This window comes from Lactuca sativa, chromosome 5 (genome assembly GCF_002870075.4).
Source record: "Lactuca sativa cultivar Salinas chromosome 5, Lsat_Salinas_v11, whole genome shotgun sequence".
Classification (NCBI taxonomy): domain Eukaryota; kingdom Viridiplantae; phylum Streptophyta; class Magnoliopsida; order Asterales; family Asteraceae; genus Lactuca; species Lactuca sativa.
Window position 1 is genome coordinate 318,323,802 of NC_056627.2, and position 144,179 is coordinate 318,467,980.

The 144,179-nt window shown below is 38.4% G+C and overlaps 3 protein-coding genes, 1 long non-coding RNA gene and 1 pseudogene across 4 annotated transcripts; 3 read left to right on the forward strand and 2 right to left on the reverse strand.

Annotated features, from left to right (window-relative positions):
* Positions 1 to 9,277: 9,277 nt before the first annotated feature.
* On the forward strand, positions 9,278 to 12,702 carry LOC111890662 (uncharacterized). The gene is made up of 3 exons (XR_002849935.2): positions 9,278 to 9,516; positions 9,635 to 11,198; positions 12,407 to 12,702. It is a non-coding gene; the product is annotated as an uncharacterized LOC111890662 (long non-coding RNA).
* Positions 12,703 to 21,506: 8,804 nt separating this feature from the next.
* On the forward strand, positions 21,507 to 23,686 carry LOC111890663 (uncharacterized mitochondrial protein AtMg00530-like; annotated as a pseudogene).
* Positions 23,687 to 24,971: 1,285 nt separating this feature from the next.
* On the reverse strand, positions 24,972 to 34,314 carry LOC128126093 (uncharacterized). Its single transcript, XM_052763826.1, has 2 exons — positions 33,548 to 34,314; positions 24,972 to 24,987 (listed from the first exon to the last, which is right to left on the reverse strand). Exons 1-2 carry the CDS (start codon positions 34,312 to 34,314, stop codon positions 24,972 to 24,974), a joined length of 783 nt encoding a protein of 260 aa, XP_052619786.1.
* Positions 34,315 to 73,205: 38,891 nt separating this feature from the next.
* On the reverse strand, positions 73,206 to 73,589 carry LOC111890635 (uncharacterized). Its single transcript, XM_023886738.1, has one exon. The coding sequence runs from the start codon at positions 73,587 to 73,589 to the stop codon at positions 73,206 to 73,208; it is 384 nt and encodes a 127-aa protein (XP_023742506.1).
* A 4,753-nt stretch (positions 73,590 to 78,342) lies between these two features.
* On the forward strand, positions 78,343 to 79,951 carry LOC111890645 (protein ENHANCED PSEUDOMONAS SUSCEPTIBILITY 1). Its single transcript, XM_023886750.3, has one exon. The coding sequence runs from the start codon at positions 78,421 to 78,423 to the stop codon at positions 79,828 to 79,830; it is 1,410 nt and encodes a 469-aa protein (XP_023742518.1). The 5' UTR covers positions 78,343 to 78,420; the 3' UTR covers positions 79,831 to 79,951.
* The last annotated feature ends 64,228 nt before the right edge of the window (positions 79,952 to 144,179 follow it).

Below are 144,179 nucleotides of genomic sequence, written 5' to 3' on the forward strand. Positions count from 1 at the left end.
AATCCTCATCCCAAAGGCTTCTTAGGTTCTCCAAGATTCTCCCTGATTCGAGTATGGATCCTTTTCTTTTAGTAGTACAGGCCAAATACTACCTTCCATACCTATCCATACTTTCCTCGAGGATCCTCCTGAATCTCCGAAGTCACCTTCTCAATTCCATACACCAGTACTTGCTAACCCGCGCAACCAAACCACGAAAGCAATCCCTATGCTTTCCTAGGTTCCCAACCTCACCCTTCCATCAGTTGCTGAAGAATTCTTCATAATGTCACTTAGCTACCTTATGAACACTATCGCATGCAACAAAGCTTAGATAATCCTTCGAGTATTAGAATCATCCCTACAACGGTTACACTCAAACGAGAGTTGCACAATAGTGTCAAATCCGTCACTCTGAGATTATCCAACCTTTGCCACATGTGACTTGACATATTCACTCAATAACTAACTCAAATAACTTATGAGTTCCACAAAGCACAAAGCAAGTTGCATTCATGTAGTATCACTCCAATCAGACATAATACAACTCATACTAGGAGCTCCTACTCCCGCTACTGATTGTCTTATACCTATAATCATGCCCAAACCAGCATCCAATGATTCCTATGCTACCATGTATCACATAACAGGCCAACCTACCACTGGCTAATCAGAACTAGCTTTCAAGTCTACAAGCTCGTATAATAGGCATACAAAGGCATCTCTCTTAGCATTCTAGCATGCAAAAACTGAGCATATCCTTAGCCCTAACTAGCATGCGATTCCACATATTCATAGATAAAAGCGTAACAGATAACATGTATGGGTATTTTGGGAAAACATACTTGAGCTTGGTTGAATACACGCATCACACCCCTTTCTTTGATTAAAAGTTACTTTGTAGTTAAATGTCTATTTTTAAAAAAAAATCACCAAACCCTCAGTTTGAGTTCAAGCAAACTCAAGAGTATGCCTAAATCCCTCAAACCAAGGCTCTGATAACAACTTGAAACATCCAAAAAAATCCAAGGTAAAAATTTCATTTTTATTTTAATCAAAACACCATTGTAACTTCTTCCAAATATTGAAATGCATCTCGATTAACACAATTATCAGAGTCTAATCCCAAAGATCAAATATTGCGGAAAACACGGTTGTATGCGCTGCGATCGTCCTGAGCTCTTCCATTGAAAACTGGAGTACCTTTAACATAAATTGAAAACCGTAAGCACAACACTTAGTGAGTTCCCCAATATACCTCATAGCATACATAACTAAGCACATAACGGGGCCTACCCACTGAGTTACGGACCTGCCCACACTCGACTGAGATACGGGCCCCACCTATACTCGGGTAGAAATGAGATACGGGCTCCGCCCACACTCGCATAATGGGCCCCACCCAATAAGATACGGGCCCCGCCCACACTTGCATTTTCACAATATAACATAAACATTCAACGCATGCGGAAATCATAAAGATAATAACATATTCTACAATCATCGGTCCCCGCCCACAAACAAATCATATATGCACAACCTGATAATAGCATATGGAATAATCATCGGGCCCCACCCAACATACATATCGATGCATACACATGCAAGACTGACGCAGACAACTGACATCCTAACATAATAACCAAGGGTCGGCATTGGTGCCTTCGACCCACTAAAAACAATGAGGCGACTCACATCGAATGTTGAAGCTTACTGCAAGAAATCCTTAATTGCTGCCCTGGCAACTCCTTGAGCTAACAATGCCAAAATATCACCCAATTAGCAATTGGGTTCCAAACCATGATCCAAAATCCACACTTGGGTTAAAATGACCATTTTACCCCTGGCACAAAAATATTCATAACTAAACCCCAAACCCAATACCAACAAGATCCAAAACCACAAAACCCATAAAAGCCCACTAATGGCCCAATTTTCAAAAAACCCAATCCCATATGGATCGTATCTTAAGCCCATATTTTCCTCGAATACAATTTAGGTTACCTCAAACATCCCTTGGGACAAACTTGGTCAAAAGCATAACTCAAAAGTCAAAGTCAACGCCAAAGTCAACGGTCCAGGTGACCCAACTCGTCGAGTTGGTCCTACAACTCGCCAAGTTCTTCACAAACCGCAGAATCGCAAAGAATCGATCCAACTCACTGAGTTCCCTTCAACTTGTCAAGTTTTCCCCTCCTTTTCATCAGAATCGGGACAATCCCAAACCAACTCGCCGAGTTCTACTATGAACTCGTCGAGTTCTTCAGTCAGCAAACCCACTTAATCTATTAAGCCACTTAATCATCAAGATAAGGCATCAAATTGCATATCTGGTCCCTTAAGGCTGTATTGATGAGTAAAGTCTCCAACTTTACTCTTCTACAAGGCTAGAAGAAGCTCAAAAACACAAAATAAGCTAGAAGAAAGGCTTAATGGATGCATGGAGCCCTTAAGACCATAAAGTTGGCACCTTTATGGCAAAAGAGATCCCTAGGACCCTAGATCTGAAAGGGTTTGTCCCAATGAGATGTCCAACTCCCATAAACCACTCCATTTAGACCAAAACATGAAAAAGAACCCTAAGAAGGAGATCTATGAATTCACAAAGCAAGGTTGAGACTTTTTACCGAAGAAGTGTTGAAAATGAAGCAAGCATTCGAGATCTAGTAGCTCCTTCTTGTATCACCAACTCTCACCATGCTTCCCTTCCTTCCATTGGCTTCAAACACACGACAAAAGCACTCAAAATGGCTCACAACACCTAAAAATTCCTTAGGGTTTCGAGGTTAGTGTTTAGGACAATGGTGTCTAGAAATGAGGCATATAAATGGGGTTTAAGTTGTTTAAATAGGGTGCAAAACCCCGAAACTAGGGTTTCCCAAAGCACGTCCAACTCGTCGACTTGGTCTCCAAAAACACGCGTGACCAACACTTCCAACACGTCCAATTTCTTCCCCCAAACTCGACGATTTGGCCTTTAGAAATGAGGTTTTATTTCCATAATTGACCTTCTAGATTCCGGATGTTACAACTCTCCCCCAATTAAATTAGATTTCGTCCTCGAAATAGCTCCTTATTAACACTCTATCAAAATAATCAACTTGATGATCAAGATCGGAAATTATACGTATAAAATAACCTTCCCAAGGATAACGAAACCCAAACCGAAGCATCTATCACGAAAATAACACCTAAACCTTCAACCGTTGCAAACTGCCTTAACCTTCTAAGACCTGAAATTTATAATGACCTGACTTCCCGACAGATCGCCCGTGCTGAAACAACCCATGGCCTCTCTCAACAAATAGAAAACCAATCATAACCCTTCCAACTCTGATCGTACAACGGCCTATCCTGATCTGTTAAAACCATCCTTAGAAAAATTCTTCAAGCTAGGTGAAGAACGAATACTCAATATTATTAAAAAAAACCAGTCCTATCTCGCTTGATTTCTAAAACCTACAATCTCAATGAGCTGACTCCCTCTCATACGCATCACATCGAACTTCCACCAAGCCGACCCTATAGAGTTTTGAACCAAATAAATGATTCAAAGGGGAAACAAAATCACTGACCATATAAAACTACAGAACACCTATACTTGACAAAGGGTTCAGATAATCTTTCGAGTAGAAGATTTATCCCTACAACGATTAGAATCACACGAGAGTTGCACAACAGGGTCAAATCAATTACTCTGAGATTATTTAATCCCACTACAAGTGACTTAACATTTCCCAATCAATCAGTTACTCCACCACTCACGAGACCCAATCACTAACACTACCCAAAACACTAAACTGCCTGAAACACTGAAACTGCCCGAACATGTTGTCTCATGGCTGCTTTCCAAAATCCATAGAGACCTCCCCGTTCCCAATTCATCATCCAGTCATCTAAAATACTAGATTACAACCTGGTTGTTGAGCCAAAAGACTCCCACACAGTCGCTCCTCGCGACTTCTGACAGAAAGCCTCATAGTCAATACTTACCCAGACCATCTCGACTCAAACCTGATGCTAAACTGAATGCTACAGGATCAACTATAGTTTTTTCCTCACACCCGGTCTCCCACGACCTACCATAACCTGGTCTCAAACATATCGCGGCCCTCCAACAGCCTTGCGAACTGACCCACCCTGGCCTAAACCATCTGAAGGGAACCACGATCAAAATTCAGTGTTGCCATGATCTCACCACTGAACAAGGACTGGTGAATGCTATGGGTCACCCCGCAGTCTTACAACACTTACACTTACCATAATCGCAACCCAATGCCTTACCTCTAATCTATCAAATCGAATACACCTAGAGTCGAGCATACACTTGAACGAACGCTCCTCTCCTAACAACGGTGGTGCTTGAACACAAAAATTCTTCTATTGATAATTTTCGATCTTACTAGGACAGATGATAAAACCCCATAACCCTGTCTTCACTAGAGAACTAACCCAATAACCCTGACCATAGATCCTCCAAGCAATACTCCTGAATTGATCCCAACAAAAACCTAGAACAGCAACAGAACACATCGAACCCACTCAACAAGATATGACCCTTGATAACCTAGAAAATATCAGAGAATCAACCCGAGATACTACTTATCCAACCCAAGCAAAATATAAAGCAATACCGACTCCCGATAACAACCTAGAAGAAAACAAAAGATGAAAAACCCGTAAAACATCCGAAGGAATCCTGACCCTCCTGATAACATGGTACAAACTCCTCTATCGATCCCAAATGACAAGAACTAACCACAAGATCCTCTTTCCTGAAGGATTATAGAGATCCACACGCTTTGGGCTCCAGATGAGCCCCCAACTGCCCTGCTATAAACATGGACCGAAAGGCCCCGAGATGACCATCCAAGGATCCGAAATTCTCTTCCTTAGCTAAATTAGAGACCACCAAGGTCCAATCCGAAACATTGTGAGTAATCTCCTATGATATGAACTCCCCCGATTGCGCCTCGATCGGTTCAATACTCGTTGTTGAACCGGAACCAAAATCTGAACCCCATTCGTGGGTGCTCCACACCATACCAAAACAACATGCAAGATATCTGAATGTAAATCCTCATCCCAAAGGCTTCTTAGGTTCTCCAAGACTCTCCCTGATTTGAGTATGGATCATGTGCTTTCAGTAGTACGAGCCCAATACTACCTTCCACACCTATTCATACTTTCCTCGTGGATCCTCTTGAATCTCCTAAGTCACCTTCTCAATTCCATACACCAGCACTTGCTAACCCGCACACCCAAACCACTGAAGCAATCCCTAGGCTTTCCTAGGTTCCCGACCTCACCCTACCATCAGGTGCAGAAGAATTCTTCATAATGTGAGTTAGCTACCTAATGAACACTATCATATGCAATAGAGCTTAGATAATTGTTCGAGTAACAGACTCATCCCTATAACGGTTAGATTCAAACAAGAGCTGTGAAATAGGGTCAAATCCGCCACTTTGAGATTATCCAATATTTGACACATGTAACTTGACATATTAACTCAATAACTAACTCACATAACTTATGAGTTCCATAAAGCACAAAGCAACCAACATTCGTGCAGTATCACTCCAATCCCACATAATACAACTCATACTAGGAGCTCATACTCCCGCTACTGATTCTCTTATACCTACAATCACACCCAAACCGGCATCCAATGCTTCCTATGCTACCAGGCATCACATAACAGGCTAACCTACCACTTATAAGCTCCTATAATAGGCATATAAAGGCATCTCTCCAAGCATTCTAGCTTGCAAAAACTGAGCAAATCCTTAGCCCTAACTAGCATGCGATTCCACAAATTCACAGATAAAAGCGTAACAGATAACATGTATGGGTATTTTGGGAAAACTTACTTGCACTCGGCCGATTGCACGCATCACACCCTTTTCTTTGATTAGAAGTTCATTTTAGTTAAATGTCTATTTCAAAAAAAATCACCAAACCCTCAGTTTGAGTTCAGGCACACCCGAGAGTATGACTGAACCCCTCAAACCAAGGCTCTGATACCAACTTGAAACATCCCAAAAAAAATCCAAGGTAAAAATTACATTTTTATTATAATCAAAACACCATTGTAATCTATTCTAAACATTGAAAAGCATTTCGATTAACACAAATATCAAAGTCCAATCCCAAAGATCACATATTGTGGAAAACATTGGTGTATGCGTTGCGATCGTCCCGAGCTCTTTCATTTTAAAACTGGAGTACCTGAAACATAAACTGAAAACCGTAAGCACAAAGCTTAGTGAGTTCCCCAGGATACCTCATACCATACATAACTAAGCACATAACGGGCCCTACCCACTGAGATACGGGCCCCGCCCACACTCGACTGAGATACGGGCTAGGGATGTCAAAATCCCTTGTGGGACCCCGCTCCCGCGGGACCCTGATACCGTACGTGACTAAATTTTAAAAAAAAAAACGGGATCGGGAGTGGGGGCAGGGGTAGATTTAAACCCCGTTTATTTTTCGGGACCGGGGTCGGGACTCGGTATTTCCGTCCCGTACTCCCGCGGGGGCCCCGGTCGTACATTTATGTAAAAAATATATATATTTAGTATAAAATACATATACAAAATAGATTTTCTAATTTTAGTTTTAGTGTAGGTTTCACTTTCCCGTTTCCAATTAATGGATGTTGAAGATGTAGCGAATTTATCATATATTTTTGGACATGTAAGTATTTTATATTTTTAATGTTGGATTTGTCGTATTTAATATTTGTAAGATTGTTGGAATTGTCGTTTTGTAATGTTGGATTCATAATGTTGGATTTATAATTTTTTAGTTTCTAAAAGATGAGGTTTTAAGCTTTTAAAATTATTTAAAACAATTTTTTTAACCTAAAACAAAGCAGTTTTTTAGCAAAAAAAATCGAATTTTAAGCCTATAAACCGGGGGAATGGGGGCGGGACCGTGGGCGGTGGAGGTAACCGAGGGCGAGACTAGGGTCTATATAAACGGGTGATCCAGGGGCGGGACCGAGGGCGAGGGCAACAACTAATTTCGGGAGCGGGGGCGGGGACAACTATTTCTGCTCCCGTTTGGTCCCGTTGACATCCCTAATACAGACCCTGCCAACACTCGCATAACAGGTCCGACCCACTGAGATACGGGCCCCACCCACACTTGTATAGACATAAAATCATATAAACATTCAACACATGCGAAAATCACAAATACAATAGCATACTACACAATCATTGGTCCCCGCCTACATACAAATCATATATGCACAACCTGATACTAGCATATAGAATAATCATCGTGCCCCGCCCAACATACATATCAATGCATACATATGCAAGAGTCACGCAGACAACTGGCATCCTAACATAATAACCATGGGTCAGTATTAGTGTCGTCGAGTCGCTAAACACAGTAAGGAGACTCACCTCACCTCGAATGCTGAAGCTCACTGTGAGAAATCCCTAACTGCTGCCTTGACAACTCCTTAAACTAACAATACTAAAATATCACCCAATGAGCAATTGGGTTCCAAACCATGATCCAAAATCCATACTTAGGGTAAAATGACCATTTTACCCCTGGCCCAAAAATATTCATAACTAAAGCCCAAACCTAAAACCAACAAGATCCAAAACCACAAAATCCATGAAAGTTCATTAATGGCCCAATTTTCCAAATTGGGCCCAATCTCATATGGGTCTTATCTAAGCCCATATTTTCCTCGAATACAATTTAGGTTACCTCAAACACCCCTTGGGACAAACTGGGTCAAAAGAGTAAGTCAAAAGTCAAATTCAACGCTAAAGTCAACGGTCCAGGTGACTCAACTCGCCGAGTTTGTCCTTCAACTCGCCGAGTTCTCAACAAACCACAGAATCGCCAAGAATCGATCCAACTCGTCGAGTTTTCCACTCTTTTTCACCAGAATTGGGACAATCCTAAACCAACTCGCCGAGTTCTACTATGAACTCTTCGAGTTCTTCAGTCAGCAAACCCACCTAATCTATTAAGCCACTTAATCATCAAGATAAGGCTTCAAATTGCAGATCTGGTCCCTTAAGGTTGTATTTATGAGTAAAGTCTCCAACTTTACTCTTATGCAAGGCTAGAAGAAGCTCAAAAACAAAAAATAAGCTAGAAGAAAGGCTTAATGGATGCATGGAGCCCTTAAGACCATAAAGTTGACACCTTTATGCCAAAAGAGCTCCCTGGGACCCTAGATCTAAAATGGTTTGTCCTAATGAGACATCCAACTCCTACCAACCACTCCATTTAGACCAAACCATGCAAAAGAACCCTAAGAAGGAGATCTATGAATTCACAAAGCAAGGTTGAGACTTTTTACCAGATAAGTGTTGAACATGAAGCAAGGATTCGAGATCTATCAGCTCCTTTTTGTATCACCAACTCTCACCAAGCTTCCCTTCCTTCCAATAGCTTCAAACACACCACAAAAGCACTCAAAATGGCTCACAACACTTAAAAATGCCTTAGGGTTTCGAGGTTACGGTTTAGGAAAATGGTGGCTGGAAATGAGGCCAACAAATAGGGTTTAAGTTGTTTAAATAGGGTGCAAAACCCATAAATTAGGGTTTCCCAAACAACGTCCAACTCGTCGAGTTGGTCCTCTCCAACTCGTCGAGTTGGTCTTCAAAACAAACACGACCAACACGTTGAGTTTCTTCCCCCAAACTCGACGAGTTGGACTTTAGAAATGAGATTTTATTTCCATAATTGAACTTATAGATTCCGGATGTTACAGATCATCTTTTGGGTCAATCCCTAGAATTAGTTTTCACGATGGAGATGATCATGAAAAATATTACTCCTCGATTGTTTTGTGTTTTTATAATCTTGGTTGTTTTATTTTTAAATTTCATTGTTTTTTATGTAATTTTTACTTATTATTTTAGTTTTTACTATGTACTTATTTTAAGTAACGAAATAATTATATTTATTTAATTTTTGGGTTTATTAATCATTATTTAATTCATTCTATTTATTTTAAAATTATAAAGTTCAAAATTAATTTTTTGTTAAATGAACGATAGTGAAAGCTGATAATTTTTTGATTTTTGATGACTTTGAATGAATGAAAAAATGGCATGACATGAAAAAATAATAATGGTAAAATATGATTACAGCCACTGTTCTTAAAGTGGAAAAAGTAATTGCAAACTCCTAATATTACTAAAAGTTACTAAAAGTGGCATATATATATATATATATATATATATATATATATATATATATATATATATATATATAAAAACCCTTTTATTATCCTTATTTCTATATTTGATTCATAGGGTTCCAACAACGCCACGTATCCTACATTCATTCGGAGCGACACAACATTCGACACAACGTTCTGGTGCTGTTGCAACCCTTCTGTACAATTTCAATGCCGCCATGTCATCCAACCTTTGAACGACGCCAATCAAATTGGAGGAGTAAATCGACATTTTTCTTCAATAGCTTCCTAAAAGCGGTGCATTGAGTCAACACGATCTCTCATACACACTTATTGGCGAGAAAAGGGTATATATATACCCTTTTCTCTCCATAAAAGATTAATCAGTTTCAATTGTTTTCCAGTTTTCCTTATCAATTCTCTTTTTCTCATCGGTTTTTATCATAATTATTGTTTTTTCATCAGGGTCTTAGTGGAATGCTCTAAAGTGGGAGCAGTTCAGGTCCGAAGACAAAGAATTTTCTTCGGATTACAAGGTCTATGGGGTTTTCTCGTTACCCACATTATTATTACATTTTGTTTGATTTGTTAAAATCACCAAAGGAATGGATTGTCAAGTAAGAATTCATTTTATTCTTAATTTTTAAATTTCATTTTAATGTTCTTTTGAAACCCTTGCTTTTCTGGGTTTTTGATTTGTTCAACTCATTCAAATTTCAAGTACTATGGCGATAGGGTTTCAAATAATCTGGTCTTATCTCCTTCAGATCGTAATATAGGAGAGTATGCTTTTTTATTTCTTGCTTTTGGTCGTTGAGAATTCTCTAAGGCCTTTAATCGATCCTGCATCATGATTCTTTATTTCTTTTCTAAACTTGGTGCTTTATAATTTCAATTATATAAATTTTGTTCAAGAAGGTTAATATTTATTTTTTCATCTTCCATTTGTTTGAAGACGACATCTTTTGTATTTTGTCATATATTAAGGAAGTTCAGTTCAGTTTGTGATTCTGTTGGGGATTTTGGAAATATTGAATAAGGTTTAGGAACAAAAAGTTTAGCATGACTATTATAACATTCCACTACTTAGATTGCTTGTGTGGATGATTCAAAGAAAATCAATGAAATAAAGAACGAGTTTTTTGAATTTACATTTCAAAGCGTCTTTTCATGTGATTTGTAATACGATTAGTAAAATTCTATACCATTCCTTGGTTTGGTGTCAAGATGTTATGAACTGATTACATATTTTGGATTTTGTAAAGTGAAATGTTTTAAAATTGTTCTAAGTAAAATTTTCTGATAGGGTGAAGATAAGGGTTTATATAAACTATATATGTTAATTGAAGATTGGTTTGCTAAATATACAGTTATCATTATATTCATTAACATGAGAAAACTTAAGACCATGAAAAATAATTTATAAACTCATGATTTGATAGTATTTTTTGGACTTAATTTTCCTTCATTGGATCTGTCATAATTAAAATACCAGAAAATAAAGTTTTTAAGAGATTATACAACATGTATGCATCTTCGTTAAGCAATGTTTGATGAATAATTGGTTTAATTCCATGAAAAAAGTAACAACAAAGATTGCAAATGTAGAAGTTAGGCACTTTCTGATTTGTACATATATAGAAGCTTTTGTTGGACTTGGTAGGACAGTGACATGTGACTTTAACCAAAATTATATATCAAGGTTGCTTGTGATGGAAACAGGGGAGGATGATGAGAAAGTGGTTCTAGAGTTTGAAGGGTTGATGATTCTACTGGCACATTTGTGCATGGAAGTTTCTTTTGATCTTTGCCACCACAATGCTTTTTGTTTATGGCGGTTTGAAGCTTGGTCAATCCATTTTGATGTAAAACAATTGTTATTATTCAATTCCTTTAAGGTTTTTTTTTTTTTGATATACTTGGTATTTGTTGATTATGGTCAAGAGGTTAACTCTATACTACCAAGGGAAGTTGTGAGGAAATCCTATTTTGAAATGAGACTTCATTGATGTATTGGCTTCCATACAAGGTAGGTGACAATATGTTTTTGGTTCTTGCAAGGTATTTTATTTGGAACATACAAAACTACTGTAAAAAGTAGCTATTGAAAGGTCCATTAAAGCTAAAAAAACACCAAAAAGAAAAGCCATGCTTAGAATTTTTTTTCAAAATTTAACTATGTTTGTTGATTGGCTTTTTGTAGTTATTTTTAGTTGTAATTGTTTGTCACTTAAGGTAAATATGTATTTTGTGTTTTTGTATTTTGTGATTAATAAGGTATTTACATAAATGGTATAAACATATTTAATAGTTAATATTTGTTTTCGACCAAAAAAAAATGTTAATGTTTGTTTTTTTGTTTTATAATGACGTCAACAGGGAATTTTCCTCACAAAATTGGTTTGCTTAGTGATCTTCGTATTAGTGACTTAACAAAAGATTTTTTTGAATGATATTGAATTTAATTACAAGAGTAAATTGTTTAACCACTCGAATCATGAGAATGTGAGCAATACTTGCTACCAGTTGTATATGTATGTACAATCTCATTTAATATATTATCACTAGCTATCAAATTTGAAGAATTATTTAATACATTTGTTTTAGTTACTTTGTTAATAAATGTGAATCACTAAGTTTTGATTTGTTAAGCTTGATAGATCATCACCAAATATAAGATTCTTCCGAAATTTCATAGCCATAAATGTTCTGATTAATTTTTTTTCTTTTTTGAGTTTTTTTTGGGGAGATTGAGGTTAGTAAGAAAAAGTTATTAGTCTAACTATGTGTGAATATGAACTGAAACATCCATTATTAGATAACCTTGTAGCAAATTTATGTGTATACTTGGGTGTATGGTAGATCTATGTTTTGTTGGAATAAAGTTTTACTGGAGAAACATCATAATCTGATAACCTTGAAGTAAGGGCTGTTTTTTTAGTCATGAATTATACATATGTCCTCCAAACTTGCCTAACAAGTCATCACACTGAGAATTCTTTCATTTATTTCTATTACAACACTGTATCTTTAATTCACATGTTATTAACAACAAAGTACTTTCTTCCCCTTGCCCATAATAGCAATTTACTTTCATTTTCGTATTATGAATCACATTCATTCAATTAAATAACACATTAACTACCTATTTGAATTCAACAAGTATATATAGACGGTTGCAAGGTAAAAAAAGCTTTTAAATTACCAAGTCCTTCTAATCAGTGCTTTATTTTTTAGGTCACATCAAATTAAGAAGCAGAGGACATAACAATACAGATCAACCGGCAACCATAGAACAACTGCCTAAATCCTTGAAATAGAAATCAAAGATGGTATTTTATGATTAATACCAATATCCTTAGAGTGCACAACAAATGACGTTGATAGGTAATAAGTTTTCCATAAGGTGAAAAATCATATCAAGAAATCTCAATGAATTTTCATTTATTTGTTGATTATAGTAACATACTTTCCTTTTCATTTTCATTTTCTTATTCGTCCAGTGTATATTGAAAATCCATCCATTTATAACATTATACTTTTACTTCTTTATTTAACAAAATATGTTTTAGATAATGGTAAAAAAAAATACCCAAATTGTTTTTCATGGGTCGTGCTTAGCACGGACCTCAAACTTTCTAGTGTATATATATATATATATATATATATATATATATATATATATATATATATATATATATATATATATATATATATATATATATATATATATATATATATATATATAGGGAATGGTTATATGGAAAATAAAAAAAAAAACACTAAAAAAACCTTAAAAATCCATAAAATACTTAGAGATCACAAAACTTTTTTTTTTTTGATTTTATATATGAAAAAATCGAATATTTATTTAAAAATTCGCTGAAAAAAATAAAAAATTAATTTTTTTTTGTTTAAAAAATTGTTTTTTACAAAAAAAAAATTCTCCGAATTTGTAATAAAAGGTGCGATTTTTTCAAAAAAAAAGTTTTGTGATCTATAAGTATTTTTTTTATGTATTTTACTATTTTTATGATTTTTAGGGTTTTTTTTTAGGATTTTTTGTTTTCCATAGAACCTAAACCAATATATATATATATATATATATATATATATATATATATATATATATATATATATATATATATATATATATATATATATATATATATATAGTTAGGTTATTATGAAACCATCATATTTTGTGACGTATGCAGACGCGATCCTAGTCAGTTATCTTGGTTTCAACAAAAATAATTCTAAAATGCTAAAAAAGTGAAAAAAATATTAAACAAAATATATTTTTTTATCATTTTCGTCATTTTTATATCAAAAAATAAAAACAAAATAATTAAAAAAAATCACATCACCGTGAAAATTCATTAAATAATCTTAACACAATATTATATTAGAGTATTACTCACATGTATATATACGTGTATTATTCTACTAGAATATTGTAATTTATAATTTTTAAAAAAATCTAATACAATGTTAGAGTTTTAGCTTTTTTGAAATAGATTTTTTTATTTTTGTAAAAAATTCTAAAATAAAAAAAAAAAAAGTTAAAAATTATTGTATTATTTTCGTCAATTTTTATTTCCAAAAAAATTATTGTCACTTTGGAAATTCTTTCAAATATCATGTAAGAATATTATATAAATATATATTATTTTACTTAAATATTATAATTTATAATCTTTTTTGAAATTTTATAATATACTAATAGAATATAACATGTATTGTTATAATATCGTCTTTTTAGAACTTTTGTTTTGTTAACGTGGATTTTTCTTTTAGAATTGTTTTTGAAAATAAAAAATAACGGAAATAATAAAAAATATATTTTATATTTTTTTGATTTTTTTTACAATTTAGAATATTATTTTAATTGTTTTGATCTTCAAGATGGATTGCTAGAATTGGTAATATGGCAAAATTTCCCAACAAATAAAAAGTCTTCACCATAAATTTGTAAAATTTGTTACACATTTCAATTTTGGCATAGTATCTTCAAACTATACGAAATAAAAACAACTTAATGTTATTAACGTATGATAGCCGACGAAAGGGTTTAATTTTGCTGACGTCATGTTCTTCTAAGAAACATTGAAGTCATGTTTTTATGGACCATGTTTGCACAAATAGATAAGTAGTGTAGGTCTACCTCAATCCTCTACATATGATTTTAAAATATAATCTAATAACTCTTTTTTCCCTAGACAAAAATAGTGATTTCTTTTCCCTAGAAACGTGCCAACTTCTACACCTCTCGTCATATGAATGGTTAGAGTTTTCAGCTAAACCCAAAAGCACCCATCTTCAAGTGCTTACATTCCTCCACTAAGACCGTAAGGTCTCGGGGTTAGTTTGTTGTCGGCATTCCGACCTGCTACATATCGCCCACGGTAAATACTGTCCTTCAACCAATTTTTTTACCGACGGCAATCTTTAACGGCACAGGTTCACCGATGGCCTCTCTCTCTCTCTCACACACACACACACACTGGCAGGTTATGCATGATAATTTTTGTAATTGTCGAATCCGAAGCCTATATCATCTTGAACAAGAAAAAAACTTGTTTGTTTATTTCTTCTGTATCAGTATATGTACATGCAGATAGAGAAAGTTTAGAGAGATGAAACCCGATATATATGGAAATGGGAAAAGTAGCATTTCAATCACTATACACATTCCTATTTAAGTAGGGTCAAAGTGCATGCAAACTTTTTGATATTTCCATCATTTACATTTAAAAGACCCTTAGACTATATAATTTATGGGATAATGACTTGAAAGGGTAACGAACATTCAATTTTTGTCACATTTAGTCATTAAACTTTTTTTGGTTATTTATTTGCTATTGAACTATTGAAACTGTTCACATTTTACCCTTATGACCGGCTGTTACCAGTCATAAGGGTAAAATATGAACAGTTTCAATAGTTTAGTGGCAAATAGATAACGAAAAAAAGTTTAGTGACTAAATGTGAACAAAATCGAAAGTTCGTTTCCCTCTAAAAAGTTCAATGACTAAATGTGAACAAACTTCCTATTGTATTATGTTTTAGCAAAATTATTTATTTTTGTTTAATTGTAGCAACATTTGTTGATAAAGAAATCTATGAAATAAAAAAACAAAATGTAACATCCGGATTTCCAGGTACATAATTTAAGTATTTTTCTTTTGAGTTAAGAAGAGAGACTCGACGAGTTGACGCCTCAACTCGTCGAGTAAGGTCGCGACTGATGACTCGGATTAATGAATGGACTCGACGAGTCGGTGAGGCGACTCGACGAGTCCGCGTTGTTGGTAGAAACCCGAAATCTTTGGGCCCAAGCCATACTTAAAGGCACTTATGGCCTTCAATTGTGACTACCTTTCCCATAAGTGAGAACCCTAGCGAGCTTGAGTGTGTAGAGTGAGAGGAAAAGCTATCTTGAGCTTTTTGGTGTGATGGATCTGGACCCTTCTAGGTTCAGAGAGCCGAGAATATGAAGCTTTAGTAGAGTAAACCTTGGGGTTCGAAGTTAGGAAGTATTTATGGGATTTTTATGGTATATATAGTTACTTTCATCTTACACATAGATATGAAATATTTTATATAAATTACATGCTATGTGTGAATATTATTTGAATACTTGTTGTCTATGCTGGATGAACGATTTTATACATGTTTTAAAAGATTTAAACGGTATATTTATTTTATATCTACAAATATGTTGCGGATGAAACATGGGTAGATGAAATAGTTGGTGTGTGATAAAATAAAATGATGAGAGATAGGTGATGATAGAAAGGTGATGATAATTAGGTAAATAGATGATGAAGAATATGTAATGTAGGATGAAAGGAGATATCATAACCTTAACCAACAATGTGGCGATGTAGTCATCTACCAGAGTATAGATGGCGACCACAGACTATTCTAGACAACCCAGTGGAAACACCAGCAGGCCCATAACCTGTAGGTGATGAATTACGAGTTCAAGCGATGTTGTAACTACGTATTCATGCGATGATACTCTAACCCCTTACTATGAATTACGAGTTCAGACGATGTTGTAACTACATATTCATGGGATGTCACAAATTTCACATGCCAAACCAATGGTCACAATTCACATCAGTGAGAATGGTTCATTTTTTTGTAAAACCAAAATTAGATTGGAAATTTTGATTTTTTATTTTGGAAAATGTCAAACCATTGGTTTTTTATTTTGTTTTTGGTTTTTGGTTTTTTTTTCAAATATATTTTCAGGGTTTTTTTTTATTTCATAGATTTCTTCATCAACAAATGTTGTTACAATTTAACAAAAATAAATAATTTGCTAAAACATAATACAAGAGGAAGTTTGTTCACATTTAGTCATTGAACTTTTTAGAGGGAAACGAACTTTCGATTTTGTTTATATTTAGTCACTAAACTTTTTTTCATTATCTATTATTGAACTATTGAAACTGTTCACATTTTACCCTTATGACCGGCAACAGCCGGTCATAAGGGTAAAATGTGAACAGTTTCAATAGTTCAATGGCAAATAGATAACGAAAAAAGTTTAGTGACTAAATGTGACAAAAGTCAAAAGTTCATTACCCTTTCAAGTCATTATCCCATAATTTATCTCATCCGGAACTCACATATATTGACCTTCATAAAAATACTAATTTCATTTATACTTTGTGATGTCCAGACTATCAGATTTACATCCGGAAATCACATACCTTGACCTGCATAAACATATACTAATTTCATACATACTTCGTGATGCCCATAATATCGGATTAAAGGACCAATTAAAACACTTGCAAACACAAATCACAAAATAGATAATTCCAAAAGGGATTCTTTATGAATAAATATCAACTCCCTAAAAACAAAGGAAAAATAAACCACTTATAGGAGAAGAATATTAGATTCTTTCAATAATCCTAGGATTTCCAAATTGAGTAGGATACTATCCTTGATCATTTATCTAAATCAACTATAAAATATAAAGATTCCATAAATTGTAAATAATGAAAAACCCCATTTTTCCCTAAACAATCTCAAATGACCGAAAACATTATACATCATCACAAAGCGACGTAATTTGTTCTTTGTCATGTTTCACATAAATTCTATGAAATTCATTCAATTTTGATACTACAAAATTAGTTATGCACTTTCGATGATGAGTCGATGATGTCATCGACACTCCAATTCTAGTAGCGATGATGATACAAAATCGGAATCTGGTCATCAGGTTTTGGTGTCGGATCTGGATCGTGGATATGAAATGAGTGTCGTTAGCTGGTTCCCGAGGAGATTCCTAGTTTCAATAGGTAACGAAACCATTAGAACCTACCTAAGGACTATGCGTTGGGAGCAGGATCCGATGATCAAGTTAGATCGGTGTGAGTGAAGAGATAGTCTATCCTGGCCCGAGAGACCCATATAGGTATGTTGGGAGTGTATGGGCATGGTGACTGATTTCCCAAGGTGGGAGAAGTCCGAGGGTGAATGTGGGAGCAGATCCATCTCCAAGGCAAAGAAAATATTATATTTATAGGGGACAATTCGGTCAAATGGAATTAGGTAAGGCCTTGTGCCAGCCTAATTCAGGCCAAGTCGGTTGGCGACAGTGTGCCAATCTGGCAGTTGCGCAGTGCTGGCAGGTGGGTCGGAGCTGCTTGAGTCACTAGAGGATCTGGTTTCATCTTCATCTTCATCTTCAACTTCAACAATTGCATCTTCAGGATCTAAAAAAATAGCTTCATGTTGATCTGCAGCATTGTAAGGATACCTTATCTAAATAATCATCCTTGGAAATAAGTGAGCATCTCCATCAACAGGATCAACATTCATGATCTTTTAGGAGGGGACTGGGGAAAATATGGGTGCCCCTTGATTAACATTATATCCCATGCCAACGTGATCCAAGAACAGAGCAAGCCATCGAGGATATGGCACATATGTTTCATGCTTGTTGCCACTAATACACTCAACCAACCGATCAAAGGAAAATTTAGCAAAATCTAGATCTTTGCTTTGAACCATGTCATACAAAATGCACAACTCGAAAAGTTTCAATTGGTCCAAACTTCCAATATTGTGATCAATACACCTTCCAATCGCCCCTGTTACATATGTCCAGTTAGCAGGAAAACGTTGACGAAGGACGACCTTAGCAGGATCACATTTAATACCCTGACGAGAGGAATCATAACCAAGTTGAGGAAGAATCGAATGACATGTTTTCACTAGGGTATTCTTCATAGGTGGCCATTTGAGGAAGATGGACAACCTGTCTAACTGTGACTGTACAAATATGAACCCTTGAACGACCATCTCCAACAGTTCAGGAGATAGTTTGAGCAGCTGCATCATAGGTACAAGAGTAGTAGAACTTACATACCTACTTTGCAAAGAAGGGTTCATGAGCATCGATAACAGCATAACGTAGAGGAAAAGTTTTCAAATAATTCACAAAGTCTTCAATGCTCGAGTTTTGATGTTGAGGAGAAATGGTATCAGTGAAGGCAACATTTTTTTCTAGAATAAAAATTGGGGTTTTAGGGGTGTTTGGGGCTTTGATGACCTTCTCAGCAGGAACAAATAGATCTAGAGCCATTGATGAAATATTGAAGTTGTAGAACTTAAAGCAGTGAAGAAGATGACCCGAGAGGGTTTTTGTGAGACTTTTCTTAACGAGAAAAGAAAAGTGACCTAGGAGAGAGAAAACTCGTATTTATATTCAAAAATCCCCCCACATTTCATGTAATCATTGTGGATGGAGAAATGTCATAAAAATCCCCAATCCCAAGGTAGCGGTTTACATTCTTATCCTCATCAGAAATTTATCATTGAGGAATTACAGTTTAAAAATAGTGAATCACATATTGAGCAAAATGAATCAGCGTATCGCAAGTTATAGTGGAAGATGTCAGCATATCATGAATTGCAACAAAAAGATTAGCACAATGGATTGGTTGGTGATGTCTCCTGATAGTATCTTGTGATACTATAGATCATTGACATAGTTTTGCGAAGTCTCATCAGTATATGGTCTTATACGCTAAATCATTGACTTCTTTTATTAAAAGAAAAAGGGCAAGTGTAAGGTCCTAAAACGGATCTTTACCAATGATCAAGCAATCATACAATCATAGAAACAAGAATATGAGTAGAAGAATAGTTGAAACAAGCTTGCACACGTTTTATTACTTGAAACGTCGGGTACAACTCATTTACACTTAGCTGTGAACTGTCTAGCATCAACAACAAAACAATGACCTAAACAACCCCTATATATAGTGGACTTGGGCCGAAAACTGGGTTTACGACCATAAACTCACTAGTGGGCCGTAAACACCCTAACAACCTACCCAAACATGATAAAGACTCAAAAGAACTTATTACAATGAAAGCCTAGATCAAACCACTAACTAGACCCTTCAATCTCCCCCTTGGTTTGGTGCTAGCTTGAGCTCAGTCTTTATCGACCACTATTACATCTGACTTTCCCATTGCTCCATTCCACATCCGCCTGTTGATGATATCGATAACCATAGCCATATATTCTTTGGAAGCTGGCTCAAAGATGTCTTCTGCAACTTTAATCAGATGATGGCTCAGTTGCTGTATATCCCATTTTCCAAACTGAAGCAGGTTTGTTTTGTCATATAAGCGGATACATCCCTTTTCAAGTTTAATGATAGCAGATGCAGTAGTTTCATCAAACACCCAGCACATCATGGACCATAGAGATCCATCTGGATGATTCTGAAGGATAGGAATCTGCTTTTACTTGATTGGTAGTAGGCCACATCACAGATCGAAGAGGTTGATTGGTTTTGGGATCAATTACACTTGGGTATACTTTAATAATTGACTCTGCAGCCTTCATTGAAGGAAAACCCTTGAGCACTTGATCTTCCAAGAAATGCTTGAACTGTGTAGCCATGGGATTCTGAGAGGGATTGGCAAAAGGAGCCCTTGATAACTCTGAAAGATCAACCCTGGTCCAGGAGTTGAAGTCATGAGCATCTTTATATAATTCAGTGTTGCCACTCTTCCATCTAACGATCCACACGTTTACAGTATCGTGAAATCCCCATGAAATGATCCCTGACCTATCACCATATACATTTTTAAAGCGATTCTCGTCAAGATCTGTAAAGGTGATGGTGGGCTGATCCGCAGGAGCATTCAGATCTCAGCAGATTTGGCCAGTTTTGCACGTTTCAAGGCCACAACACTCGGAGCTTGAGTTGGCTCTTCCTCAAATATATAAACAACACGTGATGTTTGAGCAGATGTCACAATACGGTGAGCTTGGATGTGCAGATTGATCCTCGACTCATCAGCGGATGCCTTGAACTTGTCACCAAGTTCCTTTTCTAGCGTTTTCTTTAAATCAAAGTAACTTGAAGTGAGGAGATTAAAGTGCTCTTGGAGGTCAGAAATCTGCTTGGTTTTCAAAGCTTTGTCCTTTTCAAGATCAGAAACTTGAATCTTCAGCTGTACATTTTCGCTCAAAAGATCATTAACTTGGATATTGAGCTCAATGTTCATTTGATCAAGCACATTTACTCTCTTCTGAAGGTCATCAATGGCTGGATTATCTTCTCCTGAATGACCTTCTCTAAAAGAAATCCCTTTAGCTCTAGGAGAAGGCATTGAGCTTTGTTCCTGAGCTAGATGCATGGCGAGACATACAGAGGCAACATCATGATCTGGCCTGGGAGAGAAAATCATGCTTGAGCAGAAGATCCACCAGCCTCAAAGGTGGTGCCAGGACCTTCACTGAAAGGTTTTGATGAGACAATAGCAAGAATGGTTGTTGGTGTAATTGGCAGGCCTTGAGATAAATCAGAATCCAGAAGTCCATGTCTAGGATCACGTCTTCTTCTCTTTGAAGGAGGTTGTAAGGTATGGATCGTTGCATCATCACTCTGAAGTGGTTTAGTGGTAGGTGAAACAACATCAAGGGAGGAATCCCTGACACTGTCACCATAGGAGTTATTGTATCAACCACTTGTTCAGTAGTAAGGGGTGTTGACTCAAGAACGTCATCGGAGTCCCATATCTCCGTTGTTGGATGAGGAACATCATTGATATTGTCAAGTAGCGTGTTGAGATTGACATTTGACAAAAAATCTTCATTACTTCCAAATTTGGTTGGAATTTCATCCTTATCAAAGCCCGTAAGATCAAGGTCTTCATACAGATCAGTCTTAGTCACACTCTTTGAAGACCCTTCATTATAGTAACTTTGGACTTGAACTGAAGTCGGATCATGTTCCTCTGCTACAGAAACATTTGGAGCAACTGTCTCTTCTCTTTCTTCTTGGTCTGACACAGTGATCACATCCTCTTCTGAAAGCACTCTTTCTGAGGAAGTAGGCTCATAGGATACTTTATCAGAGGATCCATGAGACTCGGATGCCTCATTAAGCTCAACAAATCTTCTGAACTTCACAAGTGGATACAGTCCTTGGAAAACGACCTTTCCCATGTGATTTTGCTTGATAAACCCAACAGTGTGAGGACCTAATGACTTCATGTCTAGGGTTTCTCCCTCCTTCACCATCTTGGGAAATTGTCTGTTGATAAATAATTGAATGAACCTGGGATACATCAAGAATGTATCTCGGGTTATAGCGTTGATGTTCACCACGAACTCGTCCAGAATAAATCTTGAGAAGTTGAATTTTATTCCTGCAACAAGTGAAGTGATGGCTCCTGTATTCCTTAATGAAATCTCATCAGCCCCAGACCTTCTCCCAGAGATGCAGCTCACAAATACATGAGCTAAGAATCTCTAATAGGGTGGCAGAAGCTTCTTCACAATAGGAGGAGAGTAGCCTTCATACCCCCATCTTCTTGAGAATCTTTTGGGCATCTATTCCTTGTCAGGAATAGTGGCCTTAGTCTATTACTATCGGCTATCTCACTCTCGGTAAATCAGGGGTTTTGTCGGGGAATCGGTGTCGTGGTGGTGCTACGAGATGGCGATTTATCGTATAGAAGAATGGATCCGCGGACCTATTGATTGACCATAGATGCGAACCGATCGACCGCTACCTAAGAGAAGATAAGTAGTTCTTCTATCATTCAAGGGCAAGGGGAGAACATGTAGCGGCTTGCCTAGATCTCGTATTTCCCACGTACCAACGATTCTCCTCTCAAAGTAATAGAGATATCCTTTTCTTTTTCCGGTATGTAGCTCCGCGAGCAAGGAGCACATCATCAGAGTAGGGCGAAAACGAACATAGGATCATGGCCCTTTTCTTCTTTCTTTTGCTGCTGATCTCACATCGAGAGCAACTCCTTCGTGTTCAGGATGATCGGATGAGAGATCTTCCTCCGACTCCGAGAAATCGGTCAAGCGGGAGGCTACCCTCGAATTACCTCTCTCTATAAAAACCCCCTCCCTAGAGGAGAGCATAAGCTCCGGGATGAGTATGTCCTGGATTACCGGATTCAATCTCGTCCTGATCCACCATGCTATTTTTTTCGAAATAAAAAAAGATTCTAGGAGAGGGCTCGTAATGATCTTATCAAAGATCACAAGGTGCATCCCGCTCTCAGTAGGAAAACCAGGTTGATCATTAATCAGCAACGTCTCCCTGATGAATTGCTTAGTGATCACAATCTTGCATCCTTTAACAGTTGCATCAACAGTGACTATTCCATTGTCATCTCTCTTCATCTTAACAGTCTTCCAGAATTCCCTTATGATGTTTTGATAGACCACGGTGTTCATAGTGATAGTAGAAGCTAGGAAGCATTCTCTCAGCCCGTGAATCCTTGACCTGAATTCTCCATGTGCAACTGGGGGATCTGCCAATACAATGGCCAAGTTGTGCATATCTGCGAATCTCAAGTTAGCCATTTGATCTACACTAAAACGAACCAAGTGAGAAAACAAATATAATAAAGTAGTTAAGGTTTCATGGTTCTCATATTTAATCAATTTAATTTGGGCCCCAAAATAATTTTGACCAAAAGGAGTTTACGGTCAACTTTGGGTTTACGGTCGTAAACTCCTGGCCGTAAACTCATGGTCGTAAGCTTGGATCGTAAACACCGACAGTTCCTATTTTGTTTGATTTTAGCCCCAAAATCCATCGATTTGATGAATAAAACACATTACCACGGTCGATTTGATGTACCTTTGAGATGGGCGGAACGATTTCGCAGAATGAGAATAATTTTTTTTCGAGAGGAGAGAGGATTGAGAGAGTTTGCGGCCGGAAAGAGTTAAGAATGAGGAGTTGAGGAGTTTCCGGCTGTAAACTCCCTTAAATACCCTTGACAACTTTACCTGTTTTCCACACAGTACTAAGCACAGTCCAATTTCCAAATTTTTATAAAAAATATAATCTTTTGAGGATTTAAAAATTAAAATTAAAATTAACATAAACAAAATAAAAATTAAATAAAATAAAAATAAAATAAAATTTTAAATTTTGACAATTACAAAATAAAATAAAATAAAATAAAAATTAAAATAAAATTAAAATTAAAATAAAATTAAAATCAAAATTAAAATAAAATAAAGTAAACTAAACTAAACTTATCTTAACAAACACTGAATATAATTTTGTGACGCAGGGATCAAAGTTGTTAGACAGCCTTAGTCTACTTGTCGGTACCTTTACCTTCATGTCTATGTCTGGTCGATCGTTGGTATTGTGATCCACTTAAACACGAAAAATTATGATAAGATTTGGACAAGCTAATAAGGACAAGACATTTTTGATTCTATATTCTTAGATAAAATTTCTAGGGACCATTTAGCTGACGACGACCAGGGATATTGTTGTCCACCTAAATTGAGCAGCGAGATCTACAGACAATCAGTAAGTGTTCAATTTTAATTGTACTAGAACATGTTTCCCGCTTCTTGGTATGCTCCAGTAATCAAGGATTTCCAGAATACTCCTTACACCGGGTGAGCAGACAATTATTGAGAGAAAAGATAGATTTAGAATGCATATCCTATACACCCAGGTCGGATCTCTTCCACTCACGCAGAGGATGAAACATATGACTAACTGAAGTTTTAGAGGGATTGAGAAAAAAGAATGATGCATATACCGTGTACCAGGTTGGATTGTAAGTCACGCAAAGGAGACAATATATGGCTAACAGATAGAAAGAATTGCATAGAGAGGAGATGTAGAGAGATAGAGTTGCATATGTTAACAGTCCAGGTCGGATCTTTCGCTCACGCAGAGGAGACAACATATGACTAACAGACAGAAATAAAGAAAATAACCTTCTACAGACCTAATTTATCGGAATTCCCTAGTCACCCCATAAATACCGGAATTAAGGACAGAATCCGCACATCGAGGAAAAGTTAATCCATAGTTCTAGATACAGGTTATTTTAACCTGAACAGTAGATTCCCATGTATATCTTTCTGCTCAACCTATCTAAGCGTCATATTATCAGGCTAAACGAATCTAACTAGTTCAGGATTTGTCAAGTCCTTGAATTCCTTAAGTTTAATTCTTCCTAGTCAAGTCCATTTAGAATCTTTCGTGGCTACCAGCGCATCGAATACAGAGCGTAGATAATTTAATTTTGGTACGTTAGGCAGATTCGGATTGCATGTTATCACTTCATAATATCACTTCCCAACACATCACTGACAAACAAAACTATTAGCAACATATTTTTGATTTTCTGATTTTTTTAATGTTTTTGGATTTTTGAAAATTTTCAATTTTTTTGTTTGGTTTTTGTTTATTTTTCTCCCTAAATTTGTGCATGGGTGAGAATGAAATCACTAAAATGCACAAATTTAAAAACAATCTAACCTAAAAGAAAAATAAAATATAAAAATAAAAGATAAAAAATAAAAATAAAATAAAAATTAAAAAATAAAAGATTAATCCTCAAAACGAATCATTTTCAAAAATCCCACAAGCACATCGAAACGAGCTTTGTTAAAGGGCTTGGTGAACAGATCCGCCACATTATTAGTAGTGGGAACCTGTTCCAGCCGGATGAGTGAACGTTCATAGCAATCTCTGATAAAATGGATTTTGATATCAATGTGCTTGGTTTTGGAATGTTGAGCAGGATTTTTAGCAATTATAAGGTCCTAATTGTAAGGTCCTAAACGGATCTTTACCAATGATCAAGCAATTTGAATCGCAGCCTCATTATCACAATAAATGGAAGTTTCTAGATAATCCAAACCGTAATCCAACAACTGATGTTGGATCCAAATAACTTGAGAACAACAAGTAGAGGCAACAACATATTCCGCTTCTGCTGTTGAGGTTGAGACGGTATGTTGTTTCTTGCACTGCCATGACACCAGCCTATCTCCAAGGGATTGACACCCTCCTGATGTTGATTTCTTGTCAAGCTCACAGCCTCCATAATTAAGGAAAATCTTTTGACAGCAATAAGATCTGAAAATTTAGGATTAACCTGATAACGTGCGCATTGACAAACTGCAAACATTATGTTTGGAAGGCTTGCAGTAAGATACATCAATGATCCGATCATCGATCTGTAGTGTGTCTGATCTACGGATTCTCCATCAGTATCTGGAGTCAGTAGGGGTCTTTTGGCCATCGGCGTCGATGCAGGTTTTGCGTCTTGAAACCCGAACCTCTAAAGAATATCCTCCACATACTTAGCTTGATGGAGTAGGATTCCGGTTGAATTTTGTTTGACATGAAGCCCCAGAAACATGTTCATTTCTCCCAACGAACTCATCTCAAACCGCTTTTTCATAACGCCTTCAAACTCTTTGCATAGTTGTGGACTGGTAGACCCGAAGATAATATCATCAACGTAGATCTGAACTAGAATCTAATCATTACCAACATGCTTGATGAAAAAAGTTTGATCGATAGTGCCACGAGAGTATCCATGCTCGAGCAAATGCTTTGTGAGAGTCGCATACCACGCTCGAGGAGCTTGATGCAACCCATACAACGCCTTGTCCAACTTGTAGACATGATTAGGAAACTTCGAGTTAACGAACCCAGGGCGCTGATCAACATAGATTTCTTCCTTCACCTTGCCATACAAGAAGGTTGTCTTGACATCCAATTGGTAAACCGTGAAGTTCATGTAGGAAGCATAAGCAAGGAAGATACGAATAGCCTCCAAGCGAGCTAGTGGAGCATAAACCTCAGTGTAGTCAAGACCCTCAATTTGTCTAAACCCGCGAACCACCAATCTAGCTTTATTACGCACTATAACCCCTGAATCATCCTGCTTGTTTCGATAGACCCAGCGTGTGTCAAGAGACTTTTTTACCTTTGGTAACTCAACCAATGTCCAAACCCCGAGCTTTTCAAACTGATTCAGCACTTCATGCATAGCATCTATCCAGCTGGGCTCATTCAAGGCCATTTCAATATTCTTAGGCTTTATTTGAGAGATAAAGCAAGAATAGAGACATGCATTAACATCTCCACTCTGACTTCTATTTTTAACTCCGTCGCCCAAATGACCAATGACGTTTTCGATCGGATGATCGTGTTGAATTCTTGAGGGTATCTCCTGGCTAATATCATTGGGGGAAATAATAAGACTGTGAATATTGAAAACTCCATCATTTGATGATTGTTGAACATTAGATGAATCTGCTACAAACTCATTAGCAATTTCTTTAGGAAATAGTAGTTCCATAAAAGTTGAAGTGACAGCGGAAGTATCTCTAGACATGAACTCTCTTTCAACAGGGGTAAGAGGTGTAGCATTAGCATCAGGGGTATCATTTTGAACTGAAGATTTTGGACTATCAAGTGGAACAGATGACGCAGATGGGTTTTAGCCATAAGAACTTTCCTATGTGCGCATGCAAAACCCTAATGCTTGGATCTAGGCTTTCTAATTAAACATGCTTTGAATCCAAGACTTCTAATGACTAATTAGGTATAAAACAATACAAAATCAGATCTAGAAGTTTACCTTTGAATCTCTTGTTTTGATCTTGTTGTCTTGGAGCTCTAGAGTCACAATTGTCACTCCTCTAATGGCTTACAAACACCAATAAGCAAAGAAGATGATTTGAGAGAGAGAGGAGAGGAGGAAATCGGCCAGGGTTTCTTTATTCTAGATGAGATACCGATTTCCCTTAGCCATAGGGTCTATTTATACTTGTAGACTCCTTAAGGGTTTCACCTTAAACCCTAATTGGATAATCCTTTCCTTAAAGCAATCCAAATCCTTATCATAGATAACTCATGGACGATTTTGAGCTATCCAAAGCTCTAGAATCCGTCCAATCCCTATCGCTTAAGGATTTACAGTCTAAAGTGTAACTATCAAACAATTGACAGTTTATACCCTCTTATTTAATTAATCTCTTTAAGTCACCAAATTAATACTAATTAATTTATGACTTATATTAATCAAATAACAATATTATTATTCCTTATATTATTCTCATAATATATTAATAATATTTATTCTCTCATAATAAATCATCCTGTCAAGTTGCTATGGTGAAGGCAACCCAAAAGGACCATGCACAATCGGGTCAAATACTTGCCTAATATAGTTGCAGCCTTAGACACTATTCCAACAGTCTCCTACTTGGATAAGTCTAGTAACTATATGCACAAGTACAATTCGATCTGCAATTGTAGCTCTCAAAGACGCTGTCAAACTCTGATCTAATCAATCTTGTCCTTTAGATAAGGGATCGTACAGTCCTCTGTTAGATATCATGTTGACAATTCTATGGAATGATTAGTCTAGCCTTTTGGTTTCTCGATCTCCGATTTATTTGACATAGAACTTAATCAACCACATCAATTCAATTCTGAACGGGCCCGACACATAAGTCAAATCATATCATCGAGCGGCCGAGATATCGCTTTTACCTTCTTAGGATAAAAGTTACAGATAAACTTCGACTTATATGCATTTGCTTATTCATTAATCAACTATACACAACAATGCGTTTTATAACACCGAGTTACTGATGCGTTTTCGCATTATCAATGTACAACCAATTAACAAATAACAAACCATATATCTAGGTTTTAATACTATATGATATTATCGTCTTGCGATCACCCTTTTATATCATATTCCATAAGGTGATTCCAGCAAGCGCGGGTTTGTTCCAATGCTCAAAACTAGTTCATAAGCACTCATGAACGTCGCAACAAGCTTTTGCTATGTCTAATACCATTTAGACAATCTACGCACCAATTCACGACAATCTTCATTCATATCTACTTCCAACATATGAACGATTGTGGACAATTTGAATAATTCGATTATTCTTAACAAATTCAATTATTCTGGAAGTCAAAACATGCAAAATGAAACAATAGTTAAACAAATAACATAAGACAGTAACATTACTCATAAATAAAACTCCTTTATTTAATCATCAAATGTTAATTACATTTATCTATTACACGTTTCTAATACTATCTGATCTATGCTAATATCATCCTTCAGCCCAATACTCCTAGCATGCTGCAAATGCTTAACCCTACTCAGTCCCTTCGTAAGCGGATCTGCTGGGTTATCTTCCGATGATATCCTCTTCACTACGAGTTGTCCTTCTTCTACACGATGTCTAATAAAGTGGTATTTTCTGTCGATATGTTTAGATCTACCATGATCCCTCGGTTCCTTGGTCAAGGCAACCGCTCCTTCATTATCACAGAAAATCTCCATGGGCTCCTTTATGGCAGGTACAACTCCAAGATCACCGATGAAGTTCTTTAGCCATATTTCCTCCTTCAACGCTTCGCTCGCTACAATGTACTCTGATTCGCACGTTGAATCAGCTACGGTTTCCTGTTTGGAACTTTTCCATGTCACTACTCCTCTATTCAGGGTAAAAACCCAGCCCGACTGCGAACGATAGTTGTCCCTGTCGGTCTGAAAGATGGCGTCACTATACCCTCGCACCTTCAAGTCATCACTCCCTCTGAGGACTAAGAACCATTCCTTCGTCCTCCGAAGGTACTTAAGGATATTCTTCACCGCAATCCAATGGGCTCTGCCAGGATTCCCTTGATATCTGCTAACCATGCTCAAAAGCAAAGGCTACATCAGGGCGAGTACAAGTCATAGCATACATGATTGAGCCAACTGCGGAAGCATATGGTACTCGGCTCATTTCTGCTATCTCAACTTCGGTACTCGGACTTTGAGTCATACTCAACTTGGCATTACTTTGTATCGGTAATTCTCCCTTCTTCGAGTTTTCCATACTTGTGACACCCAATTTTTTTTTGCAAAAATTTTAAACTTTTAAAACCCATCTTAAATTAAATTAAAACAACTGAAATAGTCATAACATAATCCATCAACTTAATAATCATATAAAATAAGTGCGGAAGTAATAATAATAATAAGGTCCCAACAAAATAACTAGTAGCGATGTCCCGATGCTCCATGTCAAGCCTTAGCCTCTTTAATCTTAGCACCTGAAAAGTTATAAGGGAAAAACGTAAGCACGAAGCTTAGTGAATTCAAACACAGACATTGTACTAACATTCATATTTACTAGCCCTAATCCATTTTCCAATTATAATGATAAAGGCAAAGAACGAATCAATGTCTATATTACGAGAAGGACTTGTAGGTTTGAACCGCACCGGGAAGATCCCGTATCATTTGGCCCTAATCACCGCACCTCACGAAGAGTATTACGTTGGTGATCTTACCTACCCACCGCACCGGTAAATCCGTATCCTTTGGTGGTGTCCCCATATCCATAATTAGTTACATACAGTGCACATGTACGAATTAAAACAATACTTATATAGCATGCTTTTATAATAAATTCAAATAATCACACACGCGCTAACTAGCAAACACAATCATCAATACAACGGTGTGAGAGAACTCACCTTGAGTGAGTATTAAGGATGGCTAACAATAAAATAATGCTACCAAGATTGAGAAAACTTCAAAACCTCACCTAAGAAGGACTAAAGGTTAGAAAGGAGAAGTAACGAAGCTATGAGTTGAGAAAAGAGTAATCACAGCAAGGTCTCTAAAACAGACCTGCTGTTCAAAATGGATTTACTCCAAAATATAAAACAAAAACATAGCTTTAACTAAATTTTATAGGAAACTATGATTGCTCTGGATTCCACAACTATAAAGAACTCATTCTAACTCCAAAAGATGAATTAAATATGAATTTTACAAAATGGTGTATCACTTCTGTCTCCAACAATACAGTCAAGTGATTTTGGCCAATTCTACCCAACTTGTGAGTAGAATTAGTCCAAAAGAAAATTAAGAGAAGTAAAGGACATACAAGTGAAAGTCTCAGAGTTGGAATTGAATGAAAAACATCTTTTAAAATTCCAGATATAAAATTCACACTGTGGACAATCACAGCACTAGCAAAAGCTGGGGTGAAGATAGGATCTTGAGATGATGTATAACATACAATTACAATAAAATAAGAAGGAGAAGAGGTGAAGATGAAATCATAAAACTAGAACAAGGTTATGAATCAAGTAGTAAGAAAGGATAAGGAGGTTCATACCAATACGAATCAAGGCTGGAAATGAACAAGAATTAAGCTCCAAACAGCCCCTTGGCTGCTCTTGATCCCAAAGAGAGAGAGAGGGACGATTTTTGAGAGAGAGGGAGGGTTTAGAGTGTTTTCCTTGTGTGTGTTCCAAATGATTCAATTTACACATTAAGTACTATTAACTAGATGGACTTTGCAAATAGGCCCATAGCCCATGGACTTCAATAAAAGGAGTTTACAAGATGATCAAAAGAGTCCAATAACATAAGAAATTAGACATTGGTTAAATAAATTAACCCAAGGTTACAAGGATAATTAAATTAAAATAACCAAACGTACCGAGAAAACCCCGGGCGTTACAACTCTCCCCCACTAAGAACGGACTTCGTCCTCGAAGTCAACACCTAGAAACAGATCCGGATAATGAACCCGCATCTCGCATTCCGGTTCCCAAGTCCATTCCGAACCCTGCCTATGTTGCCACTGCACTGTAACCAGGTTTATAGTCTTCTTGCGAAGAGCTTTCGTCTTTCGTTCTAAAATAGCAATTGGTTTCTCAACATAATTGAGACGCTCGTCAATTTGTATGTCCTCCAGTGGTATCACAGCGGTCTCATCAAAAACGCATTTTTGTAACTGAGACACGTGGAACGTATTATGAATTAGACTAAGCTCGTCAGGAAGCTCTAAACGGTAAGCCACCTTCCCCACACGAGCTATGACCTTGTAGGGTCCAATGAATCGGGGTTCGAGCTTTCCCCGCTTCTGAAATCGAATCACACCTTTCCAGGGGGAAACTTTAAGCAACACATAATCTCCCACCTGGAACTCAAGATTGGAGCGTCTTTTGTCGGCATAACTTTTCTGACGACTGCTCGCTGTGACCAAATGATCCCGAATCACTTGGATTTTCTCCGTAGTCTGTAGCACGATATCGGTACTCCCAAGTACCCTCTGCCCAACCTCGCCCCAACAAACGGGCGTCCTGCACTTCCTCCCGTACAAGGCTTCATACGGAGGCATTTTAATGCTCGAGTGATAGCTGTTGTTATAAGAAAACTCAGCTAGATGTAGATGGTCATCCCAACTACCCCCAAAATCAATCGCACACGCCCTAAGCATGTCCTCCAAGGTCTGAATCGTCCGCTCACTCTGCTCGTCTGTCTGCAGATGGAAGGCGGTACTAAAATGTAATCGTGTGCCCAATTCCTCTTGAAACTTCCTCCAGAACCGAGAGGTAAATCGGGTGTCTCGATCGGAGACGATAGAAACGGGCACCCCATGTAATGAGACAATCTCCCGAACAAAGATCTCGGCTAATTTCTCCGCCGACGAGCTCTCCTTTATAGCCAAAAAGTGAGCACTCTTAGTCAAACGATCAACAATCACCCATATCGTATCTGATCCTCGGGCAGTTCTAGGAAGTTTTGTAATGAAGTCCATGGTTAGATGCTCCCATTTCCATTCAGGAATCTCTAATGGTTGCAACTTCCCATGCGGTTTCTGGTGTTCCACCTTGACCTTCCGACAGGTCATACATTCTTCCACAAATCGAGCCACATCATTCTTCATTCCATGCCACCAGTAAGCCCCATGAAGGTCCCGATACATTTTAGTAGCACCAGGATGGATATAAAATTTTGACTTATGAGACTCATCCATTAGGGTTTTCCGATTTCCCCCGGTATATGGGACCCAACCCCTACCGTAGCGAGTCAGCAAACCCCGCCCGTCTCGTTCCATCTTAGGCAACTCTTTCCCAATCTTCTCACGCCTGATGTTTTCCTCCAGTATTGCCGTCTTTTGGGCGTCCCGGATTAGATCTAACAAAGACGACACCATCGTGATCCGGAGACACTTAGCTCGAATCGGTTCGGCAGATTGTTTACGACTGAGAGCATCAGCTACCACATTAGCTTTACCGGGGTGGTAGTGAATTTCACAATCATAATCTTTTACCACATCCAACCCTCGGATCTGCCTCATATTCAAATCCCGCTGCTCGAACAAATATTTTAGACTCTTATGGTCAGTGTATATGATAAACTTCACTCCATAGAGATAGTGTCTCCAAATCTTAAGAGCGAAAACAACAGCCCCAAGCTCCAAATCATGAGTGGGGTAGTTTCGTTCGTGGGGTTTCAGCTGTCGGGAGGCATAGACTATCACCCTATCTCGTTGCATTAACACGGCACCAAGACCTTGAAGCGATGCATCACAGTAAACCACCATATCCTCAACCCCATCAGGTAAGGCCAAAATCGGAGCATCACACAATCGTTTCCTTAGCTCATCAAACACCAGCTGCTGCTCCGGGCCCCAAACGAAATTCATTGATTTCTTGGTCAATCAGGTGAGTGGTAAGGCGATTTTAGAGAAATTTTCAATGAACCTCCGGTAATAACCGGCTAAACCCAAGAAACTGCGAATTTCAGAAGGTGTTTTTGGAATCTTCCATTGTTTAACCGCATTAACCTTGGCTTGATCGACCTTAATACCGTTTTCTCAATGTCAGAGGGTGAGTACGGAATGCTGTTTTCTCAATGTCTTCTTCACGAACCCGCATCTGATGGTAACCGTAACGTAAATCAATCTTGGAAAACCAAGATGCTCCCTGAAGCTGATCGAAAAGATCGTCAATACGTGCCAACGGGTACCTATTCTTTATCGTGCGCTTGTTTAGCTCCCTATAATCAATACACATTCGCTGGGATCCATCTTTCTTCTTCACAAAGAGAATAGGAGCACCCCAAGGCGAGCAGCTTAGCCGTATAAACCCTTTATCACTTAGTTCTTGAAGTTGATCTTGGAGCTCTTTCATTTCAGGTGGTGCCAAGCGGTAAGGAGATTTCGCTACCGGAGTCGCACCTGGCACCAAATCAATGTGAAACTCCACTTGCTGAATAGGTGGAAAGCCAGGGAGTTCCTCCGGAAAGACATCGCTGAAGTCGGAAACGATAGGAACGTCGTCTAGTGCTATAGCAGAAGAGCAAGAAGCCATAGCCAGGCGGGGAATGTCCCCCTGAATAATAAGTTCTCCACCTCTAGGGTTTCGAACACGAACTTGCTTCTTACGAAAATGGATTTCCGCATCAAACGCATCAAGCCAATCCATGCCTACGATAACGCAGAGCTCTCGCATCGCAATAGGGATAAGATCAATGGGGAATTCAACTCCAAAAAACTCGAGAGTGTAACCTCGATAAACATCGGTGACATAAATAGTGCGGTTGTCGACAACATCGACAACCATTGGGTGAGCCAATTTTCCGATACTACGCCCCAAACGATTAATAAACGTGTGAGATACAAAAGAATGGGTAGCACCGCTATCAAACATAACAACATCGGGCTTGGAATCTAGCAAATAAGTGTCTGCCATTGTCGTTGTAATCACCGGCTCCTCCACAGTCATCTGGTGAGCACGACCTCGTGTCACCATAGTGGTTCCCTTAGAGGATGATGCAATTGCAGGATTTGTACCCCTGTCTCCTTTACCAGTCTTCAACTTCGGGCATTCAGGCTTCTTGTGTCCCGTCTCGTTGCAGTGATAGCAGACGGGAACTGCAGAAGTAATATAAGGTACTGCACTCGCAGGGGGATCCCTACAATTCTTCCAATGATGCCCTGGCTTTTTGCAGTTGTAGCATATCAACATATTTTTCTCGCCCTGAAGACGTCCTATACTCATACCTTGACTTACTACCCTGCTTTTGCGTTTTCTGGGCATCTCTGGATGTCTTGGAAGAGGTGTCATTGGCCTTCCTCTTGGATTGGGTCTGCAACTCGATTTCCCTCCTCCTTGCTACATTCATGATCGCAGATAAAGTCGAGAACTCCTGCATGCTAACGAATTCCCGAATCTCGATACGTAGGATGGCCGTGTACTGGCTGACTAACCAGGCCGCATTCCCAGCAAACGAGGGGCAAAAAGATAGCATCTCCAAGAACTTGGCGTTCAGGTCACTAACGGATTCAGTAGTCTGCTGTAAGGCCATGAACTCTTGCTGCATCCGCTGCTGCTCCACCTTAGGCACATATTGTGCCTCGAACCTCTCCACAAATTGGGCCCAAGACATGGCCCTCACTTAGTCTTCGTTCAATAGAGCGGTGATGGTGTTCCACTATGTCTTTCCCCTTTTTCACAGCTGATTCATGGCGATCACTGCTTTGTACTAGTCCGGACACCCAACACTTATGAAGGCGCCCTCAACATCTGACACCCAGGGCTTAGTAGCAACTGGGTCAGATTCACCATTGCAAAGAGGAGAGCTACACTTGTTGAACTTCTCGAAGTAGTATGCCGAATCCTGAACAGGCAGAGACAGTAACGCTTCCCCGGGAATAGCCGCGTGGCGCTCATCCAAAAGAGCACCGAATTGGTTGATTATGTCGTTGGTCAAACCCGGGATTAGTTAGTTGAAACCGTTATTGAATTCCTCAACGACAATATCCCTAACTTGCTCCATTTGGAGCTGATTAAGTCGAGCAGGCGGAGCCATTGGTATCCATAGAAGAAGAAAAATCTTAGAAACAATTCAGCCTAGATATTTCTAGGAAGACAAAACACTCAGCTTGCCGAAAATTTTTCAACCTTGCCCCGACTCGAAACCGGCACCGATGTTTCAAATAGTAGGGGCCCTTCTACTACCTTCCACACAAGTTCCAATTTCGCATTCGCGTCTAGTTTCAAAAGTTCCAGTTCGCTCTAGCCGTTAATTTTACAACTCTCTCACATGTTAACACTAACTAAGTGTGTAATCTAATATTTTAAGGCTAGTAGAATCCAATTCATAGTCAACAATTTAACATAAACATTTAACATAAGAAATAAGGCTTACTTGGCTGGCTGACTGGTACACCGCGACATCTTTCACTACTAGTCTTCAGAAAGTTTGAAAAATATTTTAAAAAGAAAATAAACTCTTATAGAGCCTCAAATTTGAGTCTAGAACATCCACAAGAATGCCTAGTTCCCTCAAACTGTGGCTCTGATACCAACTTGTGACACCCAATTTTTTTTTGCAAAAATTTTAAACTTTTAAAACCCATCTTAAATTAAATTAAAACAACTGAAATAGTCATAACATAATCCATCAACTTAATAATCATATAAAATAAGTGCGGAAGTAATAATAATAATAAGGTCCCAACAAAATAACTAGTAGCGATGTCCCGATGCTCCATGTCAAGCCTTAGCCTCTTTAATCTTAGCACCTGAAAAGTTATAAGGGAAAAACGTAAGCACGAAGCTTAGTGAATTCAAACACAGACATTGTACTAACATTCATATTTACTAGCCCTAATCCATTTTCCAATTATAATGATAAAGGCAAAGAACGAATCAATGTCTATATTACGAGAAGGACTTGTAGGTTTGAACCGCACCGGGAAGATCCCGTATCATTTGGCCCTAATCACCGCACCTCACGAAGAGTATTACGTTGGTGATCTTACCTACCCACCGCACCGGTAAATCCGTATCCTTTGGTGGTGTCCCCATATCCATAATTAGTTACATACAGTGCACATGTACGAATTAAAACAATACTTATATAGCATGCTTTTATAATAAATTCAAATAATCACACACGCGCTAACTAGCAAACACAATCATCAATACAACGGTGTGAGAGAACTCACCTTGAGTGAGTATTAAGGATGGCTAACAATCAAATAATGCTACCAAGATTGAGAAAACTTCAAAACCTCACCTAAGAAGGACTAAAGGTTAGAAAGGAGAAGTAACGAAGCTATGAGTTGAGAAAAGAGTAATCACAGCAAGGTCTCTAAAACAGACCTGCTGTTCAAAATGGATTTACTCCAAAATCTAAAACAAAAACATAGCTTTAACTAAATTTTATAGGAAACTATGATTGCTCTGGATTCCACAACTATAAAGAACTCATTCTAACTCCAAAAGATGAATTAAATATGAATTTTACAAAATGGTGTATCACTTCTGTCTCCAACAATACAGTCAAGTGATTTTGGCCAATTCTACCCAACTTGTGAGTAGAATTAGTCCAAAAGAAAATTAAGAGAAGTAAAGGACATACAAGTGAAAGTCTCAGAGTTGGAATTGAATGAAAAACATCTCTCAAACTCCAGATATAAAATTCACACTGTGGACAATCACAGCACTAGCAAAAGCTGGTGACTGCCCACTGACCTGGAGTGTGGATCCATTATAACCAATTTATAATTGGAAATAACACCCCATATTCTCCAGATCTTAAATTCATAATATAAGGAACATATAGAAACTTGGAATCACTCTGGATCCTTTTCCAAGTCTTAGAAATGATGAAAACAAAATGACATATCAGAACAGACCCGGATCAGACCTAACAGCAAAGATGTCATTCTTTCACATAGATAAAGCCCTTATCAGTGAGGTTGGCCTTCTTAAGTGTTGGGCTGAAGTTCTGTTTTGTATTGCGTCTTTTGGGCTCGTAGTTTAGCCTAGTATTCTCCGGTTTGGGCCTGTCCAACCGAGAGCCTTTTATGTATAGTATATAAGTTATCGCTTGCATGCATATTAGGTTAAGATTTAAGATTCAATTTTTCTGTTTTGAGCGTTTCAGTGTTTACGATTTTGTTCTCTTGTAATCTTCCAATCCTTTACAGTTGATGTTCTTAATCGAGCTCTTCTAAGGATTTTATTTAATCATTCAACACGTTTGATTCAAGCTATTTGTTCTTAATATTGCGTTCTTCCTTGTTATTTATATTGTGTTCTTGCTGTTTCACATTCACACACTTGTTCAAGATCTAATCGATCTTTATAGATTAAAAGCTATTGTGTTTTAAATCTCATCAATTGGTATCAGAGCAGGAGGCTGTGTAATCGATACACTTCTTTTCTGTGAAAAAGATTTTCATTAGGGTTTTCCGCAATCATCGATATTTATTGAGCCGTCATCTTAATTGACGTATCTTAGTATTTATTGTTTTGCCCTAATCTGCTTTATTACAAGTCTGATCTTTGAACAGGTTATTACGATCATTATGGACGCAACGCAATCAAACCCTATTAATATTTCCAACAGCATTGGTTCGACGACAAAGATTCCAATCTTATACACCCATGACTACGAAGTATGGGCACATCATTTTGAAGATTACGTGATTGGATCGGAGGACAATGGTTTTCTCATATGGGAAGCCATTATCAATGGACCATTTTCTCATTCAGCGACATCCAGAGTTATCAAGACGCAAAAAGAATACAACGATTTGCTCAAGGACGTGACGAATCTTGCACAGGATGAGAAAGATAAATTCCAGTGCAACATTAAGGCACTAAGGTTGATCAGATTCGCCCTTCAGTCCGACACATTCAGACTAGTCAGCTCATGCACTACGGCGAAGGAAGTGTGGGATAGACTTCGCGAACTGTATTCAACAGACGAAGATCTTGAACACTCCATCCAGACCTTGCTTCTATCTGAGTTTGGAGAATTCAGGCAAGGAGCCGAAGAAACCGTGACCCAGACGTTTGATCGCTTCAATCATCTTCTCAGCAAGATGATCAAACATGACATTGAAAGGAAGCTCATCGAACAAAAGGTTACTTTCTTGAACGGACTGAGATCGGAATGGAGAGCAGTAGTTTCCACAGTCAAAGCCCATGAACAGTTTAAATCATACTCCTTGGCGAAACTGGTGGGTATTCTAAAGTCCCAAGAGAAGATTGTTGTTCAAGAGAAGAACGTGGTGTCTAGTCTTGGTTCGTTGGCCCTCCTATCTAAAAGTAAAGCCGTGATGGAGGATGAAGAGCTCAACTTGGAAGAATATGACCTCACAACTGAGGATTATGCCATGATGGTATCCAATCCTAAGAGGTTCATAAAGAAGAGATTCCCCAGCAACAAAAAAAACCGAAACTGGCAGGGGAGTTATAGCTCTGAAAAGGCAAATAATGAACCGAAGGCTGAGGAGTCCAAGAAGGAACCGAAGGCAGATGGCGATTCCGGAGTAAGCTGTTTTTACTGTGGGGGCAAGAACCACTATGCTAAGGACTGTGTCCTTAAAAAGATGGCTGAAAAGGATGATGGAAAGGATGAGGAAGCCGTGCTGCAGAAAAGGTTGGATGAGTTGAGGAAGAAAAAGTCTACCGCTAACCCTTCTATTAATGCTCTTATTGTGCAGGGTTCGGTTAATAATGATGAGTTCGGTAGCACCGAAGTTTGGTCTACTGACTCAGAAGATGAAGAAGTGAGGAAGCCTACTCATGGAAAGGCTTACATGGCTAAGGAGGAAAGCAGTGGTGGAAAATGCTTCATGGTGTCAAGCTCATCTCAAATGAGGGGATACAACACCGATGGAGGAAGCAATGGACCGAAAGTGCAGGAAGACATGTGCTTCACAGCCAAACCACTCAGCCAATAGTTCAATGAGCTTGATGAACTGATAAAGAAGGTACAATCTGTTTTTATTTCATCTAAAGTACCATCATCCTCATATGAGAAAGAACTAAAAAGCGTTAACACAAGAATTTCTCATTTAGATAGTAGCTTAACTCAAACTAGAGTCACCAATTCTAACCTGACTGATCAATTAAGCAGGGCGGCGTCGAAGAGTGAGGAGCGGATTGAGTTAAAAGAGTCGGAATTAATCAAAGTCAAAGATGAAAACATTTATTTGCAGAGAGACAATTTGAAATTGTTAAAACAACGAAATGTTTTTTGTTTAATAGCTAAACGTTTATATTCCAATATAACTCAGTTGCACTTGGATTGTGAGATAGGCAAAAAGATCCATCGTATGATTTTACCATTCCTTGAATTTAAGGAGGATGAAATCGATGCCGAAGCCTACAATTGTGAGAGTGTGATTTCGTCTGATGATGTCAACCCATCTTATCAAATTGGACTGGACAAAATTGAGTCCTTCATTAAATCCAAAGACCATAAGGACATGCTCAAAAAACTCCTGGACGAAAATGATAGACTTAAACTGAGAACCGAAACCATACAAAAGTTTGACTCTCTAAATGCCAAAGTAAGCTCAGAAAATAAAATTGATGTTGAAAATGCATCTGAGCTTAACGAGGACGAAAACATGAGTGAAATTTCTGTAGAGGATACGGTTGACTGCTCAGAATTTGTAAAAAGCGAAACTGAAAACCACAAAAATCTTATTTCTGAAAATTCTGTGGAATTCGCTAGATTGTCCCAACAAAAGTCCCCGAAATTAGTAGAAAAGGCTGTTGTCTATCAAAAGGTCAGAACTACTCCGAATCAGGTATACAAAGTGACTGGAGTAACCGAACATCAGACAGCTGAACTCACGGCTATCGTTAATGAAGACAATGCTGATGGCTGTGATGAGTTCTTCTGGGAAGCTCCTATTGACAATGGAAACGAAACCGTTGGCCTATCTGAAAGAACCTCTTGGATGAAGAAAGGGAGATACATACCTGAACCTTTGAACAAGCCTGATAATTTCAGTGAACCAAGCACAAGTGGTACTAAAGATACTCCTCAAGAGGATGATCATTCGGCAAAAGAAGACATTCCTTCAACGCCAACAGCTCGAAGTGAAACTTCATCAGATACTCCTTCCACTTCCTCAGGGCAAACTGAGTCTTCGTCTAACATTTCCTCTGCACCCTCAGCTCAAAGAAAAACCACTAAAGATCAAAAGGAACCAGCCAGGGTGACATCAAAAGCGAAAGCGAACGTTCATCATCAACCCAAACAGATGAGGGATAAAAAGATAGAAAGGAACCTAAGATACAGGAAAAACATTTCTAAAAGGAAACAATTCTGGCACTCCCAAAATGCATACTATTCGCACAAGGACAAGAATCTGAGGTTTGAAAATAATGATGATTCTAACAACCGAAAGCCAAGGTTCGGTTCGCAAGAAGATACCAACCGAAAGCCAAGGTTCGGTTCGCAAGATGATACAAACCGAAAGACAAGGTTCGGTTCGCAAGAAAATTCTAACCGAAAGCAAAGGTTCGGTTCTGAAAAGGAGTTCAACCGAAACCAAAGGTTCGGTTCCAAGAACAACTCCAACCGAACGCAGAGGTTCGGTTCTGAAGTCAGAAGAGAACAAGACTCAAAGGTTAAATCCACCCACGATCAAAAGCAAAAGGGTCACCTAGAGTCATCAGCAAGGAAGACACCTCCATCCAAATCCAAATCCTCTCTTCCTAATTCTTCTTGTTTATCTCCTTCTCGCTCTAACGCTAATCCCACTTTTCCTCAAAAACTTTATTCGTCAGCTGAACAGAAGGGAAAGCAAAAGGTCGATGAATCCAAGCCTGAGCCCAAAGGAAACCAACCTAATCTTAACAAAATAAAAGTTTTCACCATTAAAAAGAAAGATGAAACAACTTTGATTAAAAGAACATATCTTGTTGATATCTCTCTAACTATTCCTGTTCCCATGAAATCCTCACATGGACCCAAGAAACTTTGGGTTCCTAAATCTGCTTAATTTTTGCAGGTTATAAGTGACGAGCAGTTTGACGAAGAATGGTACATCGACAGTGGCTGCTCGCGTCACATGACAGGAAGGAAGGAGGAACTCAGGGAATACAGATCTCTTGCAAATGGTGGCAACGTTAAGTTTGGAAATAACTCTTACAGCACCATAAAGGGATATGGGATGATAACGAATGGTGATTTTACCATAAGAAAGGTGGCTTATGTGGAAGGACTTCAACACAACCTCATCAGTGTATCTCAGCTTGTTGGAGGTACAGGTCTCAAAGTTTCATTCGATGATGAAGGTTCTGAAATCATAGAGAAAACAACAAAGAAAGTGATTCTGAAGTCAGAGCGAAAGGGTGAAATGTTTCCGCTGAACATGAAACCCATCAAAGGGAACCCAGCAATCTGTCTGCTATCAAAAGCTCAATCCGACGAAAGCTGGTTGTGGCACAGAAGACTCTCTCATCTCAACTTCAAAGATATCAACCGCCTTGTCACTGGAGGTCATGTTAGGGGTCTTCCATTGCTCAAGTTCGACAGAGAGCATTTATGTGCTGCATGTGAAATGGGAAAGCAGAGTCGTCAAAGTCACCCATCTATAATCAACACAAAAGTTGTTGAACCACTCGAATTGCTTCATATCGATTTGTGTGGTCCTTCATCTATAGAAAGCATCGGTGGTAGCAAGTATATTCTTGTTATCGTTGATGACTTTTCACGATTTACATGGGTGTTCTTTCTAAAGCTCAAATCTGAAGCGACTCAAAAGCTGAAAGTGTTTATCAAGCAAATTGAAGTCCAGCTCAAGAAGGTCGTTCGCAACATCAGGAGCGACAATGGTCTCGAATTCAAGAACAGGGAGTTTGAAGCGTTTCTTGCAGAAAAGGGAATCAGCCATAATTTCTCAGCTCCCTACACACCACAGCAAAATGGAATAGTCGAAAGACGAAACCGATCTCTGTGTGAAGCTGCCCGAACTATGTTAAGTTTCGCTTCCTTACCTCTTTATTTTTGGGCTGACGCTATTTCTGCTGCTTGTTATACACAAAACAGGTCCTATCTCAACAAGCGATTCACGCTCACACCATATGAGATACTGAACAACAGAAAGCCCAATGTGAAATTTTTCCACGTTTTTGGCTCAAGGTGTTTCATCTTTAACTCTAAAGAGCACCGCAACAAATTTGATGTCAAAGCCGACGAGGGAATCTTTCTGGGTTACTCACTCACATCCAAGGCGTACAGGGTCCTAAACAAACGCTCAAGAAGGATTGAAGAGACATACTATGTGACCTTCGATGATAGCTATGTCAAGAAGCTACAGGCCATAGATGACACTGCCAGGGAAATCTTTCCTCAAACTGGTCAAGTCACAGTCTCAATCGCCAATATGTACGAGAATTTTCTGGATCTATTTGACGAACCGGAAAAAGCTTCTCTCTCCGAAGCAGGTGCAGCTGACAATAAAATAGATCATATGAAGCAAATTGTCGAAGATGCTGCAAGAAGGATGCATAAAGGAAATTCGCCCACTGATGAATCTCCAACCAACAATGCTTCAGTCGAGGGGGAGCCAAGCTCACAAGTCCAGGGGGAGCTAAGCTCTACTACTTCACCCGAAGGTCCTTCACCAACCGAAGGTGCCCCTCCAAACGAAGGTGCTTCAATGCCTGAAAGTCCAGCACCGCAAGAAACCCCTGAACCTCATGTTTCTCGAGACTCATCAATTGAGGGGGAGCATGATGATATGACGCTTGATTTCGATAGCCAATCTGAGCCTGAAGAGATGATCAACGCTGAACTAGATCCATCCTTTGATCCAAATTACCCTCCTCTTACAAAATGGACCAGAGATCATCCTATCTCTCAAGTAGTTGGTGATGTATCTGAAAAGGTTTTGACCCGATCTCAACTGAAGGCAAAACAGACATCCCTATTCTCAAAAGTTGAGTTCTGTATGTTTAACTCATTTGTATCAAAAGTTGAACCGAAGACAGTGAACACTGCCCTCGATCACTCTGATTGGGTTCAAGCGATGCAAGACGAACTGAATGAGTTTGAAAGGAACAAAGTCTGGCGCCTCATTCCAACTCCTCCAGATGCTTCGGTTGTTGGTCTTAAATGGGTCTTCAGAAACAAAATGGACAAGGAAGGTAATGTCATAAGGAACAAGGCTCGTCTGGTTGTCAAGGGATACTGTCAGGAGGAAGGGATAGATTACGAAGAGACGTTCGCTCCAGTAGCTAGACTAGAATCGGTTAGAATATTTCTGGCCTATGCTGCTCACAAAAACTTTGAGGTCTTCCAAATGGACGTCAAGTGCGCATTTCTCAATGGAGAACTTGAAGAAACAGTGTATGTGGAGCAACCTCCTGGGTTCGTGAATGAAAAATATCCAAATCATTGCTACATTCTGGATAAAGCTGTGTACGGCCTCAAACAAGCTCCGAGAGCCTGGTATGAAACGCTTACAAAATTTTTAAAGATGTCCAAATTCAAACAAGGTTCGGTTGACCCAACCTTCTTTCGCAAAAAGGAAGGTAACCACCTTATGATCGTTCAAATTTATGTCGATGACATCATCTTTGGCTCTACGAATCCCAGCTTAACAGCTGAATTCAGAAAGTTGATGGAGACTAAGTTTGAAATGAGCTCAATGGGTCCTATTAATTTTTTCCTTGGTTTAAATATAAGACAGGGACCCGAAGGCATCTTTATCAATCAGGAAGCTTACACAAAGACTCTCCTAGCAAAGTTTGGCATGATGGGAGACTCAAAAGTCAAAGTCCCTATGGCATTCGGCACCAAACTTACCCCTTCACTGGATAAACCGGCTGTCGACATCACGCTCTATCGTCAAATGATAGGCTCACTGATGTATCTAACTGCTAGCAGGCCTGATATCATGTTTTCTGTATGTTATTGTGCTCGATTTCAGGCTAACCCACGCGAACCTCACATGCTGGCAGTGAAGAACATCCTACGCTATCTCAAGCGAACCGCCTCCTTGGGTCTATGGTATCCATCCAACTCTGGCTTCTTCGTTCAAGCCTATTCTGATGCAGACCTTGGAGGATGTGGACTCGACCGCAAAAGCACAACTGGTGGCTGTCAATTTCTTGATGGGAAGTTGGTCAGCTGGCAATCCAAGAAACAAACATGTGTGTCGCTGTCTACTGCTGAAGCGGAATACATTGCCGCTGCATCCTGCACATCACAAGTGATTTGGATCCAGAGTCAACTTCGAGACTATGGACTCAATATGAAGAAGATCCCTCTATATTGCGACTCTGAAAGTGCAATTAGGATCTGTCATAACCCGGTGCAACACTCTAAAACCAAACACATAGCACTGAGGTATCACTTCATCAAAGATCATGTGGAAGATGGAAATGTCGAAGTTCACTTCGTGAGAACCACTGATCAACTGGCTGACGTCTTCACCAAAGCTCTTCCAGAAGCCTCATTCAATAAAATTTTGCAAGGCCTAGGTATGATGGAATCAGAGTCAGTACCACACACTACCTCTCAATCTCAAACGTAAGAAGCGAAACCAACCGAACGTTCGGGTTCGGTTCAACCATTTCACTCGCTCATTAATTCAAAGGTAGTTTTTCTAAGTTGTAAATTTCTTGTGCAAAATTTGTTTTTCTTTATGTAAAAAGTTTTTTTTATTGCCTATCTAAACTTCTTGGTTTCTTAAAATTTTCCAAAAACCGAAACCTCCAGAAGGTTCGGGTTCGGTTTTTCAAAATTTTCAAGAACCGAAACCAACCGAAGGTTCGGGTTCGGTTTTTCAAAATTTTCAAGAACCGAAACCAACCGAAGGTTCGGGTTCGGTTTTTCAAAATTTTCCTGAACCGAAACCAACTGAACGTTCGGGTTCGGTTTTCCATTTTTTTTTTATCAAAAGTTTTTTTTTTTATTATCAAAAGTTTTTTTTCTTGTCTTATTTTTAATCTTTTCTATTTTTTTTCTTTTTTTTTCCATTTTTTTTAATTTTATTTTTTTTATAAATTTCAAACACTCCAAAATTTTTTTTTTGTATGTTCGTTTATTTATGGGGATATATTTGCTGAATTACTTAAGTGTCCCTAGAAGCATGCTGTTGTATGTGTCCCAAGCCTCATAAGATTTTGAATAATTGCCTTCACGACTTGGTATACACAAACCTTGTCTTCCCCATAAGGCTAACTTATTTATTCTAATCGCGAGCTACCTCACACTCTTCTCACATGAGTTAAGAGTCTCCTGCTTGGTCCTTATGTTCGCAGCAGAGGTACTATGTCTTCTTACACCATCTCCATTACACTTCTCCATAACATTCGTTTCATCACTGTAACCCTAGAGATTCTCAGAAACTACCACTGAGGTTTATGGTTACGCAACACCTGTGTTTATGATCTTAGTTTCGTGCCACTACGAGCTGAGTGAAACCCAAAATTCAACACCAATGAATTGACGGTGACAAATTAATTTGATCAAGTTTTTACCAATGAATTGACGAATGTACCTTCATGAAATCTCAATTTCTTTTCTTTTTGCGTGGTTCCAATGAAATTGTTACACACCATAACATTTCTTCCCAAGGGATCCAGTTTTAATTTTTTATCTGAGATTTCATTTTCCTCCAAGTCACTTAATAAACAACTCCAACCTACTTGTTCAACAGACTACACTGGTCTCACAAGTACTTTGTTCACATTCGTTCTTATATCAAGAATTGAATTGTTGAATCAAAGCGAAACCACCCTTATTTTATCTTATTAAAAGAAGCCTTTCAACATTTATTAATAAATGTTTGATCGTAATTCAACGGGATTCCACACTAACACTTTAAGGTCTCTCTTGACCTTGAAGGAAGAGATTCGTGCCCGGGATCATCAGTTTCGTGTCCTTATGGACATCACAGATTATCCTAAAAAGAGTTGCTTTATTTCTTTTTCTTTTACACTCCTTGCACGTAAATCCAAGATTTTCAAAAATTCCGTTACTAATTATTTTACAGGCTGAATATTTACTGGATGATTACAAATGAAGTTGTGGTCAAAAATTAGCCACGTGGATCATTAATTCCAAACAGCCGTTAAAAAGGGGAAAAGACAAAAGATGCTGACGCGGCGGAAGTTCAAAGGATAGAAATTCAAACGACGGTAAAAAGGCGGGTGCGTGAATTTGAAGAGGCCGCGCTTTTTCTGACACTATTGGACGCGTGTACAATATTGAAGCGTCATCCATCAGGCATTAATGGCGCGTGTGGAAATGGAAACAGTTCATCTCTCTAAACCGGCGCTTATTGGGCGGCGTGATCCTAGGAATCTGACACTCTCTCTCCTACGTGATCATCGCACGTCCCAACTGTCACCAATCAGTCACTCAAAAACCCTTCCATATTCCCATAAAAGATTTGAATCGATCTTTCTCTCTCCTATCACCTACTATAAAAACCCATCCAGACCACCTTTTACCTCTTTACTGCCCCCATAATTTCCAAAGCAAAACACTTCCAAACTCTCTCCCGGTCATCTTCTTCTCCACACCTGCAACAATGGCTGAATCCTCTTCCGTCCATGCTACTTCTTAGATTCTCCCCATCAGACCTCAACAATGCCTTGTCATTGATCTGAACCCAGAAGCCTATGATCCCTACATGTCGCCGATTATTGAATGCCTCAAGTACTCCCAACTTGCTCCGGCATTGTCCAAGATTGAAACGGTGCCAATGGTGGCTCTTTCTCAGGTCTATGCCACGGCCTACTACGACAAGGGCGTCGACAGGATCTTTTTCGAAGTGGCGGAACACAAGACGTCAATTTCTCGTCCCCGCTTCTGCTCTATGCTTGTGTTTGCCGCTGACCCATCGCGTGTTCACCCGGAGACAATTCCGGTTGGTATGTTCTACAGCATGTTCTACAACATGGGCTACACGGAAGTTCTCACCTCCGTCGCCAGATTCAAGAAATCATGCCTACCGCCCCAATGGAATGGGTTATTTACAGTCCTCTTCAAGGGACTGTCAGAACGAAGCTCAGGATCAGACGGGGCCAGTCGTCTGTTTCTGTCAATCATGTATGGGGTCTACAACGGGATCAACCTCGACTACGGGTTTGTCCTTTGGCAACAGCTGATTCAGAGCCTATCTTCCACTTCTCGACACTCTGAAGTGTCGCTGGCCCGGTTCTGGATCTTGATCACAAGATGGGCTATGGACAAGTTCGATGTCCAAACTGCTGACGGTGCACCGATGTCTTCGGTTGGTACGTTCCACACCACGAAGATCATCGTATCAGCTGCATCAAAATTCTCCTTCATTGGCTCTATCCCGGAGTCGATGTATGGGAGTGTTCCATCTGAAAGCAGCTTCATCAAGGCGATCAAGGAGTTAGGGCCATCTGGTCCGAGGGAACTGACTCCGGACATGTTGAGATCAATCCATGATGCCGACAAACCGGGGGTCAGGGGCAAGAAAGCAGACAAGGGGAAGAAACCATCAAAAGCCCCAAAACCCACTCCCAAGAAACGCAAACAACCAAAGCCTGCTTCATCCCCAAAACCAAAAAGGAGGAAGACCCAACCGAAACGGACGCTCGTCCTTTCATCATCCTCTACCGAATCCGAAGGTGGGAGTTCGGGCTCTGAGGAGTCACAAGGAGACGAATCTCCACAAAGAGGCAACACACCTCCTCGTTCCCCAACCCCGGACATGGAACTTCACCAATCCCCTAGATCCATCATCCACCATATATAGGGTGAAGATAGGATCTTGAGATGATGTATAACATACAATTACAATAAAATAAGAAGGAGAAGAGGTCAAGATGAAATCATAAAACTAGAACAAGGTTATGAATCAAGTAGTAAGAAAGGATAAGGAGGTTCATACCAATACGAATCAAGGCTGGAAATGAACAAGAATTAAGCTCCAAACAGCCCCTTGGCTGCTCTTGATCCCAAAGAGAGAGAGAGAAGGACGATTTTTGAGAGAGAGGGAGGGTTTAGAGTGTTTTCCTTGTGTGTGTTCCAAATGATTCAATTTACACATTAAGTACTATTAACTAGATGGACTTTGCAAATAGGCCCATAGCCCATGGACTTCAATAAAAGGAGTTTACAAGATGATCAAAAGAGTCCAATAACATAAGAAATTAGACATTGGTTAAATAAATTAACCCAAGGTTACAAGGATAATTAAATTAAAATAACCAAACGTACCGAGAAAACCCCGGGCGTTACAATACTAAAACGTTTTAGTACTTTCTCTAAGTAAGTGTTCTGACTAAGTCCTATTAGTCTCTTACTTCTTTCTCTCACTATCCTTATTCCCAAAATGTAAGAAGCCTCTCCGAGGTCCTTCATAGCGAAGCACTTCCCGAGCCAGGACTTAACCTCCTGCAGAGTCGGGATGTCGTTTCCTATGAGCAATATGTCATCGACATATAGAACGAGGAAGCTTACTATACTCCCACTGGCTTTGACATATACACACGATTCATCTTCGCTTCGTACAAATCCAAACTCTTTGACTTTCTCATTGAAGCAAAGATTCCATCTGCGAGATGCTTGCTTAAGTCCATAAATGGACTTCTCAAGCTTACACACTCTATTCGGATGCTTCGAATCCACAAATCCCTCTGGCTGAGCCATGTAAACATCCTCAGCCAACTTTCCGTTAAGAAAAGCGGTCTTGACATCCATTTGCCAAATCTCATAATCATGAAATGCGGCAATCGCTAGCATCACTCTAATAGATTTTATCTTCGCAACTAGTGAGAAGGTCTCATCATATTCAACTCCGGGAGTTTGAGTAAAGCCCTTCACGACCAATCGTGCTTTATATGTGTGTACGTTTCCATCCACGTCGGTCTTCTTCTTGAAGATCCATTTGCACCCAACGGTCTTACGTCCGGGCACATAATCAACCAAATTCCAAACTTGGTTATCATACATGGATTGGATCTTGCTATCCATTGCCTCTTTCCATTTCGCAGACTCCGGGCCTGCCATGGCTTCCTTATAGCTATTAGGTTCATCAAGGTTTATTAGTGTACCATCACTAATATACATGTCCCCTTCGGTAGTAATATGAAAACCATAAAACTGGGGTTGAACTCTAACTCTATCGGAACGTCTAAGAGGTAAGGACTCGTCAATCGGTTCAACCGGATTTTCCTCCTCGGGTTGAGTGCCAGCGGTAGAGGTTCCTTCATCTATCGACTCTTGAATCTCTTCAAGTTCGATTTGCCTCCCACTGTCTCCTTGGCTTATGAGTTCTCGCTCTCAGAAAACTCATCTCCTCGCAATGAAGACAACATTGTCCTTCGGTCTATAGAAGAGATATCCAAAGGATTTTTGCGAGTAGCCGATGAAAATACATCGCTCACTACAAGGTTCGAGCTTTTCATGAGTATCTCGTCTTACGAAAGCCTCGCAACCCCAAACCTTGATATGTGCTAACGAGGGAGCTTTCCCTGTCCACATCTCGTGAGGTGTTTTGGCAACCTTCTTAGTAGGGACTCGGTTAAGGATATTGGCAGCAGTCTCTAAGGGATACCCCCAAAAAGAGATTGATAGTGAAGCACGACTCATCATAGAGCAAACCAAATCCAATAAGGTTCGATTACGCCTTTCTGCCACACCATTCAATTGTGGTGTCCTAGGTGGCGTCAATTGTGAAACTATTCCACACTCCTTGAGATAATCGTGGAATTCAAGACTTAGGTACTCTCCTCCTCGATCGGATCTAAGCATCTTGAATTTCCTGCCCAATTGATTCTCCACTTCATTCTTGAACTCTTTGAACTTTTCAAAAGTTTCTGACTTTTGCTTGATTAAGTAGATATACCCATATCTACTATAGTCATCGGTGATAGTCACGTAGAAGCGGTTCTCATCCTTCGTGGTTGATCTAAACGGTCCACATACATCGGTATGTATTAGGTCCAATAGACCCTCACCCCTTTCGTAAGTACTTGTGAAGGGTGACTCAGTCATCTTTCCAAGTAAACAAGACTCGCACGTGTCATCTTCCCTAAGGTCGAATGACTCCAACACTCCATCCTTTTAGAGTTGGGCTATGCGTTTCTTGTTGACATGTCCAAGACGACAGTGCCACAAGGATGCTCTATCCATACTATTGGAAGAATCTATGTTCAAAACATCATTTCCTAAGTTATGAACAATCATAACAGTTTCATATATTCCATTACATGGTATAGCTTCAAAATAAAAAACACCATTTAGATAAGCTAAAATAGAACCATTCTCATTATTAAAAGAAAATCTAAAACCTTGTCTAAACAAACCATGAAATGAAATGATGTTTCTATCCATTTCTGGCGAATAGCAACAATTGTTCAAATCTAAACATAAACTATTCCTAAGCACTAAAGAATACACTCCAATCTTGGTCACAGGCGACGATCTTCCGTTCCCCATGATTAGATTGATCCTTCCTTGCTCCACATCCCTACTTCTTCTTAGTACCTGCGAAAGATGGCTTGATCTTTCCTTCCTTGATGGCTTGTAGGTACTCTGGGCAGCTTCTCTTCCAATGTCCTATCTTGTGGCAGTGGTGGCACTCTGCCTCCTTCGAGTTAGGGAAGGGTTTAGCAGGATCAACTTTGGTCCCACTAGAAGAGGCACCATCTCGGGCTTTAACCTTACGATAGTTCTTAGACGAAGCCTTCCTCTTCTTTCCCTTTCCTTGTCCAATAGCCAAGACAGGAGCAGCGGGCGGATTGGGAGTTGGTGCAACAGACTTGTCCTTGAATTTGCTCTCAGCGACCCTCAAGAGACCTTGGAGTTTGCTTAGGGTGACCTCCTCTTTGTTCATGTGGTAAGTCATCCTAAATTGATTGTAGCTCGGAGGCAAAGAGTGAAGCACCATGTCGATCGCCAAGTCTTCCCCAAAGTCAACATTTAACTTACGAAGGCGGTCGACATACCTTTGCATCTTTTCCAGGTGCACGGTAAGAGATTCTCCATGACCCATCTTAGCGGAAATCATGTTAGTGAAAATCTCATAACGCTCTTGTCTCGCGTTTTGGTGGTATCTCTCCAATAAGTCTTGATGCATCTCGTACGGGTACATGTCCTCATAGGACTTTTGGAATTCGGAGTTCATGGTGGCTATCATGATGCAATGTACCTTCGTTGCATCTCGCTCGTGAGTTTCAAAAGCGGTCATTTCAGCCGGAGTAGCGATTTCAGGGTTGATTTTCTCGAGCTTGTCATCGAGGACATACTCCTTATCCTCATAGCGAGCAATGGTGCGAATGTATCTTATCCATTCGCTAAAGTTCGTCCCATCGAAGGTGACCTTTTGACAAAGGCTCATCAATGGGAAAGAACTAGCAGCAACGTTGTTTGCGTTCGACATCTACAAATAGAAAGGACAAAGTTAGATTAGATTAAGAATCCCTAATTATCACCCAATAAGAAAAATTAGGGCTAGGATCCAACAAAAATATTTACATATTAGAAAAGGGATGCCGTAATCTAACATGCAAATAATATGAAGGTAAGTGAATGACGATTCACTAATTCTCCACCATATAAACATAACTTTAAGTCCTAAATGTATTGAGAATTCCTAGGTTCGGATGAGATTCATTGAAACTATTCAATGGCATGTTTAAATCTCGATATGCCCCTCTTGTTTGTGACTGGGATACCGAGGATCACAAAGCGGGTGTGAATTACCATGCAAATTAACATGGTGTCTTCATTGTAATGATCACCTATTCGATGTGCCGGTAAACCACACACGCTCCATCGAACTATGATAAACAATGAATCACCCTTTGCCACCTTCGCTTAGAACCAATTAGTGTGCCGGTAAACCACACACGCTCCACTAACTTCTTAGCAAGGTGCAAAGTGTAATTTCATGGGATTGCATCAATTCATTTTTCCTAAAGTAACTATGATTGGGAAATTTTAAAATTATGTAGTTACTTTGTATTTCATATTATACTTTTTAATGAGAGGATGAGGTTGCCCTATCCTACCCGTTCGGCTAACGACCCTCCACCGATCAAGCAAGCGGTGGGTGTGAGTGTACACCCATTAAGCGCCATTTTATAGGCCGCAACCTTATACCCACCTTATAGATCGGCTTCGTGAATGAGGCCTACTAACGGTAATACTAGCATTTAGTTATACATACATATATATATATATATATATATATATATATATATATATATATATATATATATATATATATATATTAATCTTGTAATATTATATTAGTATAGGGTTGTATTTTAAACTTTTAAAAATCTAGGGTTTGAAATTTAAATTGTCTAAATTAAAACTTTAATCACAAAACATAAATTTCAAAACTTGAGGACAAGTTTTAAACATTTAAAACATGGAGGATCAAATAACAAATAATTTTAATTAACAATTAATTTCCTAATTATCTATATTTGATTTATTCATGATTTCTTGCAAGATAATTACCAAATTAATCAAAATAATTAATTAATTATCATATAAGGAAATTAAATATTTTATTAGTTGATAAATATCTTTAATTAGATCAAGATTATAGTCATATATATATCAAAAAATCGGATTAGGGTTGATCTAATATGATTAAGGTAAGTTTCCATTAGATAATCATGAAAAAATCCCCAATCTGGCCTTTCCTGACGCTCGGACTCGCCGAGTGCACCAAGGGACTCGCCGAGTCAGGCCAACTCGCCGAGTCCACTATGGAACTCGCCGAGTCCATGACTCAGAAACACAAAAATCGAATTTTGCACACAAGTTTCAAACAAACAAGCAACAATTTAATAGAAACCAATCTAGGCTCTGATACCACTGATGGGTTTTAGCCATAAGAACTTTCCTATGTGCGCATGCAAAACTCTAATGCTTAGATCTAGGCTTTCTAATTAAACATGCTTTGAATCCAAGACTTCTAATGACTAATTAGGTATAAAACAATACAAAATCAGATCTAGAAGTTTACCTTTGAATCTCTTGTTTTGATCTTGTTGTCTTGGAGCTCTAGAGTCACAATTGTCACTCCTCTAATGGCTTACAAACACCAATAAGCAAAGAAGATGATTTGAGAGAGAGAGAGGAGAGGAGGAAATCGGCCAGGGTTTCTTTATTCTAGATGAGATACCGATTTCCCTTAGCCATAGGGTCTATTTATACTTGTAGACTCCTTAAGGGTTTCACCTTAAACCCTAATTGGATAATCCTTTCCTTAAAGCAATCCAAATCCTTATCATAGATAACTCATGGACGATTTTGAGCTATCCAAAGCTCTAGAATCCGTCCAATCCCTATCTCTTAAGGATTTACAGTCTAAAGTGTAACTATCAAACAATTGACAGTTTATACCCTCTTATTTAATTAATCTCTTTAAGTCACCAAATTAATACTAATTAATTTATGACTTATATTAATCAAATAACAATATTATTATTCCTTATATTATTCTCATAATATATTAATAATATTTATTCTCTCATAATAAATCATCCTGTCAAGTTGCTATGGTGAAGGCAACCCAAAAGGACCATGCACAATCGGGTCAAATACTTGCCTAATATAGTTGCAGCCTTAGACACTATTCCAATAGACTCCTCCTCAGGTGCAGCAGATGACTCCCCCTCAGATGGTGAAGAGGATACCATTGGAGGTCTGTACACAACTTTTCTTCTTCTTCTTCAGACACAATCTTTGAACCAGAGGAAGATCCAGATGAACTATCTGAAGACACATTTATGGACTTAAAGAGAGATGTGTAATCAAATAACCAATCCGGAACCACTCGAGCATCCGTTTCATTTTCCTCCAACCAGCGCACATCATAGGATTCCACAATTTGCTTCATCTTCTTGTTGTAGACCATATATGCGGTGCGTGCAGCATACCCTAGGAAATAACAATCACCAGCTTTGGTATTAAACTTTGGGTTGGACTCCTGGTGAAGAAGGGTGCAAGGGCAGCCAAATATGCGAAAATAACTGACTGAAGGCTTATGACCATATAGAATCTCATACGGCGTCTTCATCTGAGCCTTGTTGATCAACACATGATTCTGAACGTAGCAAGCAGTGTTAATCGCCTCAGCCCAAAAAAAGATGGGTAACTTGGAGTCACCATGTCCTTGCAGCGTCTTTTAAAGTTCTATTTCTTCTTTCAGCAACATCATTTTGTTGGGGTGTATGAGCAGAGCTGTGTTGACGCATGATCCCCTTTTCTGCGCAAAAATTATCAAGAACAGAGTTCTTGAATTCTGTTCCATTGTCAGTGCGAAGCGCCTTCACCCGGTGATTGGTTTGGTTCTCAATCAACACAATGAATTTCTTTATCAGATCCGCAACCCCAGCCTTGTTGGATAAGAAGAAAACCCACGTAAAACGAGAGAAGTCATCAATCACAACCAGACAGTACGAATTTATGTTGATGCTGAGGATGTTGACTGGACCAAATAAATCCATATGCAGCAATTGGAGCACCTGACTGATTAAGTTAACCTATTTTGGCAGGTGTGGTTTTCTATGATGTTTTCCTTGTGCACATGACACACACTTTTCAAAAGTTATAAAATCTCTAACAGGTAAACCACGGACCATCTCATTCTTCGCAAGGCGATTCAGATTTTTAGCGTTAGCATGACCGAGTCGTCGGTGCCACAACATTGCGTTCTATTCTGAGACCTTTGAAAAGAGGCAAGTAACTTTTTCGGGAATGTAAGCATTTCCATCTCTCTTAGATTTGACAAGAATCCATTCTTCCGGGATGACAATGCCTGGCTTGAGAATCATACATTCCTTGTCGATGAAATGTGTAGAATAACCTTTGTCGCATATCTGAGACACACTCAACAAACTATGCTTTAACTCGGGAGAAAATTTGACATTCTCGAAACTTAACACTCCATTAATGGTTACCCTCTGAGTGATCTTGCCACCTTCTCTGCCCGCAAAGGAAACGTATCCCACATTAAAAGATTGAATGTTGCTCAGTTGAGAGATGTCTCTTGTCATATGCCGGGAGCAGTCGTTGTCGACGTACCAAAGTCTGACGACATTCCTCCGCAACTGTCCCTGCAAAATGAGCAGGTTTAATTAGATTTGGGAACCCAGTTCATTACTTTCCCGAGTTGGCCCTTCACTTTCTCAGATTTATCATTATTTACAATCTTTTCAGAGGATGTTGATGATTGATAGGAAGTTATTTTGGGCATCCATTGATAGTTGGGTTTCTGAACAGTCACTGGTGATTTAGAAATAGGTTTCCTATTTGTTTGCAATGAGCACCTGGGTTTTCCACCAGAAGTGGCTGAAGACCCATAACTACTCCTTGACGAAACCGTTCTTGGCGGAGCCTTGTTCGGTTTTGGCAAACAATTGGGTACTTTGTTATGAAAAACCCTTTTATTCTTTTGAAAAACTGCCCTTTTTCTACTTCGATCGTCCTTCCGATCATCATTCTGAGAACGAGTTCTTGAGGACTTTCTAATTAAAGACCTTCCTCTAGATTCGTTCTCTGCTCTTGGTGACATATAATGTACAAAGATTCTGTTTGGACAATTCCTAGCTATATGACCACCAATACCACAATTAAAACAAATTTGTTTGTTATTATTTAAATTTGTACAATTTTTCTCAGATTTATTTTCTTTACTGATACCCTTACTTTTCCCACATGAACATGAACAGGAAGCGGGTTGTGAGATAAGTGAGGGTGTATCAGATGATGTAACCTGTGGATTTGGTATGTTTTCATTTGTAGCATCACAAACAGTAGGATTATCAAACAACTCATCAAACACTTCAAAAAAGTTTAATTCAGCAGAAACAGATGTAGAAGTATCACCAAAAACATTATCCTTTTTAACATCAGAAACAAAAAAATCTTTATTGGAAACTAAAACTTCAGGTTCAGACTCAGTTTTGTTATCAGAAACAGATCTTTCAACTTCGTGCTTTGACTGATCTAAGGATTGATCTGCAGGGGAAGTAGAAATGTTAGTACTTTCAACATTAATAAATCCTCCTGAAACAAAACCAGATGGCTTGCCATAAACCTTGAATGGTTCATTAGCAATCTCCTCCTTGGACAATGGTTGAAGCTGATATGTGTGACTAAAGGGAGGTGGCACTTTATCATATCCTAGACGTTTCTGTTGATTATTTTTGAATTGTAAACAATGATCTATCATATTTACAACAACTTCGCTTGACACATCAAATTTCTTAAAATCAAAATATGCAGATTCAAATTTGGATTTTAATGTATCAAGCTCAGTAAGTAACTCAACATTCTGTCTCTTGATATAGTCGTAGTTTCGCATTTATTACTGTAGTCCTCCTGAAGTTTCCTAAAGTCTTTTATCTTTGTCTCTAATTGGGCCTTTAAGGGTTTTTGTCCTTTTCTAAGTTGATAACCCTCATATCTAAGGTCATCTACTTCTCTACGTAATGAATCTATTTCATCACGAAGAATTTTAACGTAATCAATAAAAGCTTGAAAGCAAGAAGGCAAACTTACCTTATTTTTCTTCGGTTCGGAAGTAAAAGACACCATCAGTGCACACTGTAGCTCCATCATCTGTTCTTCAGCTGCAATACTCTCCACAGAAGCTTCATCCTTAACTTGGGTCAGGTGAGCATTTTCAGGTCTAGAAATGTTCAAGGCCTATATCTGATCCTCCCAATCAAAAGACTGAGCAACCATAGCCGTTTCACTATTGACCTGAGCACCTCCGTTGTTGTTTCCCACCGCAACCATCGTCCTTTCGTTGTTCAACCTTATATCCGGCTTTAGGCATTCACGAGCAAAATGACTCGGCTCACGACAATTAAAACACCGCAGCTTCCCCTTGTTGAACCCCACCTTTTTATCAGCGTTCATCCCCCAGTTATTCTTCCCTGTCTTCTTAGCAAACTGCTTCGCCCTGAACACCGCCATGGCAATTTGCCATGTAATATCCATTTCTTCCACATCTTCTGGATGAATCTGATCCAGATCAGCAAATGACAATTGTGGTGGAAGATCTCCAACTACAAGAGCATTGTAGTAGTTAACAAGTCCTGTGGTGAGAGCAAGATTTTCATCACTTTCCTTAGAATTTGAGGAAGAAGCCACATTTTAGGAAGGAGCAACTTGTAGAGCAACAGACGATTGGTTCTGAGAGAAAGGCATGGATGATGTAGTAGGAATTGAAGTCGCTGATGAAGTGGAAAAGAGTTGAGTCTGAGCTTGTTGAGCAGCAAAGGGTTGACCTGGAGAGGGAAAGGTGAGAGATGAAATAGCATTGTTATAGGAAATACCAAGATTTGCAGTTGAATACGAATTCACATGATTAATCTCTCGCTGTTTGTCATCAATATCACAAGCCTTGATGATCGTCATTGTTTCAAGAAGAGTGAGGCGATTTAGATCATTGGTCTTCTTAATAATAGCTACATTCATGTCCCATGACTTTCGAAGAGCATTCAGTAGCTTCTTATTTATTTCAGACTTGGTCAAGAAGATCCTAGCTATATTCATCTCAGCGGTGAGAGTTGTGAATCGATGTAGCTGTGCCTCTAGGGTTTCTCCAGGAATATAATTGAACATGTTGAATTTATGGCGCAACATGTCCTAGCGACTTTCCTTCATGTCTTCATTTCCTTCATATACCTCAATCAGGGCTTCCCACAAAGCCTTAGCTGAAGTATACTCTCTGGAAACTTGAGCTACATCAGGAGATAAAGCCATGGTCAGAGTGGCCAAAGCCCTTTCCTGTTCTTCCACTTTCTCAAAGTCTTCATATGTATAGTTTTCTACTGCTTTGTCAACTATCTGTCCTGCAACAGTGGTGGTAATTATGACAGGATTCTTGATGATGCTTCTCCAAATCTTGAAGTCCTTCATTTTAATGTACTTTTCAATCCAGTATTTCCATTCAGGAAAACCATCTACAGACAGCAGTCTTGGAATGCGTGCAGTCTTGAAGAAACCCTTTGTCAATAGAGGACCTAACAAGTATCTCTTATGTTGATGACAATGCAATCATGGTAAGCCACTAGGTAATGCTCAATGTTTCAGTAGATCATGAGACTTGATGCATACGACAAGCATGCTTCCAGGGACAGGGTCAGTGAAGATAAATTTATCCAAGAAAATAACCACCCAATCCTTGTCAATTTTCTTTTGATGTGGACGAGCCAAACTCATGCTGAAAGATATGTCAATGCATAATGATCCATGTGAGTGGGTGACTCATTTTCATCTTAAAATATGATCTCATTGATGAGATACTTAGAGAGATTTTTCACATACAACAGCGTGCTTCTAGGGACAAAATTTGTCAATGGTTTCATACTTTCAATTCATTGGTACAAGACAAAAAAATAAATACAAAATAAAAAAATAATTGGTCAAAAAAGGAATCATTCAAAAAGAGGAGAAAATGCAGCTTTTTCAGAAAAGTCATAAAGACCGGATTTGGCGGATCCTTTGAAATGAAAGGTCATTAATGATTCTTTATTCCAAGATATCTACCCTGCAGCCTTCATCTATAAAAAGAACATAACTGAAACACAACCCATCACATAAAAATAAGGATTTAAATACAAAAGTTAGAGAGAAATGTTCTCAACGTTTGATGTGTTGTAGATAGATTCCAAACTCCATATTTATCAAATTCAAAAGAAGTCCAACAAAACATAGTCTTTGTAATCAATAAGTTAGAAGGTTCCAATTTTGTAACCTTCGAGTTATGCATGACCTCAAAAGGAGACTCGAAGAAACAATGCATTGGGATCCAAGAAATAAGGGACGTGGAACATCGTCTTGATAATGTGTTCTCTAGATCTCAAATGGGGTTTGGTGTAGCAGTGAGAATGACTATGAAAATTATTCGTGCCATACTCACTAGCTTCACCTGATCTTATTGCAACAGAAATAGGCTTCAAGGGACGGCAAGAAGGGCACCCAGAACTAGATGAATAGACAAAATTATTTTTAAATGGGTGTCAATCACCCTAACCATCATCTTCATACTTAAGAATGCAGTCGCTGAAGAAAAGATGTAGAGCCGAGCTCAATGATAAGATCTTGAAACAAATGGAGTGAAATGTTAGGCGAGTTGGTCTTTTCTTTTTAAGGAAATAATACTTGTTAGCTCTAAAGGAAGGATATGCATGATCTTGAGACTAGAAGATTAAAGAAAAGAAGCATACTAAATGTAAGCAAAAACATGTATACATCTTTGGTAAAAGCAAAAGTAGAAATTTGTTTGTATTTTTCTTGAAGCAAAAATCCCAAGATTTTGAAATTATTCAAATGAAACCATTAAAGAAAAGAAAACATAAATAAGCAATTGTTTATCAAACAAAAAGATCAATAAGATATGTAAGCATTGTTTGTCATGATGGCATTAAACACAATAGAGTACCCTAAGTCCACAACTTGTCCCTTCTCCTTACTGAGGAAAACTTTATAGCAAGTGACACACAAATGATTTATTGGAATAAGATTTTTATGAAGACCTTTGACAAAAGACACATTCTTCAGCTCAATTGATCTGCACTTGGCATTGCCAAAACCTTTGATTTCTTCATTGCTACTATCTCCAAACATAACTATAGGGCCATCTTTCTTCACATAATCATTCAGGAGAGACTTAAATCATGTCATATGTCGCGATCATCCACTATCTAAGAGCCGGATGTGCTCTTGAACTTGAAGTACTAATGAAACATCCCAAAAATACAGTTTGAAAATTTCATTATAAATCAGTAATAAAACCATAGTCATCATACATCATAAAAAAATCATAGCAATGTATCTCAGAATAATATAACAATTGTCACGTATATCAGAGTATAAACAACCCAGGCTGAACAAATGGTGTGTGCACTGCAATCTTCCCGAGCTCTTCTTTTAAAAACTGAGTACCTGAAACTAAAACTGAAAACTGTAAGCACGAAGCTTAGTGAGTCTCCCCAAAACTACCACATACCATACAATAACACATATAGCACATATTGGGCCTTGCCAACTGCATCGGGCCCCGCCCGGCATCGGACCGAAGTCCGGCATAAATTAGGCCCGACCCACTGCATCGGGCCCCGCCCAGCATCAGACCGAAGTCCGGAATAACTTGGGCCCCGCCCGACATCAGACTGAAGTCCAGAATAAACTACACATAACAAAAACATGAACATATAACATAATCACATATACTGCATCGGGCTTGCCCGACATCAGACCGAAGTCCAGAACATACTATCATCTAAACAAGCCGACATTGTGGCCGCAAACCCGTTCCTACTGGAAGGAAACTCACCTCACACTACTGAAGTCCTGCTGATAAAACCCTAGCTGCTAGATGACAGTTTCCTAAATCTGTCAACATCCAAATAAAACCCAATTAATAATTGGGATCCACTACATAACCATAAGTACATACTTTGGATAATTACTACATTATCCCAAGCTTGGCTTATTCAAGCCCAAGGCCCAATCCATAGGCCCAAAGTAAACTAGGAATCAATGCCCAACATATGGCCCAATTTTCCAAATTGGGCCCAAGCATATACATGGTCTTATTCTAAGGCCCAACATCATATAATCATTAAGGCGCAAACTATGGCACATCTATGGCCAAATTTTCCAAATTGGGTCCAATCTATCATATGGGCCTTACCCTAAAGCCAACTAATTACTCTAGTTCATTTGATTATTCTTGGATGGCCCATTAATAACCCAATTACCAAAGCCCAAAGGAAAGGCCCAACTCAAGGCCCAAGTGAAATTAGGGTTTCACATAAAATGACGATTAGGGTTAAGTGTTTCTTACTTAACCCATTAAGGAATTAATCCATTAAGTCATTTACTCTACTAGATAAATGATATGGAGTGATTGGGCTTAATACATAATCCAATCCCAATGGCCCAAAGGTGGATCCCAATAAGTCCAAGGCCCAAATACTCACAATTAGGGCTTTCTACCTAAACAAGGCCCAATAGGCCCAAAATTAATCTTTAAGCCCATTGGGGTTTTGGCTAGGTCCATTAGGGTTTTGCTTGTGGGGAACCACCCACTACCACCTCGGGTAGTGGTGGTCAACGGTGGTGGTTATTATTATTTTTCATTATTCAATGCTAATTACAGTTACAAGGCTTTTATCCAAAATAACATACACACACTCACTAACTAACACACACACACAGCCACACCGTGGTGGCCGGCGATGGTGCTTGGCGGCAGCCACCACCCTATGGTGGTGGTCATGTTGTTTCCAAGAACTTCATCTATACACACCTACTGAAACACGCATATCTTCACTATTATGCTCAGAAAAGGAAACCAAGCACCCACCCGGTGGCGGTTCTCTTGTCGACGGCAGCGGCAGCCCTCACGGCCACAATAGTGGCTAAAAGCAGAGTTGCAGCAACGAACTAGAGAGAAGAAGGGACGAGGAGGATAAGCGGAGACCACCTTGGAATGAAGCAATGCCCATAGCAAGAAGTGGAGGAAGGAGATGGTGATCCAATAGCGAAGGAGCAGCGACGGGAGGCTCGGCAGCACAGCAGTGGACGGTCTCGGAAGAAGGAAACATCATAGTAACCTCGGCATCGGCCTTAGGCCCATCATCGGAGTCGCATGGAGTCACCGGCGATCCTACTATGGCCTCACGGAGGCAGTTACCGGGACGAGGGGGTGATAAGGTGAGGGCGGCGGCTGCATAGGGGGGTTTAGGGTTAGGGTTTGGTGGCTGGTGAAGTTTTATACCCGGCTTCACTAAAAGTTTGCCATAATATCAAGACCAACCCTCCTTTTCTCTTTTTCTTTCAAACCAAGGCAATAATTTACCCTTCCCACCCTTGCTCATGGAATTTCTTTCATATCTAGTCCCACAGTTACAATTCAACCCCTCCTTACAAACTATTCTTCAAATAAAGTCCATATGTTACCTTTTAAACCCTGGCTTTCAAAACTCTTTACAATGGAGTCCAGAATTACCATTTAGCCCTTGCTTCTCATAATCTATCGATCTTAAGTCACAATAATTTACCACGTCATCCTTACCTTCATAAATACTTACAAGACTAATCCGGAACTGACACTTTTAATCCTCGACTTCTAAAATTGTAACAATTAGCCCTTCGATACCATCCTTGATATATAATTATTTATTTTAGGGATACCATTCATTCATAAATTTCATTTATTTAATTATTTAATAAACGGGGTGTTCAACTAAGACATGAATTAGCACACATTGACCCATTTTGCAATGGGCCACTTAGGAAGGAAAATATTATAGCATTCAATTGGAAGACAGTTTAGAGAATTTTCCTTTTTGACCCATTTGTTATTTCGAACTATAATGTTGTCAATGCATTTTGTATTTTCATCAAATTTACACTCGCTAATCTTATGTGAAGGGTCCCCACAGCAATAACATATCCTGATTCCAATATTTTTTTCTTTTAAAAATAGGCTTCCAGTAAGTGGAATCCGGCTCATTTAATTCAAAACCCCTTTCTTTTGTCCTGGAACTCGATACGCTACACTGTCATTACATGCTAATGAATTGGAAGATTCATCAGCGTTAGAAGTATCTGAAAGACAGTCAATGTCAATGTCACTTACAGTGAATTGAGGAAATTCACTAAGTATTTCATTCACTGATTGAAATCCACTAGTCAAAATGGTTTATTTTAGCAAGACTTTAGTAGAGGGCAACACATATTCATGAGTTGGAAGATGTTATGATGGATCAAGAATGGACAAGTGAGATTTACAATTAGGGTGTCCATTTGAGTCAGTGACACAATGTTTGTCAATCAAACATTGATTTATAAAAAAGGTACTGACAAATCTAGTTTTTAAGTCCTTTTCAAGATCACAGGCAGTGTCAAAGTTTTGTTTGGATTCAATATGTCCAAGTATTTTCATAGCATCATCAATATTATAACCGCGAATTTTCTCACAATGATCATGGATTTGAACGTTTATTATTTTGTTTAACTTGAAATGTGAATGTGCCTAATTGTAAACGATACACTGTAACTTTTTGGCAAGTTCATCAAATTTTTCCTTTTCAGTGAAGAAGAATTTGTTTGATAAAGATATATTTGCAAATTCTTTATTCAACTGTGAGAGAGAGTTTTCAGTAGCAATCAGTTTCTCCTATAAAATCTTAATCTTTGATTTAAGTGTGAGCTTTTCAAAGTTATATTTTGCGGATCAAGACGCAAGTAATCAAACACATCAACTTTTTCATTAGAAGATTAATTAATAAATTTGTTAACCTGATACATGGAAGATGAGTCCCAGTCTTGCATCTTCGAGTCACTAGTGGCTTGAGAAAGGTCAACGTCAAAAGCACTAGAACTTCCATTTGACTCTTCAATGTGAGAAACATCGATGCGAACCATTAAACACTTCCCTTTTGGCTCCTCATCTCCCGAAGACTCTTCTTCATCAACCCATTCTTCAATTTTCTCTTGTTTAGCAACAAGTGCTTTTGAAAGAGAAATATTTTCTTTCTTCATATGAGCCAACAACTTCTTGTACATCACCTCATAACTTTCTGAGTCTTGCGATGCTTTCTTTGCTTTGCACTCCCTGGAAAAGTGATCAGTGCTTCCATAGTTGAAGCACTTTTGATCATGTTTTTTGTCAGCGACTTTCTTACTCGGTGATGAACTGCTTCCTTTAGACTAAAACCTTTTACGCCCACTTAACTTGCTTTCTTCATAGCATTTGAAAATGAGTGTAGCACTAGTGATTAACCTTTAGAATGGAACCTTTGAGTTGGAGTCTCACCTTGTTGAACAAATAAGTGCTCATATCCATGGTTCAAGCTGTTGATTTGAGTTTCTTGAACTTCTACATTGTCTTCTTAGGCAACTGTCAGTGTCTCCATCATTTCGTGTGCAAATTCATAGTTCTAAACCAGATGACAAATGTATTAAGGAAGAGAGTTTCCAATGGCATCCTTTGCTTTTACATTTAGGCTCATGTGTCTTTTGTCTTCTTCATCATAGCTTGTCTTTGGTTTTAGCTTTAATCCACCAGTAGGTGCATTATCGACCATAAGTTGATACATGGTAATGTGTGGACCGTTATTGACAATGTTGAGCATGCCATAGTCCATAGTTTCAAGAACAACCAAGGCTTTTGTCTTCCATATACCAAATTTATTTTCATCGAACTATGAAATTTTATTTATTGCTGAGGATTTAGGATAGTATTGAGATAGGGAAGACATGATATCTTAAATGTATCAAAAAATCTGCTCTGATACCACTTGAAGGTTCATTTGATTGGATACAAACAAGAAAGAAATAAGAACAAGGATATCATAAAGATGTTTTGTAACATCCCATAATTTCACACCACAATTTCATTTTAATAATAACAAAACCATCATCCAAAACGTGTTCATAAAACCATAAAAAAATCAGAGTATATCAGTCAATCATCTCAATACATCAAAGTCAAATAAACGGAAGTCTTGGTGTGTGCGATGCGATCACCCCGAGCTCTTACCCTTCGATTCGGAAGTGCCTGAAGCATAAACTGAAAACCGTAAGCATGATGCTCAGTGATTCCCCCAAAATACCTCATACCATACATATCAAACATACAATAGGCCATGCCCAACAACCATCGGGCCTCGCCCGTCATTTATACAGATACATAAAATACATGCAAAAATCACTAAGATAAATAGCATACAATACACTCATCAAGCCCCGCTCGGTATACATATCACATATTGCTCATGTAAGAGTTATGCAGACAACTAGCATCCTAATCATAATAAATCACGGGTCAGCATTGATGCCTTCGACCCGTCAAGCGCAGTGAGGAGACTCACCTTAAACTGCTAAAAATCAGATAAATGCTCGGACTGCTAATCTAGAAAATCCCCACATTAAACAATCAAACAATACCCTAAGTAATAATTAGGTCAAAATTCATAACCGGGGTCCCTGACCCAACACCTTGAGCCTCTAGGGTAAAAGACTATTCTACATTTTATTGGGCCCAACTATCTTGGCCCAATAACCCTATGGTGGTCCAAGGCCCAAAAATTACCCAACCCATAAACCTAAGGTCCAACTATGACCCAACAAATACAAGGCCCAAAATCCAGCTAAGGCCCAAAGTCCAAAGGGAGTCCAAGTCTAAAAGAAGGCCCAAAGAAAAAGAAGCCCAATCATAACGTATGCCCTGCGTAGTCTTCGTACACACTGTGTACGTGCGTTGACCCAAACATACGGCATGCTGACCCAGTACGCACAACGTATTATGGAGTACGCCCGACATATTGGCTAGAATCCAAAAATCCAACTTAGGGCCTTATTCCCTTAAGACTTTTGCGTCCAAATTCACATCTAAGTCTTATGGAAGGTCTTAATCCATAAAGTCGTGAACTTAGAGCCTTTGCATGGCTCAAAAGAACCCAAACCTTACTTTAGTATTCTACTTTCACCAAATAGACCTAAACACATGCATGGTTGATCCACAACCATCAAGATGCTAACCTCATGGACTAGGGACCTCAGAAACATAAAGAGAAGTAACGCCTAACTTCTAAAGTGGAAGAAATCCACTAGATCTCATCATAGGACCAAAAAGGAACCAAAACTACATAAAGACTAGATCTAAGCATATAAGGAGCAAGTTCCAAGCTTTATACCTCAATGAAGTTGGAAATGATGTGTGAAATTTGGATCTACAAGTTCTCCTTTGATCAAGGATCCTTCTTCCAAGCTCTTCTTCCTCAAATCTCACCAACACACACAAGAGGGTCAAATCTCCTTAAAAGGTTCTAGGGTTTCGAAATAGGACATAAAGGGATATGGAGGCTGAGAAACGAGAGGATCATGGGTCATAATGATGTTTAAATAAGGTCCAAACCCTAAAATTTGTGGTTTGTCCCCTAGGTGCGTACGCTCTGCGTACCCACAGATTTTTGAAAATGGCAAAACTGCCCCTAGGGACCAAATCTGCAAAATATTTACATACCAAGGGTCAAAAATGAAAAGTACCTTGAATCGAGTGTTACGTGTTTTCACTAAGAAGTGATCCTCATGACGAGAATCAACACAAAGTGGCGATTAGGGTTACCATTTAGCATAACCTGATTACACAAATATATAGTAACACTAGTAACAATCAATCCGGACATTTATAGGATTGATTCTAATCTAAGTAAACATAATGATCCTAATCATTGAGATTAAGGAACGGTTAACTGACAACTACTGTTACTATCATTATAGAATCTAAAGTAAATACACTACTACTAGTGAGCACACGTTTGCGCTGGTGAGGTTCATAAGCTAACGATGGCGCTGGAGCTAATGGTCAGCGTGTATTTGACTCATCAGATTATTAGGTTCGACCTTACATGAACTTACTCTCTTTTTATATTTTAATTTAAAAAACATGTTTCTATTATAAAAACTAACTTATGGTATGTGTTTAGGGATAAATCCGGTATAAAAATAACATCTGAATCTTTCATGATAAAATCACATGTAAATAACATATGATATAATCACATGTCAATTTCATGGTTGAATCTTTCATCATAAAATCATATGTGAATATTACATTATAAAAATCTTACATGTTATAATCCATGTGAATTCTTCAATATATAATCACATGTGAATCTTAAACGATATAATCACATGTGAATATCATATGTAAATCTTTTGAGATATAATCACATATGAATCTTACATGATGTATACATATGTCGATATGCACATGATATAATCACATGGGAATCTTTCATGATATAATCACATGTGAATATAATTAAATGTGACTATCACATGATGTAATCATATGTGAATCTTACATGATAGAATCACATGTGAATCTTGTAAGTTTCACTTGTGAATATTTCATTATATAGTCATAGATGAATCTTAAATGATATAATAACATGTGAATTTCACATTTGAATCTTTCATGATAAAATCACATGTGGATATCATATGATATAATCAAATGTGAATTTCACAGTTGAATCTTTCATGATAAAATCACATGTGAATATTACATGATATAATCACATGTGAATCTTTCATTATATAATCACATGTGCATCTTAAATGATATAATCATATGTCAATCTTTCAGTATATAATCACATGTGAATCTTATATGATATATACATATGTCAATATGAACATGATATAATCACATGTGAATCTTTCATGATATAATCACAAGTGAATATCACATGATATAATCATATATGAATCTTACATGATATAATCACATGTGAATATTACATGATATATATATATATATATATATATATATATATATATATATATATATATATATATATAATGTAATATTCAAATTTGATTATATGATGTAAGATTCATATATGATTATATCAATGTGATATTCACTTGTGATTATATCATGAAAGATTCACATGTGATTATATCATGTTCATATCGACATATGATGATATGCACATGTGCATACGTCTATATGTGTAGCATCCCTATGATAAGGTACTTCTAAATTTAATCCTATAATTTTATTATGTTGCATTCTATGTCCATAAGTAGAAGGAAATGTGCATGAGAAGCCCTAGTGGCAATATCATAATTTGGGAGGTTTGGGAGTACGCCATCCCAAAAATATCATAATTTGGGAGGCATGCCTTAGTACACAGGGCGTACGTGCCCAGCTTGCAAACCCTAATTTTTAGGCAATATCATAATTTGAGAAGCCCTAGTGGCAATATCATAATTTGGGAGGCATGCCTTAGTACACAGGGCGTACGTGCCCAACATGCAAACCCTAATTTTTAGGGTTGGCTCATATTTAAACCTGATTATAGCCTCATTTCCTTCACCTTATCAACATCCACCCTCGCATACGTGTTTGCAACCCTAGTATCATCTTGAGGAGCCATTTCTATGCTTGTGTGTGTTTTGGTGCGCTTGAATAAGAAGGAAGGAAGAGGAGACCACCTTGAAGGAGTGAAGCTCACTAGATCCAGGATCACACCACCTTTTGGCACCATTTTGAGGTATCAAGTTCTAAACTTTGTGTAGATTCTTGTAGATCTTGTTTTGGGCTAATTTTAGGTCCTTTTGTCCCGAATGTGGTCTTTTGAAACATCCCAAAAATACGGTCCAAAAGTTTCATTTTAAATCATTAATAAAACCATAAGTATCATTCATCATATAAAAGTCATAAATCATGTATCTTAAAAATATCATAACATCTGTCAATATATCAAAATCATATGTCAAAACGACATAGTGAATCCTCCCAGGCTAAAAGCTATGGTGTGTGCAATGCGGTCATCTCGAGCTCTTCCCCTTACTAGCGGAAGTACCTAAAACCAAAACTGAAAACTGTACGCATGAAGCGTAGTGAGTCTCCCCAAACTACCACATATCATACACATAATCACATAGGTTGGGCCCCCGTCCCTTCCTCGGTCCCCGCCCGACATTGGAAAGTGTCCGGAATCAGGCCCAGCCTGGCATCGAGCCCCGCTCGGTATACAGATCTGTTTCTACCAGACCACGCCTGTCTCTTGGCACCGCCCACTATACACATACAGACAATAACATATAATCATACTAGCACATAAGGAATCATACACAATACTATATATTCTCATCCTAAGGCCTCGCTTATCATGGGCCCCGCCCCTACTCTGCAAATAATGTGATATGGAACCCCGTCCACATTCAGCTAGTGATGAGATACGAGACCCCCCCCCCCCCCGGACACTCACCTCCCTACCGGGCACATACAAGTATCACAAAGACAAAAAGTATAACTAAACATGCATTCCTTCATCGGGTACCACTCGACATCGAACCGTAGTTCGGAAACATACATATAAACATTCCTCGGTCCCCGCCCGACATCGAACCGAAATCCATAATCATATAAACATTCCTTGGGCTTGCCCCGACATCGGACCGAAGTACAGAAACCTACTACATACATAAACGGGTCGGCATTGGTGCCTTTGACCCGTTGCTACAGAATAAAATGCACCTCACAAGCTGACTGCAGAATCCCACGAATAAACCTCTCGCTGTTAGCTGGCAGATCCCCGAATTGCTGATCTCTCGACTCCCCGAGCTATCATTACCAACATAACACTAAGTCAAAATCCAATAATCCCTTAGATATCATTCCTTTCCCAAGACCCCTTCATGGGTTAAATTTGGTCAAATTCAACGCTTGTCAAAGTCAAAGTCAACACTCCGAGTTGCCTCAATTCGTCGAGTCATCCTCCTGACTCGCCGAGTTCCCTTGATACTCGTAGTTGTGATAAAGTGAGTCAACTCATCGAGTCCCTCCTCAGACTCGTCGAGTTCTACCTGGTACAAAATCGGGACAAATCAACTCAACTCGTCGAGTTCCACTATGAACTCGACAAGTTCCTCTGTTTATTTAGGACATCTTAACGGATTAAGCCCCTACACTTCAGATCTAAGCTTCTTGTTTCTCATACATACTAAAAACGTCCTTTTAAGGGTAAAGTTTCCAACTTTACCCGTTAATACCCTCATTTGATGGGCTTGGCTCAAACCCTAACTCTTTAGAACTTAGATCTTGGTCCACAAGTCATCAATACTCTAAACTAAAGCATATAAACAGAGATCTAGGCCTTAGACATCATTTAAACACGTAAAGCTTCTGCCTTTTCCTCCATGCATGGCCTTTTGGGGCATAAAAGGCCAAGATGACATCTTAGAGCTTGCATGGTGGCTCCAATGGCATAAAGTTTGCACCTTTATGTCCTAACAGCCCTTAACGATTCCAAATCTGATGGTTCACTCACTTGGGGCGTCCATATCCCAAAGATCAAGCTCCTTAGACCAAAAACCCAATAAAGTGAAAATAAGGAGATCTAAGAAACTACTAAGCAAGTTAGAGACTTGATTACCAGAAAATGATGATGATGAAAGGAAGTCTCTGGATGTACTATCTCCTTCTTGAATCCTCAAGCCTCTCCTTCTTCCACAAACTTCAACATATAAGATTTCTCTCAAGAATGGCTCACAACACTCAAACTAGCATTAGGGTTTCTGGACTCAGGGTTTGGACATTGGATACTAGAAACCCTAGAGTTTAGGATGTATAAATAGGGTGTAAAATCTTGGATTTAGGGTTTCCCAAACCCAGTCCAACTCGTCGAGTTGGTCCCCTCCAACTCATCGAGTTGGTCTTCCAAAAACACATGTGACAACATTCCTACTCGTCGAGTTCTCACCCTTGAAATCGACGAGTTGCCTTCTGGTTTGGAGATTTTCTTTCCTCGTTTGGCCTTCTGGTTTCCGGGTGTTACATGTTTCATAAACAAAGTATGTTCTTGACCCATTAAGTTATCCTTTCAGACCTTTAGGAGGGTCTTGAGTCATAAAAAATGGGTTTCAAATGGTTGGTTTTGCTACATGTATCTTGTAGAATGTCTTAATGGATTAAGAAGTTGAGATAAGCACTTAATGGGAATGTAAATTCATAAAGTTGGAAAATTTATGACTCTTGAGTGTATTTTAGCCATGGATCTGAAATATGGACGTAAGGGCTTAAGACATTAAGCACTTATTGGATTTTGGAGCTTCTAGGAGTATGCCCTTGTACTCGGAGTACGCCCCATGTACTTATTGGGTTTGACCAATTTGACTGTGTCTTTGACCAAGGTTGACTTAAGGGTATTTTGGGATTTTGATTATGATTGGTCATTTGATTGGATAGATGACACTTTAAGCTGAGATTCGGAGTCGGGATCTCATCAGCTACTGTTCAGTCTGTGAGGTGAGCTTTCCTCACTGTAATTGCGGGTAGAAGGCACCAAGGTCGGCCCATTGGATTAGATATCATGTTATGTGATAGTAAGTATTGTGCTGTAGTGATTTGTTAGATCGGTATCCTAGTATATAGGATGATGCTATTATTAGTTATCTGTAAGATCTGTCTAATTGTCTGTGGACTGGTTATATGTATACTTATCTGTTGTGTATATGTCAACATAGTTATGTGTGGTTAGGTTGAGGCGGACCAATGTAGACTGAAGGCCAAGACACCCAGGGCGTCCCGAATAGGTTGCAAGCCCGAGAGACGTACCAGTCAGGCCGAAGGCCCGGAGAACGTTCTGGATAGGCTGAAGGCCCGGTGAGGCGTACCCGTCATGTTGAAGGTTTTGTGAACATACCAGATAGTTTTTAGGCCGGTGGGGCATTCCAGTCAGTCTGAAGGCTCTATATGCATGTTGTTAGTTATTATGCTTATATTATGTGTTATTACTTTGGGGGAAACTCACTAAGCATTGGTTTATAGTTTTAGGTTATGTTTCAGGTACTTCAGATGACAGCGGGAAGACAAAGGCATAACCGTACACATCCTCTGTTTATGATCTATGATTTTGGGAAACTCTGATGTCGGAAATGTTTTGAAAACTATTTTGTAAACACTTTATGGTTTTGGGTTGTATTTAAAAAGTTTAAATTTATCATGATTTTTATGGATGATACAATATGCACACATGCATTTTGTGTGAGTGTTCTTCGTTAATTATTTTTTTAATGTTCATGTAGGTTTGAAATAATTTGTCGATAATATTGAAGATGTGGAAAATGATAAATTTAAAAAATATTGCAATTTGGGCACAAAGAAATTAAGACACTTTGAAAACATTTATAGCGGTTTTTTGTTTTTTATAGTTTATCTTGTATCGACAAATAATTCTACTATAATGTTTATAAGTCATTAAATAAAATTTGTTTTTTATGATTATTTACGAATATTACTTATTAAGAAATATGTTTGTATGCACTTGTAAATATGTGTATACGGGAAAAGTATGCATATATGCATGTGTAACTACATGATTTTTTTTTTTAAAACTTAGAGTTTTTTTTTATAAATGTTGGGTTTCAAAAAAAATATTGCTTCTAAAAAAAATTATTGCTTTTAAAAAAAATTACACTTTTTGAAAAAAAAAATCGAAAAAACTGCATTTATTAAAAAAAATCGAAAAAAAACAACATTTTTTAAATTAAGTTTTAAAAATACGATAAACCTGTTTAAAAAAAATGAAAACTTTGATCTTTTTATTAAATCCAAAATTTTATTTTTTATTCTAGTTTTTAAGAATTATTATTAATGTTTTTAAAAATATAAAACTACAATAATGATCATGTTGTTAATGAACATTTTTTGATCTAACGTTCATTTTTTAGTTTTCGGATTCTCATTAAACTGTTAGTTATCAACGGATCTCCACCTTTATATATATATATATATATATATATATATATATATATATATATATATATATATATATATATATATATATATATATATATATATATATATATATATATATATAGTAAAATGAAATTTTTGGTAGGGAAAGAAGAAATTTTTAATCAGCATATCTTTTAGGTGAAACAAAAATAAATAAATCATTAGATAAATAAAAAATAAAATGATTCACAAAAAAAAACGTCTTGATGATTTTTTTACATTGATTTTGTTATTATTCATTAAACTTGTTCGTCAAGTGAATTTTTGTTTGATTTACTAAGAAATGATTCACGAATGTGTTTTTTTAGGAATTTTTTCTTATGAATATAATGATTTTTTTGGTTTACTAAAATAATATGTACATCAAAAACTTTTTAACTTCCTACCAAAAATTTTGTTTTTATTTGATCCGGATTATATATATATATATATATATATATATATATATATATATATATATATATATATATATATATAGAGAGAGAGAGAGAGAGAGAGACAGAGCTAGGTTCAAATATTTTCAGCAACTATTGTGTGCATGAATGCACCAATAGGATTTTAGGAAAAAAAATAAATCATTAATAATAAATATAAGGGTGTAATAGTAATCTATACTATAATTAATTATGGTAAATTGATAAAATTAAATAATATCCCCTTTTAAATTAGGATATCAGTTTTAAAACCTCACCCCCACTAGATTAGGGTTTTACGCTCCCTCTTCATCTCATACAATACCCACACACACATAGAGATCCGGTAGAACTACTCTTCTTCTTCAATAGAGACCCGGTAGAACTACTCCACATGCATAATAGGTGATGATCCACTTTCCGTCTTAGGCCTCCACACACAGAAAATTCCAGAAGGTAGAGCTTCCAATTTGTCGGCTTCTGATGATGAACATGAAGATTCTTCTGGTTCATCAATGAACAACTTCTGTAATGAACTGGTGATTGAATCAGAAGCATGAATCTCATTATCCTTTGATTTAACTTCAACCTTGATGAGAAGATCGCGATTGAAAAGAGGAAAAACAGTCCAGCCTCGCGAATCGATCTCTTTTGCTGAAACTCCTTCTTCACTTAAATCTAACGAGAATCTAAAATCGTCTTCATCGGAATCCCCAAATTCGTGAAATCGACCGGCCTGTTCTTCACGTATGACTTTGGCGATAGCCATGGATGTGTTCTTCGATCTTTGAGAGATTCTTGAATCGGCTTCCAAGTATGCACTATATTATCTTTTTTTATTGTAAATTTAGTCACATTCATCTATTTATTAATTACATATGTTGTATGTTTCATCAAATGGAGTATAAAGATTTGTGCATCTGATTTTGTCCGCCAAATGTTTGTTAAAATGCTTGAATCAAATATTTCAGCCAATTTTTTTTTGTAATATTTGAACTATCATATCTCTCTCATACTAGCTTGGAATGATATGAAATTTGATTCTGCATATTCTCCTTTGTGTTAGCTACAAGTTAGGTTCAGAAGTCATTTAAATTTGATTAATATTGGTTGAGTTATAGTCCTTCGAACATGCGATGTTACAACTGTATTTTTAGCACTCTTTGTTTAGAAACATTTGTGATCTTTGAACTGTCATATTTACCACATTCTAGCTTGTAATAAGCTGACCTTTTTCCAAAGTATTGTCCTATGTGTTAGCTACAATGTAGTCATTGTAATTAGATTAAGTCGATAATTCGGATCAGGTGACTCGGGGAATAGTTGATCAAGTGACTTGGGTACATTCTGTTAGAATAAATTAAAAGTCTTTAATGTCTAACACATTCTGTTAGAATTATAGTTTTATTATGTTAGAATATACTGAAAGTTATACTATTTTAAAGTTGATTATGTTTTTTTTTTGGATTTAGGTTTTGAAGGGGCTGCCATTGATGTGGAAAATGAAGAAAACATGGAGAACGAGAGTATTCTAGCAGAATATTGTTATTTTTTAAGAATGTTATTCATTTTTGTTGATATTCTTTTAGAATATTTATAACTATATTAAAATGTATAAGACTTTTAGTCTGTAAGAATATGTATAAATTTGTATTTAAGTTCAGATGTATAAGAATACATTAGAATGTTTGTTATTTTTCAACATCTGATTCAAGAATTTTGTTTTTCTTCAATAATATTCTATTGGAATAAAATTCTGAAAGAGTATCATTTAACAAAAAATATTCTGATACAATAAAATCGGTAAAAATTGAAATTGAATTAATTAAAAAATTCAGATTTTTTTAAATTAGAAAAATTAATCAATTCTAAAAATCCGAAAATTTCCTTTTATAAATGTAGATAATTTTCCAAAATACCCTTTTGCTAAAAATTGTGTGATTATATGGTACATGTTACCCCATTGTAATATCATACACTCTCAAATTATGTCTATTAATTAATTTCATCCGCTGGTCTAGATCTGTGCATTCTGACACACAATACTTAGTAAAAACAAAATAACCTAAGCTTATATATATATATATATATATATATATATATATATATATATATATATACATATATATATATATATATATATATATATAGGGTTAGGTTCATTTGAGACCACTTATATTTTGTGAGACCGTGAGACGCATTTGTTTATTTTTTTTAATTTTTTTTAATTTTTTTTAGTTAATTCATGTTCCGAAAATAATATTTAAAAAAAGAATTTTTTGATTTTTCCATTTATTTTGCATTTTAAAATTATTTTTAGAATATGTACAGTGTAATATTCTATTTAGAATATTTCACGTATTTTTCAAAAAAAATAGAATTTTTTTTTTTATTTTTTTTAATTTTTTTTAAATTTTTTTTAGTTAATTCAAGTTCCGAAAATAATATTTAAAAAAAGAATTTTTAGATTTTTCCATTTATTTTGCATTTTAAAATTATTTTTTAGAATATGTCAGTGAAATATTCTATTTAGAATATTTCACGTATTTTTCAAAAAAAAAAACGGAATTTTTTTTATTTTTTTTTATTTTTTTATATTTTTTTTAGTTAATTCAAGTTCCGAAAATAACATTTAAAAAAAGAATTTTTGGATTTTTCCATTTATTTTGCATTTTAAAATTATTTTTAGATTTGGTCTCACGGTCTCACAAAATTAGAATGGTCTCAAATGAACCTGAACCTATACATATATATATATATATATATATATATATATATATATATATATATATATATATATATATATATATATATATATATATATATATATATATATAGAGAGAGAGAGAGAGAGAGAGAGAAAGAGAGAGAGAGAGAGAGAGAGAGGTAAGTACAATTGAGAAAATTAAAAAAAAAAGTTGAGAATGAAAGAATTATTATCAGCCATTCATTTATTTTTGGCACAAAAACCTTCATCGGACATAAATGGGAAAGGAATACATATGTGCTTTCCAACAAACCATGTTTCCTTAAACTATGCAAATCATTACCTTAATATATACAAAAACATAGGTTTTTCGTTTTTTTTTTAAGTTTTTAATGAGCCATTTTTATCGAAAAATGATTTTAAATATATCAAAATTCATTATCCATTTCCGTCGGTACGCCTAAGTATTTTGCATCAAAATAAATGTGTGGCTGAGAATGATTCTTTCATTCTCAATCTTTTTTTTTCTCGATCGAAATAAAAACCTGAAAGGTATCTTAAATACTTAAATATACAACTTAAAGTATTCTAATCATCTTATGACATGCTTCGTTCATAAGGGATCATAATTACTCCTTACACTAACCAAGACTTCATATATACCAAAATCAATTTCAAATAATATTTACAACTTAGATCTTACCTAAAACATAAAAGTAATAAATCTTATGTTTAAGAACCTTAAATCCAAAATAATTAAATAATAATCCTATGATTATGTAATATCCCAGGCTAAGTGTGTTTCCTTTAACTCAATGAAGTTAATATTAACAACACTTAACATATTCTGATGTATTTTGATGTTTCCTTCATGAATGTGAAGAGGAATAGTGTTTATGATGTCAGATGTGTTTTTTTCAATAAATGTCATTATATTTTTTTTAAATCAATTATGTTTTCTTAATAATCTACTCTCTCTCTCTCTCTCTCTCTCTCTCTCTCTCTATATATATATATATATATATATATATATATATATATATATATATATATATATATATATATATATATATAGATTTTTTTCAATAAACCTAATGAAATCCTTAATATCACTCCAAATTTCATTCGTCTTCTTCGTTCTTCTGTTGCATTCACCTTTTAATAAATTTTAAGATTGATTTTTATTAAATGCGTGTAAATATGTTTATAATTACATGCTACTTGTGAAATTCGAAAAGTCAAAAAATAAATATAAAAAAAATATAAAATGAAATATTCTTAAAGGCCCAGGACGAACCAGGCCCTGTGCAGCTGCCCATTTTGCCCCCCCTCTAAGCCCCCATGTAAAAAATACACCGATGAATTAAAACAAGTTAGAATTTAATAATCGACATTCATATAGTGTCTTTCTTTCTTTTTAAATTTCATTAAAAATGCAAATTTAAAACCAATAAATTACAATAAAGTAGAACTTAATGACTATTATCTTTTTTTTTTCCATGTTCTATTTTTTTTCTAATTATTTACTTTCCAACTCTCTAAGGTAGAAAATGACAAGAAAATTGCAGTTCTTCATATGTATAGAGAGAGCATATAGAAATAATATATTGTAACACATATTTTGATTTAATTTTTTATTAAACTTATTTTAAAATAATGTTTAGTGTATGTTAAATATCATATATTTTAATCTATTTTACTTTTAAAATTATTTAATTTGATAATGTACACTTTAAATTTATATCGATTACCAAATAAGTAGTCAGCATGTTATTTATTATTATTAAATATGAAGATAAAATAGTCATCTATTTATATTCGGATAATAATGTAAAAAAGAAATAATGTTCATATCAGCAACACTATATTTGTTAAAATATCATTATCCATTATTGACATTTATCATTTCATGACTTAACCAAAAAAAAGGCCTAACCCACACTATCCAAAATGCATGCAACGTTGAAAGACTAAGATGAAATCCTGAAAAATAAGATCAAGTCCTAAAGACATGTTAACCCTTAATCAAATTTGTCAGCTAGCATCAACAAAGCATTTGCAAAAATACCAAAAACAACTTAATACTAAGTTTTAATTAAAAAAAAAACAATGATAATAAATTCAAAACATGTGCTTTTTAATCAAATAGATAATTATTGAATCGGGGTTGTCTGGTTATTTGAGGCCAAAATCATGTTTATGTTTGTCATTTTGCTCTTTTAATACACACAACAAATGTGGAGAGTTTTAAGAAAATGTAGTATAAGAAAAAAAAGGTTGATCATATCATAAAACCAACATGGAACCTGCCTACCAAGGTTCATGAACCTCAACAACCCTCAAAACCCCACCCGAAACTTTAAAAAATTTATAAAAAAATATTTATCAAGTAAAATATTATATCTATCAGTCTAGAAATAGAACATACCAGCATAACTATTTCATTTCATAAATCGATAAAAAAAAAAAATTAATTAAATAGAGCGCGTTTAACACTTATAACACTGATATTTGTTATTGTCCGTTATTATGCTTTAAAACACTTATATAAAACAAAAGCTCACAAAATTACGTTTCTTTATTATGTTGGATATCATGTCATATGATAAATTGTGGGAGGTAAGTTGACAAATCAAAAATTGGTATATTCTTTTCAATTTTATAGATGAATGGTATATTACGAATATAGAAATTTATACTACTAGAATAATAATTTAAAATCTTTATTAATATGCTAAAATGTCGTAAAAGTTTTATTTCCTAGAATAACATTTTACTGAAGTTTGGAATCCCTATAAATACCAAATCAAATCTAACATCTCCTTCCACAAACTCACAGCGACTACAAAGTCTACAAGTGCATACATCCATTGACTTGATACTGAAAGAAACTATGCCTTCGTCTTCTTCTTCTACAACTGCAACTGATTCAGTTGCCATAATCTCCAAATGCAAAATTCATCCAGACAAAAACTCCATAATCAAATCCTTGAAGCTCTCAGTTTCTGATCTTCCTATGCTCTCTTGCCAATACATCCAAAAGGGTGTCTTGCTCTCTCAACCTCCTTTGCCTCCCCACCAACTAATTCCCCTCCTCAAACTTTCTCTCTCTAAAACCCTGTCTCATTTCCCGGCCCTCGCCGGCCGCCTCTCCACCGACGACAAAGGGCATGTCAACATTATCTGCAACGATTCCGGTGTGGAGTTCGTTCATTCCACCGCTACCCATCTCTTCACACATCAAATTCTACTCCCCAATTGCGACGTTCACCCATGCTTCAAGACTTTCTTTGCTTTTGACAAGACCTTGAGTTACGCCGGGCACCACCAACCAATCGCCGCCGTGCAAGTGACAGAGCTTGGGGATGGGGTTTTTATTGGGTGCACCGTTAATCACGCGGTGGTCGACGGGACTTCCTTCTGGAATTTTTTTAATACTTTTGCTGAGATCTCGAAAGGGGCCATGAAAGTAACGAACTCCCCGAATTTTTGCCGGGAAAATGTTTTTAACTCTCCGGTGGTCCTGCCACTTCCCGACGGTGGACCGGCTGCTACGTTTTCCGGTGATGAGCCGCTGCGGGAGAGGATCATACACTTTAGCAGGGAATCAATCTTGAAGATGAAATTCAGAGCCAATAATCCGTTATGGAAACCCCAAAACTCCGATCTGAACGATGCAGAGATTTACGGGAAGGCGAATAACGACGGTAACGGAAAACCTAACGGCACGTTAAAGCCTAAAAGTGAAATTTCGTCATTCCAATCACTTTGCGCTCAATTGTGGCGTTCTGTAACACGCGCGCGTAACTTCCACGACACCAAAACGACGACGTTCAGAATGGCTGTTAACTGTAGACATCGATTAGATCCTAAGGTGGACCCCTTTTATTTCGGTAACTTGATCCAAAGCATCCCAACCGTTGCTTCCGTTGGGGACCTACTTTCACATGACTTGTCGTGGGCAGCCAATCAGCTCCACCAAAATGTGGTGGCACATGATAATGCTACTGTGCGCCGAGGTGTGAAGGATTGGGAAAGCAATCCAAAGTTGTTTCCTTTGGGTAACTTTGATGGTGCTATGATAACCATGGGAAGTTCTCCCAGGTTTCCAATGTATAACAATGACTTCGGGTGGGGTCGGCCCATGGCGATTCGCAGCGGTAAGGCTAATAAATTTGATGGTAAGATTTCGGCTTTTCCAGGTCGTGATGGTGATGGCAGTATTGATCTTGAGGTAGTGTTAGCTCCCGAGACCATGGCCGGTCTTGAATGTGATCAAGAATTTATGCAATACGTGTCTTAAAGATTGTTTATTGAATTTTATTTTAGACATTTTGTTATCGATCGAATTCTATAGCAAATTATTGTATAAATATTTTGAAATAATGACGATTAAATTAAAAAAGAGTGATTAAATTTTCTAAGACGTTGGTTTTTAATTTTCTATTAAAAGAAAAACTTAGTTTTGTTGGTAAATATATAATTGAAAAGAAGGGAGGATTATCATAGTTTATGATAAAAGTTTATAATTAAATAAGTGATTTAGTTATTAAATAAAATTTATATTAAAAAAAATTTATTTATATTTTCGATATTTATGATAATGATTTAAGTAAATCACAAATGTACATATAATAATAAGACTTCTGTATTTTTCATTTAACAACGACTTATTAAAAGTTAAAAGCTCATATGATACATATACATTAAAGTCGGTACGAGTACTCACAATGCCATAGGCATGGTGGTGAGGCGACGGATAACCAAGACATGCACACTAGGTTGCCTCCAGTGGAGCGATAAATTAGAGCCACGTTGTGTGGCTTTATGTGGTTTGGACCATATCTTTCAACAGAATATATGGCTCTTGTGCCTCTCTCCATTTCTTGTTTTTCTTTCTCTTTCAATGTTGTGTGGAGACCACACCATTGTTAATGTATGTGGTGTTGATTATTGATGGTGATTTGGAGGAAACTCCCGCCCTTGGTGTTGGGAGTACTCCAGATGACCTAAGTTATAGAAAGGTAGGTCATCTTTTAAAGATTCGATTACAATAAAACCAAACGGTATCCATAACTTCCTTATATGTTTGGGATTCATTATTCAATACAAAGGTCATGTAATGAGGTCTAAAATATTTGGCTATTTTTCCCAATTTGCTTTTTCTAGGTTCTAGGTTCTAAGTTCTCTTCTTGAACCTTGGAAGAACTCTCTTCATTTGTCTGTAAATTTTTGTCAACAATGGTTTCATTCAGTCCATCATCTAAAGGTCTTTTCCTTGAACATGAAACCTTTTTCCCTTTATCTTGGTAAGGAAATACATTTTCAAATAAATCAACCTCTGCTGATTCCATGGTATTGTTATGGGTATCATCAACATGTGATTTGTATAAAAGAAACTTATAAACTGCACTATTCATGACAGGTCCAAGATAAATACAATTTATGGTTTTTGGTCCAAGGTTGTAAGAGGGTAATCTCCCTTTCCACGGATGATAAGGTGATTTATCACTCTTTTTATGAGGAATTTTATTAAGTATTGAATTTGTTGCAAGACATGCTTCTCCCAACATATTATGTGGTGCTCTAGAAGTTATTAACATTTAATTAATCATGTTTTTCAACGTTCTTTTCTTCCTTTCACCCACTTCATTTTGTTATGGAGTATATGGAGCAATTTTTTGATGTGTAACACCATATAAAGAACAAAAATCAACAAAGTCTTCGAACTCGTATTCTCCTCCTCGGTCCGACCTTAAAATTTTGATCATGTTGTCAAGTTAATTTTCAACTTCAACCTTATAGTTCTTAAAATAGTTCAAGGCTTTATCTTTGGTATTTAACAAATAAATATAACAATACTTTTTGCAATCATCTATAAAAGACATATAATAATTTCGTACTCATCTTTTAGGTGTAGCTCTAAAATCACATAAATCATAGTGGATTAAACCAAGAATGTCATTAGATTTTTCTATTGATTTATGAGGGTGTTGAGAGAATTTCGATTCTACGCAAACCTCGCATTTCATAATTTTTTCTAATGAACATTTTTGTAACATGCCTAGTTTTGTCATTCTTTGAATAAAACGAAAATTGACATGTCCCAATCGAGGATGCCATAAAAATAAAGGATCATGCATATACATAAAAGAGGGGATAGTAGTGCCCATTATTACATTATCATTACTAACCATGTTGGTTTGAATCATTACAACAAACTAATTTGGTGATTCAACCATGTTGGTTTGACCAGAATTTCCACCATTGTTTCCTCTACAATTGCATCCTTAACCCTTCCTAAATTTGCAACCATTGGCCTTATGTCTAGTTCTACCACAAACATAGCAAGGACCCGAATTCTTCTTGTTTGGGCCATGGTTTTTGCCATCTTTAGAAGATTTTTTTGGAGCCATCCTTCCCTTTCTTGTTGTTATTTATTATCTTTGAAGTATGTGCTTCTCCAACGAACTTTGCACTTGGTTCCAAGGAGTTTGCATCAGCTTTCTCATTCAATCTGTTATCTTCTTCAACACAAACTGCTCAAAACTCATGCCATCAATTAAATGCTTAAGATATGATTTAAAATTCTTCCAAGAAGGAGGAATTTTTTCAATGATTGAACCAACAAGAAAGTTAGATTTTATTTCCATACATTCAACTTCAAGATCATGAATGATTATTTGAAGTTCCTACACTTGTATGATGTGACAACCCAAGTTGTCCCGTTACATTTCCCCGTTACCGTTAACGGAATATTCCACTGTATAAAAGTTCCGTTAATTAGAGGGCATCAATTTAATAAACATTCCATTTGATTACCTTTAACATGCCGTTAAGTCGTGATAAAAGGAAATAAAAACACAGGACACACATTTTCATTCATTTGGAAAATGTCAAGTTTTATTATTACGACCACTAAATCGGGTGCGACCAAAAGCCCCGTTTAACGGCAGTATTGGGTAAAATTCCACTGAGCCCCGACTGTGAAACCTATATATGGGTGAGTGGAGTCCATTGGAGACTTTTTACACTCTCTCTCTAAACTCTCTCTCTAGACCCGTTTTCACCCCGAATTCGTAACCAAACGCTTCCAAATTGTAAGTCCGCTTACCCTAGCGTATCCTAAACGTATTGAATCATGTTTATAGCCCAAAAATCATCCAGGAAGGCATGGTATAAGGAGTTTACGGCCCAGGAACATTCTAGGGCCGTAAACCCCTAAAATGGAGCCAATCATGCCTTTGAACTTGACCATAAGCTTAGAAATAATTAGGGGTTATAGCCTAGGGGTGTTTAAACACTAAAATGCATGGATTTAGGACTCAAAGAAGAGTTTACGGCCCAAGCACATGCTTAGGCCGTAAACTCCACAAGTCATGGTCCCAAATGCACTTCAAACTCATCCTAGGGCTTATTACATAATTTAGGGACTTATTCCTTTGAGTTTAGGACACTTGAACACTCCAAAATGATTTATTAAAGGGAGTTTACGGTCCAGACAAGGGTCAAGGCCGTAAACACCCTTAAACATGCCCAAAAGTGTGATTTTTGCCCCCCAAATGGCCTTAGACATTTACCATAATTTACTAGGAAGGATTTAAGGGCTTAAACACAAGGAAAATGAGGGATTTCTTGGAGTTTACGGCCCAAGCATTATCTAGGTCGTAAACTCCCCAAAAACCCCCTCAAATGTTGGTTTTAATCACCCAAAATGGCATCACACTTCATTAGAAATCACTAGAAAGGCATTAGGGGCTTGAAACATCACAAAACTCAATCATTTAGAGTTTACGGCCGTAAACTCCTTTAGGAGTTGTTCTTAGGCCGTAAAATCCATTATAAGGCCCTTAGAAACCTCAAACCCACTCATGCCTTTGAGGAAAAGTGCTTAGAATAATCCTATGAACAAGCTAGAAGCATCAAACACCCAAGAAATTGACCTTGGGAGTTTACGGCCGTAAACTCCCTTAGGTTGGGCCGTAAACTCCTTGTTTGGTCCATATTGATGCTTTAAACCCCTTTACACACTTGATATTTGAGTTTAGCAAAGTTCCACAACTGATAAGAGACCCTTAGCACCCTTAAACACTACCCGGGACCCCAAACACTCAACCAAAAGTGTTTTCCACTCCTTTGAGTGTGTATAATTGTTTAATTAGTATATTATATGCTAATTGTATGTGAACATATGTTATCATATGTTAAAATAGGTCCTCGTGTGTGTTCAAGTCCTTGCGGGACCCCGAACGCCCAAACGGCACTTCCGTCGGACCTACTTACACCAGGTGAGTTCATACCCCTGAATGAACCTTTTAAATGCTTTTAGATGTTTTATAGGGGGGGATTACAAGTTAAACATGCCAGTTATCATATCAATCACATGTGATTGATAACCCGCATGCACAAGATTTTGCCACTATACACTGTTTTTACCGAGTAGGACGCTTTAACGCTTCTTCAATTGTTTTAAAACTCTTACTTATACCTTTTAAACTAAATTCATTCTAGACTGGTTTGTGAAAGATTTTTCCAAGATTTTCAAGCATATTTTACAAAAGAATACAAGTGTGGAATTTTCTGTTCGTAAAGGCTTTTCATTAAGATTCCTTTTTACGTATATTTTTATTTGAAGTTATTGCTGATTTGCTTATACTTATTCCATATTCCTACTCTGTAATGCTTCCACTTATATTGATAGTCGCTTATACCTTATGACGCTTATACTTATTCACGCTCTTACTTAGTGATACGATTCTTCTTCGCTTATACTTGATACGCTTTCGCTTCACTTATTGTCGCCTCCACTTCATGATACGCTTATACTTGCGCGACACTTCTACTTCACTTGTGAACGCTTTTACTTCACTTATTAGGCGCTACTACTTCACAAGGATCACTTCTACTTGAAACGCACTTAGTCATAGTTAGATGTATGTCCGTGCCTATATAGGTATATATAAGTAATGATTGAAAGACTTAGGAAGGTTCGTCGGCCCTATTTCCTTTTCTTTGTTGAGATGTGGTCTGGTGGGATCGGGTAGCCGTTCGAAGGTCGTTTGGTCCATTAGTTAAATACTATGTATATGAGTATGGACATCTAGGGAATTCTCTAGTCAAGTCAATTAAGAGTCTCTACCTCTATTCTACACTTACTTTAGAAACACACTACCCACTGTTTGGAAGTCTCTACCTCTAGTATATCACTTGCATTAGAAACCCACTCCCCTCAAGAAACACACTACCCTCTATTTGGGATGCATCTTCGGGACGCGGCCTTCTCCGTCGTCTAGTTGGTAACCAGAGTCTCCTGTAGGGAGAGCGGACATTGTGTGTATAGGCCTATACGGGATTGACAACCCCGCACCCTGACTGCTAGCTACAGTCCACGGCCCACCAAGCCAAGGGGTGACAAATGTCACATTCTATAGATGCTTGTAGGGCGTCTGGAACTCTAGTCAGTATGGTTACGAGTATCCTGGGTTGCCTTATAATTCATGGCTTTAAGGTAACGGTATTTTGTCAGCAATTTACACTGTATGCTGATGTCACTTTTCAGACTCACACTGTTTTGACCTTGCTAGTTGTATCTTTCATTTGATACTGTCTGGGGTCTATAGCCTCTGTTTTGACCTTGCTAGCTATATCTTTCATTTGATACTGTCTGGGGTCTATAGTCTCTGTTTTGACCTTGCTAGCTGTATCTTCCATTTGATACTGTCTAGGGTCTATTGTCTCTGTTTTGACCTTGCTAGCTGTATCTTTCATTTGATACTGTCTAGGGTCTATAGTCTCTGTTTTGACCTTGCTAGCTGTATCTTTCATTTGATACTGTCTGGGGTCTATAGTCTCTGTTTTGACCTTGCTAGCTGTATCTTTCATTTGATACTATCTGGGGTCTATAGTCTCTGTTTTGACCTTACTAGCTGTATCTTCCATTTGATACTGTCTGGGGTCTATAGTCTTTGTTTTGACCTTGCTAGTTGTATCTTTCATTTGATACTGTCTGGGGTCTATTGTCTCTGTTTTGACCTTGTGAGATGTACTTTTCTTTTGCTATCGTCTGCGGTCTATATTCACTGTTTTAGACCTTACTAGCTATACCTTTCACCCAGTACCTTCTGGGGTCTGTGTCTCCCCTTTGTTAGACTGAACCAGGCGTATCATTTGATTGATACCTTCCTGGAGTCTATGGTTCTTGCCTTAGTTAGCAGTCCTCACTGCTGAGGCGTATGATATTCCCTGATGTCGTTTGCTTTCCTCAATATTCAAATTTAGTATTTTGATAATGATAAGCAACTTAGGGAAAACTACTTTTTACTACACATCACTGACCAGTCTTGGTAGAAGGCTGCTTTAGTTAAAGAAAATATAGGATTTTCTGGGAAAAGACTCTAATACACTGAAACCTCTTAAACTATTACTTTATTAAGTTATTTGAATGAAATGTCACTAAATGCTTATGAACTCACCAGAATTTGTAAAAATGCTGATACTCGCTTTTCAAATAACTTGTAATCTCAGGTCAGCAATTAGACAGGTACATCCCCATGGAGCTGCTGATGAAGATAGCTTAAGTACCTTGCTGCACTTTATATATGTTGTTTGTATTACTTTGATACTATGTAATGTAACCATGTAAAATTATTACTATTAATGCAATGTTTTGTTGTACTTTGATTACTATATGCATGTGTTGTGATACTTGACATGACGTCATCCATCCCAGAACGTTTCCGCCGTTCCTGTTTTGGGGTGTAACAGATTGGTATCAGAGCATTGTTTATAGTGAGCTAAGTATATCAATTCATAAAAAATATACAGCCTATAAATACAATGGGATAAAACACTCTGACCAAGAATTATACTTTAAAATATAACCATATTTTACCAAAGTATAATAACATCCAGAATCTAAACACTCGAACAAAAGTATCACAAGAAGAACAATAATAAAAGTCTTCGGATGTTGAGCACTACAATCAAACCTGGGCAGTTATGTAATCGTAAGCTGGGATAAATGTAACCTGATCAACTACATTTATCCGAGATGCGATGAACGTGTGCTCGGGAGTGATAGTGGTGTGCAGCAGGTCTGAAATTTACCAACTAGGAATGCTAGAGCCAAACATAAAGTTAAAATACTATAGGAGTATTTTAGAACGCTAAAAGATCCACAATAATCCCAGAATCATAATCAGGAGATAAGACTCAATCAAGAATTAAAATACCATGGGGGTATTTTAGAATCTATGAACAACCTTGCGTGAATAACTAAAAAGATCCTTGTTGATATACCTACAACTACAGAGGGTATACTTCCAAGATTTTATATAATAAGGATCCCATAGGCTAAGAATGTGTGGTTTCGCTCTGTTTCCTTTTCCTCGTTGGGATGTGGTCCTAGAGTAATATCACATATTCGAAGGCCTATCGGATCTAAGCTATATAGGATTTGTATACCCTGTGTAATCGTAGCAGGACTCGATATGGATCATACAGTGAAATGTTAATAATCCCTTAGGATTCTTTAGACATTTCCATTCTCGCGCGAACCCTATAGAAAACCCTACCCACTTCAGTGCTTGACAGAAGAGTTGATTCCGACCCCGAGGAGATTCATTGAGAAGATATCCTGTTCGGAAATAAATGAACTGGGTCGAGACTATTGAATGCGCCAAGTGCCCATATTCTCTTAGGGACAGTGGTGAGAGATTCGCCTAAACTTCGGAGATTCTCAGTCATCCATCATGAAGTGATGACACCCATAGTTGGAATCAGAAGGAAGGCGGAGTAGAAATTCAATAAGTCCATACAAGAAGAGAACCCTAGGAAACTACCCGAAGGAAGCCAACGCCGATCCCAGTCAAAGATACGAGGCAGACCGAGGGAGCCAGTACATGGAACCCGGGAATTGTCTTTTCCTTGTATTCGTCACGATAATTCACCCTTAAAATAATGCAATTTAGTGAGTTAGTGGTTACACTACTCACGCTATGTGTTAGGTAAATCGTCGTTTCCCGTTGCCAGATAAACGATTAGGGCGGATCCCCGCATCTCTAATTGAGAGAATTTTAGCTATCTGCCCTTGTGAACCTCTCTTTCCATGGTTTCGTTCCGAACCGTTCTCAAATCTCTCCAGGCCGGAGAGTGAAACCTTTCCCTGGTATACAGGTAACTTAGTAGGAACGACTCGCATCTTATGGCCTTTTTCCGTTACTCGTACTCCTACTTCGATTACCAGGACTACATCATAGGGATGTAGGTCAACGTTCAAACAACCAGTACCCGAGGCACGGGAAAATTTAGGCCTGACCTATTTAGGACAGAAATGTCCAGGGTTAACCATCGTCTCTCATTACCTTGTATTCCTTTCCGTGTAGGAAAAACCATGCCACCGAAGAAGCGTAACCAATCCGCAAGCAAGAAACCTGCCCTCTTATTCGATGAAGCTACGTTCCAAGCTGCAGTCTCAGCAGCCGTAGCAGCTGTCATGGCTCACCTTAATGCTAACAAAGCCAATGTTAGCAAGGGCCCTGTCGGGATTTCCAATCCTGGCAATGGACGGCAACAACCCACTCTTCCACACTCAGCCACCCAAGAACCTCCACTGAACCCACTAAAGAGAAAACTCAAGATAGAGGAGGGAAGTACCTCGGCTCCAGGACCTTCCGAAGGGTAACGAGCTGAGGCAGTCGATACCCCTGCAAATCCTTCCCTCCCGACCTCAAGAAGACCATACCTAGGAGACCTTCCCCACTGCAGCAAGTGCAGCTACCATCATCATGGTACCTGCCGGGAACTCTATTGTGCTAGGTGCCACATGCTGGGGCATACTGCTCATGTCTGCAGAACCCCGGTTGAGTTCATTACACCAACCACCAATGTGGCGACCTGTATAGTTTGCCACCTATGTGGTAAAATGGGACACTTTAAGAGGGACTGCCCAACCGAAGAGAAAGACAAAGACATAGAAGGAGCCTGACACTACTGCTTAGGGAGAAGCAGCAAGGAAACTCGTTAGATTTTTGGTACGTCTCTCAATCTCGGATAACTAAGCTAAGAACAATAAAAGACTAATTCAAGTATAAATTCTTTCCAGTAAGGCGAAAGTTGCAGCACTGTTAAAGAAATTTAAATTCATTAGGTAAAACTATAATGGCTAAACATATACGTTACGGCCATGTATATTTAGGATGGACAGACCTAGAGTGAACGAATGCCGCCTCATTTCCTGTTCCTCGTTTGGTTGTGGATTTAGGGCGGGGTCGCTCAGTCAACAGTCCTCCCCACCTTAAATATACATGACTAGTATATGTGAGGCGATTATAGAAATGCCTCGTGAGAATCCATTCAAGAAAAGATACTCTAATCGGAAACACTTAGAACTCTCTATAGTTCTGCGTCGACTCTATCGGTCCAAGTATCCGCGGTAGCGATACATAGGACAAAACCCGAGACGCCTAGAACTTGTGTGCCTGTTCGGCACGTGACTCTATCGATCTTCACTTTATATCATGTCGAAGTGTGCCAACTTCGACGACTCTATTGACCATGGTTTGACTTTGTGCAACCGTGTGTACGCCCTTAGTGCTGTGCAAAAAGAACTTTCTCCGAAGCCTTGTCGGCAAATAAAGGTTCTCCCAAACCCGAACCTAACACAAATAATCACATCTAATGTGATCCGTCAATCGTCCCTCTTATCTCAAACCTTCCGAAGTACCCAAGTGAGGGTACCCCGCGCTATGGACCGACCCCTCGTAGCCAGATGAACACCGAAGCGAAGGACACTGCAGATACTCTAGAAGACGACAACCAGCCGGAGCATACTTCGTAGATTCCCCTGGGTGACCCTTCTCACCTCACACAACAGGTTCGTGAACCCAGAGAATAGAACTCATGAGGCTGGCCACTATGACCAGGTATATGGCTGGCATCCATCAAGTATTGGCGGTTAAGCCAAGCCTGAGTTCTACCATGAACCTCTTCGCAAAACACTTTCACCCCATTCGTTAACATAGGAGCAGAAATCAAGAGAACTACTGCGGATCGAGCTAGTAAAGTCCTGAGTGACGAAGACCCTATACCCACTAGATTTGACTTAGGCCGAGAAAACTTAGAACCTTCGGAAGAGTAGTTGCAATTGATGCTCTAACTACTCAGGCACCTTGCCCACCCAGTTATAGGCAGGTAGTGCTTATCATCCTCCACCCTCTCGCAAGGAGGAAATCGTCGCCGCCCTGTAGACGATGAATTACATTTTCCGAAGTAAACACTAGGATACCGAGAACCACAGGATAACCTTCGCAACCAAGAATACTTGGTCAAGTGCGAAGGTAGTTGCGTTAAATCTCAGGACCCGGATCCCGAAGAGATTATGGACTCGACACCAGCTTTGGTGTTAGTCGAGGGATTATGCAGGAGCACGCACTTTCTACGCTAGAATAAACAACAGTCTTGGAGATTCCTTGGACTAATAGGTGTTCCCCAAATACTATCTCAAGAAGAGATAGTAGAACCACCTCCCGAGATAGTCCAACACTCGTCTGGTGAAGCCCTGTCTCCCCGATTCTCAGGGTTTCCGTATCTCAAGCGTCGTTAGTGCAGGTCCATTTTGCACAAGCTTGGGATAGACACTCTATAGCAAACCGATGGCCATAGTCGCGCAACCCACTTGACAATCTAGGAAGTCTTTATCAGCGAGTTGACAGAAAACACGAAACTGAAGACCACTTGAGATTCCTAAGAACCAACCCGAAGGACTACACTACCCGTACGAGAGAGAACGTTAGGAACTTCGGAATGGCGATCACGTCAGTGATGATCTTGCCATAGAAGTACACTATGTTCTAAGTACTGAAAAGCTCTACCCTTCCGAGAGCTTAGGACCATATGAGAATCCCCATGGAGACTTGGTCCAACCCTTTTCAGGCTGCCCCTGCCTTCGGATATGCCACAAGATTCGCACCCGATCGATCCACTTCTTAGGCTTGATACGTGACTTCCCGACAACACTCTTCATGCCTCAATTATCTTGATAGAATCCATTGAGAACCCTGACTTTATAGATGCACCAGTCGGAACCCGCTAGCTACACTAGGCGGAATTCGCATCCCGTATGTGAAGGTCTGTGAGGAGGACAAAAACAGACTAGAGATCACTTGGGAATGCGAGGGCAACCGTATAGGAAGTACTCCCTTACCTCTACTCGGCAATTCATACCTACTTCCATGCCTAGACCTGAATTTCGGGACGAAATTCCCTCTAACGGGGGGATGATGTGACAACCCAAGTTGTCCCGTTACATTTCCCCGTTACCGTTAACGGAATATTCCACTGTATAAAAGTTCCGTTAATTAGAGGGCATCAATTTAATAAACATTCCATTTGATTACCTTTAACATGCCGTTAAGTCGTGATAAAAGGAAATAAAAACACAGGACACACATTTTCATTCATTTGGAAAATGTCAAGTTTTATTATTACGACCACTAAATCGGGTGCGACCAAAAGCCCCGTTTAACGGCAGTATTGGGTAAAATTCCACTGAGCCCCGACTGTGAAACCTATATATGGGTGAGTGGAGTCCATTGGAGACTTTTTACACTCTCTCTCTAAACTCTCTCTAGACCCGTTTTCGCCCCGAATTTGTAACCAAACGCTTCCAAATTGTAAGTCCACTTACGCTAGCGTATCCTAAACGTATTGAATCATGTTTATAGCCCAAAAATCATCCAAGAAGGCATGGTATAAGGAGTTTACGGCCCAGGAACATTCTAGGGCCGTAAACCCCTAAAATGGAGCCAATCATGCCTTTGAACTTGACCATAAGCTTAGAAATAATTAGGGGTTATAGCCTAGGGGTGTTTAAACACTAAAATGCATGGATTTAGGACTCAAAGAAGAGTTTACGGCCCAAGCACATGCTTAGGCCGTAAACTCCACCAGTCATGGTCCCAAATGCACTTCAAACTCATCCTAGGGCTTATTACATAATTTAGGGACTTATTCCTTTGAGTTTAGGACACTTGAACACTCCAAAATGATTTATTAAAGGGAGTTTACGGCCCAGACAAGGGTCAAGGCCGTAAACACCCTTAAACATGCCCAAAAGTGTGATTTTTGCCCCCCAAATGGCCTTAGACATTTACCATAATTTACTAGGAAGGATTTAAGGGCTTAAACACAAGGAAAATGAGGGATTTCTTGGAGTTTACGGCCCAAGCATTATCTAGGTCGTAAACTCCCCAAAAACCCCCTCAAATGTTGGTTTTAATCACCCAAAATGGCATCACACTTCATTAGAAATCACTAGAAAGGCATTAGGGGCTTGAAACATCACAAAACTCAATCATTTAGAGTTTACGGCCGTAAACTCCTTTAGGAGTTGTTCTTAGGCCGTAAACTCCATTATAAGGCCCTTAGAAACCTCAAACCCACTCATGCCTTTGAGGAAAAGTGCTTAGAATAATCCTATGAACAAGCTAGAAGCATCAAACACCCAAGAAATTGACCTTGGTAGTTTACGGCCGTAAACTCCCTTAGGTTGGGCCGTAAACTCCTTGTTTGGTCCATTTTGATGCTTTAAACCCCTTTACACACTTGATATTTGAGTTTAGCAAAGTTCCACAACTGATAAGAGACCCTTAGCACCCTTAAACACTACCCGGGACCCCAAACACTCAACCAAAAGTGTTTTCCACTCCTTTGAGTGTGTATAATTGTTTAATTAGTATATTATATGCTAATTGTATGTGAACATATGTTATCATATGTTAAAATAGGTCCTCGTGTGTGTTCAAGTCCTTGCGGGACCCCGAACGCCCAAACGGCACTTCCGTCGGACCTACTTACACCAGGTGAGTTCATACCCCTGAATGAACCTTTTAAATGCTTTTAGATGTTTTATAGGGGGGATTACAAGTTAAACATGCCAGTTATCATATCAATCACATGTGATTGATAACCCGCATGCACAAGATTTTGCCACTATACACTGTTTTTACCGAGTAGGACGCTTTAACGCTTCTTCAATTGTTTTAAAACTCTTACTTATACCTTTTAAACTAAATTCATTCTAGACTGGTTTGTGAAAGATTTTTCCAAGATTTTCAAGCATATTTTACAAAAGAATACAAGTGTGGAATTTTCTGTTCGTAAAGGCTTTTCATTAAGATTCCTTTTTACGTATATTTTTATTTGAAGTTATTGCTGATTTGCTTATACTTATTCCATATTCCTACTCTGTAATGCTTCCACTTATATTGATAGTCGCTTATACCTTATGACACTTATACTTATTCATGCTCTTACTTAGTGATACGATTCTTCTTCGCTTATACTTGATAACAACTCTACTTCACTTATACTTGATACGCTTTCGCTTCACTTATTGTCGCCTCCACTTCATGATACGCTTATACTTGCGCGACACTTCTACTTCACTTGTGAACGCTTTTACTTCACTTATTAGGCGCTACTACTTCACAAGGATCACTTCTACTTGAAACGCACTTAGTCATAGTTAGATGTATGTCCGTGCCTATATAGGTATATATAAGTAATGATTAAAAGACTTAGGAAGGCTCGTCGGCCCTATTTCCTTTTCTTCGTTGAGATGTGGTCTGGTGGGATCGGGTAGCCGTCCGAAGGTCGTTTGGTCCATTAGTTAAATACTATGTATATGAGTATGGACATATAGGGAATTCTCTAGTCAAGTCAATTAAGAGTCTCTACCTCTATTCTACACTTACTTTAGAAACACACTACCCACTGTTTGGAAGTCTCTACCTCTAGTATATCACTTGCATTAGAAACCCACTCCCCTCAAGAAACACACTACCCTCTATTTGGGATGCATCTTCGGGACACGACCTTCTCCGTCGTCTAGTTGGTAACCAGAGTCTCCTGTAGGGAGAGCGGACATTGTGTGTATAGGCCTATACAGGATTGACAACCCCGCACCCTGACTGCTAGCTACAGTCCACGGCCCACCAAGCCAAGGGGTGACAAATGTCACATTCTATAGATGCTTGTAGGGCGTCTGGAACTCTAGTCAGTATGGTTATGAGTATCCTGGGTTGCCTTATAATTCATGGCTTTAAGGTAACGGTATTTCGTCAGCAATTTACACTGTATGCTGATGTCACTTTTCAGACTCACACTGTTTTGACCTTGCTAGCTGTATCTTTCATTTGATACTGTCTGGGGTCTATAGCCTCTGTTTTGACCTTGCTAGCTATATCTTTCATTTGATACTGTCTGGGGTCTATAGTCTCTGTTTTGACCTTGCTAGCTGTATCTTCCATTTGATACTGTCTGGGGTCTGTTGTCTCTGTTTTGACCTTGCTAGCTGTATCTTTCATTTGATACTGTCTGGGGTCTATAGTCTCTGTTTTGACCTTGCTAGCTGTATCTTTCATTTGATACTGTCTGGGGTCTATAGTCTCTGTTTTGACCTTACTAGCTGTATCTTCCATTTGATACTGTCTGGGGTCTATAGTCTTTGTTTTGACCTTACTAGCTGTATCTTTCATTTGATACTGTCTGGGGTCTATTGTCTCTGTTTTGACCTTGCGAGATGTACTTTTCTTTTGGTATCGTCTGCGGTCTATATTCACTGTTTTAGACCTTACTAGCTATACCTTTCACCTAGTACCTTCTGGGGTTTGTGTCTCCCCTTTGTTAGACTGAACTAGGCGTATCATTTGATTGATACCTTCCTGGAGTCTATGGTTCTTGCCTTAGTCAGCAGTCCTCACTGCTGAGGCGTATGATATTCCCTGATGTCGTTTGCTTTCCTCAATATTCAAATTTAGTATTTTGATAATGATAAGCAACTTAGGGAAAACTACTTTTTACTACACATCACTGACCAGTCTTGGTAGAAGGCTGCTTTAGTTAAAGAAAATATAGGATTTTCTGGGAAAAGACTCTAATACACCGAAACCTCTTAAACTATTACTTTATTAAGTTATTTGAATGAAATGTCACTAAATGCTTATGAACTCACCAGCATTTGTAAAAATGTTGATACTCGCTTTTCAAATAACTTGTAATCTCAGGTCAGCAATTAGACAGGTACATCCCCATGGAGTTGCTGATGAAGATAGCTTAAGTACCTTGCTGCACTTTATATATGTTGTTTGTATTACTTTGATACTATGTAATGTAACCATGTAAAATTATTACTATTAATGCAATGTTTTGTTGTACTTTGATTACTATATGCATGTGTTGTGATACTTGACATGACGTCATCCACCCCAGAACGTTTCCGCCCTTCCGGTTTTGGGGTGTGACATATGAGGACAGATTTGGTATCCACCATTTTAAAATGCATGAACTTTCCAATGATTCCAATATCTCTTATGTTTAGTATTTCTTTCCAGTGATTCCAATATCTCTTTTGCAGTAGGAATGGTATAGTAGATATCATAGAGGGAATCATCCAAAGCATTTAGAATATAATTTATGTAATTATACTCATTCAAGTTCCTGAATTCCATAGCCCTTTGATGTTCTGCCAATTGGGCTACAGTAGGTGGATTTTTCTCTTCACCGGTGGAAGGAGATGGAGAATCATCAGCGAGAACATTGGAAACATGAAGAGTTGTTAGATAAAATAACATCTTTGTTTGGCATCTCTGAAATTGAGCCTTTTAATTTCTTAGGCTTTTTCCACATGTGATTTGATGACGGACTGATGATCCATTCTTCACCTATTTTATTTATGTCTTAGACTGTTATGACAAAAGTATTTAAAATGAATATAAAACCAATTCGAAATCTATATATAACTTACAAAGTCATAATATAGAAAACAAACTTGAATATGATATACACAACAAAATATAGCCATGAAAATGTAGAGATTGAGGTCTGCTATGCAGTGTCCTAAGACAGAAATTTCCCTAGTATGGATCCATCTAGAGGATACAACAATCAATCAAGCTTAGATCTTGATTCTATCGAAATTCTCCATGCTTCCTTGATTTACCAGAAAAAACAAGAGAGAAAGAGAGTGGTGTTTTTGTATAAATATGATCAACCCTTAATCTATCAATTATCACCCTTATATAGACTTTCATATAATAGGTATAACTGCTAACCATCATACTAGTTCAAAACCGAAATTAATTTCCAATTATCTACGAGGCAGATAATCAATAATTATCAAATTTTAATAATTAATAAAAAAGCAATTTTTGATTTAATCTATAAAAATTAAATTAATTAATCAACAAGAGCCCAAGAGCTCCACTGCCCAAGGCGATATCTTTGAACATTAACTATATTTAATGACATACCTATTCCAAGACTAAATTAATATCCTAATACCACAATTCTAGCACAAATGCCTTTTTGTCTTACTTTATCCATTTAATAATATGTAGAGAAAAAATATTATAAGGCTATACAAGTTTCTTACTTTCTTCTACGTGCGACAATGATCTTTTGCTTTAAGCAAAGTTCTAACAATACCCCACATTTTCTATTCAAATTCCAACAATACCCCATATTTGAATAGAAAATAAGAGAACTTTAATATTCAAATCAGGAAGGTAAGATATGACATGCATCTGAAAAGTTTGTAAAACTTGAACAATTTGTACTATTCGACTATAAAAGTTATCATCATTATTAAGAACAAGGATTTCTCCTTATATCACCAACAAAAAACACAAAATAAATATCCTATGAATGACCATATCTTTGTATTAGTGCTAATTTGAATCTTCCCCAACTAGTTGTTATATTGAACCTAGACCATGGTGTTCTCCAATGTTGCTATGTCAATGCAACATCTTGTTTTGAGGTCCTTTCTCTTTTGATCTTTATATTGAGATTTATTACATTTTGGTACTTAAAATGTAAGATTTGTGGCTGGGAGGGGCTAATATTGCCATTTTTGGAATTGTGGGGTGGAGCCTCACACATTAGGTGTACGTTTACGTATGTTGGGCGTATGGGGTGATGTCCCAAACCCTAATATTTAGGGTTTGGACCCTATTTATTCTTCATTAACTCTTAAACCTAGTTCCTTCCATTAGCCTCCATCCTCTCAAAATGTTTTTGCAAACCCTAATCTACCTTGTGAGCATTTTTGAGCTTGTGTGTGTGTTTTGTGCCTTTGAAGAAGAAAGAAGGAAGTAAAGATCATCTTGGAGGAGCGAAGAACCTTAGATCCAGAACCACATCATCATTTGACATCACTTGGATGTATAAAGTTCTAAAGTTAGTGAAGTTATACTTAGATCTTGTTTAGGGCTTGATTTTATGTTCTTTTGGTCCCATAAGCTTGGTATTATGAGTGGGGGGGTTACTCTAATCCATATGAGTTGTCCTTTCAGAGGCTGTAGAGCCTCTTGAGTCATAAAAATGTAATCTTGGACTCTAGATTCTTCTCATGCATGGCCTAAGTTGTCTTAATGGAATAAGAAGTTAGGTTTTTAGCTCTTGAGATTTGCCTAGCCATGGAAAGTCGTTAACGTGGAAACTTTATGACTACGAGCCTTGTTTTGAGGGTAGATTTGTATTTGAAAGGAAAAAGTATTAATGGATTAAGCACGAATTAAAGGGAAAGTTGGTTGTGGAGTACGTTGGGCGTACTTCATAATACACTACATGCACTCCCTTAAGCCTCCGGAGATAGAAAGTGTGTACGTTGTGCGTACTGCTGAGTACGTTGGGCGTACTTAGTTGGGTTGACTCGGTTAACTTTTTGGATTTTTGACTTTTACCTTATTTTGACCAAGTTTAACCTAGGGATATTTTAGGTATTTTGGAGTGTGTTTAAGAATTGGTCATTTGGATGAATAGGTGATGGTTAGAGTTGAGATTCGGATTCGGAACCTCATTAGCTATTGTTCATATTGAGAGGTGAGTATTTATCACTGTACTTGTGGGTCAAAGGCACCAAGGTCGGCCCATTGGATTAGATATCTTATTATATGATACTATGTTATTATGTTGTAGAGATATGTTAGATCGGTATCTTGGTATATAGGATGTTAGCATGTGGTAGTGATCTGTAAATCTGCCTTGTTTGTATGATGAGTGGTTATATCTTTATCTGTTATGTATATGCCGACATGTTATGTTTGGTTGGGTAGAGGCGGTCCTGCTTTGTGTTGAAGGCCAAGATACTCGGGGCGATCCAGATAGACTGTTGGCCCTGCCAGGCGGTCCAGTCAGGCCGGAGGCCTGGAGAGCGGTTCGGATAGGCTGTAGGCCCTGTGAGGCAGTCCAGTTATGTCGAAGGCTCGGAGAGTGGTCCAGATAGGTTGTAGGCCCTGTGAGGCGGTCCAGTCAGGCTGAAGGCTCATTTATGCAGGTTGTCGTTTGTTATGTTAATGTGGTGGTACTTTGGGGGAACTCACTAAGCTTTGGCTTATTGTTTTAGTTTATTGTTTCAGGTACTTCTAATGATCGCAGAAAGGCGAAGGCATGACAGTACAAATCATCCTGCTTTATAGCCTTATGATTTTGGGATACTCTGATATTAAAAAACACTTTGGAAGCAATGATTTTGTAAAAATTTTATGATTATGGGTTGTTTTGAAAAGTTTAAAATTGTTGTGATTTTTGAGACGTTACAGTTAGTTTTCCATCAGGTGGTGACTTATTGTGTTGGCTTTAAGCCCATTCCCCTCGATGTGAAGATAACTTGCTCTCTATTAAGGTCTTTTGTAAAATGATCAACTATATTTTCCTTTGACTTTATATAACTAATGGAAATATTTCTATTCATCAGAGAATCTCTTATTGTAATGTGTATGCACCTAATGTGCCTTGATTTGCCTATGCATATTTGATTTTGTGCTCTAGTGAGAGAAATCATGCTATTTAATGTATACCAATGGCAGTAACATGTTTAGGCCACAAAGAAATACCTTATAGGAAGCTTTTAAGCCATTCAACTTCTTCATCAGCTTTGTCTAAAGCAACAAATCTTGATTCCATTATAGAATGGGTATTCACAGCTTTCTTAGATGATTTCCAAGATGTAGCAGCTCCACCAAGAGTGAACACATAGCCACTTGTGGATTTTGCCTCAGAAGTGTTGGAAATCCAATTTACATCACAATATCTTTTAAGAACAGGAGGATACCTCATATAATGAAAATCATAATTCATTGTATGCTTTAAATATCTATGCACTCTAATTAATGCATACCGATGATATTTCATATGGTTGTGAGAGTTGTTGGATTAGGTGTCTAAGGTCATAACTAAATTGATATAACTTTATGGAATAAAAGCAAAGTCAAGGGTTCAAGTCCCACTGTGGACATAGGTGGAATAATATAAGAGTAGTTTAGTATATATTTGTATTTATTGTTCCAAAAAAAAAAGCAAAGTCCTTTTTAGCTTTACCCTCAATGACTAGGAATATCCAGAAATGACTTTAGGAGGGTGAGGAAATTATTTGTTAATTTATTATACGATTAATAAATTAATTAGAAATCGATTAGAATTAATCATAATTAATTGGAAATTAATTTTGGATTAATTAAAACTAATTAAAGGTGCAATGGTTGAATTGTAATTATTCATAATTAAGCATAAAAAGCAATTATAGAGCCCTCCATAGGCATGGACAATTGTAGAGGTTCTAGAACTAATTATGGAAGCCTCGTGGTAGCTTATAAGGATAAGGACTTGAATAGATTAAATCTGAATATTTATTATTCAAATCAGGGTTTATCTTGGAGATCTATCAGTTATAAATAGGGACCATAACCCTAGCAAAAACCGATCCCTAAACATATACAAGAAGAAATCAGATTTCCTCCTTCCCCCCTCTCTCCTATTTTCATTCCTAAGGTTTCTAGGGTATTGGGTGTGAACCATTAGAGGCATCCATACTATGGGTGCTTGTTTTCCAAAGGAAGGATTGAAGATTCAAGGTTGCTATATTTGATTATAGCAAGAGATATGTACTATAATCTATTTGATTTTCGATAATACGTAGATCAGATCAATGTTTTAAAAACCATTTTTTTAGTTGAACCGGTATGGTGATCGGTTTCTAGTTTACCCAGTTTGAACGCTGGTTCAACTAGTTTCTATAATTTTCGTTTTTTTTCTTATTTTCATACACACACATAAATAGATGTCTTTTTATTCAAGCAAATCTAAATAGATGTGAAAAAAACACAAAAGTTTGTTATGCAAAATGATTTATTTCTATATGTTTTATTTCATTTAACCGGTTTAATTTAAACATATCAATCGGGTTTTTGTAAAAATCGGCCTATTCATTCTGGTTTAGAAATAGACATAAAATCGGTGCTATTTGAACCACCCCTTCTTCGGTTCCCGATTCGACCGGCCGGTTCAAACCAGTTTTTAAAACATTGGATCATATCTTTTGTTTCATAGTTTGTTTCTATAATGAGAAAATGCCATAAATCTCTAGGTTGCATGTGCCCATAAAATAGTTTTATGATTCCATTACGTAAATCTTTTGTTTTGTAACCTAGAAAATCCATCACTAGTAACGGCTCAATCTATTTACACTATATGCCAATTTCGGTCTAGTACAATTCATAATATACATTAAGCTACCAAGAACTTGAGTATATTCAAACCAAGCTACACTATCACATTTATTCTTCTTAAGATGACTAGAAGGATCAAAAGGGGTGACTACCAGCTTGTCATCATAGTGTCCAAACTTCTTAAGAACACTGTTAATATAATGGGACTGAGTAAGAGTGTATCATTTTGGACTTTTTCTAACTCTTACCCAATGTTGCAAAACTTGTTAGGCATTCACAAGGCGGCCAACTAGTGCCTAGCGAGTATTCGGACTAGGCAGGGAGTACTCAAGGAGTATTCATATTGGATAAATTATATGAAAGTAGTTTTAGGAAAATTATATATATATATATATATATATATATATATATATATATATATATATATATATATATATATATATATATTATAACAATTTTATTAAAAATTATAACAAAATAAATGAATATCAATAAAATTATTGATTTTTTTTTTCTAAAAAGAAGTCGAAATTTCCGAGGTTTTCCGATTTTTACCGATTTTGACCGATTCCAAAATTGACGGATTTTAACCGAGTCTAACCGATTCTGAGTTGTTTTGGCCGATTCCTAATTAGGCGCCTCGACCCCTACCCGATTCCGATTATCGGTCGCCTAGGCTGAGTTTTACAACATTGCTCTTACCCCAAGAATAACATCTGCTACTCCCATGTCATTCATAGAAAAGCAGGACTGTAGCAATTTCTTGGTTTGATTTATCACATCCAAATTAGTTCCCATTATAATCATATCATCCACATACAAGCATATGATGACATAGGTATTCTTGTATTGTTTGACATAAACACATTTATCACACTCATTTATTATAAATCCATTAGAAATCCAACCTCAATGAGGGGTCGGTGTTGGATGCGCAGCTCCTTGATCTTGTGTTTAAGCTACCTATCACCACAGTCAAAAGCATCCCTCATAATTGTCATATGGCTTTCTCTCAGGCTTTGAAAGCAGCCCTTTCCAAGGTTGTTGCTCATCCCGGGTCCATTGAAGCGTGAATTACATTGTTAATACTTCCTAGGTGTACTCTTCAGGTGTTCAGGCCCAAGAATAGACAAGAAAATAGGTCTGGGAATAGGAAGTCCTTGCAACATCGTAACATCTTAAGCACATTAGCTTCTTGGGTACAGAAGATGGTATAGCCAAGCTTGTTAAAAACTTGGTTGACAATGCAAGGATGGAGCAACAAGGAAAAAAAGAAGAGTACATTCAGGAGGATAAAACACGGGGTGACGCTAACGTCAGGCAATGTCTCCATAAGATCGCTGATGGGCATTTCACAGAAGCAGTGAAAGTATTATGTTCCTCGGGGGTTGCTCCATACGGGGATGCTACCACGAAGGCATTGGAGGATAAGCATCCACACAAGCCACCTCCATCCATGCCGAGTAACATATGTTCGATACCTCCCCTTGTGGTTGATATTGACAATGTCCTTGGGGGCATTAAATAATTACCTAAAGGAATCTCGTGTGGGAGAGATGGGTTGAAAGCTCAACACATTTTAGATTCTCTTTGTGGAGAAGGTTCAACAATTTCTAAAGACCTCCTATGTTCTGTCACATGTGTGATTAATTTATGGCTAGGGGAGATGCCCTTCGAGTTTGGTGGAATTTGTTGCCTCTGCTCCTCTTACACCGCTTCTAAAACCTGACAAGGGAATACAACCTATTGCAGTAGGAACTATATGGAGGCGTTTGGTTTCCAAGCTGGTTATGAAAGGTGTTGGTAAAGAAATGGCCAAGTATCTCAATGATTTTCAATTCGGGGTCGGGGTGTCAGGTGGCGCTGAAGCCGTATTACATAGCGCTAATAGGGTGTTGAGTGAACGCCACAATGACGGGTCTTTTTCCATGCTTACTATGGACTTCTCTAATGCCTTTAAACTTTTTGACAGATCCGCATTACTTCATGAGGTCAGATTGAGGTGACCTTCTTTATCCTTGTGGGTAGAATTCCTATATGGTTAAGCAGCAAGGTTATATCTAAGGGACACACATATTTGGTCTTCTACTGGAGTTCAACAAGGAGACCCCTTAGGACCACTTCTCTTTTCCCTTGTGGTGCACCCGCTCTTGCATAATATTAGAGACAATTGCAAGCTTCTTCTCCATGCATGGTACCTGGATGATGGCATACTTATTGGAGATTCTGAGGAGGTGGCCAAAGCCTTAGACATCATTAAGGCTATTGGCCCAAAATTGGGCCTTAAGTTGAATATCAATAAAATTGAGCTCTTTTGTCCCTCGTGTGATGGAAGGAAGCTGTGTGAGGGGCTATTCCTGGTTAGCATCAGGAGGCCACCCTTGGGGGTGAAACGTCTTGGGGGAGCTGTTAGCAGAGATGGTAGTTTCATTAGCAACTTAGCCATAAAGAGAGCTGAAGGCGCTGTGAATTTGATGCGCCTTCTTCCACAATTATATGACCCACAGAGTGAGCTCCTATTACTTCGTTCTTGTATGGGTATTGCTAAACTTTTCATTGGGCGGAGGACATGCCAACCCGTTCACATGGAGGAGGCGGCATTGTTATTCGATAATGGATTACGCGGGGTGATTGATGACATTGTGGTTTGTGGTGGCCCCTTCTTTGGCAAGTTACAGTGGCGACTTGCTTCCCTACCTATTCGGTTTGGTGGTTAGGTTTATACTCGACAGTAGAGGCTACCTCATACGCTTTTGTTGCCTCAAGGGCCCAATCCTGGCCTCCCGGGTATTGCAAGACCACATCTTACGGGATAGCGGCATTTTTGATGGGTTATGTGCATCACATCATTCCTATGGTGTTCATGCAACCCTAATTGCTTTGATCTAGGTTTTCTACTATGAACATAACAACATTGAATACCAAAGCAATGATCCTAAGAACTAGCATACAACAATCAAATTGACATATAAACTAGGGTTTAGATCTTACCTTTCTTGTTATGTAGTAGTAACAAGTTCTCCTTGAATATCCTTGACCTTTGAAAGCTTAGTGCCTAAAATGTTGCACCTCTAATGGAGTCACAAACACCACTAGCAATAAGATGACTTAGGAGAGGGAGGAAGAGGCACGAAAAAAGTCTAGGGTTCTCTTAGAAGTGTTAGACATGTTTTTGGGAGCCTATGGGGTCCTTATATAGTTGAGGCTTCTAGGGTTTTCAACTTGGAAACCCTAATCTAGTTGCTTAGTCCTTAAGCGGCCCAAAGATCCTTCCAGAAGGCCCTTGGACGATTTCTATATGGACTCTCATATAGAATTCGTTCATTGCATCCTTATGGATCCTAAGCCCAACTTTGTAACTATCTTATAATTACAGTATCAGTCCCCCTTATTTAATTAATCTCTTTTCACCACAAAATTAATTCTAAATTTATTCTTAATCAATATTAATTAAACAATATGATTTCTCCTTTAAATAATCATATTATTCGGGAAGTCAAAACATACAAAGTGAAACACAAGAATAATATTAACCCTATATGGCCCCAAACTTTTGAGTATAAATAAAACACCTTTATTAGTGAAACACAAGAATAATACTAACCCTATATGGCCCCAAACTTTTGAGTATAAATAAAACACCTTTATTTAATCACTATATTGATGACTCATTATTCATTGTATAATGTTTCGGATAATCAACTTATTACTTGAATTATAACAACAGTTGTCCCATGCTCCAAGCATGCACACTATGTTTACCTATGGTCCTTACTTTGTGAAATAGATCAATTGAACACATTTCCAACGATACTCATTTTACAACTCTTAATCCTTATCATAAGTGTAAGAATACCAAATTCTTTCCACTATTAGAATATGTTAGATTCTAACATTTTATGCAACGATCCTTTCATAATGTGACAACACCAAAGCCACCAAGACTTTGCTAATGATATTACAAAGTGCTCTATTGGAAATTGTTACATGGCAATTACATACATTCAAAGTACATTCCTTTGAACATCCTTCTTACATAAAAGTTTCTAATCTACATAGATTCTTAACACCCAACTCCCATAATGGAAACATTTCCATATTTTCCATACGATGTTGGGTCAAAATATAGTTTATACTTCGCTTTTCTGGGCAATTATATTTTTTTGTAATATTTCTGGAGTTTACAGTTGAGTTTACGACCATAAACACCTTACGGCCGTAAACCCATTTACGGCCCATGTTCTTCATGTATATATATATATATATATATATATATATATATATATATATATATATATATATATATATATATATAGGGGTGAGGGGTGTGAGGAGAAGAGTGATGAACACCAAGGAGCTTAAGTGTGTGCATTTGAAGGTGTTCTAGAGAGAGAAAGGAGCGTTTGTGTGTGTGAATCTTGTATCTGGAACTTTAATTCATATTATCAATACATTCAAGATTCATATTATTCTTCTTCTCCTTCTCTTCTATTTGATCTGATATCATCTGTTTGATTGGGATTCCACACCATCAAACGAATCTGATTGATACACGGGCAGATTAGGGACTTACAATTGGTATTAGAGCCAAGTTGTATCAGTCGATTTTGTCAGATTTTGGGGCATTATTTGATCTTGTTTTCGAAATATTTTTGCGTTTTTGGGTAGATCTCGCAAAAATAAGGGGTGTTTGTTCTTCGTGTTTTTCATAAAAAAGGGGTTTTTGATCGAGTTTTGGAGCTTCAAAGTCGAAAAATCGGTGTTTTTGGTCGTAATCAGCGAGGGGGTGGCGGCCATAATCAGCGAGGGGGTGGCGGCCAGCAGCTAGGGTTTCCGAAGTGTTTGCGGCTGGTGTTTGCGGTCTGAGGAGTTCGCGGTCAGAGGTTACGGTCCGAGGCCTCGCACGTTTACGGCCCGAGCTTGCGGCTCGGAGTTTACTGCTCAGCATCCTCGCACTTCAGCAGCCTCTCACTCAGCAGCGTCAAATAAAAAGGAAGTGAAGGTGCAGGTGCCAAGGTTCGAACTCGCGACCTCCAGATCAAGAACCTCGTGCCTTATCCAACTCAGCTACCTGATCACTTGTTACATTCCTTCGAAAATTAAACTATAACCCGTATTTTTCGCAACAAGTTTTCCTATTTTGACACTTTTAACCCAAAATTCAATTCCTTTTAAATTTTAAATTCCTTTTTCATCCAAAATTTAAAAAAAAAAATTATATAAACAATAATAATAATAATAATAATAATAATAATAATAATAATAATAATAATAATAATAATAATAATAAACAATTAAAAAAAATTATTTTTGACTTTTATTTTTTGACTTTTTATTTAAAATTTTGACTTTGACTTCCAAGTTTGATCTTTGATTTTAAACTTTGACTTTTTCATTTAACTTTTAAACTTTCAAATTTAGCTTTTCGGTTTGACTTTTAAGTTTGACTTTTTAAGTTTGACTTTTGAGTTTAATTTTTTAAATTTGACTTTTAAGTTTAACTTTTTAAATTTGACTTTTAAGTTTGACTTTTGAGTTTAACTTTTTTAATTTGACTTTTAAGGTTGACTTTTGAGGTTTATAATCAAAGGGTTTGACTTTTAAGTTTTATTTTAGCTTCTAGTTGTGCTTTTTAATTGATTTTAAGTTTTACGAGGGAGTTGAAACATGAAAGAAAGTCGTTAGGATATGTTAAGACAAAATTTCAATATTTTCGATTATATCCCTGGAGAAACCCTCGAAACTCAGTTGCAGCGCTTTACTACACTTATTACCAAGATGAATATAGCTGGGATCTTCTTGTCTAAATCTGAGATAAACAAAAAGCTATTGAATTCACTTCCAAAATCGTGGGATATGGACGTGGCTATCATCAAGAAGACAAAAGATCTCAATCGTCTTAGTCTTGCTGATGTAATTGAAGAACTTGATGCTTTGAAGTGTGGAAATACAATGAGTTCTGCAAACATCTCGGTCAATGAAGTTTCAGGTTCTCAATCATGTGAAGTTTCACGTACGCTATCTAGTGAAGATACGATTAAATTTCTTCGGGAACAAATTTATTTATTAAAAAGAGAAGTTGAGGACCTGAGATATGAAGGATATCAACTCAGGAAACGACAGAAACCCCTAAAGGATGAGTTAGAAACAAAAACCAATGACTTTAGGAAACTTCAGGAAGAGTATAGCAACAAGTGTGAAAATTATGATTATGTTAAGAGACAACTTGCTGCTATAACTGAAGAACTTGACGCTTTAAAAATTAAGTGTGGAAAAACTGATGTCAGTTTCAAAAATTATATTGCGTCAAGTCAGACAGTCGAGTCCTTATATGAAACCCAATTAAAATTCAAAGAAAATCAAAACAAGGGTCTAGGGTATGATAGTGTACCTCCTCCTTATAATCATAACTACACATCCATCCCTATGACACAGGAAGAAACTGACAGGGAGCCACATCTTCGCTATGGAAAACGAGCTGGACTTGTGTCAGGAGGAGTTATTAATGTTGAAAATACTGATGTTTCTGTTACATGTGCAGGTAAAGTAGCAGAGGATCAGAACAAGGAGATTTCCTCTGAACAAACAAACGACCCCTTGAACTCTAAATCTGTTGCTTCTAATCAACCTGCCGTTGGTAAATACAGGCCACCATTTCAAGCTAAACAGAGTGTTTGTGGCAACTGTGCGTGTGGGAAAAATAAGAGACAAGGTAAGGATACACCACCAGGGGTAGGAATAAATAACTTCACAGTGAAGAAAAAGACTTGTTTTCACTGTGGAACACCTGGACACATTGCCAGAAACTGTCCAAATCGCGCATATGTTCCCTACTATGCACAAGGATGGAAAAACGCGCCAAGTGGGAGATACTTCAAAAGAAATCCTTCCAGGTCACGTTCAGACAATGGTGACTAGAATGTGCAGAAGGCTAAGAATCAATCCCACAAGGCCAAGAATCTAAATCCCAAGGGCAAGAAGGAAATGTCAGCCAACAAGCCCAATCCAAGAGATGCTCCTGTGACGCCAAGGCCGGTTAGGTCAAAGTCATCTCGGCAGCCGACTTCAAGTTCCAAATCAAGTACCGAGGCACCCATCGGATCGAAAAAGAAATGGGTTAAACCCAACTACAAATGGGTACCAAAGGTTCAATCTCCCAAATCAACTAACGACTCTAATATTTCTACATCTTCTGTTTGTGATAAGCAGGACATGTCATGGGAGAGAGTACCGTGCAAGGATGACAAAGGTCGACCCAGTTTCAAAATGGACTGGGTTCCAAGGACCAACTGATCCCGGTCTGTGCTAGAGCATCTATGGAGGCATATCATCAGACTTCGTTTTTTTGGTAGTGACTGCTCCTGGCATATGATAGGGGACATCTCTCAAATATACAACACTCATAACTTTGTTCGAGAGTTTGTGTCCTTTGCGGGAAAGGAAAGAAGGGAAGAAAAGAAGGGATGACATGGGGTTAGTGCTTAATGACATGAAGAATTTTGGATCTGTTCTGAGATTACGCGTGTTGTTCTCAGACCTTCTGGATGCAAATTCAATCGGTGACTTACGGTTTGAGTTTTCTTCTCTATACTCCTGAGTTTTTCTTAAGCTGATTCGCTTTAAAGACTAATTTTTGTTTTAGGATAGTTTAAATTTGCGCATTTATTTTCGTTTCTCTCCTATGCACAAATTTAGGGGGAGAAATAAAAACAAACAAAAAATTATAAAATTATAAAAATAAAAAAAATCCAAAAACATTAGAAAATCAAAAAATCAAAAAAATTATGTTGGTTATGAAATGTGCTTGAGGGAGATGTTTGGGAAATGAAATCAGCAAGCGATAACGGGCAATCTGAATCGGCGTAACGTACCTAAGTTGAACCGCCTACGCTCTGTACTCGATGTGTTGGTAGGCACGAAAGATTTTAAATGGACTTGATTAGGAAAAGTTGAACCTAATGAATTTTAAGGACTTGACAAACCTTGACCTAGTTAGATCCGTTTAACCTGATGTCACGACATTCAAATAGGTTGAGCAGGGAGATATACATGGGAATCTACTCGTCACATTAATTGAACCCGTACTTGGAATCGTGGCTTAAATTTTCCTCAATGTGCGGATTCTGTCCTTAATTCCGGTTGGATGGGGCGACTGGTAAATTTCGATAAATTAGGTATGTAGAATATCATTTTCTTTCTTTCCGTCTGTTAGCCATATGTTGTCTCCTTTGCGCGATGTCTAATCCGACCTGGTACACAGCATATGCAACTCTATTTCTCTGCAGGCTATATATATGAAATACTTCTTATCTGTTAGCCATATGTTGTCTCCTTTGCGCGACTTCTAATCCGACCTGGTACACAGCATATGTAACCTTCTTCTTCTCAACCCCTCTGAAGTAGTTAGTAATAGAATTCTGAATCTATCCCTCTCTGAATGGTTGTCTGCTCACCCGGTGTAAGGAGTACTCTAGAAGTTCTTGATGGCTGGGGCATATCAGGAAGCGGGAAACACATTCCAGTACACTTAAAATTGAACACATACAAATTGTCTGTAGATCGCGCTGCTCAATTTAGGTGGACAACAATATCCCTGGTCGTCGTCAGATGAATGGTCCTTAAGATATAGTATCTAAGAAATTAGGATCAGATATAATTTTTTAAGAACTTAAGTTCACCTTGTCTTGTAACAAATAGTATGTCCTAAATTTGTCACAATTTTTCGTGTTTAAGTGGACAACAATACCGACGATCGACCAGACAAAGACGTGAAGATAGAAGGTACCGACAAGTGGATTAAGGTTGTCTAAAAACTTTGATCCCAAATCACTCTTAAAGTTAGATATCATTTTATTTTTGTTAAATTGGTTCATAGTTTCTTCTAATTTAAATATTAAGGGAGAATTAAAAATTAAAAAAAATCAAAAAAATTAAAAATCCAAAAATAGTGTTATTTCTGTTTTATTTCTTGTTAAAAAAAATCAAAAATCCAAAAATAGTGTTATTTCTGTTTTAATTTGTGTGCTAAGTTTTCTTTTAGTTTTGTTTTGTCTTGAAAAGTGATTTCAGGTATAGATAAGACTCATGGAGTTTGTGTAGAAGATTTCTGAGCCAAAGCCTCGTCCGTGAGCATCGAAGAATTCGCATTCAAAGGAGCAAGAAATGAAGACTATTCTTTTGACATTCAATCCTTCAACCCTAGAAGCAAGGTGAAGCTGAAATTGAAGATTATGTGACGGATTGCATTGAAGCCTCCTCAACCAGTCTGCTGCTATCTTTGTACCTGATGAAGTGATCTAGAAGTTCAGTTCTCTCTGATGTTCTCTCTGAAGATTCTCAAGCTGAAAGCGCCATCTTTCAAGAATCAGTACAAGAAGTCTCTTCACCCAATGTGCGTTCAGAGTCAAATCTTGTAGAAAAGTTCAAGTGCTCAAGATGAAGTCATTCATTGAAGATTCATCAAGTACATCTTGAAGTTGTGAAGAACTTGAAGATAAATGCTGATGCCAAGCTTCCAATGAAGATTAACAAGAAAAGCCAGCTACCTTTTAGGGGGAGCTTGTTGGGTCAATTAAGAAAAGAAAGTTATAAACCAAGGGGGAGATTGTTGGGTCAAAATATGGTTTATACTTTGCTTTTCTGGGCAATTATATTTTTCTATAATATTTCTGGCGTTTACGGTCATGTTTACGGTTGAGTTTACGGTCGTAAACACCTTACGACCGTAAGCCCATTTACGGCCCATGTTCTCCAAGTATAAATATAGGTGTTAGGGTGAGGAGCAGAGATTGATGAACAGGAAGAGAGTTTACGTCCTATGGAGAAAGGAGCGTTTGTGTGTGTGAATCTTGTATCTGCAACTTTAATCATATTATCAATACATTCAAGATTCATATTATTCTTCTTCTCCTTCTCTTCTATTTGATCTGACATCATCCATTTGATTGGGATTCCGCACCATCAAACGGATCTGATTAATACACAAGCAGATTAGGGACTTACATACGACAACACATTCTAAATAGAATCATATTTATTTATAATAATGTCGATATGTTCCATCCAATACTATACTTCCAACTGCCCACAAGTGACCAATCATTGGCGAACCTTAGTTTGTCCTTGGCAGTTGTTTAATAAATTTCAGTCATATCCGGTTCTAGTCCTTTTTCCCTCTTAATGCCCTAGACATTTGGAAAATCAGAACGATCGAATATTACAGCAATGAAAATGTGATACTTTACCAGTCTCTTGTCATAATAGTGCCATATATAAAATTCCCTTATGTTGAATCTTTTCAACATAATGTTTATATATGTCCTTTGACTAAATTTGATTAAAATTTCTCGATCCAAGCTTTTAGATTTTGAAATGAAGTATAATATTCTCTCCCTTAATTATAGCAAAACAACCTTTCAACCCTTGCAACTTTGCAAAGTGAAACTTTTGTTTTCTATAATTAATATTGCTAACTTGCAACACTTAAAATAATAATCATGCTCCCACTAACATAATAATTATATCCATACTAGCATAACATTTATGCTCCCACTAGCTTTGACATGAATTCATAAAGCAGTTAGACTTCTAGAAATCAATACTTATTGACTGCCAAAGTTCATATTTCTAATACGATATGCTTCAATAAGCCTTTATCTAAGCTTCTCAAATTCATACACTTTTCCTTAGATAGCTCATATATGTGTCTAAACTAATTCAAAACTTATAGTAATAAGTCCTAAATGTTTAGACTAATTTCCATTTCTCACAATTCAAACTATAAAGAGGGATGTCGTAATCATAATCGAATTTGAGAATGCAATTTACACAACAACTAACTCCTTAAAATCTTCCTAATGAAAGCGTTTCCTCACAATCATTTTCATGAAATGGAGAGGAGCCTTATCACTTAGATTTTATGGTGTATGTGATCCTATCCATGTGAGTTTCTCATAACCATGATCATAAGACAAGGTTTAAGACAAATCCAAACTTACATGGACTGAACTTGTTCAATCTTAATTTCTTGCCTCGTGGCAGCATGAGCGCCCACCATTGCTTCCAAGTTGTTAAGCAACTCTCCTATACAGATCAATGAACTTTCATTAATCAAGGTGTTTTGCCTTTATGCATTCAAATGAGAACTCATAGAACTCACATGCATAGTTAACTCAACTGGAATGGCACAGAAAACAAGAATATGTCAACTAGTGATTAATCAATTCTTGAAGTTTTTCAAGATCATTAAGACTCCCACTGACCTCTAGACATAGAAGATTCCCTTGTCAAGAAACATTTATTGACAAACAAATACTCAAGAGTTAGTGCGGATTCTTATCAAGATAACACTTTACACAATCAGTCCTAGTTGGTCTTTGTCTTATCCAATACATCACAACTTACCAATTTCAAACGTGCAAGAGTAAGAAACTTTTCTACTCCACATTTGATGAGTGTTATAAATCTTCTTAAGATGTGTCACTCAAGTCACAATCTTGGAGTTCAACTCTAAGACTCGATTTTGGAACGAAGTATGATTCACCTTTTTTATTTAACCATTTCAACAATTTTCGATTCCTCTTCTTAGCCATACTAGTGCACTAAGGTATCCTTAGAGGATCAATTGTGACACGGTTTCATAATCACTAAGTTAATCATAAAAACACGATACTTAAGTACTCTCCCATCTTTTCAGATTGGAGAAACTTTTATCTTTCTGCCTAATTGATTTTTCTTATTCGTTCTGCTATTCATTGAAACTTTTCCAATGATTCAAAATCATACTTAATCTTTTAAGCATAACCACATTTACTAAACTTTTATAAAATTATGAAGAATAGTCTTATTTTTCTTTTTGGTGGATCTGACCAGTGCACAACATTGTCTACTAGATCCTTTAGTCCTTCACTTGACTCTCATGCTTGTGAGAACAAGGAATTAGTCTTAATTTTCCAAAGTACCAAGATTTCCATACATCACATGAATCAAATCATATGATTCCAAGCTTCTGTCCAATTGAACCTTAGGCGATGAGAATCTTTCCTTACTTAGAAAATTATGACACTACCATAAATAACATAACTAAGAATCGCATCCACTATTATTGCTTATAACAGAAACATACAAACATCAATTTTCACAAATAACATTGCAAGGAGATATAAATAAGACAAAATCAAATTTTATTTTATTTATAAAAGGTGCAGAAAAACTTGTCCTTACAATGCAAATTCAAATGAAAACTATGCTATTACATATTCCTAAGCAATCTATCCTAACTCTAAAGTAAATAGCTTAAAAATCCGATCTTCGAACCATGCGATCGAAATCCATTTCTTCGTGATCAGACTTAGCTTACTTCTTTCTTTAAGTTTCTTTTCCTTTCTTTGATCCTACAAAACATCAAAATGCAATCTTATCACATCATGTATTAAGAATCTACAAAAAGAAACTTACTAGAGTTAGATAGTGTATTTTACCTGAAGCAGATTCATACATCTTGACTCTCCCATCCTCTTGATCCTTCAGGTAGGTACGACAGCTTCACAATCAATTCCCCTTCTCTTGGCAGTAGAAACAAGTGGACTTATTTGGAATAGTACATGGACAATCTTAGACTTAGCCTTTCTCTTGCGTAGAGAAAACTTTTTTGGACTTCCAATGTTGCCATCATCAATGTCCATAGAAGTTTGGGAGGTTGACTCACAAGACACATTTTCTAGACCAGTGCGCCAAATCATTTCTAATTCAGCAGCAATAAGCAAATAAGTCAAATTAATGAGGGTCACATCGTGATCCATCATATAGTACTCTCTAATGAACTCACTATATGAGTCGGGAAGTGATTGAAGAACCCAGTCAACTACCAACTTCCTCGGGAAAACAACACCCATCATTTCCAACTTGTCAATGTATGACTTCATCTCCAAGACGTGTGCACACACAAACTTCCCATCTTCATGTCTTTTTGCCAATAGGGCTTGAGTGATCTTGAACTTTTCAAGCCTTCGAACACCTGGGTCAGGGAGAATAATAGGAGGAGGTGGAGGAAGTGAAGCATGATTTCCCTTTCCACAATCCAATCGTGGAACATCATCTTCATGTGGAAAACTTTTTCCAAAGGATTTGGGAAAACCATAGTTGTTAGATTTTGACATCTACAAAACGAGAGAAAAATTCAAGTTAGTTAATAAGAATCCTTGATATAGCACCAAATGAAATATTAAGGCTGGGATCCAACACAACATTCTACAACTTGGAAGAGGGATGTCGTAATCCAGCTGTAGAATATTTGAAGGTAGGTAAATGACGATCTACCAATTTCCACCATGAAAAACGAAAATGAAAATTAGGTTTTAAATGAATTGAAACTCCTAGATCTTTTGAGATTCATTGAACTTTTCAATGACATGTTTAATCTCGATTATGCCCTTCAAGTTTGTGACTGGGATGCCGAGGATCACAAACAAGGTGTGGATAACCATGCAAATTTGCTTGGTACTCTCGAAGATGTCTATCACCTAATCAATGTGCCGGTTAACCACACACGCTCCATTGATCTATGATAATCAACGAGCTACCCATTTCCATCCTTCATTGGTCCCATATTAGTGTGTCAGTTAACCACACACGCTCCACTAACGACCAACAAGGTGCAATGTGCAATTTCATGGATTAGCACCAATTCCACATTTTCTTAAAGTAACTAAGATTTGGGAATTTGTAAAAGTGTTTAGTTACTTCGTATTTCATTGTACTTATAATGGAAGGTTGTGTCCTATCCTACCCGTTCGGCTAACGACCCTCCACTAGTCAAGAGTGCGGGGGGAAAGAGTGGATACCCAATGACGGTCATTTTACATGCCGCTTCCTTAAACACTCCTTATAGACCAGCTTCGTGAATGAGGCCTACTAACAATAAGACTAACTCTTTATATATATATATATATATATATATATATATATATATATATATATATATATATATATATATATAATATTATACTTTTAATTTTATAAAGTATAAGGGTGTATTCGACACTTTTAAAATACTATGTGGTTCAATCTATTAATAAATTAGACTTTTAATTTGATTAACTTAAACCATATAATTATGGATTTATTAATTATCTCTTTTAATTAAACACTTAATTAATTTAATAAAACCATAAGGGTGTAATTTGAACTTTTCAAAATACTAGGATTTTAGAATTTAATATTTAAAAATTAAATATTTTTAATTATTTTTAAATTCCAAAACTTGAGGACTAGTTTTGAAACCTTTCAAAACATTAAGGTTTAACTATTTAAATTTCAAAAAACTCAAACTATTAAGTTCAAATTTAAACTATAAAACTTACGGGGTGTAATTTGAAACTTTTATAAATTACTAGGTCAAATATTTGACTCATAATAATCCTATACTATCCATATTTAACCAAATCCATCAATTTTTATAAGGATAACCATTCCAAACATAAAAAAAAAATGAATTTAGGCAAGAAAAACGAGTTTTGGAAGTAATCCTCAACAAAATCTTGTAAGATAATCGAAATTCCCAGCACCAAACCCTTGGACTCGTCAAGTAGGACCTACTCGCTGAGTCCATACATGGACTTGGTGAGTCAGCCAGCCAGAAGGAAAAAAATCAATTTTCTTGAGCTTTGGTGGTTCACTTTTGCATATCTATTCACTAGAAAACGACCTAGGCTCTGATACCACTGATGGGTTATTGTCATAACGTCATTCCTATGGTGTTCATGGAACCCTAATTTCTTTGATCTAGGTTTTCTACTATGAACATAACAACATTGCATACCAAAGAAGTGATCCTAAGTACTAACATACAACAATCAAATTGACATTTAAACTAGGGTTTATATCTTACCTTTCTTGTTATGTAGTAATAACAACTTCTCCTTAAATATCCTTGACCTTTGAAAGCTTAGTGCCTCAAATGTTGCACCTCTAATGGACTCACAAACACCATTAGCAACACGATGACTTAGGAGAGGGAGGAGGAGGCACCAAAAACGTCTAGGGTTCTCTTAGAAGTGTTAGACACGTTTTTGGGAGCCTATGGGGTCCTTATATAGTTGAGGCTTCTAGGGTTTTCAACTTGGAAACCCTAATCTAGTTGCTTAGTCCTTAAGCGGCCCAAAGATCCTTCCAGAAGGCCCTTGGACGATTTCTATGTGGACTCTCATATAGAATTCGTCCATTGCATCCTTATGGATCCTAAGCCCAACTTTGTAACTATCTTATAAATACAATATCAGTCCCTCTTATTTAATTAATCTGTTTTGATCACAAAGTTAATTCTAAATTAATTCTTGATCAATATTAATTAAACAATATGATTTCTCCTTTAATATATTATTCTTATAATATATTACTAAATCATAATTAATCCTCTTTCTCCATAATTCATCCTATTAGTTGCTATGGTGAAGGCAACCAAAAAAGGACCATGCTCATTCTTGGGTCAAGTACATACCAAAATAGTTATGGGCTTAGACACCTAATCCAACACATTTATGGTATGGATTCTGATTATGTTTGTGCCTTAGATTCTCTTTGTAACAAGCTTCCGGACATTGATCTTAGCAGTTTTACCACTAAGGACACCGCCCCTCTAAATCCCAGAATACACTGGCGAGTGCCTTTTTTAGTAAAATTATCCAAGATATGAAAGTGAATTTCAATATGACGGCTTGGCAGAAAGCAGTTTTCCAGTGTTTACGTGCACCACATGCTCAAGATTTTCTTCTAGCTATCCCTATATATGAGCTTGGCCAACATATGTCTCCGGTGGAGTATCGTACCATCCTTAAATATTGACTCATGATTCCAATATACCTAGCCGACGGGATATTTCCTATGTGCCGCAAGGCATGTTTGGACTCTTTCGGCGAGCATGCAGTTCATTGCAAAGAACTCTCGGGGTTTAAATACAAGCACGATATGGTTAGGAATGTTTTGGTCGACATATGTAAGCGTGCTGGGGTTTCTGCCAAGAAAGACGCTCCTGTGAATTTCCTGACTAACCCGACAGAAGGAAGGTCAACCCTTAGACCGGCTGACGTTTTGATTTATGGATGGGTTGGAGGGAAACACGTATGTGTGGACCTTATAGGGGTATCCCCTCTCGTAAGCGTGAGGGTCGCAGGTTTCAAGGCGAGACATGTTGCATTAAAAGCTGCTACATGCAAGATCACCAAGCATGAGAAACCGTGCATGGAAAATCAACACGTGTTCATACCATTTGCATTTGATACGTTTGGTTTCCTTGCATCGGATACGATGGAGCTTCTTAGTAGACTATAACGGATCATGCATAACAATGTTATATCCCCTAGATCTATGGATGTAGTCTTCAAAAGAATTGGCTTTACCATACAAAAGGGCTTAGCGATGCAACTTGTTGCCCGTTTGCCTTCTCATTCGTTGTATGATGATAATTAAAAAAATTAATTTCGATTCATACTCAATATATCAGTTCTGATAAAAAAAAGTCGTGTATTGTCAAAATTCTCATGTCATTGTTGTGGATCATGTTTTAGTCCAGAAAGTGATCTAACCAACTTACATACTTTGTTTTTCTTAACCTTTAACCACAAACACTTCCTGTTGATCCATATTTATATCTTAATCAAATTCATCATTCAAGAATGTAGTTTTCACATCCATTTGGTGTATTTCCAAATTGCGAATGATTGTTATTGCTATTAATGTACAAATTGATGTTATTCTTACAACATGTGAAAAAGTGTGAAAGAAGTATTGACCCTACTTTTGCCGGTACCCTTTAGCTACTAAACAAGCTTTGTACTTTTCAATGATACCATCAGGTCTAAACTTCTTGTTGAATATTCATTTATGCTCAACTGGTTTTTCCCCAGGTGGAAAATCTACAAATTTCCATGTGTTATTATGCATAATGGAGCCTCTCACCTTTAATTGTCTCTTTCCAATAAGGAGATTCAGAAGAATCCATAGCTTCCTTATATGTTTGGGCTTCATTATTCACTACAATGATCATGTAATGAGGTCCAAAATCTTTGGCTATTTTTCCCCGTTTGCTTCTTTTAGGTTCTAAGCTCTCTTTTTGAACCTTGGAAGAACTCTCTTCATTTGACTGTAAACTTGGTCTACTGATTTATGAGGGTGTTAAGAAAATTTTGATTCTACATAAACCTTACATTTTTGAAGGTTACCTTTAAACTAATATATCTTATTATTAACAAATCATTATAAACATAACACATCTTTTTTATTATAAACAAAAAAATACAGTTACTGCTAATTTCTAGGAATGGAAAGATGGTCTAAGTAACCCCCTCCCCATATTGCTTGTTGACAGCTTTAATCTCTTTATGTTCCTCTGATGCATCATTGTTAGTGTCATGGTGAGATGCACATTGTGAGTGTTTCTTTAATGTTGGTTTTCCTGATGTGGCGTTGAAGGGGAGGGGGGGGGGGGGGGGGGGGCAAAGTGGGCAGCTGCACATGGGTCAATTTTTTTTTATTATCTATTTTATATACATTTATTTAAAAATAAAAAAAAAACTTATAAGAGAGACAAGGGTCCTTTTTCTTTGACTTGTCGTGGACATTTGAGGATATTTACATCCTCAGGAACGGTCATGGTTTTCCTATTATGTTCTTTAACCTAACTACCTCCCAACCTTCACACCTTAACAAACATCGGATGACACCCACAACTATACACAATGGGAATGTAAAGAGTTTGTAGTGATAAACAACCACTATAGGATTACTTAGTCTATTTTTCAATTCCTAGAAATTAGCAACAATTATATTTCCTTTGTTTATAGTTAAAAAGATATGTTGCATTAATAAATTAATTGTTAATAATAATATACATTAATTCAAGGGTATTCTTTAGAAGTTTAAATATTTTTTTATTGATTAAAAATACGGTAATCTTTAGAAAAGTCTCAATTTTTTGACCAAATTAACGAAAAAAGATTGGCTACCAGTTGAATTCGAAAAGCTAGCAAAAAAAAAGTTATTCTGAAGTTTTAGCTGGTAATTTGTCATTTTCTATAAAGAAATTTGTAACTAAACCGTAAGGCGACCAAAAATATTGAGTCATTATTGGATATTTTTGTTACAGTTTTGAAAATTACTTTTAAATTATATAACTTTTTATTAAATATATTATTTTTTATTTATTAAATCAATTGATTAAATAAAAAAAATCTAACATCTAAATATAATTCGAGTAAAAAGTAAAATGTTAATAAATATAGGGATTAATATGATAAAACTTAAAAAAAGGAAATTAAGTAATCTAACCTATATAAATGAGCTTTTCAAAACAAATAACTTTTTTCAGTTTTTGAAAAGTATCAACTTTCTTCCTAACGTCTCATTCTGGATTACTATTCATATTCTAGAGTTCTTTTAAATCAATTTTTTTTCAAAAAACGCTTCATTCCGGATTTGACTTTGAAATTTCAGAGTTATGTTTTGATATTTATTTCCTTTTTTTCAAAGAAATATCTCGTTATGCCTATTTTGAAGTGTTTAATGTCATCGTTTTTCAATAAAATGTATGATTTTATGCTAGGGGTGAGTAAAACCGCACCGCAACTAAAATTAATCGCATAAACCGCAACAGAAAACCACAACCGCAATAAAGACCGATGGTGAGGTTTTTGTTTTTCAAAAACCGCAAATTTGCGGTGCGGTGCAATTATTAGTTTTCAAAAACCGCAAAAAAACCGCACCGCACCGCATATATTATATACAATTTTTTATTATCAATTATTAGTTTATTAAATATTAAAAATAAGACATGTTTCATGAATGAAAGACGGATAAAATACTAGAAGACAAAAGTGTTGGTTTTTTCTTATGTTTAACTTTGAAAAATGATGAAATTATACACTTTTAAGATATTTATTGTTAATTACTATTGATTTGACGTTTTTAAGATATTAGTTGTTTGTGGTTTAAGTTAAATAGTTAATTGTCTTACACCTTATGGTTTTTTTATTATTACAAGTGATATGTTTGAACTATTAAAACTATTTGAGCTCTAAACTGTGGTTAAAAACCACACAAAATAACCACACCAAATCCTTGCGGTTAATAACTGTAACACAGAAAAAACAAAACCGCACCGCAAAAATAACCGACTAACCGCACCGCAAAAATAACCGCACCATGCGGTTTTGAAAATGGATTAACCGCATTTGCGGTTAGTGGTGAGGTTTTTGCTAATAACCGCACCGAACCGCACCGTGCTCACCCCTATTTTATGCAATAATATCATATGTAATTCATATTTACTATGTTTAACTTTTTGTTAGATTTGAGTAAAAAATGATTTTTTTCTTGAAATTCCAGAATTGTTCATCGGATTTCAGACTATTTGAAATTCCGATGTTTTTTTTCCCAAAATCCAAAATTTTAGTCCGGAATCCAGAATTCAGAATCCGAAATGTACTTTTTTGTCAGAAAAAATGTTTTTCTTGGTCCGAAAATCTCATTTCGGACCCAATGGTTAGTTTTGCTAAAAACAATTTTTTTTGGGTTATTTTTTTCAAATACACAGTAAATATTAATTAGATTACTTAATTTCCTTTGAAAAAATGTTAGACAATAGTAAGTGTTTGGAGTGGCATTTTAAAAACCTTCGCTCTCTGATGATAAAAAAAAGTTTTCCTAATGCCCTAATAAAAAGCTTTGGAAAAAAAACTATTTTTTAATAGCAAGAAATTTATTAAAGCAACACAAGCAAGATGCTAGTGAGCATTAACAAAAATACAAGGCCGATTGAGACTGATGTTCCAGCTAACCCACGATAGAAAAAAAAAACTATCTTTTCTAACTCTACTTTTTTGTCCACAAAAGGAGGTGGTTTTAATTTCCCAGAAAATGGAATTACAATTCATGACCATGCCCTTGAAAATCTTTTTGTTCCTATACCCCCCATAAAACCCATATGAAAGACAATAGAATCACTCCTAGTCTCTTTCTTTTATCCTTCTTATATGCATCTCTCTCCTGAATAGTTTGAAACGTATCTTCAATGGTAACCTTGTCAGTTGGAAACTCATAACTCCACATATTAATAAGAGCGATAACTCCCTTAGCCGTCAAACACCTGGTAAACATGTGGTTCTCCGTCTCCTCGAAACTATGGCACAAAGGGCAATATGTGGATCTGATTTGAGAACTTCTCACTGTCAAATTCGACAAGGTTGGTAAACGACCCAACCTTGTTCTCCAAAATAGTACATTTATTTATTGGGAGTCGACTTGTTCCAGTAAGTATGAAAATCCAAACGTTCAAGAGTATGATAGTATAAGCTTTCTGATGGAAGAAACTGTGAATTTTTTGTCATCTTCAAGGCCCCACTCCCAGCCTTCATCAGTTCTGTAAAACATGTTTCTAAGATCTATATTTTCGAGGTTAAGAGCTTTGTTGATGTTGCTAGCCATCCCCCATGTCCCTCTTTTGTCTGCAGCTGATCGACAAAACCTAAGTTTCCCATCTAGACCGTGAATGAATTTTACCACATCGTGCCATAGAGATCCTTCTTCTTTTTTAAACCGTCACCACCGTTATTAGAGATTCTCTAAGAAGAATGTTTGTGTTTTGCTTGGATTGTAGTGGAATTTGTGAGATTAAATGGATTTATAATTAACATGATTGTGGAATGAAACTTAAATTTTGTTGTTTATAAAATTGTCACTGATTTGTAAACTTTTGAAAAGATATCAAATATGTATATGGTATACGACAATATTGATTTTCTTTCAAAACTTCATTTAAATATTTATTTAAATGACTAATCTAGTCATTCCACCTAATATTTTGGCCTGTAATAACTCATGATTTTCCTTCTTCCTTAAAATAACATATCATTTCACATGTGGCCCGGTGCGAAAAGCATAATGGTGAAAAAAATGATCCTCCATATTTATGCAAAAAATGATTTCTTTCTCGATTTCATCTTTCTATTTTGGCAATGCATCGACAAACTTTTTCATCTTTCACATCGCATTGAGAAAGCAAAACTCGCTCAAGACTAAAATACATATAATCAAGTAAAATTTTCTTCTTTTAGAGTTGATTTTATACCTTTTAAGTTAAAAAGTTAGAAATTGTTTGGTAGTTTTTTATTGAATTAGATTTGATTGAGTTAAGTTTTGATTAATCAAAACGAAATTTTTATCAAACCCAATAAAAGACATATCAGATGTTATATGACCAAATGAGACATATCAGATGTTATATGACCGAATCAAAGGCTTCTAGTTGTGGTATCAAGCGGTCTAATTATGGTCGGACCAGACCAAACCTCTTGTCAGAACCGATAAAAGACATATCAAACAGTCATTCAGTTTTTTTCTATCAAGCTCAAATGTTACTATAAAAACAAAATACTTGTTTCTTATTTTTATTTCGTTTTTTGCTTAATGAAGAACTATCATTTCATATTTTAATGTAAAATCTGGTTTTGGTTTATTTATTTCTAAGGATATATATATATATATATATATATATATATATATATATATATATATATATATAGTCAAGTAATTAATAATTATTTAATTAAATAATAATAATAATAATAATAATAATAATAATAGTAATAACAAAAAATTAATAATGAAGTATGAGGGTCTAATGGTGCTTTTTAGAACTTCATTTGTTTAGAAACTAGAGTTAGGGGTTTAATGTGTGCTTCGATGGAACTTGAAGGGCCTTTTCTGCTAAATTTGGAAATTTCGGTCATACAATGTATATCTTCCCGACACAGCGTGGAGGATACTCCATCCCTCTTTTTTTTTTTTTTTTTTGTCTTGAACCTGTTTCAGATTGTAATAAAAGGAACCAAAACTTAGCATAAAGAATTTTAGGAGTATGTATATGTAACACCCGGTTCCTGATACGTATTTAAATTCAAGTAATGTTGTAATTTTACTCTAGGACTCGGCGAGTTGGAGGCCCAACTCGTCAAGCAGACTCGACATTATGCGGGGGTTTTAGTGATCTACACGACGAGTCGGGAGACCGAATCGGCCAGTAGGAGCTGTCTGGACAAAACCCTAATGTTTAGTAGTTGCACCCTATTTAAAAACTTTATCTCGTCCCAAACTAGCCTCCATCACCCTCCCAACTAAGACAAGCCCTAGATTGAACTCCTAAACCGTTAGTGAGTGTTCTTGAGCCTTTTGGTGCCTTTTGTGTGTGTTTGAAGCTGGAGAAGAAGGAAGCTTGGAAGTTCAAGTAGAAACAAGGAGATCCAGAAGTTTTACTCCATTCTCAACTCATTCACGGTAAAAAGTTGGAACCTTGACCATCTATCTCTTAGATTTTGATTTGGGGCTATTTCTACCCTTTTGTAACAACCCGTTATTTCCAGGCATTATAAACCGAGTCTTGTAACCCCTTTTGAATGTAATGGGAATATCATCGATAAATGAATTATTCAAAAGCTCTGATTTGGAGTACGCTATGTAGTAGATATCGTCTTAAAGGTTCCAAATATATAAAGAACGTCCAAATCTGACTTCGCATGGGGAAGTTATGATTTTTCAAAGAAATTCCTTAAAAACGATTAGTTATAAAATAAATAATAAAAAATAATAATAATAATAATAATAAAATAATAATAATAATAATAATAATAATTTTGGAATTTGCCAACGGAGTCTAAACGAAAGTTGTAGATCGTAGTCTCACCTACGCGTGGATATAAAGACCATCGAAAACGGAGTTCGTATGAAGAAGATGTGAATTTTTGAAGTTTATTAAATAAATTAATTATTTATTTAATTCAAAATTCGGATATTATCCGAAGAGGAGTCAGCGTCCTTCTCCGAAGTACGCGCTGCGTACTCCTGTACGCCCCGCGTAACCGAGAGGATTGGCCTCGGATCGTCCACGTCGCCTTATCCGAGGAAGCCGACCCGTCCGACCCGTCCGACCCGTCCGACCCGACGTCCCATCCGACCCGGCGTCCCATCCGACCCACCTCCCCAGCAACCCGTCCCATCCGACCCGAGAACCCAAGAACCCGTCCCATCCGAACCGAGGCAGTCGAGGCTTCGGTCATGCATGACGTACGCGTACGCAGCGCGTACGAGCGTACGCCCCGCGTACCGAGGCAGACCAGCCTTCCTATAAATAGAATGCGAGGGTTTCCAAAGAAAGGGTTCATTTCTCTTCTCTCTCTCTCAGCATTTCCTCGTTTTCCGTGTCCGTTCAAACCCGAAGCTCTGGTCTTTTTGGCTCAAGTCCCGAAGGCCGATTCTACTCCCGAGATTCCCGAGAATCCCAAGAAAAATCAGTTTCCCGAGACGAAACTCTGCTCGGTTTTCCACCTCGCAATCTTCAAACTATCAAGTGAGTTCATATCCCCTTCGAACACTCTTTAAATACATTTTAAATGTTTTATACTCTTTTTGGGGAGGAATACAAGTAAACACATGACTAAAATCGTGTGAAACATTAACCTTTTGATATACTTTTCATACTGTTGTTTTAACTATCTTGTGAAGTTATTATGATACAAAACCCCTCACAACACAGCTTTACCCTCTTGGGATATAATATGTTTATAAATAGAAATATGTTTTATTTATACGTTTACATACAAAAACATCATATCAAGGGTAACATTCTTTACTAAGTCATTTTATGCATTTAAAAGAACTTATGATTATGCTTTGTCAAACATTGTGAAAGAGGTTAAACTTTGCATACAAACTACTACCTTATTACGGACTTAGTTGAGAATCCATGAGTCGTGTATATCTTCAAACGTTACTTTCTTTATTAGAAAATAATGCTACAAGTCCTGTCTATAACCAGAGTCTCCCGTTCGGAGAACGTGTCAAATGTGTATAGATCTATACGGGAAGTCATGATCCCGCGCCCTGACTGTTAGCTACAGTCCGTCTTTTGGGGTGACAGTTGTCATAACGCTACGACGCCTGAAGAACGTCGCTACAGGCATATTATGTTTAGTATGGTTATAAAACTCATCGGATATACAATTATTATGGTATTATGCTTTTATGAACAAGTAGTCATTAAAACTATTCTTCATTTAATAAGGGCGATTTTCGTATAGCTTTACTATGTAAAACTATGACACGACTTACAAGCACGTCGCTTGCTTGCGATTTTCGGTCTTAAAGACTGCCAGTTATGTCAGGAAAATAAGGGTTTTTCCTGTATACAAACCAAACAACTATTAGGAAAATAAGGGATTTTCTCGGTACAATTAGTTGCAATTCACATCACGAGCATTCATATGCATTTCATACTTTTATAGGAAAATAAGGGTTATGTTTTCTGGAAAACATGCAAACACTTTCGAATGGCATACATCTTCTCAAAACACTACTTATGAACTCACCAACTTAAATGTTGACACTTCTTCTTTGAAATAACTTGTATTCACAGGAAACCGCTAGCCAGGTAGCAACTACTTCTGAAGACTAACGCACTGGCGTTAGTAACATATTTTGGATCACCATTTTATATTTGATTTCTTTTGCAAACATGTAACACCTACAATCATGTAAACTTTTCGAACATATTTATATTATGGTGGTGTGTACTTTCCTTTCTATGAACTGTTATGATACTGAATATGACGTCCTCCGCCCCCGAACGATTCCGCCGTTCTGGTTTGGGGGTGTGACACCTTTTTATGAGTATAGAGAAGTTAAAATCGGATTTTGTGGGTATGCTTGAAGTTGCACTTCGGATCTGGAACTATTGCGGGTCTTTATGGCATAAAGGTGCCAACTTTGTTGCCATAAACACCCCATGCATCTTGTAGACCTTCTTTTATGGCTTTTTGAGCCAAAGGCCCCATGCATGTACATCAATTTTGTAGCTTTACGTATAAAATGGACCCTAGGAGGCCAGATATATGTTTTGATGCGTTAAGACCCATTATAATCAACTTTATAGTTTTGGACAAAGATGGACTCGGCGAGTTGTTCATGGGACTCGGCGAGACAGGGTGTATTTTTGACCAAATCCTTTCTGTTTACACGACTCATGGATTCTCAACTAAGTCCGTAATAAGGTAGTAGTTTGTATGCAAAGTTTAACCTCTTTCACAATGTTTGACAAAGCATAATCATAAGTTCTTTTAAATGCATAAAATGACTTAGTAAAGAATGTTACCCTTGATATGATGTTTTTGTATGTAAACGTATAAATAAAACATATTTCTATTTATAAACATATTATATCCCAAGAGGGTAAAGCTGTGTTGTGAGGGGTTTTGTATCATAATAACTTCACAAGATAGTTAAAACAACAGTATGAAAAGTATATCAAAAGGTTAATGTTTCACACGATTTTAGTCATGTGTTTACTTGTATTCCTCCCCAAAAAGAGTATAAAACATTTAAAATGTATTTAAAGAGTGTTCGAAGGGGATATGAACTCACTTGATAGTTTGAAGATTGCGAGGTGGAAAACCGAGCAGAGTTTCGTCTCGGGAAACTGATTTTTCTTGGGATTCTCGGGAATCTCGGGAGTAGAATCGGCCTTCGGGACTTGAGCCAAAAAGACCAGAGCTTCGGGTTTGAACGGACACGGAAAACGAGGAAATGCTGAGAGAGAGAGAAGAGAAATGAACCCTTTCTTTGGAAACCCTCGCATTCTATTTATAGGAAGGCTGGTCTGCCTCGGTACGCGGGGCGTACGCTCGTACGCGCTGCGTACGCGTACGTCATGCATGACCGAAGCCTCGACTGCCTCGGTTCGGATGGGACGGGTTCTTGGGTTCTCGGGTCGGATGGGACGGGTTGCTGGGGAGGTGGGTCGGATGGGACGCCGGGTCGGATGGGACGTCGGGTCGGACGGGTCGGACGGGTCGGACGGGTCGGCTTCCTCGGATAAGGCGACGTGGACGATCCGAGGCCAATCCTCTCGGTTACGCGGGGCGTACAGGAGTACGCAGCGCGTACTTCGGAGAAGGACGCTGACTCCTCTTCGGATAATATCCGAATTTTGAATTAAATAAATAATTAATTTATTTAATAAACTTCAAAAATTCACATCTTCTTCATACGAACTCCGTTTTCGATGGTCTTTATATCCACGCGTAGGTGAGACTACGATCTACAACTTTCGTTTAGACTCCGTTGGCAAATTCCAAAATTATTATTATTATTATTATTATTATTTTATTATTATTATTATTATTATTTTTTATTATTTATTTTATAACTAATCGTTTTTAAGGAATTTCTTTGAAAAATCATAACTTCCCCATGCGAAGTCAGATTTGGACGTTCTTTATATATTTGGAACCTTTAAGACGATATCTACTACATAGCGTACTCCAAATCAGAGCTTTTGAATAATTCATTTATCGATGATATTCCCATTACATTCAAAAGGGGTTACAAGACTCGGTTTATAATGCCTGGAAATAACGGGTTGTTACATCATCCCCCCGTTAGAGGGAATTTCGTCCCGAAATTTAATACAAGGTAAGAGTTTTAGGGGCTGAGGAAGAGATGCGGATACTTCTGTAGCATTTGGTCTTCCCGTTCCCATGTGAATTCGGGTCCTCTCTTAGCATTCCATCGGACTTTTACTATTGGAATGCGACTCTGCTTGGTCCTTTTAACTTCCCTATCCATGATCTCGACGGGTTCTTCCACAAAGTTAAGATTTTCGTTTAACGCGATTTCATCGAGTGGAATTACAAGTGTTTCGTCGGATAAACACTTTTTCAGGTTCGACACGTGGAATACTGGATGCACTTTGTTAAGCTCGATTGGAAGTTGGAGTTTGTAAGCCACTGGACCAACTCTCGAAATGATTTCGAAGGGTCCAATGTACCTGGGGTTTAGCTTTCCACGCTTCCCAAAGCGTATCACGCCTTTCCAGGGTGAGACCTTCAGTAGCACACGGTCGCCAATCTGGAATTCCAAGGGTTTACGTCTCCTGTCGGCATAGCTCTTTTGCCTATCCCTTGAGGACTTCAGTCGTTCTCGTATTTGCACGATCTTTTCGGTAGTTTCTCTGATGATCTCTGGACCAGTAAGGGTGCTTTTAGTGACTAGACCTTTTGCCAATTGGGTGTCGCCCACTTCCGTCCAGCACAGGGGTGATCTGCACTTACGGCCGTAAAGGGCTTCGAACGGAGCGGTCTTGATACTAGTATGATAGCTATTGTTATAAGAGAACTCGACCAAAGGCAAGTGAATATCCCATGCCTTGCCAAAGTCGATTACACATGCTCGCAACATGTCTTCCAAGGTTTGGATCGTCCTCTCACTCTGTCCGTCAGTTTGAGGGTGGTATGCTGTACTCATGTCCAACCTTGTTCCCATGGATTTTTGCAGTGATTGCCAAAATCTGGAAGTGAACCTGCTGTCTCTATCTGAGATGATGGACGTTGGTACTCCATGAAGTCGTACGATCTCCCGGATGTAGGTTCTTGATAGTTTTTCCATCCTATCGGTTTCCTTGATAGGTAAGAAATGGGCTGACTTGGTTAATCTGTCGACGATTACCCAAATAGTATCTTGGCCACTCTGAGTTTTGGGCAGTTTGGTTATGAAGTCCATGGAAATCTGCTCCCATTTCCACTCAGGTATTTCAGGTTGTTGGAGTAGGCCTGAGGGTTTTTGGTGTTCTATTTTTATTTTGGCGCAAGTTAAACACTTGCCCACATACGTAGCGATCTCCGCTTTCATGTTTGGCCACCAGTAGAGTTGCTTGAGATCTAGATACATCTTGTCTGACCCTGGGTGTACGGAGTATGGGGTCCTGTGTGCCTCGCTCATAACTACCTCTCTGAATCCCCCAAACTTTGGTGTCCAGATCCGGTTCATGAGGTAGCGTGCTCCGTCACTCTTGATTTCTAAGTTCTTGTCCATTCCCCTAAGGGCCTCACCTGCCACGTTTTCGGGTTTCAAGGCCTCTAATTGAGCTTCCTTGACTTGCGTTGATAGGTGCGAATGGATCGACATAGCTAATGACTTCACTCTCCGGCCTGAGTACTCCTTTCGACTAAGGGCATCGGCTACGACGTTTGCCTTTCCCGGATGATAGCGAATATCGCATTCGTAATCACTGAGTAGCTCGACCCATCGCCGTTGTCTCATGTTGAGCTCCTTCTGATCGAAAATGTGTTGTAAGCTCTTGTGGTCGGTAAAGATAGTGCTCTTCGTTCCATACAAGTAATGTCTCCAGATCTTCAGAGCAAACACTACTGCTCCTAGCTCAAGATCGTGGGTCGTGTAGTTAACCTCATGTGTTTTCAACTGTCTCGAGGCGTAGGCGATGACCTTACCTCGCTGCATCAGAACACATCCGAGTCCTTGGTTTGATGCATCGCAATAAACTACGAAGTCTTCTATTCCTTCGGGAAGGGATAGTATTGGTGCGGTGCACAAGGCTCGTTTGAGCGTTTGGAACGCTCTTTCTTGTTTCTCTTCCCAGTCAAAGGCCACACCTTTCTGGGTTAGGGTTGTAAGAGGCTTCGCTATTCGTGAGAAGTTCTGAATGAACCTGCGGTAGTAGCCAGCGAGACCTAGAAATTGGCGAATTTCTGTAGGAGTCTTCGGTGCTGACCAGTTCTCAATGGCCTTAATTTTGGCTGGGTCCACGTGGATTCCCTCTTCGCTTACCACGTGTCCTAAGAATTCGACTCTTCGGATCCAAAATTCACATTTCGAGAACTTCGCATAAAGTTTCTCTTTTCGTAATGTCCCTAGAACTTGTCGCAGATGATCGCCATGCTCTTTCTTACTTCGGGAGTAGATCAGGATGTCGTCAATGAAAACGATGACGAACTGATCCAAGTAAGGTCGGCATACTCTATTCATCAGATCCATGAAGACTGCGGGCGCATTGGTCAATCCGAATGGCATCACCACGAACTCGTAATGTCCGTAACGAGTTCGGAAGGCGGTCTTCGGCACATCCTCCTCTAGCACTCGTAACTGGTGATACCCGGATCTCAGATCAATCTTAGAAAAATAGTTCGCCCCTTGCAGTTGGTCGAATAGATCATCTATGCGCGGTAGAGGATAACGATTCTTGACCGTCAGTTTGTTGAGTTCTCTGTAGTCGATGCACATTCTGAACGATCCATCCTTCTTTTTCACAAACAACACGGGTGCTCCCCATGGTGAGAAGCTCGGTCTGATGAATCCTTTTCCCAGTAGTTCATTCAGTTGACTGGATAGCTCCTGCATCTCTGCCGGGGCTAATCGATAGGGTGCTTTGGCTACTGGGGTAGCTCCGGGAATCAGGTCGATTCTGAATTCGACTTGTCTTACGGGTGGTATCCCTGGAAGGTCCTCGGGAAACACATCGGGAAAATCGCATACGTCGGGCACATCCTTGATGTTCCGGACTTCGCGCTTCACATCTACAACATGTGCAAGAAATGCGTGACACTCCTTTCGTAAGTGCTTCTGAGCTTGGATACTTGAGATGATTCTAAGAGTGGTACTAGGTTTGTCGCCCAAGACAAGGAAGGTTTCGCCGGTTGGCAGATTAAGGCGAACGGCCTTATCGTAACATAGAATGTCCGCACGATGTGAACTCAGCCAATCCATGCCAATGATGACATCGAAACTCTTAATCGAGACTGGCATGAGGTTGATTTGAAAGGGATTATCGTTCAGAGTTAGGGTGCAGTTTAAGTATATCTCTTTAGTGCCTTCGGTTTTCCCGTTGGCCATTTCTACTATGAACGGTTCACTTAATGATTGTGGTATTGGTTTTAGCATGCTTTTAAAGTCGTGACTCACAAAACTCCTTTCCGCTCCACTATCAAACAAAATGCATGCATACGAGTTATCGAGAAGAAACGTACCATCCGAAAGTTGTAGATCGATAAATGAATTATTCAAAAGCTCTGATTTGGAGTACGCTATGTAGTAGATATCGTCTTAAAGGTGCCATATATATAAAGAACGTCCAAATCTGACTTCGCATGGGGACTCCTACAGAAATTCGCCAATTTCTAGGTCTCGCTGGCTACTACCGCAGGTTCATTCAGAACTTCTCACGAATAGCGAAGCCTCTTACAACCCTAACCCAGAAAGGTGTGGCCTTTGACTGGGAAGAGAAACAAGAAAGAGCGTTCCAAACGCTCAAACGAGCCTTGTGCACCGCACCAATACTATCCCTTCCCGAAGGAATAGAAGACTTCGTAGTTTATTGCGATGCATCAAACCAAGGACTCGGATGTGTTCTGATGCAGCGAGGTAAGGTCATCGCCTACGCCTCGAGACAGTTGAAAACACATGAGGTTAACTACACGACCCACGATCTTGAGCTAGGAGCAGTAGTGTTTGCTCTGAAGATCTGGAGACATTACTTGTATGGAACGAAGAGCACTATCTTTACCGACCACAAGAGCTTACAACACATTTTCGATCAGAAGGAGCTCAACATGAGACAACGGCGATGGGTCGAGCTACTCAGTGATTACGAATGCGATATTCGCTATCATCCGGGAAAGGCAAACGTCGTAGCCGATGCCCTTAGTCGAAAGGAGTACTCAGGCCGGAGAGTGAAGTCATTAGCTATGTCGATCCATTCGCACCTATCAACGCAAGTCAAGGAAGCTCAATTAGAGGCCTTGAAACCCGAAAACGTGGCAGGTGAGGCCCTTAGGGGAATGGACAAGAACTTAGAAATCAAGAGTGACGGAGCACGCTACCTCATGAACCGGATCTGGACACCAAAGTTTGGGGGATTCAGAGAGGTAGTTATGAGCGAGGCACACAGGACCCCATACTCCGTACACCCAGGGTCAGACAAGATGTATCTAGATCTCAAGCAACTCTACTGGTGGCCAAACATGAAAGCGGAGATCGCTACGTATGTGGGCAAGTGTTTAACTTGCGCCAAAATAAAAATAGAACACCAAAAACCCTCAGGCCTACTCCAACAACCTGAAATACCTGAGTGGAAATGGGAGCAGATTTCCATGGACTTCATAACCAAACTGCCCAAAACTCAGAGTGGCCAAGATACTATTTGGGTAATCGTCGACAGATTAACCAAGTCAGCCCATTTCTTACCTATCAAGGAAACCGATAGGATGGAAAAACTATCAAGAACCTACATCCGGGAGATCGTACGACTTCATGGAGTACCAACGTCCATCATCTCAGATAGAGACAGCAGGTTCACTTCCAGATTTTGGCAATCACTGCAAAAATCCATGGGAACAAGGTTGGACATGAGTACAGCATACCACCCTCAAACTGACGGACAGAGTGAGAGGACGATCCAAACCTTGGAAGACATGTTGCGAGCATGTGTAATCGACTTTGGCAAGGCATGGGATATTCACTTGCCTTTGGTCGAGTTCTCTTATAACAATAGCTATCATACTAGTATCAAGACCGCTCCGTTCGAAGCCCTTTACGGCCGTAAGTGCAGATCACCCCTGTGCTGGACGGAAGTGGGCGACACCCAATTGGCAAAAGGTCTAGTCACTAAAAGCACCCTTACTGGTCCAGAGATCATCAGAGAAACTACCGAAAAGATCGTGCAAATACGAGAACGACTGAAGTCCTCAAGGGATAGGCAAAAGAGCTATGCCGACAGGAGACGTAAACCCTTGGAATTCCAGATTGGCGACCGTGTGCTACTGAAGGTCTCACCCTGGAAAGGCGTGATACGCTTTGGGAAGCGTGGAAAGCTAAACCCCAGGTACATTGGACCCTTCGAAATCATTTCGAGAGTTGGTCCAGTGGCTTACAAACTCCAACTTCCAATCGAGCTTAACAAAGTGCATCCAGTATTCCACGTGTCGAACCTGAAAAAGTGTTTATCCGACGAAACACTTGTAATTCCACTCGATGAAATCGCGTTAAACGAAAATCTTAACTTTGTGGAAGAACCCGTCGAGATCATGGATAGGGAAGTTAAAAGGACCAAGCAGAGTCGCATTCCAATAGTAAAAGTCCGATGGAATGCTAAGAGAGGACCCGAATTCACATGGGAACGGGAAGACCAAATGCTACAGAAGTATCCGCATCTCTTCCTCAGCCCCTAAAACTCTTACCTTGTATTAAATTTCGGGACGAAATTCCCTCTAACGGGGGGATGATGTAACAACCCGTTATTTCCAGGCATTATAAACCGAGTCTTGTAACCCCTTTTGAATGTAATGGGAATATCATCGATAAATGAATTATTCAAAAGCTCTGATTTGGAGTACGCTATGTAGTAGATATCGTCTTAAAGGTTCCAAATATATAAAGAACGTCCAAATCTGACTTCGCATGGGGAAGTTATGATTTTTCAAAGAAATTCCTTAAAAACGATTAGTTATAAAATAAATAATAAAAAATAATAATAATAATAATAATAAAATAATAATAATAATAATAATAATAATAATAATTTTGGAATTTGCCAACGGAGTCTAAACGAAAGTTGTAGATCGTAGTCTCACCTACGCGTGGATATAAAGACCATCGAAAACGGAGTTCGTATGAAGAAGATGTGAATTTTTGAAGTTTATTAAATAAATTAATTATTTATTTAATTCAAAATTCGGATATTATCCGAAGAGGAGTCAGCGTCCTTCTCCGAAGTACGCGCTGCGTACTCCTGTACGCCCCGCGTAACCGAGAGGATTGGCCTCGGATCGTCCACGTCGCCTTATCCGAGGAAGCCGACCCGTCCGACCCGTCCGACCCGTCCGACCCGACGTCCCATCCGACCCGGCGTCCCATCCGACCCACCTCCCCAGCAACCCGTCCCATCCGACCCGAGAACCCAAGAACCCGTCCCATCCGAACCGAGGCAGTCGAGGCTTCGGTCATGCATGACGTACGCGTACGCAGCGCGTACGAGCGTACGCCCCGCGTACCGAGGCAGACCAGCCTTCCTATAAATAGAATGCGAGGGTTTCCAAAGAAAGGGTTCATTTCTCTTCTCTCTCTCTCAGCATTTCCTCGTTTTCCGTGTCCGTTCAAACCCGAAGCTCTGGTCTTTTTGGCTCAAGTCCCGAAGGCCGATTCTACTCCCGAGATTCCCGAGAATCCCAAGAAAAATCAGTTTCCCGAGACGAAACTCTGCTCGGTTTTCCACCTCGCAATCTTCAAACTATCAAGTGAGTTCATATCCCCTTCGAACACTCTTTAAATACATTTTAAATGTTTTATACTCTTTTTGGGGAGGAATACAAGTAAACACATGACTAAAATCGTGTGAAACATTAACCTTTTGATATACTTTTCATACTGTTGTTTTAACTATCTTGTGAAGTTATTATGATACAAAACCCCTCACAACACAGCTTTACCCTCTTGGGATATAATATGTTTATAAATAGAAATATGTTTTATTTATACGTTTACATACAAAAACATCATATCAAGGGTAACATTCTTTACTAAGTCATTTTATGCATTTAAAAGAACTTATGATTATGCTTTGTCAAACATTGTGAAAGAGGTTAAACTTTGCATACAAACTACTACCTTATTACGGACTTAGTTGAGAATCCATGAGTCGTGTATATCTTCAAACGTTACTTTCTTTATTAGAAAATAATGCTACAAGTCCTGTCTATAACCAGAGTCTCCCGTTCGGAGAACGTGTCAAATGTGTATAGATCTATACGGGAAGTCATGATCCCGCGCCCTGACTGTTAGCTACAGTCCGTCTTTTGGGGTGACAGTTGTCATAACGCTACGACGCCTGAAGAACGTCGCTACAGGCATATTATGTTTAGTATGGTTATAAAACTCATCGGATATACAATTATTATGGTATTATGCTTTTATGAACAAGTAGTCATTAAAACTATTCTTCATTTAATAAGGGCGATTTTCGTATAGCTTTACTATGTAAAACTATGACACGACTTACAAGCACGTCGCTTGCTTGCGATTTTCGGTCTTAAAGACTGCCAGTTATGTCAGGAAAATAAGGGTTTTTCCTGTATACAAACCAAACAACTATTAGGAAAATAAGGGATTTTCTCGGTACAATTAGTTGCAATTCACATCACGAGCATTCATATGCATTTCATACTTTTATAGGAAAATAAGGGTTATGTTTTCTGGAAAACATGCAAACACTTTCGAATGGCATACATCTTCTCAAAACACTACTTATGAACTCACCAACTTAAATGTTGACACTTCTTCTTTGAAATAACTTGTATTCACAGGAAACCGCTAGCCAGGTAGCAACTACTTCTGAAGACTAACGCACTGGCGTTAGTAACATATTTTGGATCACCATTTTATATTTGATTTCTTTTGCAAACATGTAACACCTACAATCATGTAAACTTTTCGAACATATTTATATTATGGTGGTGTGTACTTTCCTTTCTATGAACTGTTATGATACTGAATATGACGTCCTCCGCCCCCGAACGATTCCGCCGTTCTGGTTTGGGGGTGTGACACCTTTTTATGAGTATAGAGAAGTTAAAATCGGATTTTGTGGGTATGCTTGAAGTTGCACTTCGGATCTGGAACTATTGCGGGTCTTTATGGCATAAAGGTGCCAACTTTGTTGCCATAAACACCCCATGCATCTTGTAGACCTTCTTTTATGGCTTTTTGAGCCAAAGGCCCCATGCATGTACATCAATTTTGTAGCTTTACGTATAAAATGGACCCTAGGAGGCCAGATATATGTTTTGATGCGTTAAGACCCATTATAATCAACTTTATAGTTTTGGACAAAGATGGACTCGGCGAGTTGTTCATGGGACTCGGCGAGACAGGGTGTATTTTTGACCAAATCCTTTCTGTTTATGGACCAGATGTTAAGATCGAAGGTTCTCCAGTTGTTTAGGTTCACTAAGGACTTGGAAATCATAAGACTCGGCGAGTGCATGAACAGACTCCGTGAGTTTAAGGTAATGTCCCAGCCACATGAAGACGGACTCGGCGAGTTCAAGGCGAACTCAGCGAGTCATAGACTGAACACCTTCTTATGGATGAAGATGAACTCGGCGAGGTCAAGGACGAACTCGGTGAGTCGGTTTAAGATATTCTGATGTGTTGTTGAAGGCGAACTCGTCGAGCTCTTGCTAGACTCGAGAAGTAGGGACGGAATAATGGCATTTTGTGGATATGGGGACTCGACGAGCTAGCGGGCCAACTCGGCGAGTCAAGTTAACCAGATGTTGACTTTCACCAAAGATTTGACTTTGACTTTGACTTTGACTTAGATTTGAGTGACTCTGGTAAGGGTTATGAGTATGAATTGATAACTTGGAAAAGTTGTCGTGTAGGGATTGAGGAGTCGGGGAGAGTCGATTTTCACACCAAGGACAGTGCAGACACTACACGACGTTGAGGTGAGTTACCCTTCAGTAGAAGTGGGTCTAAGGCACCATGGCCGACCCACTAGTAGTTGATTACAGTGGAGATGATTGTCTTTGTGATAATTTTATGGTTGTTATTACTTGATATGTTCTATGTGCCAATATGATATGTTCTATGTGATAGTGGTAGTAGGAGGGGAATAGTCCCTCGATTCGGTCGTTAGGACCGAAGGGTAGGTCGGAGACCTCGGATATGTCTGACAACATGTTTATGATATGTTATTATGTGATAGTAGTAGGGGTGAAATAGTCCCCGTGACTTGGTGAGATAGACCGAAGGGTAGGCAGGCACCCCAGAATGGCCTGACACGGGTATGTCAGCACCCCAGAACGGCTCGACATGGTTATGTCAGCACCCTAGAATGGCTTGACATGGGTAGGTCCGGCACCCTAGAATTTCCCGACAGTATGTATGTTTGTATGGTATGTGCTATGATGAGGGAACTCACTAAGATTCCTGCTTACAATTTTAGTTTTGGTTTCAAGTACCTCTTCAGCTATGGGGATGGAGCCGATAGGGTAGTAGCGCATCGCGCACACATGATTTCCGCTTTGAGAACCCTGGGATTGTACTCTGAGATTTTACTGTTTGATGATACGGTTTTTGAGATTTGGGATTTGTGACTTGATGTTTGAAACGATAACAATGATGTTTTCCGTAAACTATTTTCATAAGTAATATAATTAAGCAAAAAAATGTGGGTCTCGATTTTGGGATTTTACAAGTTGGTATCATAGCCTTGGTTTGAGAGATTCGAGCACACGTTTGGGGGTGTCTGAACTCAAGTCGAGGGCTTGAAGGATTTTTACAAGAAAAATAGTTTTCTGAAATTTAAAATAAGGAGTTTTGATAAAGAACAAGGTGTGTGTTGCGTGCGACCAACCGAGCTCAAGTAAGTTTTCCCCAATATACCCATACATGTTATATTATGTTATATGATGTGTTTATGAGAACTGCATGCAAGATTAAGGCTAAGGATCTAGTAAGGATGCCTTATATGCCTGTTGTATCAGTTTACTGAGCTATATGCTAGGGCTGGTTAGTCAGCAGTATGGTAGCCTGATTAGGTTATAATTGGTAATGGTTACTCAATTCACGAATGCTGCTTGCTTTGTGCTGATAGGGGTTTCGGCTAGCTTTAACTAACTAGGGAGCGGATATGTGATAGTATCCACAAGCTAGTTAAGGAAAGATGGTAGGGGCTCCTTGTGCAGCTGATGGCGGAGAGTAGGTTGGAGAGTGCCCTAGGACAAGCCTAGGATGAGATTAGTTGGAAAGTTGTATTATTAGAAAGGGACTTGGTGAAGTCAAGGAAATTCTTGAGGAAAGTACGGATAGATGCGGAAGCTAGTATGGGCCCGTATTACTGGAAGCAGGGGATCTGTACTCGAATCAAGGAGGGATGAAAAAGAACCCGGAAACTTGGAGAGTGTGTGAGACCTCTCGAGAGTATGTATGACCCTGACATCATTGTGTTTATTTTCAGTATGGCGATTACGCGACATGGAGCAGGATCTGGGTCAGGATCAGGGCCAGGATCGGGTGCGGGATCCAAGCAGGTTGATGACGGGCTACGCGAGTTCATCACGTCTGAGATCATGAGAGGTATCCTTGAGGCGACCCTGGTTATTTTTGGGTCAATCAAGGAGGGTATTCTTGAGATGATGGAGGATCGCCTCCGAACATTCAGGAGTGACTTGGCGTCCAGCCAGGCGGGTACGCGCATACTGTCCTTCAAGGACTTCCAGGGGAGTGGTGCGCCAGACTTTCACAAAGCGAAGGACCCCATTGTTGCCAGGAGATGGATCACAGCCATCGAGTCTGCACAGTTGATGAGCTTCTGCCTGGAGGGGTCGAAGGTTTGCTTTGTTGCGGGTTGTTTGAGGGACAGAGCTAGGGATTGGTGGGAGTCAGTCGGTGACTCTCTGGGAGTCCCAGCCATTGAGGCTATGACTTGGTCAGATTTTGTAACCAGGTTCAGGTCTGAGTTTGCGCTAGCTGTGGAGCTTTAGCAGTTGGCCAAGGAGTTCCTTGATATGAGACAGACTACGGAGTCAGTGGCAGAGATCACCGCTAAGTTTCGGGAGAGGGCCTTGTTGGTACCTCAGTATGCAGGAGATGAGGACATACGGAGGACCCGCTATCATGACATGTTGAGGGATGACATTCGGGAGCATGTCAACTTCTCAGCCTGTCCTACCCTGGAGTCCATGATTCCCAGGGCGAGAGAGAGAGAGAGAGAGAGAGAGAGAGTGAGAGAGAGAGAGAAAGATTGACTTAGAGCACCTCAGGAAGTGGAAGGAAGTGACATAGTAGAGTATTGGGGTTTCGGGGAAGAAACCCAAGGGATCCAACACGAGGTCGAAGGGTCAGCTAGGCCTCAGGAAAAGCAACAGGCCGCATGAGGGAGCTTGTAGAGCGAGGTCATCGGGTTGCTACAAGTGCGGCAAGACAGGGCATTTTGGCAGGGATTGTACTGCTCCTGCACCCACTATTCAGACTTCAAATCTGATATGCTTTTATTGCAATCAGAGGGCCATAAAAAGGCCAACTTCCCTAGATTGACAGCTTTAGCAGCGCTAGTGGTGGCACCACCTCCAGCAACTGCACGAGGAGTGGATTTGATTTGGGTCATCGTAGATCGGTTGACCAAGAGTGCCCATTTAATACCGATCCAGTAGAGAATATCGGCCGAGAAGTTGGCCGATATCTACATCCGAGAAGTAGTAGCTCGGCACGGATTGCCAGTATCAGTGATTTCGGACCGAGGCGTGTGGTTTACTTCTAGATTATGGAAGAAGTTTCACGACGAGTTGGCTACTCGTCTGCACTTCAGCATTGCTTTTCACCCATAGACGGATGGTCAGAGTGAGCGGACCATCCGGAATCTGGAGGATATGCTGCGGGCATGTGTTTTAGACTTTGGAGGTAGTTGGGATACTTATCTTCCTTTGGGTGAGCTTTCTTATAATAACAACTATGATTCGAGTATTGACCATCCTCCCTTTGAGATGTTGTATGGGAGGAAGTGCAGGACTCCAATATGTTGGGGTGAGGTTGGCCAGAGGGTCATAGGGAGTACCGAAGTGGTACTCAAGACTACGAAGAGGATCCAACAGGTGCGGAGCATGCTTCAGACTGCTCAGAGTCGGCAAAAAAGTTATACCGACAAGTGTCGTTTGGACCTGGAATTCCAGGTCGGGGATATGGTGCTCCTGAAGGTGTCACCTTGGAAAGGTGTCATTCGGTTTAGGAAGCGGGACAATTTAGGCCCTAGATACACTGTACCTTTCAGGGTTGCAGCCCGGGTGGGCAAGGTGGCGTATAGGTTGGACTTACCAGCCGAACTCAGATAGATCTGCAACACTCTTCACGTCTCCCGATTGCGGAAGTGCCTGGTGGACGACTCGGTAGTGGTGCCTTTGGAGGAGATTCATGTGGATGACAGTCTGAACTACATCGAGCGGCCAATAGCTATCCTCGACAGGAAGTCGAAGGATGTGATAAACAAGAGGGTGGAACTAGTGAAGGTGCAATGGCAGCACTGCATGGCTCAAAATGGACCTGGGAGCCGGAGGACGAGATGAGGGAGCACTACCCCGAGCTTTTTCCAGATTCAGCAGTAGACTTCAAGGACGAAGTCTAAAATAAATGGGGGACATTTGTAACACCCGGTTCCTGTTACATATTTAAACTCAAGTAATGTTGTAATTTACTCTGGGACTCAGCGAGTTGGAGGGCCAACTCATCGAGCAGACTCGACATTATGCGGGGGGTTTAGTGATCTACTCGACGATTTAGGAGACCGATTTGGCGAGTAGGAGCTGTCTGGACAAAACCCTAATGTTTAGGGTTTGCACCCTATTTAAACACTTTATCTCCTCCCAAACCAGCCTCCATCACCCTCCCAACTAAGACAAGCCCTAGATTGAACTCCTAAACCGTTAGTGAGTGTTCTTGAGCCTTTTGGTGCCTTTTGTGTGTGTTTGAAGCTGGAGAAGAAGAAGGAAGCTTGGAAGTTCAAGTAGAAGCAAGGAGATCCAGAAGTTTTACTCCATTCTCAACTCATTCACGGTAAAAAGTTGGAACCTTGACCATCTATCTCTTAGATTTTGATTTGGGGCTATTTCTACCCTTTTTATGAGTATAGAGAAGTTAAAATCGGATTTTGTGGGTATGCTTGAAGTTGCACTTCGGATCTGGAACTATTGCGGGTCTTTATGGCATAAAGGTGCCAACTTTGTTGCCATAAACACCCCATGCATCTTGTAGACCTTCTTTTATGGCTTTTTGAGCCAAAGGCCCCATGCATGTACATCAATTTTGTAGCTTTACGTATAAAATGGACCCTAGGAGGCCAGATATATGTTTTGATGCGTTAAGACCCATTATAATCAACTTTATAGTTTTGGACAAAGATGGACTCGGCGAGGTTTTCATGGGACTCGGCGAGACAGGGTGTATTTTTGACCAAATCCTTTCTGTTTATGGACCAGATGTTAAGATCGAAGGTTCTCCAGTTGTTTAGGTTCACTAAGGACTTGGAAATCATAAGACTCGGCGAGTGGATGAACAGACTCCGTGAGTTCAAGGTAATGTCCCGGCCACATGAAGACAGACTCGACGAGTTCAAGGGGAACTCAGCGAGTCATAGACTGAACACCTTCTTATGGATGAAGATGAACTCGGCGAGGTCAAGGACGAACTCGGCGAGTCGGTTTAAGATATTCTGATGTGTTGTTGAAGGCGAACTCGTCGAGCTCTTGCTAGACTCGAGAAGTAGGGACGGAATAATGGCATTTTGTGGATATGGGGACTCGACGAGCTAGCGGGCCAACTCGGCGAGTCAAGTTAACCAGATGTTGACTTTCACCAAAGATTTGACTTTGACTTTGACTTTGACTTTGACTTTGACTTAGATTTGAGTGACTCTGGTAAGGGTTATGAGTATGAATTGATAACTTGGAAAAGTTGTCGTGTAGGGATTGAGGAGTCGGGGAGAGTCGATTTTCACACCAAGGACAGTGCAGACACTACACGACGTTGAGGTGAGTTACCCTTCAGTAGAAGTGGGTCTAAGGCACCATGGCCGACCCACTAGTAGTTGATTACAGTGGAGATGATTGTCTTTGTGATAATTTTATGGTTGTTATTACTTGATATGTTCTATGTGCCAATATGATATGTTCTATGTGATAGTGGTAGTAGGAGGGGAATAGTCCCTCGATTCGGTCGTTAGGACCGAAGGGTAGGTCGGAGACCTCGGATATGTCTGACAACATGTTTATGATATGTTATTATGTGATAGTAGTAGGGGTGAAATAGTCCCCGTGACTTGGTGAGATAGACCGAAGGGTAGGCAGGCACCCCAGAATGGCCTGACACGGGTATGTCAGCACCCCAGAACGGCTCGACATGGTTATGTCAGCACCCTAGAATGGCTTGACATGGGTAGGTCCGGCACCCTAGAATTTCCCGACAGTATGTATGTTTGTATGGTATGTGCTATGATGAGGGAACTCACTAAGATTCCTGCTTACAATTTTAGTTTTGGTTTCAAGTACCTCTTCAGCTATGGGGATGGAGCCGATAGGGTAGTAGCGCATCGCGCACACATGATTTCCGCTTTGAGAACCCTGGGATTGTACTCTGAGATTTTACTGTTTGATGATACGGTTTTTGAGATTTGGGATTTGTGACTTGATGTTTGAAACGATAACAATGATGTTTTCCGTAAACTATTTTCATAAGTAATATAATTAAGCAAAAAAATGTGGGTCTCGATTTTGGGATTTTACAAGTTGGTATCATAGCCTTGGTTTGAGAGATTCGAGCACACGTTTGGGGGTGTCTGAACTCAAGTCGAGGGCTTGAAGGATTTTTACAAGAAAAATAGTTTTCTGAAATTTAAAATAAGGAGTTTTGATAAAGAACAAGGTGTGTGTTGCGTGCGACCAACCGAGCTCAAGTAAGTTTTCCCCAATATACCCATACATGTTATATTATGTTATATGATGTGTTTATGAGAACTGCATGCTAGATTAAGGCTAAGGATCTAGTAAGGATGCCTTATATGCCTGTTGTATGAGTTTACTGAGCTATATGCTAGGGCTGGTTAGTCAGCAGTATGGTAGCCTGATTAGGTTATAATTGGTAATGGTTACTCAATTCACGAATGCTGCTTGCTTTGTGCTGATAGGGGTTTCGGCTAGCTTTAACTAACTAGGGAGCGGATATGTGATAGTATCCACAAGCTAGTTAAGGAAAGATGGTAGGGGCTCCTTGTGCAGCTGATGGCAGAGAGTAGGTTGGAGAGTGCCCTAGGACAAGCCTAGGATGAGATTAGTTAGAAAGTTGTATTATTAGAAAGGGACTTGGTGAAGTCAAGGAAATTCTTGAGGAAAGTACGGATAGATGTGGAAGCTAGTATGGGCCCGTATTACTGGAAGCAGGGGATCTGTACTCGAATCAAGGAGGGATGAAAAAGAACCTGGAAACTTGGAGAGTGTGTGAGACCTCTCGAGAGTATGTATGACCCTGACATCATTGTGTTTATTTTCAGTATGGCGATTACGCGACATGGAGCAGGATCTGGGTCAGGATCAGGGCCAGGATCGGGTGCGGGATCCAAGCAGGTTGATGACGGGCTACGCGAGTTCATCACGTCTGAGATCATGAGAGGTATCCTTGAGGCGACCCTGGTTATTTTTGGGTCAATCAAGGAGGGTATTCTTGAGATGATGGAGGATCGCTTCCGAACATTCAGGAGTGACTTGGCGTCCAGCCAGGCGGGTACGCGCATACTGTCCTTCAAGGACTTCCGGGGGAGTGGTGCGCCAGACTTTCACAAAGCGAAGGACCCCATTGTTGCCAGGAGATGGATCACAGACATCGAGTCTGCACAGTTGATGAGCTTCTGCCCGGAGGGGTCGAAGGTTTGCTTTGTTGCGGGTTGTTTGAGGGACAGAGCTAGGGATTGGTGGGAGTCAGTCGGTGACTCTCTGGGAGTCCCAGCCATTGAGGCTATGACTTGGTCAGATTTTGTAACCAGGTTCAGGTCTGAGTTTGCGCTAGCTGTGGAGCTTTAGTAGTTGGCCAAGGAGTTCCTTGATATGAGACAGACTACGGAGTCAGTGGCAGAGATCACCGCTAAGTTTCGGGAGAGGGCCTTGTTGGTACCTCAGTATGCAGGAGATGAGGACATACGGAGGACCCGCTATCATGACATGTTGAGGGATGACATTCGGGAGCATGTCAACTTCTCAGCCTGTCCTACCCTGGAGTCCATGATTCCCAGGGCGAGAGAGAGAGAGAGAGAGAGAGAGAGAGAGAGTGAGAGAGAGAGAGAAAGATTGACTTAGAGCACCTCAGGAAGTGGAAGGAAGTGACATAGTAGAGTATTGGGGTTTCGGGGAAGAAACCCAAGGGATCCAACACGAGGTCGAAGGGTCAGCTAGGCCTCAGGAAATGCAACAGGCCGCATGAGGGAGCTTGTAGAGCGAGGTCATCGGGTTGCTACAAGTGCGGCAAGACAGGGCATTTTGGCAGGGATTGTACTGCTCCTGCACCCACTATTCAGACTTCAAATCTGATATGCTTTTATTGCAATCAGAGGGCCATAAAAAGGCCAACTTCCCTAGATTGACAGCTTTAGCAGCGCTAGTGGTGGCACCACCTCCAGCAACTGCACGAGGAGTGGATTTGATTTGGGTCATCGTAGATCGGTTGACCAAGAGTGCCCATTTAATACCGATCCAGTAGAGAATATCGGCCGAGAAGTTGGCCGATATCTACATCCGAGAAGTAGTAGCTCGGCACGGATTGCCAGTATCAGTGATTTCGGACCGAGGCGTGTGGTTTACTTCTAGATTATGGAAGAAGTTTCACGACGAGTTGGCTACTCGTCTGCACTTCAGCATTGCTTTTCACCCATAGACGGATGGTCAGAGTGAGCGGACCATCCGGAATCTGGAGGATATGCTGCGGGCATGTGTTTTAGACTTTGGAGGTAGTTGGGATACTTATCTTCCTTTGGGTGAGCTTTCTTATAATAACAACTATGATTCGAGTATTGACCATCCTCCCTTTGAGATGTTGTATGGGAGGAAGTGCAGGACTCCAATATGTTGGGGTGAGGTTGGCCAGAGGGTCATAGGGAGTACCGAAGTGGTACTCAAGACTACGAAGAGGATCCAACAGGTGCGGAGCAGGCTTCAGACTGCTCAGAGTCGGCAAAAAAGTTATACCGACAAGTGTCGTTCGGACCTGGAATTCCAGGTCGGGGATATGGTGCTCCTGAAGGTGTCACCTTGGAAAGGTGTCATTCGGTTTAGGAAGCGGGACAATTTAGGCCCTAGATACACTGTACCTTTCAGGGTTGCAGCCCGGGTGTGGAAGGTGGCGTATAGGTTGGACCTACCAGCCGAACTCAGATAGATCTGCAACACTCTTCACGTCTCCCGATTGCGGAAGTGCCTGGTGGACGACTCGGTAGTGGTGCCTTTGGAGGAGATTCATGTGGATGACAGTCTGAACTACATCGAGCGGCCAATAGCTATCCTCGACAGGAAGTCGAAGGATGTGATAAACAAGAGGGTGGAACTAGTGAAGGTGCAATGGCAGCACTGCATGGCTCAAAATGGACCTGGGAGCCGGAGGACGAGATGAGGGAGCACTACCCCGAGCTTTTTCCAGATTCAGCAGTAGACTTCAAGGACGAAGTCTAAAATAAGTGGGGGACATTTGTAACACCCGGTTCCTGTTACATATTTAAACTCAAGTAATG

What these genes read in the sequence shown, in the direction of transcription:
- LOC128126093 (XM_052763826.1), bottom strand. Translation starts at nt 34,314, where the DNA reads ATGTTGATATGCTACAACTGCAAAAAGCCAGGGCATCATTGGAAGAAT.
- LOC111890635 (XM_023886738.1), bottom strand. Translation starts at nt 73,589, where the DNA reads ATGGCTATCGCCAAAGTCATACGTGAAGAACAGGCCGGTCGATTTCAC.
- LOC111890645 (XM_023886750.3), top strand. Translation starts at nt 78,421, where the DNA reads ATGCCTTCGTCTTCTTCTTCTACAACTGCAACTGATTCAGTTGCCATA.